The sequence below is a fragment of the Cydia splendana genome, chromosome 1 (genome assembly GCF_910591565.1).
Source record: "Cydia splendana chromosome 1, ilCydSple1.2, whole genome shotgun sequence".
Taxonomy (NCBI): Eukaryota; Metazoa; Arthropoda; class Insecta; order Lepidoptera; family Tortricidae; genus Cydia; species Cydia splendana.
In genome coordinates this window covers 31535133-31665187 of record NC_085960.1, presented here as the reverse complement: position 1 = coordinate 31665187, position 130055 = coordinate 31535133, and the positions used below count along the sequence as shown (strand labels likewise).

General features: G+C 37.8%; 5 protein-coding genes across 6 annotated transcripts; 1 reads left to right on the top strand and 4 right to left on the bottom strand.

The window, feature by feature from the left end:
• Positions 1-13260: 13260 nt before the first annotated feature.
• On the top strand, positions 13261-33973 carry LOC134793382 (uridine phosphorylase 1). The gene is made up of 10 exons (XM_063764958.1): positions 13261-13418; positions 13934-14057; positions 14949-15110; positions 23354-23539; positions 24184-24322; positions 27351-27544; positions 27952-28025; positions 28593-31061; positions 31373-33310; positions 33577-33973. Exons 1-8 carry the CDS (start codon positions 13381-13383, stop codon positions 28699-28701), a joined length of 1026 nt encoding a protein of 341 aa, XP_063621028.1. The 5' UTR covers positions 13261-13380; the 3' UTR covers positions 28702-31061; positions 31373-33310; positions 33577-33973.
• Positions 33974-34668: 695 nt separating this feature from the next.
• Positions 34669-70761, bottom strand: LOC134793287 (uncharacterized). 2 transcript variants are annotated; one of them, XM_063764858.1, is made up of 3 exons: positions 70489-70761; positions 36345-37052; positions 34669-36239 (listed from the first exon to the last, which is right to left on the bottom strand). In XM_063764858.1, exons 1-3 carry the CDS (start codon positions 70519-70521, stop codon positions 35781-35783), a joined length of 1200 nt encoding a protein of 399 aa, XP_063620928.1. In that variant the 5' UTR covers positions 70522-70761; the 3' UTR covers positions 34669-35780. The 2 variants fall into 2 exon arrangements, with proteins under 2 accessions (XP_063620928.1, XP_063620924.1); XM_063764854.1 differs by having other exon boundaries at positions 34669-37052; positions 70489-70760.
• A 474-nt stretch (positions 70762-71235) lies between these two features.
• Positions 71236-72858, bottom strand: LOC134804081 (uncharacterized). Its single transcript, XM_063777032.1, has 3 exons — positions 72710-72858; positions 71880-72202; positions 71236-71423 (listed from the first exon to the last, which is right to left on the bottom strand). Exons 1-3 carry the CDS (start codon positions 72750-72752, stop codon positions 71334-71336), a joined length of 456 nt encoding a protein of 151 aa, XP_063633102.1. The 5' UTR covers positions 72753-72858; the 3' UTR covers positions 71236-71333.
• A 4222-nt stretch (positions 72859-77080) lies between these two features.
• Positions 77081-98662, bottom strand: LOC134793366 (coiled-coil domain-containing protein 170). Its single transcript, XM_063764932.1, has 15 exons — positions 98515-98662; positions 94988-95077; positions 94041-94595; positions 93646-93829; positions 92792-92964; positions 92405-92533; positions 91445-91516; positions 90675-90818; positions 83561-83641; positions 81948-82052; positions 80292-80459; positions 78625-78735; positions 78184-78323; positions 77889-78086; positions 77081-77288 (listed from the first exon to the last, which is right to left on the bottom strand). The coding sequence occupies exons 1-15, from the start codon at positions 98590-98592 to the stop codon at positions 77204-77206; spliced, it is 2313 nt and encodes a 770-aa protein (XP_063621002.1). The 5' UTR covers positions 98593-98662; the 3' UTR covers positions 77081-77203.
• A 4533-nt stretch (positions 98663-103195) lies between these two features.
• LOC134793216 (piwi-like protein Siwi) lies at positions 103196-129303 on the bottom strand. The gene is made up of 17 exons (XM_063764794.1): positions 128988-129303; positions 128138-128275; positions 117980-118139; positions 114154-114265; positions 113544-113669; positions 113096-113291; positions 111179-111306; positions 110479-110739; positions 109279-109421; positions 108163-108308; positions 107966-108077; positions 107442-107571; positions 106488-106725; positions 106254-106330; positions 104995-105164; positions 104595-104694; positions 103196-104199 (listed from the first exon to the last, which is right to left on the bottom strand). The coding sequence occupies exons 1-17, from the start codon at positions 129301-129303 to the stop codon at positions 104035-104037; spliced, it is 2718 nt and encodes a 905-aa protein (XP_063620864.1). The 3' UTR covers positions 103196-104034.
• Positions 129304-130055: the final 752 nt, after the last annotated feature.

The following is a 130055-nucleotide window of genomic DNA, read 5'->3' as shown; positions in this document are numbered from 1 at the left end:
TCTAAGGCGGTCTTCACGTTGGGTGCGAATTCGCACGTCGCTCCGGTGTCCGAGTGAGACATCGTTTTATACGCACATAGCGCTGTCACGCTCATACATCAGTTGACTTGCGAATTCCACATAACCACTTAACCTACCTATACTATAGGATAGGGATAGAGAAGTTAATGTGAGTTAAAACCATAGAAAATAACGTTTCTCGGAAACAAGGTAGGTACCTATTTCCGTTTCATAAAACTACATTCACGGGACTATTCTGGTAAAATATTCCCAAAGACGGCACATCACTATTCTCACCATGCCCATTCATCAAGTTGACACATGTGAAATATGTATCGATAATCAGTTTAGCATACTGTATAAAACTAAAGGGTCGTACATCATCGACCATCGGCCGACAATGGTATGATTAATAGATTCCCATTCCCGTATGGCGACAGTCGGCGAAAACGGTTACTATTATTAAGAAACTTCATAACGTTTCACGTTTTTAAATAACCACAATTTCGAATAGTTTGAAATGTGACAGCCGCAGACACAATTTATAAGTAAGTATCTAGTTACATACTTAGCATACTTATTTCGATAAAAATAATTAAGTAAGTAGTTAACCAGAAATTGATCATAAATAATGATACGAAATAAAAATGCCTACAACAAGGTATACTTAACTGAAGGGTTGACGCAAAATAATTGGAAGATGACAAATGTAAATAGGACATTTCATAAGATTCTTAAATGACGGTTTCCCATAAATATTTCCGGGAACGTTACATCACTATTTCCACCATGCCCATTCATCAAGTTGACAAATGAAATATCAATAATCTGTCCAGCATACTGTTGGGAAAGTAGCTCGTACATCATTCAACCGTCGGGGGGCCGTTACCGGGAATATTCCCGCCTGGAAAATATTCCTGGGAGCAGTCCATCACTGTTCCCACCATGTCCATTCATCACGTGGATACAAGTGAAATATCAATAATCTGTTCAGTGTACTGTTGGGAAAGTAGCTCATACATCATCGACCACCGGCCGACAATGGCCGCGTGATTAATGGGAGTTAACTGGAACTGGACGCAACCGCGGGGAAGTAGGTACAGTCGACGTCAAAAATATGTTTACACTTATGCACCTTATGCTTTTGTAATAAGGCGAAAAATGAAAACATATCTTTGACGTCGACTGTACCTACGAGTATGGATACAGTCGGCTATATAAAATAAATAATTAATTCTTCTTTGAACTGCCAGCACAGATTTTTTTTTTTTTATTATTTACTTATGTACTTGTAAATATCGTCAAAACAACTCAATAATATTTAGTAAAATCAATAGTAGTGCCAGTCTAGACTGCACTATTAGTATTATAACGAAAATCGTGCTTTCGAGTTTGAAAGCTGAAGTAGATTACACAAATAGTTTTCGCATAATATACGTACGTAGCCATAGAGATTTTTCTTAGAATTTACATCTCTTCTATAATCATTGATCTGACTCTTTGTGATATAAACAAACACAATATCAAATAATCTAAGTGACGTCATCAACACAGGATTCTAAAAAATAAATTCAATTAGTGCTGAGTTAAGTAAGTTGGTTGATTTGTTTTTTATTACGCCTTCACGGTTGAAGTCACGAAAATCATCCTGAAAAGAAGTTTCCGGGAAACCGCAAAACAGATTTAAGAGAAGGACAAGGCTACGGATAAATTAAAAAAATAAAATAATTAGCTAACTCTACAGCATGCAGTGCGGCTAAGGGTGGTATTCCACCTGGCCAATGTGTATTTTGTCTCACATTTTGCTTAATGAGAGAGTGAGACGCAATGACATTGGACCAAGATATTGGACAGATGGAATACCACCCTAAACTATGCGTTGATTGTCGAGTCACTCTGAGAATCGCGACTGACACAGAGAACAATCTCTGTGTCAGTCGCGATTTCACGAACGCCAATAAGCGGTTCTCGAAATGTTTATCAAAACAAACAGTAACACAAAGCACTTTTGATTCTAAGTAACTACTTATATGATAGGTAATATAATACCGGGTGTGGCCTGAAATATGAGCAAAAAATTAAACTGTAGGCTGTACTCCTCATACTGACCAACATTTGTTCAGCAACTTTTAAAAATAACTTGTGGTTTGATTTTTAACACACTTTAAAGTTTATTCTAAGACGCAATGTATTGCGAATTTTGTTATGTTTAAGGCGTGAGAAGCAACGTCAATCACAATGATAGGGCGTGGCGCCATGGCGTCCATTGAAGATAATATTTATTTTGTATGAAAAATAGGGAGTCTAAATACTAAATATTTTTTAAAAGTTGTTGAACAAAAGTATCACCGTTTGAGGAGTACAATCTATGTTTTAATTATTTGCTCGTGTTACAGGTCACACCCGGTATATAGGGTGTTAATGCCTCGTTCATTGTTACTAATGTTCTTTCAGTCGGGTACTGCATTCGCTTCTCGAAAGTGTGCAAACCCGTGTGTAACTAATAAATAATAGTACAAACCGCCCGTATCTGGTAACGACTATACCACTTGGTTGCGACTAAATGATGTATTGATTCACCAAGTGTGCGGTTAGTCCGAGACCATGTTTGCTGCTGCTACTTCTCAAAAGTGTATCAAAAAACCCGTAGGTATATAGCAAATATTAATAGAACAACCCGCCCGTATTTCGCCGCTTCTCGGACTTGTATCTATAAACCCGTATATAAACGAATAAAACAACCGCCCGTATGTGAGGGCCTACCGTGAACCACGTTCGACGCGTTGCCTCCCTGTCACACTTACGTATGAATTTACAAGTGCGACAGAGAGGCAACACGTCGAATGTGGTTCGCGGTAGACCCTCTGCTGACTGTACCACTAGGGTGCGACTATTATTGCGATTAAAACTATGTGTTGATTGTCGCAAGTCTGCGGTCGGACGTCACTCTCGGACCTCACTATTCGCCTCTCGAAACTTGACTTAGCACAACGTGTTCGTAATTACGATTGTGTTTATAAATTGTTTATATTGTGTTTTGTGAAACTACTGAATTGAAGGTAAGATTTAATTTATTCATTTATTTAATTTTTATTCTGTAAATGTTTACACAATAAACATGCATAATGTAAAATAAACAAAAAATATACAACTATAGAGTTGTGCAATTATTTTACGAATAAAATACAATAAGTACATATTTTACACTCGGTTACTTACAAGCTACCTACTACCTATAGTGTGTTTGTAAATTGATTTAATCGTATGGCGTAGGTATACATAAACATACTCAAAAAATATGTAAGTAGCTAAATAAAATAAAATAATTATAAATCCACAGTTTGTAAATGCCATACAAAAATACTGGTTGCATTTTTTTTTTGTACTTATATTTTAATATAACTACATTTATAAATAGGGAGGCCTAATTTAGCCTCGTTTATGAAGAAAATGAAATGAAAAAAAACAATAATATTTTTTTCTATTACTTTTATACATGCTGAGAAAATATTAATTTATTTTTCGTCATGCACTAGGTATAAATACCTCTAACGAGTTATGGTACCAGTTCCCGACCTTGGGATCTGTTTGGCAACACAGCTGAGCTTATCAGTATCAATCAACAATATTGTCAGTGTTACATTTCCACAACATTCTTAGTTTAAAAAATATTTATGATAAGTTGATAACCCGCGACCCTAAGTGCGAAAGACTCCATCGCCACTAGAATGGCATGATGCAAATTGAATATTTCATTGACATTTACGCGTCCTTGACCGCACAGTCATGACTAGCTGTGCACCAGCTGCTCCGGTACGCCAAAACAATGTATGCAATGTAAACTGGAAATATGTATGTTATAATTAAAATACAGTGTTTTGGCGTAACACGGCAGAGCTGTGTAATACCTGAAAGTAGTGGAATATGCTACCAAAACAATAATGACCTATAAGAATGGTATATACGAGTATTCCTATACGCTATTATACACGGTGTAACATGAGGAAACCGAATAATTTTAACAGCGTATTCCTGATCATGTTTAGAGACAAAAATGTCCTATAAACTTTTTTGAAATTCGCCTAATAGTTTCAGAGTTAATACCAATTTAAAAAAATCAAGTTTTTATTGTTCTTCTTCTTTTTTCCATCCTGTTACCCCCTGCTGGGGTGTAGGGCTCGAATCTTTTTCTTCCATTGACTCCGGTCCTGGGCAGCTTGGGTATCCTACTCCTCCCACCCCATCCCCAATACACCCAGCTCTTGCTCCACAGAACGGCGCCAAGTAGATTTAGGGCGACCATGTTTCCGTTTCGTGTCGTTTTTATTGTTACATAGTGCAAAACGCCTTTTTGATGGCGATGGTGCTACTATGGGATGTAGTCTAAATATCCTTATTGATAGATGTCAAAAAGTGACAAGTAACACTGCAAAAACTAAGTTTTACAAAAAAAAAGGTAAAAATCCATTTTAAGTGACATGTTTACCAATAACATTTACTTTTTATGTACTAAATATATTCAAAAAATTGAAAAAAAGCCAAACAAAAAAAAATATTTTTTTGTCGAAATTGACCTAAATTCATATTACATTATTTCCTTCTTTTGACCTCAGAAATGCGTGGTTAAAATCTTCCTCGTGAACACTATGTATAAGACATTTTAGTTTAGACACGTACACCCTAAAAAAGCTACTAACTAAATATCTTACAATTTAAGATCATTTCCCCAAGAGATACGGCAGCTGCTCGGATGCTCTTACATAGTAGCAACAATAAAAAAAAATGATTGTCATCAGAATGTTGATTGGCCCATTCAGTAGATACGTGTAAACACGCAACACGAGTCAAGAGTTCGTCTCGAGTTGAGACAGGATTCCACCGCCCCCGGCAATATCCGTGCCTCCAGGAAATGTGGAATTCCTGCGAGGAAGCCGTCTGATCTGAGGAAGGCGGGATTGCCGTTTATTTTTGGTACGATGTATTATTGGGTTTATAGGTCATAAAGCGTAAACTTCAATTCTTGCGAACTAATATCTTGATGTTCAAGTACCTAACCCTTTTGTCAAAGTAACTGCTCAATTTTTATATGTCCTTTGGTAAAAATAGGTAGAGTTTTTATGGTACTAAGAGTTGTACTGTTTTTATCAATGATCCGCTGACCGCTACCCAAAGGTTGTCTGAAAGAGATCGTTTTTTCCGCGATAAACCCATTATTGTCGACAGTTGACAACTTTTACCCTAATACTTTTGTTTGTTTTTTAGCGGCGAATAATAAATAAGTACCTACTGTATTTTCTTAATGTAGGTATTGTATAAAATCTTTTTCACTTAGGTACCTACTGTTATTTTAATAGTTTGGTCCTAAAAGCAACAAACAAGCCCCTGTATGTTTTAATAAAAACACTCTTTGTGATTATGATCACAAATAATCGTAATCAACGGGGCTATTGCCAATATCTACATATGCCTACTTAGGAAAACCAGTCTTTATTGCGTTTTTTTTTCATTTATTTTTTTTATCCCGGCCAGCATTGAAACATGCCGTGTAACTGCGAGGTGGAGGTGGAACTGGCGGGTGCGCGCATGCATCACGCCAGCTGCGAGTACAGACTCACCGGCGCCAACGGGCATGTCAAACACACACCACACAGAAAAGTCCACGACGAAGAGTACCTCCCGTCTGACGACGATGATGATGATGAAGGAACGAGGAGCAGCATTAGGTTATTATTTTTATTTTCGATATTGTTGAGATGACGCTGGCGGGAAGTTTAGGCTCAACGGCGATACCAAACAGACGGCGCATAGAAAAGTCCACGATGAAGAGTACCTACCCCCCGTAGAGAGGAGTTGCATCCTAAGGTTACTTTTAAATTTTTATTTTATTTAGTTTTTGCTGATATTATGAATTTATGAGTTATGGCGCCAACGGACAAACCATCAGACCCACACGCCTCACAGGAAAGTCCACAACGAAGGGTAGGTAACCTCCCGTCCGACGACGAAAATTAAGGTTTTTATTTTAATTTTATTATTGATATCGTTACTTGACTGCTGATACGAGCTTTAAAATTATTTTTGAAATTATTTATAATCTTAATAAACAGAAAACTGAATGTCTTACAAAATTAATTATAGTTAAACTTGGATCGAATAGAATAGGTACTAGCTATTCTAATATTCTTACACCATTCTATAAAATGTAGTCCTTATTTTATTTTTTTGTTCTTGTTATTATGTATTCGTGTCTGCCCCTAGTTTACATAATTGAGCCGAAGATATTCGGTAAGCGTATTTAGGGGCATATTGGCTATGGGCCCGATTCGGATTTTGAAATAGACATCTATTAGACATCTTTTAGACATCACCAAGATACGATAACGATATGTTTAAGATCTAACCTGTCAAATTTGACATTTGCGCGATTCTGGAGATACTGTTGAACGATTTCCACAGGATATAACTTAGAGATCCAATTCACATCTAATAAATATCTTACTCTATCTAACGTAAAAGTGACATTGGTTGCCCGAATTGCGCTGCAAAAGAGAACTAGTTGATATATAAACTATAACGTATCTAGAATGGATCTAGTACGTGTCGCCTCTTGTGAATATCTTGAAGTTCGAATACGGCAGTATGACGACCCAATCTACTCAGCAGATAATGAGATAAAGCTGTAACTGACCCGTAAATTTAATTTTAGCCTTAATCGTAGTCTGTTTACCAAATACCAATTTACGTCATCGGCTAATCCTTATCTGTATTACGTTTCGCGTACGCAACAAGGAAACATTTTAATTTTGAAGCACTCTTGGACTGAAAGAGAACCGCAGAAAATTTAAGTAAGTAGCTACAGTCAGCAGCAGAAGTTGCTGAGCGGGCCAGGTGTTTAAAATGAGCTTGACGCGACTTTATTGTTAAGAGAATAAGAGCGTGTCAAGGTAATTTTGAACACCGCGCCCGCTTAGCAACTTCTGCTGCTGACTGTATTTGGCGGTTTTCAGTTTATTCAGTTGGTAGCAAAAATGCGGTATTTAATGCGGCACTTGCGGCAATCGTATAGCTTTTATTTTCATGTTATTTAAATATTCGTGATTTACCTACTCCAAAGTCACTGGGTAGGTAACTGCATTTTATTTCCGTCGCATGAGTAAACAAATTTAAGGGTTTTGGATTAAGAACGAGTCATCGCATCGTACATGAAATCGAAAATTGGTTGGTCTATTATACAGCCTGTGGCCTGTAATACGAGCAAAAAACTAAACTGTAGGCTGATGTACTCCTTATACTGACCAACATTAAATTTGTTCCACAACTTTTAAAAATAACTTGTGGTTTGATTTTTAATACACTTTAAAGTTTATTCTAAGACGCAATGTATTGCGAATTTTGTTATGTTTAAGGCGTGACAAGCAACGTCAATCATATGGCGTGATAGTGATATGGCGTGGCGATGGCGTCCATTGAAGATAATATTTATTTTGTATGAAAAATACGGACTCTAAATACTTCATAATTTTTAAAAGTTGTTGATTAAAAGTGTCACCGTTTGAGGAGTACAATCTATGTTTTAATTATTTGCTCGTGTTACAGGCCACACCCGGTAGATTTTCGTTAATATAGATGTACACCATAGACTAAGATCATTGAAACATAATTTATGATGAAAGCATTTTGGGAATATACGAGTATCAGTCAACAATGTTAAAATAATACTACACAAAACCTTAAACTAACAACTAAAACTAAATACTAAATATAAAATATCTCTCCCAAGCTACCCGCTTCTGGAATGGACCCTAGAATGCTGGCGGCGTTGCCCCTTTGAACTGCCAGACTTAATCTTTGAGCCAAGAAGGAGCCCGCCCTGTGGTCGCCCGAGACGCCTATTAGCCTGACCGACACTTCCTTTATTAACTGCTTGGTGTCGGTCGACCATGGGCCCAGTGTTTCAATGGCGAGCGCCGCAAAATCGTATGTGTCCGTTAGGAACGCATATTTGCGGCGCTTTAGTGTCTGGGCCTGGTCCGCGGCAGTCCCGGGCTTCCGGGCCGATTCCTCAACGTGGGACGGTGCTAGCGTATCGACGCAGGTAGCGTCCCACGCTAAAGGGTGGCCGAGGCTCCAGGGCACAAGAGTGCAGCCGTCAGGTCTCTTGCCATCTGTGGCAGAGAGGCCTGACGGCTCCAGAGTTGCGGGTAAAGAGGCGGTGCAAAGGGCGCGGCGGATCAGGTCGTTCAATGTGGCGTGTCTATATAGTCGGCCTGCGCTCATTTGGCAGTGTAAGCCGTGCCGTCCTAAAGCATCAACAGCTTGAGCGCATCGACTACAGGCGTGGGGCTCGCATATTTTTAAGCCCAGGCGGAGGCAGACAGCGATGCGTAGGGCTGAAGGATCTAGAGTCGAGCCAAGGTTTCGCGATGGAAGCGCGTGCAGCCAATGTCCTGATTCCTTTTCGGAAACGGCTAATAGCCTCGCCCGTTCGTAGTCGTTATGGCAGTTTTGTAGTAGGAGTTGGTGTTGCGATTTTATATTTATGACGTCCCATGTTGCTTGGCTAGATTTTTCCTCTGGTACCCGTTCGACGGGATGGTCTGCACTCCAAGCCGATTCAGCGTCCGCCAGGCACGACACCGGCACATTAGCGGTTGAAGGGGTACGTAATATACCACCAATGAGGGTGAGCGTGCTATAGGCAGACGACAAAAAGGCCGGGAGAGCTAAACTGCCCGTCAAACGGATACCAAGACCGCCGTATTTGATCGGGAGGGTAGCTTGGATCCAACTGGGGGATGTGAAGGTTACGTTCTGAATTTTACTAACGGTGTCCTTTAAAATTTGGTCGATGTTTGCAGTAATTATGGGGAATTTCGAAAGTGGGGCGCAGCGGAGGATGTACAAAAATTTGGGCGAGAAAAGGCATAGTCGTAAGATGTAGAGGGCCATGTGTGGGTTGATTTCATAAAAAAGGTTGGAACACTTCAAGAATTTTTCTATTTTGGAATTTATGCATAACGGGATGGATTCGTCTAAAATGGGGGCTCCTAAAAGTGTGAGGGTTTCGCGGGTTAAAATGGAAATATTTGGTGTGAGCTGGTTAATCTCGTTGATAATAGAGGATCGGGTATTGGGCGGAATGGCTTCTGAAATGAACATTTCACACTTATTAAAATTGATTGAAAGACCGATTTCTGCGAAGCGGTCGATTAAAGTTTTAAGGTCATGAAATATTTCATACTTCTAAATGTTTTTGTTTCTACCGGCATGCAATTCGATAGGTTCCGCTATTATTACGTAATCGCCTGTCATACGAACGTGTTATTGGAAGACTAATTAGACCCGCATGTGTATCAAATAAAAGCATTACGTATTTCTAAAAACTTTTTGTTTTCGCCTTCGAGTTCCCAGTGGAACTGAATCCACAGATTCCAAGTAACTACGTATAAAACAGAGATTAATTTGATACTGGTCTGGTTTTTATTTTCCCATACGACACATCGCGCATCAAAGTGCCGCTGTTTACCTCCTTTTATACAGCGTTTACTTTGACGACAAGATCTCGGCAAATTTCGCTTTTAACGACCTGCTTGAAACTTCGCTGGGCAAAGTTGAGAATCTCGGTTTAAGAGCTATTAAGTTACCCTGGCAGTTTACCAGTATAGGGCCATTAGGTTGAGAAGCTGGCAAGAGCCTTGCGTCGCAACTGTAGCCATTTTCATGTGACATGATGGGGTGTGTAATGTTTTTAATAACAAGTATTTTCGAATTTTCATTTTGCATAAATCGAATTGCATAATTTTGAAATGCAGAAATGATTATTTAGTATAAAAACAAAATGAATAAGAGCAAATTGCATAATTTCAGAAATAATAATAATTCAGTTGCATAGTAATGTATTTGCATAACAGGCAATCAGTATAATGATCACTTTGTATACTATTTAATGCTCATAACGTTATTTTTCCATAAAAACCACGCACGCCTTCCAAATGTCCGGGACCTCATGGTCCCGAGAATTTGTAAGAGACAGACAAAATAATAATAATAATTCAGCCTACACACGCCCCACTGCTGGGCACAGGCCTCCTCTCATGATCGAGAGGGTAATAAAATGTGTACTATTATAAAATAAGTCGGTTCTGGCGCTTCGCCGGCCGCTGCCGCGGCACGCTCGCTTCGCTTGCTCGGCTCGCGCGCTGTAGGGTCGCAGTTCTACCTAACACTCCTCCTCGCTTCACTCGTCGTCGTACCTAACGGCGACCTGCCTTAAGGTAGAATATGTAAGTTGTTTTATAGTTTATGTCATATTATATTATGTTACCCGATCATTCGTTAAAATATAGTTCTACATTTGAATCATAACACTAACTGTATGTTATAACAAGTAAAATTATTCCTAATGATCGTTATAAAGAACGTTTTTATGATTATAGACCATTCTGTAATTTAATTATTATAACGAATAATATTATGGATTTTGTTTCTATACATTATGTTTATTATGAGTTTTAAAAGTAGTTACATGTAATTATGCAAAATGTTTGTATTAAAATTGAACGGCACCCGACATGATGACTTTTCAGACTAAGAAATGTAAATAGGTAACTCAGATTTTTTTTTCTCAGTATTTGTCCCAAAGTAGGTTAATTTTATCGGACGCTTTATTTTATCATTATTTTCAGACGTGTGATGATCATCTGTCGCCCGCAATAATATTTTTTTTAAGATATGAAAATTAAATGAAAAAAAGGTTTAATGAGGCAAAAAAACATTACAGCAAAACAAATTGACAGCTTTTATTCATGTGCTTAGATAAAATACGAGATAGTATAACCTGTAGGTAATATGTCGAAGCAAATTATAGCCATGCATAGCAATTATAGTCTAAATTCATGTCACGTACCTTTCGGAATAATACCGTTTGACCCCAAGATTAAGTACCTGGACTTGAAGGTTCTGGCGGTCAGTTACCTATACCTATCGTTGTCTCGAGAATACATAGCCAACCTTGGATGCTAAGCAAATCCTATTAATTAATTAAATCCGTTCATGTTAATACAGTTGCCAAACAGTAAATGTAGCGTCTGTAGCGAGAGTGTTAAGGTACTTAACATACGCGTACAAAGGTAGGTACATATTTGCATAAAGCTTGGTTGTCATTGCATGGAGCATATGTATATCGCCTCAGGTGATAAGTACCTATGTGCAACCTGGTCCGTGACATCTATTACTTATCTGTAAATACAAGGTTACGGCCCACCTTATGTTAAGCGGACACCACAGACTATGGACGCTGGCTACATCAGCACTGTCACAAGAGTGTCGTGCGTTTTATAAGTATACAATTAGTCAATGTGTTTCGTTGGCGGGCTAAAGGTCAAATGCAGGGCCCCTCACAGCCAACACAGTGTTTTTCAGAAGGTTTGGCAACAAGTAGCAGTATTATTTTAATATGGCTGTACTACTCCAGTTAAGATGCTCCAGATTTGAGTGGTTTTGCGACCTCTCTTAACAATACGTAGGTAAAAAGTGATCTCAAACTGGTTGTTCGAATGCCTTCGGACCGGTAACCGATGACAACAGTTAGTATACTTTGTATTAACTAAGTATGAACTGTCTAGCCATCTAAGCACACGTGGAACCTTGTCGCTCAAACGCAAACCAACCTGGGAGCTAATGGCATGCGGTGACTAATCGTTGTTTACAGTGACAAAGTTATAGCGTGTCGCGGTAACGTGCTTAAATTAATTTGACATTGCTACCGAATGTATTAGGGCTAAATTATATGTTTTAGCGATAATACCCTTATTTGGTTCAAAATTTCAAGCTTAAGTCTACCCGCGTGTAACATGTATCCTGTAATCAATAAAGATACCCCAAAAGGGCATATATTACTGTTCACGAATATCTGTTAGTGTTAGATAAACAATTTCGTATTTAACCTTAGTACATGCTATGATTAGAGTATGTTTAGTAACCTACCGAACAATAAATGATTAACGTAAAAAAATATCACCGCGCAATTATATTAATTCAATTCTCTAATTATAAATAGCTTAATTTACATGTTTATTATCTCATGACATTTCGAGTTTTAAGACCGTTTGCATACCAAGTACCAAGTTATAGCCAAGAAAAACAACCATGATCCGCGTGAAAAATAAGAACTTGTTTGTTATAAAATATGTAGAAGCGCTTATTATAGTTTTGAGTTATAAAGCGTTTAAGAGTTAATTTCTTTGAAAACCAATGCAAATACAAATAACCTGTTTGTATGCCCCAGAGTTTTATTAGCCAATTTACTATTCAATCATCCTGCTAATGACAGATCAGTTGGACAAGTTATTATGTAAAAACAAGGTTTGTATGGTAAAGAGTAGTAAAGAACTAAAGACTAATAAACGGATCCAGTGGCGTGGCGTGGCGTCAAACATGAATATCTGGTGGTAAGCCAGAGCCAAAGGTTTACATTGTATTCAAGCAATGTGGCCATGTCTTAATAAAATAGTTCGAACTTTCCTTCTCAGTAATCAATAACAACAAGTACATATAAATAAACAAATGAAACCTATACTATTCGGCACATTATCGCGCTTTATCGTACCGTGAATACTGTGATTGAAGCCATAAAACTACGGAGTTAATGTTACGATACAAATCGATAATCTAGTTAACATTGTCCTTCCGCAAGACTTGATATTACATTTAAATGGCGATTTCTGTTATTTTTACCGATTAAAAAAACTAAATCGATCTTATTATTCCTGTTTCGCATGGACATTTCTTTTTAACATCACCATCAGACACTGCTGTTTTTTGGCATTTTCGACTTGTTTTAAGGGCAGCCGCTTGGTCTGTGAGGGCAGCTCATGATGTCATCAGAAAATGTTTCAGTTCATAAGAGAGGAATTTAAATGCCATGTCAAACTAATGAGTCCATTAGCTGCGACAACTATGATGCTCAGTATGGAATTGACAAATATCGGGATATGGCGGTCATGTCACAATAACAGTGATGTCACGAGCTACAGCAAAACAAAGTGAAGTTGGACTCCAGTCAGCCTCTATAATGCTATGTACAGTCGCCATCAGATATATCGGAGCGGCCAAGGTGCTCACAAATATCGGAACACGCCTCTATTGTCAGGGCGTTAGAGCGCGTGTTCAGATATTGTGAACACCGATATATCTGATGGCGACTGTACTTAATCAAGTTAACAATACAACAAGCTTAACCATCGACAGTTCCAACAGTAACCGACCGCACATCACGGTGTAACCATTTATTATATCTAGAGACGCGCCGCGCCATTAGACCAGTTAGCGTGATTTTGCTACTTGAGTTCTTTATAAGAAGTAACTTGAGAGGTCATTGCCATGAGTTTTATAGGACACTATTCAAAGAAGCCTGAAAGGTAATTCGTATTGCTTTTGTGTGTGTGGATACATTGATATTAAATAGTATGTAAGTACGCAAAAAGTTGGCAGTTGTTCATAAATCAGCTGTGAATCCTATTCGCCGGATTAAAACTATCTAGGTATCTTTGAAGAAAAGCGGAACGTATTTTTAGAATTATAATTTGTGCAAATATAATTCTAAATAAGTATGTATATATATTTAGGCACACCTTAATACCTAACAAAGTTATTTATGTCACTCTTTAAATAGGTACCTACAATAGGTAGGTAGGTAGACTAGGTAGGTACTTAGGATGAATGTACTTATAACAAAAATCAAGGAAAAGGTTTTACGGTGCATAGTGACAAAGGTCAAATTACCTCCCATCTCTGACGATCAGAGTTATCACTAAACGCTAAGAAATTCAATATTGACAGTTCATTTCCTGACAATATCTGCTCTACAGAATAAAAATCTCTTACCTTCAGTAGGTCATTAGAAAACAATCTCACGTGTGTTCTGCCCCTACAGATACCCAGATGGCACGGTGCGGCTACGGAACCCCAACATCGAGCTCATGGACCAGGACATCCTGTACCACCTGGCGCTCGGCAGCGGCTCGCACGACCTCGTCGAGATGTTCGGCGATGTTAAGGTAAATACAACATTTAAACTACAGACTGAACACGTAACACGTAAGTAGATAGCCGCTGTAGCCAGGGATATACGTGCAAATTTGTCTGGCGTATGTGTCTGACAGATATATACCTAATTCTGCCATTGTCCGTCTGACACGTCTGTCAGATGGATGATGGATCTGACGGATATATGTGTACGTACGTACGGACGTATTCCTAGCTTTCGTCTATATCTGTTAGGTATATTGGCTCAGAAATGCTGAAACTCACATTGTGTGATGCTTTTGTACAATTTTATATGACGAAATTATTACGGCAAATTACGGTTGTATTTTATCCTCTTGTACTAAAGTAGGTATAAAATAAAGAAGACTCATTAAACTTTAAACGTGATCATACGACTTGACAACCTGTAGAAATTATGAGCAACTGAACTTTAAAACTTCACTTAACTGCATGCCTCCTGTTTTTAACTTTACTGCTGTCTCTAGCATTTCACCGAAAACAATGGACAAAAGGAGTTGTGAAACTACACTTGTTTTTGTCTAATTTATTCTTTAATTCATTGACACTTACTTATAGATCTCTCTCTGATGCCTCATTGCCTTTTTTTTTCAGGATAAAAGGATATTAGAACTATCTTTGTGTAGCATATTGATTAAATATTTTTTCCATTAGGAAACAAGTACTAGAGTACTTAGAGACACGCTAAAGGCCTCCTTTGTACAGTCGCCATCAGATATATCGGCCGGCCAACGAACGCTCACAAATATCTGAACGCTCCTCTATTGTCAAGGTGCTAGAGTGCGAGTTCAGATATTTTTGAGCACCTCGGGCGCTCCGATATATCTAATGGCTACTTACAGTTCATAATTTCCTAGACTATAACATTAATGTTTTCCGTTCAGTTCGTCTGCATGGGAGGCACGCCGAAGCGCATGGAGCAGTTCGCGTACCACATAATGGCGGAGATCGGCCACAAGCTGCCGTGCGGCACCACCCTGCAGGACATCAGCCAGTTCTCCTACCGCTACTCCATGTTCAAAGTGGGGCCGGTGCTGTCTATCAGTGTAAGTAGACCATCATATCCTAGCGTACCACATAATGTTGGAGATCAGCCACAAGCTGCCGTGCGGCACCACCCTGCAGGACATCAGCCAGTTCTCCTACCGCTACTCCATGTTCAAAGTGGGGCCGGTGCTGTCTATCAGTGTAAGTAGACCATCATATCCTAGCGTACCACATAATGGCGGAGATCGGCCACAAGCTGCCGTGCGGCACCACTCTGCAGGACATCAGCCAGTTCTCCTACCGCTACTCCATGTTCAAAGTGGGGCCCGTGCTATCTATGAGTGTAAGTACACCACTACAACTACTGTACATTACAAAGGTCTATTTCGGTCAGTGGCAAACAAGCATAGGTACGTCTTGTCTGATGGCTATCGGTTACCGTATCCTATGGTCGACTTGAATTCCAAAGGTGTCATATTGGCGCCTTCACATGGATTGGCACTTGAGTGTAAATGTCAACGGCAGTTAGGTTAAAAGGAGTTATCTGCTATGTGATCCGTTTGCATTGATCTTGAGTGTAGTCACCTCGGCAACTCGCTTCACCTTGCACGGACGGTGACCGCTGTTTCTAGTGAAAGGTTACAGAAAACTTACACGCGTAGTAAAAAAAATATAAATCATATTTATTGACGGTGTTAATCAATCATTAATGTTATTTTAGTATAATTACGCGAGTAGTGATAGATTTTCTGGTAGTATTGCAAACTTAACTGGCTTTAACGGCCGGTTAACAATCGTCACAAAACTGACTTTAAACATAACTTAAGCCGCGCTTTAATGTAGGCACGTACGTTAAATGGAAATTCCCTAAACCATCTCAACTGTCGATTAGATTTCAAATAACAATTCCAAACGGGACCCTATTACTAAGTTTCCGCTGTCCGTCTGTCAAAAACCGTAATAGACAGATAGACAGTTCATTATTTTCTCAGTATGTGTGTTTATATTGCCGCTGTAACAACAAAATAAGGTGTATTGGGGTTGTTCCGATCGGTTTTTGGGCGAGTTGAGAGTAATGTTCGTCTTTGGAGTGGAAGTCGTGTTACATTTTGATTTTTTCCTCAAGACAGATGATGCCTGAAAGGTATATAGTCTTAAAATCTTCACAGTGTGTATTTCTATTACCGCTGTAGCATAGACCAAGATAAAAGGTGATAGAAGGTGGTCAAGCGCTCTAATAAATTTAGGGCGATTTGTTGCCTCTAATATACTGCAAAAAGTCATTCATTCCATTCTGATCGCGGTTTGATAATACTCTAAGGCGGCGGTCGGCAACCTGCGGCCCGCGGGCCGCATGCGGGTCGTGATACTGTCACTTGCAGCCTGCGAGCCTCTCTGGCTATGTAATATTGACAAACGACAATGTCTGATAAAGTCATAAATATTAACAAAGTGCGGCCCGCGTCAACTTACTCGTCGTTAACTACGCTACTAAAACTACACAAAAAAAGGTTGCCGACCGCTGCTCTAAGGTATTCAAGTTCAAGTTCTACATGAGGGTTGTGTAGATATGTATGGAAGTAAATTACGTGTAAATTACCTACACCTTTCATGGTTTTGGCTGTGCATAGCTACGGGAGCGTACGCAACCGAAAGCCTGAGGGCCTACCGCGAATCACGTTCGACGTGTTGCCTCCCTGTCACACTTACGTACGAATTTACAAGTGCGACAGAGAGGCAACCCGTCGAACGTAGTTAGTTGGCCCTCTGGCGTGAAATTAGTTTGCGGCTGCTCGCTATCGCTACAAAGTGACGAACATGTATGCTATTAATATTGACGGGGAGTTTGATTAAGGCAAGTCATGACAAGGCTAATTTGTTGTTCACATTCCATTTTCAAACAATATAGCTTTATGTAACCGTAGAACCATACAATAACGAGAAGTAATTAAGGCTTGCTTGCAGCTTGAGAACGCGTTAGGGAAGGATAACATGATTCGTGATTAATATTTTGCTTTATACTCTGTATCTTAAGGTATTTAAATAATAGTTAACAAAATCTATCCTCAAATGGCTCTTTAAGCCAGTTGAGGGTAGATGAAAACATTACATGATCAAATAATGTAGGTTAAAGTCAGGTCGTTCAGTGACAGATCCTGGCGGTTTTGTATTTGGTTGGTTAACCAATAAATGTTATAACTACCCGAAAAAGTTGAACAGATCATTTGTTTACTTTTATTTAAATACCTAAAGATACAGAGTATAGGTAGCACAAGTTTGCTAGTGGTAGAGTAGGTACTTAGTACTAAAATTACATACACTCTTTTAACTGTGTGACTAGTTCTGGATATGTTTTTTGAAGTGAATACTTCTTTAGCGGCGCTGTGCACTTTGTGATGGGGAAATAATGTTAAACTCGCGACAGGTCACGTGACCGACAGATTCGACAGATTGAAAATTCGTAAGGACACGTGACCTGATCGAAAAACTGTTACAATCATGGTATAATAATATACTCCGCCTGGTACTCTATTCCGAGATTCGCGTATGACCTAACTGACACGGGCCTACGTCATCATGCTGTTTACAGGTTCTCAAACTTTAAAATGTGGGAGAATTTTAACCAACGGTGAAAATTATTTTAACGGCATTCATTTTAAGTTATTCATGTAGAAACATAGTAAAATAAAACAAATCTAATGTATTAAATTAACCTTTATTTATCTATACAAGACAAACGTTTGAAAAACTAATTCACAGTTACACATTAATTACCAAGCTTACGGCGTGAAAAGTTTGGAAAACACTGCGACTGCTGACACTGAGCGAGAAGGAAGTAACAATTAACACGCGTTCGACAAGGATGACGGTCAGGGCATGAAGTTATCTAGATCCGAATTGTCAAATGTGACAGCGCTATCCTGTGTTGTCAGTAGTGTAAACAGAATTACCCGAACGTCTGAAATTTCTGTCGTGAATCGGAAGATATTGCTAACGAATAATTAAAAATGACGTGTTATTGTAAAATTTAAGATAAAATACATATAAATGAAAATTATAAAATTATAAAGAAATATTTTAACTTATTAACCATAGGTATAATGTACCCATGTAACATGTTATGTTGAAATAAAGTGGCAATGTTATTGTGACGTAGGCCCGTGTCACTCTGGGAATAGAAGACCATGTTTTATTAGACCATGGTTACAATGTCATTGAGTTTTCACATCTGCCGGCACTCCCGGAGTGCAACCCGTTTTTTTACATTTATATTTCACATAGTATATTTGCTCGCTTTTGTTTTCACGCCGTCATTGGGCAGAGGCAGCGCGTCAATTGAGATAAATTAAACCTAATTTATCTATATTTATCGGCAACCGCCGTTCGTACGAATATGATTGCTGTTGGTTTTAGGCCGATTCAACTGGTTGTAGTGGTTGTTCAACGAACGAACATACGGAGTTTATCTTGACGTAACAATTGACGTTCGTATAATGTAGAGTATAGTTTTGATGCTGCAGCCATTAGGGGTCATCCATTAATTACGTCACACGAATTTCAAGGTTTTTTGACCCCTCCCCCCCTCCTTGTCACACTTGGTCACATTTGGCAAACCCCTTCCCCCCTGGTGTGACGTCACATTTTTTCAACGAAATCGGCAAATCGAATTAAGTATTATTAATTTTTGGACAAAATATTAGTAAATTTATAACCCAAAATTGATTATGAAAAAAAATTAAACTAATAAAAACGATTATCGTTCCAAAAACTTGTTTTTGAACTGTACAGTAAATAAAATGATTAAAATAAAATTTTGGTTACTGATGAAGTTAAAGTGACGTCACAAAGTTTGTGACTCCCCTCTCCCCCTTGTCACAACATGGCACATTTTCTTGACCCCCCTAAACGTGTGATGTAATTAATGGATGACCCCTTATTGTTCTCATTGTAGCAGAGTGGCATCATCATCGTCATCATCATTTGTAGCAGTGGTCAATGACAAAGACTACATGACAGGGCACGAGTGCGAGCGAGAAATCCGCCAAGGATACAAATGTTTCCGCAGAGACTTTTTTCTGCGAGTGTTTCAAAGGACATCTGATTTTTGCGGTGGCCCAAAAATACGTTTTTAGAAAAAAAAGTTTTACTTACACCGCTTACACGTGTACGATATATTTTACGATGTATATTAAAAAATATTTAAAGCTACAATCATTTAACTGAAACAAAACCTTTGTCTTCAAAATATTCTTCTTTGGCTTTGATACACAAAAGCAAAGCTTTGTTAAAATTATCAACATTAGGCCATCCTTTATACCAATAAATAAATATTATAAGTGCTGCGGTGAGGTAATATGTACTGCCAGTACATATTACCCCACCCTATATCATCCTATAAGGAGAAGATATATTTATAGATATAAGAGGCACTTAGAAAATGGCGTCGCTAAGGTGCCATGAAATCCTTTAACTCTGATAAATGGGTTTGAAATTATGAGAAATAATTCCACATTATGATCGATGCTTAGGATGATGATATTGATGGTAGTCTACCTATGTTTGAAAGAGATGGGTTTAGTTAATAAAAAATAGTTAATTTATCTCATCGTTGCTTTCATATTTTTAACACAGTTTAAGGAAGGAAGAAGAAAGGTTTAAGGAATAAGGAAGCCCTGATCAAATGAAAACTAAATTATGTTATTTAAGGCGTGTGCAGACCGGATGCGTGTGCGTAGACGTGCACGTGCATACGCGTGAGATAATATATGTACAGATCTTTATAAGAGACGGCACACCGGTTGCGTGACGTGTGCGTGTACGGCTATAACTATATGGTCTAAGATCCCACATATATGATCGACCTTCACCAATCTTTAGGCAACCCTATTTATTTATGTTCTGGAACATATTTTCTTTCATATTTTCATAGTTTCATCCGTCAGACAGATTGGTGAAGGTCGACCATATGTGGGATCTCCTACTAATAACATCTTAGCGCACGTCTGAGCACACGCAGCATCTATAGCACCGTAGGCGAAATGGTCAAGTCACGTGGTTAGTTTTGTTTACTTTTTTAATACGTACTTAAACAAATAGATTACAGTAGATACTCTGTGTTTACTTATGTATATCTACTGCAATTAATAGCAATTAACCTTCACATTGACGGAGACCAAAGGTGCCGGCGACAGTTTATATAAACATCCCCAAGCTCTAAATAGATAATAGTCCCGTCACAGATCACCTATCACGCAGATACTTAGAGCATTACTCGTAGCGAATATCGGTCAGGTGTGGAGGTCCACACAATATGGCGCTTCTAAGATACTTACAATAAGGGGGCCCAAAATACGTTGACCAAAAACTTTTTAGGAATATTTTTCTTACACAACTTTTACAAAATTGCTTAACAAATTAAAACTGCAGTCATTTAACTAAAACAAAATGTATTATGTATTTTTGAATATTCTCCTTTAGCTTTTATACACAAACAAACGCAAACGTTTGTTAAACTTATCATACTTATCAACAATATCGCATTTAAAAAAAATGTCAAGTTATTTTGGGCCACTCACTCACGGTCACGAATAACAGTTTTTATAAACATCATGAAGCTCTGAATAGATAATAGTCCTGTTTACTTTAAGTAGCATATATTATACAACTCGCGGTTACCATCACACATTAGTGCTCCCATACTAGTCCTTCTAGAGCGTGTCCGTGCGATGAAATTATGTATGCACAACTTTGATCAAGCGGAAACGGCGACCTTCGCTACCGCTCGGTGAAATATACGGTTCTAAAAGGAGGATTTAATGCCATAACGCATTTTTACCAGGCAACCTGCAAAACTACAAATTGAAGCTTTCGAACAGATAATTCTATTAGCATTTCTTTTTGAGGAATTCCAAACTATAGTGTTCATGTGACGGGTTGATATTTTTATAGTTTTATGTAAATGGAGCCTTTATCGTCGTGTTTACTTTTAAGTTATTTTGTATCACCTACTTTTGACGCCCATGTTGAATCATTTATTTGTGACGATCCGATACTATTGATTTTGCATTACCTGTCTGAAACTGCTATTTTAATAGGCGGCTTCGTGTGTTTTTCCGAAAAGTTATTTTCACTTATTATGCCATTTATGACTTCAAAATAAAAATCCCAATTTTGAGTTTTATGCTAACGAACGTGTTCTTACATTGCGTACGCAAAGGAGATAACTACTTATATCATAATATTTTCACGAACTATTCGAATGTTCTTTTAACTAGTTTTTGGTGCCTAAAACTATTTTTGGGTCTGACCTCCTCGAGACTGGAACAGGCTCACTCTCCTTCTAATATTAAAGAGTAAGAGCATTTTTTAGACCCAGAACAAGATGGAAGGATGTAGTGCTAAAGGACATGAGTGAGTGTAACAAGTTATCAGAGGACGATGCCGTGGACAGGGCGAAGTGGTGAAGGTTAAGCAGGAAAGCTGACCCCACCACCATGTGGGATAATAGATAGCTAGGAAGAGAGAAAGAAGCTTTTTCCAGTGGGTCAATACCAACCAAAGGGGCATATATGGGTTAAATGATGGCCTTCCGTGTAAATTCTAGTTTGGCATGGAACTACATGTATTCTGCCAAATGTCGACCTATTAATTAACTGGAATAACTAGATGTGGAACAGTTCCAATCAGCTTTGGTTACTTACAAATCTTTCCAGTATACTAGATGGGTAATTACATTAATAATCGGCAGGTTAGTTTATTTAACCCTTTGAACACCATGAACTCTTAATTGCGTCGTGTGTTGTCGTGCCTAATGCGCTTTACGACTATGGATATGGCCTGAAATAAATCTATTGTATTGTATTGTATATGGCGTTCATATACCTACTGTTAAGGTTTAACAGTTAAACCATCCATACCTAACCAACATGCTTTCAAATAAGGTTTAATGGCTTGGTTTTACCAATGATGTTGGTATGTGTGTGACATTTTTGGATGTGACAAATGACAAACCTTCGTTTATGATGAAAGTTTTATTCTGTTCAATTAAGATGGTTTCGTAACGACTTTTCTGATGGTTGTTACGGCTGTTATGGGTAAGCTGCTCCTTGTAAGCGTGTAGCCGTTATCTACACGCTTTTAACTTTACCATCGATCGCATTTTGTTTGTGGCGCTGTCATTCACAATTCATAATGGGTACTATCGATTTGCCTTAAAGTACACACGTCGATTAACAAAACCGAACAGGAATTATTACCCTCTTACTTGCGTGCGTGTTGACTTTATGGAACTTTTAATGCTATAATTTTAGGACATGGTTGGGATAGAGCAATCAAGGCGCTTTTACCTATACTTAACGGTTAATTATACCTTTATACATATTGTATCTTCTACTTAATATGGCTTCTTCTTTTTCGTCTATATACAGGTTGATTCATGAGACGTGAGCAGGACTAATCCTGCACACTCAGTAACTGATAATTGATCGATCACCGTCGTATTTAGGAGAAACAAGAACACTTTTTCCTATTTTTTTACTTTTTGGTGAGGGCAAATTTAATTCTCAACAATCATGGTCACCCTACAGGACCTAATTAATAAACATAAAAACCTCTTTAACCGTAATGGCATTTTGATTACGAAGAAAATAAACTGTCAAACTTGAGTGAGATACGAGTTTTCAAAAGTAACCAGACCGTGATGACAGTAATAGTAATGACATTCAATTTGACACAGAATATCGGTAGTTTAGTATTCTAATTTTAGGGTGACCATGCATGTCGTAAAAATATGAATAACTTTTTTTTTCAACACGACTAGAAAATTAACGTTAACCTCACTAATACTGATACGAAACAGTTGCTTATAATTAACTATATGCGCAGTGTTAGTCCTGCTCACGTCTCCTGAATCACGCTGTATATATATCAGCGGTCGGCAACGTTTTACGTAGCAGCCAAGGGCCACATAGTAGTTAACGAAGTTGAAGTGTGCCGCACTTTGTTAATATTATTGTCTTTATCAGACATTGTTGTTTGTCAATATTACATACAAAATAGCCAGGGACCGCCTGTTATCGACCGCTGGTCTATATGGTCTACACTACACTATCCTTCCGATTAAAAAAATATACTGGAACCGATTTATATGCCAATAACTTACAATAATTACGTACGGAACGAGTATAGTTCGTATTTATGCGTTTGCCATTTGCGTCCATGGTCAAGCGGATTATTGTGTTCTAAATAATCTTAACCGTAATACTTAGTATATTATTGCTAATAAGTGTCTTTAACATTCCAGCACGGCATGGGCATCCCATCAGTGGGCATTCTCCTCCACGAGGTGATCAAGCTGATGTACCACGCCAAGGTCCGGGACCCGGTGTTCTTCCGGATCGGTACTTGCGGCGGCGTCGGCTATGAGGGAGGCACCGTCGTCATTTCTGATGAAGCTGTCGATGGCGCGCTGAAGAATGCTCTGGAACTGGTAAGATGTTTTACATGATACTATTATAGAGTTGGGACTAGAGAGTAAGATAGAGAGAGAGGATTTTCCACGTGATCAAGCTGATATACCTACTACGCTAAAATCCGGGACCGAACGCTTGAAAACTGGTAAGACGTTCTACAATATTCTATTATACAAGATACTAACACAGTGATGATATTAGACTGAGGATTAAGCCCGATTTAGACGATGCGAGAACTCGTATGCGAGTTTCATACCGTTGCGGGTTTTGATCGGTCGGTTGAATTGGACGTAACCAACAGTCCGCAATGTAGCTAAAATCGCGCGCGCGCCGTTTAAATCAACCGTTATCCACGAGGTGATCGTATGTACCGAGAGAATATACGTATACAGTCGAAGTTTATATTGGAAATTTTTTGGCGAACCCCTAATAAAGTCATATAGACCTCCACTTCAAGATAGAAAGAAAAATGCTTGTCTAAACCTATAAGTAGACTAGGAAGACCCTTACTTTCTTAAAACAATGACCCAGTTTATTTTATAGTTGCCTGACATGAAAGTGTATCCGAACGGAGCATAACTAGGTACACATACGTGTGTATCTGCTAAGTGCCATTTTTTTTATACAAAACCTATGCTCAAACTATGTTCCCACATTGCAGACGGTGTTAGGCAACATGGTGTCACGGCCGGCAAAGCTGGACCGGCGGCTGGCGCGCGAGGTGCGGGCGCTGGCCGACCCCGAGGACCCCTACGACACCGTCACCGGCAAGACCATGTGCACATACGACTTCTACGAGGGTGCGTATCTTCTTCTTCTTGGTCGTGACCTCGTGTCTGAGGGACGTGACTCCTATGGGGTATTCTTCCTATCACTGCTCTCCAGGCCTCTCGATCTTCGGCCATCTGCATCGTTGCCTGGAGCGAAGTCTGGGTAATATTTTGGACCACATCTGACCATCTAATGGGTGCACGCCCTCTACTCCTTCGGGTACGTATCCGTCCGTCCGAGGGTACGTTACAGTAGTATAATTTTACGGTTTAACCCACATGTTTTTAGTCACTCGCGCAACATGTTTCGGCAGGGGTGCGAAACTCCTGACTTCGGTCAAACTCGGCTCCGCTCGGCTCAGCATTGCTCCGAGCAATTATTAGGGTTGGCACCACTTGACTTCCTTTTGCGTGCACGACCACAGATAAGATAATCACTTGATTTTTGACAACCCTAAATATCCGAAAGGGATAGTGCCATATACTAGAAAGGGACAGCATGATTCGACCCTGAACCGCTGTCAAACTTCGTTTTTGTAGGAAGTTTCCTTTCTGTACGGTAGTACTATTAATTATTCTGTGGTTTCGGTCTCCATTTCCAAGCACTAACAGTACGCGGCTAGCAGCAGTACGCGACTAGCGCCCGTCGTGAACGCTACTCGCTTATACACTGCTAGTGCTTGAAAATGGAGACCTAGGCTCCCCGAAACATGTCGCGCGAGTGACTAAAAACACGTGAGTTAAACCGTAAAATTATAGCTATAACTATCTATCTATTTGTAAAAGACATCACTTAGTACCACTTCAATAACGGCGGGAAATAGCTGACATAAGTTATGTACTTAGTATCACTACTGGTTTCGTGGATAGTCCTGAACTACTTTCCAATCTCTCTTTTAATACCCCCACTCGTTGTAAAAGGTATTATCCTCCTATTTCTATTAAATTTTCATCGTCCAAATACAGACTGAATAGTTTCTTGTCGCGTGCGAGTAGAGCTTTAAACAACCTGGCAAACCAAGTAGATATAGATATATTTAATTGTAAGATACCTTTGGTTAAACGTTATTTGACGCTAAAATGTTTTATTTGAGCATGTGTAATCAATCTTTGTTTGCTACTTTTCTATTGTATTTCTGATTGTAGGTGTTTTTAAAATATTGTCATTTTTGGATTGTACTTAATTGACCGAAGCGAAGCGAAGGTCTACGTTTTGACTCGGGCATTTTGCTTTCGTATGTCCGGATGTTCTCCTCTACAGGTCGCAATTCTTAACCGATTCTCGTGAAATTTTGTGACCGAATTTTATGACTAAATAAAATTTTTTTGTCAATCCGGTTTTTGGAAATTTTTAAAAATGGCGGAGTCGTGATACCTGGCGCCTAAACAAATAGTCGTATCGATATCATAAGACTTTTTTCTTTTTGAAACATGTTTACAGAGTTAATAGCAAAAAATGCAGAAAAAAATTATCGCTGGTTTAGGCGGTATTTAGATATTTAATTTTAACTAATTTTAATTTGAGAAGGAGTAGCTAAATTTCGTCAACTCATCTAAGAACTATTTGGCTCAGTTTGTAAACGTTCGCTTTTTCTGTTTGCACAGAGGGTCTGGGTTCGATCCCCAGTAATTGTATGCTGGGATATTATAACTTTTTGTATTTTTTTACACATAAATTTCGTATTGTTTTTCTTTAATTTACTATACACCGTGTTTTTATTGAATTCCGTTAACTTAGGGGTATAGTTAAGTACGTTTATAAGAACTAAATGGCATAGTTAATTTTCAAAAAAAAAATTTTTTTTGTTTTCTTTTTTGTTTTTTTTTTTGTTTAAAAAGTAATTAAATGTAGCATATAGCGTTGTTGTAACACGGGCATTACATTTAACTCAACCAAACAATTGAAATCTGTGACATATCAATGTCATTTCGTACATCAATCGACCGAGATTGTACTTAAGTTTAGTAGCAAATGTATGAACTCATTCTAAACACTAATCAATATGTAAGCCGGCCCTAAGGCAAGTGTACACGCTTGTAGAGGCCTTATAGTAAAAAAATAAATTATGGATTATCTCCGAAATGGACTTAATTAGAACATCGGTGTCTTTGAGAAAGTTACTTGATTTAAGCTCAGGAATGCACCCTTGAAATTAACGGAAATCAAAAAAAACACGGTGTATTTAAAGCTCTTAGCACCATGTTATTTCAAGCTCTGCTCGCGAGGTCTACAGCTCACAGAGCCACTAGTATGTAGGTACTGTAAAAAACTTGTTGTGTGTTGCTGTGTCCGAGCGTTGACACTTTTTATTTAAGTAAACTTGAATGTAATAATCTGTAGCTACATGTGTGATCCTGTAATTGGCTTTCCATCTCTTATTAATTGTGAATACTCTGTATAGATAGCTGTTGGATCTCCATAACATAAATAAATAAATAAATTTGTTTAATGTTAGTATGTCTCAAAACAGTTTAATTTCGAATAACAGATTGTTGCTGGACGTAATGTGCCTCTTTAAACATTTTGTAACTTCGCTGCTTTCCATCCACAATCTTACGCGGTTTCGCTCTAACTGTCTCAAAGGACATATTTACCAAAATACAGTTTTCTCTCTAGAACACGCGGTTGTTGATTCTGCGAAAGATACCATTCCAATTAGCTGACCAAGGGCGGGTTTAAATTCAGCAAGCTGTACCCGCACTTTTTTCATTACTTACACAATTTGTTGCACAATGTTTAGATTAATACTTACCTACTTACTCCTTATACCTAAGATGGACTAATTACCTACCTAACCCTTATACTATACCTAAGAACTTATGTAAAAAGTAATGAAATAAACGCATTTGTATTTGTATTTGTAAAGATTGGATCAGCCACTACCACTTTAATACCTAGTCTTTATCAGTCAGGGACAGCGTGTCTAACCCAGTATATCTTTTTTAATAGCTGGTAACTTTCAGTTTACAACTGGCTACAGGTGTTACTATTTAACGTTATCGAGTTCATTCCATGCCCACGTTATCCAAAGGTATCTAATCTCGAGATTGTAAACAGGTCAAGGGCGGCTCGACGGGGCATTCTGCGACTTCACCGAAGCAGACAAGATGGAGTATCTAGAGCGGGTGCACAAGGCTGGTGTTGTGAACATCGAGATGGAGTCGCTCGCGTTCGCGGCGCTCACGCACCACGCGGGCATCAAAGCGGCCGTCGTGTGTGTCACACTGCTCGACCGGCTCAAGGGCGACCAGGTGTGTTCCGAGAATTGTACCGAACCCAGGGAGTGTGCAGGGAGCGTATTTTTCTTCTGCTACTGAAAACTTAAAATATAATAGTTTCTGGTTCATCGTTGAGCAATAATGACTATGAAGACTAAGTGCCACTTGCACCATCCGCCCTTGACAGACTGATCAACGTCACCCGGCACGCCGCGGCAGTTTACTACGAAACTTTCCATACAATAAAATTTAGCGAACTCTTTAACAATGACAAATAGTTTGGTGCAACCGGTTAAGCCTGTAACAAGATTGGCAAAATTGTACCTGGACGACCCTGGATGGGAAACCCGAATGGACAACTTAGCTCATACCTTTAATTAGGGATATAATCATTGTTTGATATGTGCATTTTATACTTAGTATAATGTTGCGGTTTTCAGGTACTCGCTCCCAAGGAAGTTCTGGATGAGTGGCAACAGAGGCCGACGAAGCTTGTCTGCCGCTACATTAAAAGGTATGTAGGTAGACATTCAAATTGGTCTCTACACACAGTCACACACATAGTGTTGTCGAGGCGTTAGAGTGCGTGCTCAGATATTATTGAGCACCTCGGCCGCTCTGATATATCTGATAGCGATTGTACCTAATATACTCTTTCTGCATACTTTTTTGAGCAGTCGGTAACGGGTTTTCCAATAAAATTATAGCAACATCACAACGACTTTGACATTATCATAGCTACGAGTGTATTTACAACCCCTGACGCGAATACCACGTACGTGTTACCCTCAGGGCTCGGAACCGGTATTTTTGAAAATCCCCGAAAGAGCCCAATATTTTGAATTATTTTATGCAGGACTGAATCATGTATTTAGGTAATAACTTCGTATTATTAGATTGTTCAATTAAAAATGAAATAATAAACCAAAGAACGAAAACGAACGTAATAATACTGGTATTTTTGTATGGAGCAAATACCGGTTTCCGACCCCTGGTTACCCTTTATTGATTTATTGGGTTACTAGTACATGACATGTTTGATACGTAGGTGTCTAATAAATCTAAAAATGTTTTCTCGCAGATATCTGCAGATGAAGGGTCGCCTGTCGCTGGACGGGCACGGCTCGGTGTCCGTGAAGAGCCCGCGCCGGTTCAAGCTGGTGCAGCAGGAGTCGGAGACCTACGACTAAGCTGCCGGGCGAGTAACTCCTCAGTCGACTGAGCCGCCAGCTAGGGCAAGCAACTCGGTCGACTAGGCTGTGCCAGCGTTAAGGTAACAGGCAGACATCGGCTCGTCGCTATGTTTAAAGTTACAGTTACGGCACAGGAGACTAAACTAACGGAACATAAGTCAAACAACAACAAACAATTTTGCTGGCTTATCAAGTACTTTAGTACCTACACTTTACCCAGAGTTAGATGGAGCAAACTGACAGCATTCTACAAATAATATTTTTATTAAGGCAATATAATGTTTTAAAACTAAATACAAGATTGTACCCATAACACGGTAATCTTATGAATACATGCCCGTAAACGTCAGTGTACTTTTTCGAATTCTGGATGCAACTACGATACGTGAGAGAGTGGACAACCCCCCCACTTTTAGCTTCACGGCTATGTGTAAGCTTTCAGAATGGATGCTTAATACTGTTGCTCTGAGTAGTTCAGTTTTCTGTGACCGTCTGACATATCTGCGACGCTAGCGGCATCTTGCATATATGCTAATGTAGCACGTATGGTGCCAATCGTGACATTTGCGCCAATATTTAAGGCACTAAGCTCCACTGACTAAACGGAAATACTGCTTTAATTCTCGTATATATCTATCTATCTCTTTAACTCTATTCCTTTCTGGTCTAACATATTTTTATTTGAATTCAAAGATGTATGCTTTGAAACGTCGGGCTAAATTGGAATAATAAAAGCCGCCTTCGCGGTTCTTAAACAGTTTTTACATTCCCGTTGCTATAGACGATTGTGAATTATGAGATTTCATCTAGTTTCCCGGTTCGTTTGTTAAATAATTTGTATGAAAAATGGACATGACACGATTATATAATAGGTAAGTATAGGTACATATATTCCTGTATACTTATGCAAAATGGAAAATGCCAAGATGACAATAATTTGCGCAACGACAACGAAACGCTATCCGTCTCTCTATCGCACTAGCATGGAAAAAGTGATAAAGAGACATAGCGTTTCTTTGATGTAGCTCAAATGATTGTCATCTTGGTTAGGCCCCCAGGTCTGAAAGTGACAAAACTTCGGGAAAGTTAGGGGATGATAGAATGTTCGCTTCGGCCTCGAATCGCACATAATATCTACATATAAATCTTTGGCCACAAACGAGAAGTTAGTAGGGAACCGATTTTTGATATTAGAGCGCTCGTTTTCGTGCATTACTAGGCATTTAAATTCTACTAATAGAAATGAAAACGAGTGGTCAATAACCACTAGATTCCCAATTTCTATTGCTCGTATTTCAAAAATATCAATTCGCCGTTTTCTACAGATTTTCAGGTGACGAAATCGAGCGCTAGAAATTCAAAAATTGGCCCCCAGTCCATGTTCGAGGCTCGAAGCGAATGTGTCGATTGTCTTTGATATTACTAAATAATATGTCTGTCACTGCCATCTTTGTTAGTTAAGTACATAATTATGTACCAAAATTGGGCATCTAAGTACATGTACCTAATTGGATAGAAGAATTGAACATTTTATTTAATGAGATTTAATTTAATTCTATCATACACTTGTATTAGTTAATGAAAAGTGTAATTGTTTATAACTAAGTAATCACGGCAAATTAGTTTGTGTACCTAGTTATGTATTATGTATCTATGTATGTGCTATGTTGTACTAGCTACTTTATATAATATTATTGACGTATTGTAAGTATCGGATACAACAATCAAATAACTAAATGTTACTGCCAAATTATTGATATGTATATATTCTTACTGTTTATAATTTACAACTTTATCTTGTAATTACGTATGTGTATAGTTGGCTTCAAAAGTTGCTGGACATTTTACAGTTGACAGATTTGAACCTCGCGTATTACATTTAAGTATATTGATACCTACCATTTTATTTTTAGTAGTTTTCGGAGATTTTTTTAGTTATATTTATATGAAACCATAGTCAAGAGCTTTTGGGCTATAGATAAAACCATAAAGAACCTATTGCGAGAAAGTACAAAAGTGTTCAATGACATTCGACACTGACTATACTGAAATGTTTTTTTAAATACTTTTTATTTACAACGATCTTAAGAAACACATATCGTCATTTATTCAATGTCTTTTATATCGTTTACCTTTGGACTCAAGTGACTTAGATTTTCTAAAGTATTACGTGAAAGTGGTTAATCGGTAATCAAATCAAGTAGAATCGAAGTAGTAGCGACATATCAACTGCATCACAACTTTTTTCGGGTTATACAATTTACTTATTATTAAAATCTAAACATTCCCCTGTTTTTTTGTCGATTTACCTACATACATGTGTGTGTGTTGCACTACAAATGATTATCTTTTGGCAAGTTTTGTATCAGAACATTCAGAACCGAAGTAATCGATGTAGCCCTCCGAATCGCTAAACTTAAGTGGCAGTGGGCGGGGCACATTGCATGTAGAACCGATGGCCAATGGGGCGGAAAGGTTCTAGAGTGGCGACCACGTACCGGATGGCGCAGCGTGGATAGACCCCCTACAAGGTGGACTGATGACCTGGTAATGGTCGCGGGAGTCCGCTGGATACGGGTGGCGCAAGACCGGTCATTGTGGCACTCTTTGGGGGAGGCGTATGTCCAGCAGTGGACGTCCTCTGGCTGATACGATGATGATTATGAAGTTTTGCATGCATTATTTTTATTCCCAGTGTATCATGTGTTACCTCTGCATTTTATTTTTAGTAGGTTAGTCTATTGATAACCTTTTCTAGTGTTAATATTTCTTTATGCCTATGAATTATAATGTACAAATACACATCGCATCAATGTAATTTAAATCTTTCACAAAAGAAACGAAGTAGCATTCCTTTTGATTCAATTTATATTTTGTTCAATGTTTTGAACAAAATATATCATTTCAACCCACGATACTTTACTAATATCAAAATTGTATAGTGTGTTCACGAGACTAGAAATTTGGAAACAACTTATCAGGACGAAGAAAGTCCGTGAATAGAAATGGCCGCCGCCGTTACTCTGAGTCACATGACAGATTTCTCACGAGCTGAGTGTATTATTAAACAGTTTTACAACGAACATTGACTTTGTTCCGATATAATAGTTAAATTTTACAGAGCCCCGTAAACTAGTATTAAATCGGCGTATTGTGTATAGGCGGCTATGTTGTTTAGTAGATAAACGTTATTCAAAAGTTCAATACAGATTTTATGCGCTTCCAATTAATAAATTGTTACATGCAATCATGCACAAAATGTTGGCAGAAGATTGTTTCAAATATATCGGTAGATAAGAGTGAATATTTTTTATTTATATTAACCCGATTGTGAGTTTTAATGAAAATTTTAATATTCATCGAATTGAGAGTGTTATCGGTAATTGTTATAGTATAAAATAATCGAAATGTAACTAGGCTATAAGAACAATATGCTTCGGAGAAAGTAACTCGAAAATTGCACCAATATTTATTAGAGTTACTAGGATGTATAGTTAATCACTGTACGCGTAGCTTAGGGAGAGTTGTTAAGTAGCTTTGTATAAACGAAATAAAACTGCGTTAATGTACCTGTCGTCAAGGGATTTTAACTCCAAAGTTGACGTTGGTTTTGTTTTACGATATTCAACTCACCCTAAGCGTCATGATAAGTAACAAACTATGGTAATTGTTTGCGTTTTGAGAAATTATAACTATTGTACTATAAGTCAAACATCGCGTAGTGCGATGAGTATCTTTGCAATTAAAAACTTTAATTATAATAGCTCAAAATGATATGTACTTAAGCTCATTGTTTGTAAACTGTTAGAGTAAATGCATTGCTATATTCGGTGTTAACGTTAATCGGTTTATGAAGTTACGCGTAGAAGATTTGTTGTTGAATTGGTTATTTAGGGGGTTGTTCTGAGTAGTTACCACCTGCGCCTACTGAACTATGGAGCACTGGCTTAATTTGGCCTCAGAAAATTCTACATGTCAGTATGAGGTATCAAAGTGTATGTGTGAAAGAGTGAAGTATCAATAAAAGAGCGCATTCATGTTAAACTTGCATGTCTAATGCCACAGCGCTTGCCTATCTATGTGACATGCGCTTGAGTCAGGACGAAGGTGTAAATACACTGGTGTGGACATGCATTTACACGACGACGTAACTCCTCACATACACAAATTACTGAACAAATAGACATACAAAAACAATATCATGCTAGACTTTTAGCGTTTTAGAAATGTGTCCGGTGATAACTACTGAGAATAATCTATTTAGGATACCTAAGGCTTCTGGACCTAAGTTGCCGGCGGAGCTGCGGACCGCGGTATACAAACAATTTAGTAATAAGGCTATATCCGTGATAACGGACCCCTGAACCGTTTAAGGGCTTTAATGGATCCCTTAGTGGGATATTATTTCTCATTTAAATTAGTTTTCGTGCATTACAAGTTTTTGTATTTACATTAGTAGTTTGGCATGAAAAAACTACCTAACAGTGTCAACTATTAATGCGTTTATCTAATTATTGTTTGTTTTTTATTAAAGGAATTTAATCTTGAGAGATTAACACGAAATTGTACATCACTGTCTCTTTTAGATCGATCGGAAATGAGAATAGTAGGTACATTGTGCAACATGGGACGTAGGTAAGTTGAATATTGCAAACGAGAGTAAGTTAAATCGCGACGGCTTGCCGGAGCGATTTATAGACTCGAGCTTGCAATATTATTACGTCCCGAGTTACACACAATATTTTTCATCACACTTGCGATACAAAAATTAAGTATAAAAACAAAAAACTGTTAATTATGGCACTAGAAACTTCATAACTCCCGCTAAACCCGCGTGCAATTCCACATTTACTGAGCGAGTGTGATGAAAAGTACTAAAATTATTATGTTAGCTTTCAGGAAAGTTTAATAAAGCTCTTCTCAATTAGTAAAGACCTCATGTCATACTCGATTAGTTTTTATTTTATTTTTGAACCTAGATGTTAAATCAGGCGAGTCCATGAATGTGAATGTATCTTTTAGGTATTCTTGAAAAAAAAAAGAATTACCTAAACATGCATTTCATTATCATCATGAGCTTGACTGTACAATGATCATTGTCTATCTATTAGCTGATTTTGCCAGCGAAATAGTATTTAACCAAAATGTTTAAGATCATTTTTGTAAGCTTAATCCTACCATACCTAAACATAAATTAATTTTACTAGAATAACTTACCTACCTAAGTATGATTATTTATCGTATTAATAAATTTAATTTTGACTCCCTATGTCTATGTTATTATTTTATTCCTATAACAAACCTTTTGCAATTTTTGTATTTAAGGTGCTCGCTTAAATATATTTTTTTGTTTTAACCTTATTGCTAGAGTCCGTCCAAGCTAACTGTGCACTGACTTGAATGGAACAAAATGACAGGGTGTCATCATAAACATCATATCGTCAGGTGACAACCAAAACTCACTAATTACTTTCACAAGTTAAGAGCCAGAGTCAACCATGCTAGTAACAAAATAAGGTTAATCTTTGTATATAGTTCGTTTTATTTAGCATTAGAAAGAAGGTAAGCAATCTTGACATGTCATTTAATTGAAAAACGCTTTTTAAAAATTAGTAACGATTACTTATGAAAGCAGAAGACACATCAAGATTGTTTACCCTATTTCTAATGCTAGAAAAACGAACTATGGTTATTTTCTTGTAATTAGTGACTTTTGGGGCTCACCAGAGGGCCTACCGCGAACCACGTTCGACGTGTTGCCTCTCTGTCGCACTTGTAAATTCGTACGTAAGTGTGACAGGAAGGCAACATGTCGAACGGTCGAACGTGGTTCGCGGTAGGCCCTCTGGTGATATTTAACATTAATGATGACATCGCCACACTTTGTCATTACAAATGCCATGTAGAGTTAGCTTGGTACGACTTTAATAGGCACCATGGGAAAAAGAAAATACTGACTTATTCTTTCATATTTATTGGTTTCGTTTGACTGTACTTAAATTACCTACTTAATTTACCAAAGTGTATTTAAGGAAGGATATGGAAAGGTAGATACAGTTAAGTTCGATCGCCCCCTTGATCAGCTCACAATTTCTAGCATACCAACCTACTTACGGCTATCTTAGTCTAAGGCAGATGATTAAGATATTAAGTTTCATGAAAAACATTAAAACATTGTCGACTAAATGTTAGGTATGATTTTACTAATAAGTTACATTAAAATCTATAAACATGTCAAACCTTATCTATTTATTATTTACTTAACTACTTATGTATTGAAAAAATGGCACAATTACTACTCACGTGTGCTCACGTAACTTTTGTCTGGGTTCACAAGGTTATGAGAGGGAATGTTTGTGCAATTTTTAAATCAAATTTATAGGTAAACGTTAATAAACTAAGGCCAGGTTTATGTAGCTATACTTATATTGTTTTACAAATGCCAATACCTAACTGCCTAATGTGAAATAAATACGTTACATGTTCACTGATGAAACAGTTGCATTCCCCTGAATGTTGACGATATAGAGTAGTTATCCTCATACGGCGTTATGTGCAATATAATGTACATTCCATTTAAAAAACAAAACATGTTTTTGTAAGAAGTATGAAACTATTTTTCCTTCACTAGAACATCGAAGTCTATAAAGTATCATTGAATGTGCAAAACAACAGGTAGAAAATTCATAAATGAAGGTCAGTCTTAATAATTTCTTCAATATTAGTAGAAGCGTGGTATTTGAGCAAAAACGGTTTATTTCAGCAGTCATTGTTATCATTACTACCTACTGATAACATTGACTTTTCAATCGTTTGACACAATTGTAAAATCTAGATCTATCAGTTCCTTTCGCAGTATGGAAAGAAAGAAATAGGGCTAATTTTAACCGATGTTCTCGGATCTACAGCGTGCCTATGTCGTCTAGAACCAAATTGATATATTGACTTAAATATGGCAGCATTGACTTTATACCTAACCTTTAAACTTTATTGTTCAAGTCAGTAGATCCTCTAGACCTTAACAGTGGCACTCTGTAGATTTTTGTTAGTTGACTAATTAGTGGTGTAATGTGTTGTTAGAGCTGCAGGAACTTCATGAGTGCGTCGTAGATGAGGCGGGGGCTGGCGTCGCCGTCGGCGGTGTAGCGCACGCCGCGCAGCGCGCCGTCCTCGTTGCGCACCACGCCGTACTCGCCCACGATGAACCCGTCCGCCGTGCGCTCCTCCACGCGGTACTTGCGGTACTGCCGCCCCTCCACCACGTACCCCACCTTGCAGCTGTCGTCTTTGCACTCTTGACCAGATTCTTGGACCCCGTGGCTTTGACCATCCGTCAATACGCTGTCTTTCTCATCGACTTCGTAGTTCTTTTCCGGTCCATGCTCCGGTTGTAAAGTCGTCGTGCTGGTCGTGGTATCTACGGCTACGGATGAAGGCGTTTGTGTGTCTTGCCACGGAGTAGGAACCGGCGCTTCTTGCGGCGGCAGATTGAGCGAGGCGTGGGGGCTGTAGAACTTCGCGGGTTCACTGTATATCTTCGCCGGTTCGCTGTACACCTTGGCTGGCTCGCTGTAAACTTTCGCAGGCTCACTGTACACCTTTGCCGGTTCGCTGTAAAACTTGGCGGGTTCACTGTACACTTGCGCTGGCTGGCTGTATATCTTCGGCAGCTCGCTGTATATAGGCTGTTCCGGAATCGCTGGAGCCGGTTTGTGCTCGTTATAATTAGATATCGTTTTGGGCGTGTCGTGTAGTATATTAAAACTAACAGTTGTCAATCTCGGACCCTGCCCCCTTTCACTGAGTGACAGACCTTGAATATAATTTTGCGAGGGCGGCGAGAGCGCTACTGATCTACCTAATGGTATATTTGCGATGTCTTCCTGAATGTCATCGGTGATCTGTTTTACTTCGGCATTCGAGGGTTCGTTGGACTCATTTGTTACGTGATGTTTGATCTGCAACTGGAATGGGTGGACTTGTTCTAGATGATGGGTTCCTCGGGCTTCTTTTTTCGAATGAAGTTGTTTGATGAACTCTATGTTGGCGCCTGCTAAGGATGGTGCGGGTTCTTCGAGAGATTCGTTGCTGGGAGTGGTTGTTTCGATGGTCGCTATGGCGGGAGTTACAGAAGCAGTCTCGTGAGCGATCAGATCTTCCTCTGGTTCCAGGATTTCTCTCTGCTTGCCCTTGCCTCTACCGACTGCGACCGAGGACGTTATGCTCACGGATATCACTTCGTCATCTTTGCTTTGGTCGACGGGTTCGCTGGGCGCGTTGAAATCAGCTTTTCCCTCTCCATTGTGGTCTTGCACTGGTCGCGAAGTCACAATCACCAACGGAAGAATCTGTAATGAAAACAGAATATGTATGAGTATATTTATATTATTTATGTAATAGGTGTGCCTGGTTAGGACAAAGCAATATATAAACTGCATTGCTTCGTGAATAATAATATGATATATTTATTGCGTGAGTTTATCATAAATTGTACCTAATGATTTAATTGAATGCATGAGTTTTTTCAGTGTCAATAATTACCTGACTATATAAGCGTAGGTACTCTTATTAATGAACACTACACTATTTCGTCTATTTTAGATCTTGAACCAAATACGTTTTACTAAACAATGGAAGATTTTGCAAACTCACTAAGTCGCACGCGTGTCTTTTAATACCGAGCGGCCATGAAGATATAAAAAAGTAATTATTACTTCAACAGTGTTTGACAAGCGGCTATAACAAGTTTTTGACACTAAGTAGTTAGGTATAAGTTGAAAACTGTCGTAAGGTATTTATGTAATACAAGTGCTTGTTAAATTCTAAGCGGAAATTGACGAGTTATATTTTTTAAAGTTGTATTTAAGTAGCGTAGCCTTATAACTATTAAACAATTAGCTACTGGGCTACACACTCATTTTATGATATCAAACATTATTATTACACTTACCTAACTAATAATTTTCAATAACAATTAAAATATCATAAATAAATCATTATATATCTGTGATAATAATTGATAGAGCAGAGCAGACATTTAGGTCATAGAATACCTACTTTACCGGACCCCTCATTATGAATCGGTAAATGATCGTTAATTAAGATTCGTGGTCACCACACGCTTTATGCCTCGAGCCGGATCTGGGGGAGGCCTATGTCCAGCAGTGGACTTCCTTCGGCTGATATGATGATGACGATGGTGCCTCGAGCCGCACTACCCAGTTACACCGTACCCTATTTAGTAGGTACTACAGCAACCCATCATTTTAAAATGGGAGATAAGAACAGAGTACCTACATATATACTCAGACAAAAGACTTAATTTAGGTATGTGTGGAAATTGTGGACCATATATTAGTATTGGGCTATAGTAACGTGCTTTTATGGTATGCCTAAGTAATTACCATAATATATATTAACTACTTTTCATACCGCCCGTTTCAGGTAAGAACAACTAAGATCCATAGTTATAATTACAACAATCATCTGCGCGCACGAGGCGGATACGTGTTGTACAATTACTGTCAGAAAAAAGTTACCGCGGCCTGACCTGCCAAGTATGCTGGCATTGCTGGCCGGCAACTGAAAGTGGATTTATATGTAAAATGATGACGTAAGCGCACTGGGGTGTTAAATGCTGTTAAACCGTGTCATAGACTAATAATACTAGACCGCCATGCACGTAACCAAAGCACTGTTTATGTTCTGTCGATATCTAGATGTCGATCGAAGATCATGACAAACGAAAAGTCTAATGCTCAACAGTTTTCATGTTTTCATTGTATAATGCAGTTATACAATGAAAACATGAAAACTCTATTTTCAACTTCTTCCGCTTGTAATATTAGTTGTAAATTGTTGAGCAATACACCTTTCGCTTGTCAGAGACACTCGTGACAGCTAGTGTTAAGTAGCGGTACTGATAAATCCGCTATTTGACGCTAGATGTCGACTACGAGAATAAGCAGCGTTTTGGTTACGCGCATGTCAAGGGGATTGGCAGTCTAGTATTATTAGTCTATGACCGTTTTGATTTGCTGTCAAATTGCTTATAAGTTGCTACATTGTATTAACTCAACTGTACAATCAATTTAACTGTCTATATTCGCTTTTTACGATTGCGTGTAGGCATTGTGCTTGATTATACCTAATGATTATTCATTAAGAAAATATTATGCTGAGTTTAAATTTCGATGAAGGGAATTTATCCTTGGTATGCACAGACGTTATCCATTTTATTTTTAAATCACGCATGATTATTTTAAATAAGCATTTATTTAAACGTTTGTAGGTAGGTACCTAACTATTTCTTATTATGACAAATAATAATCACTTATTTATTTAATCAGAACTAGATCTCAATTTGATTTTTTATAGTAAAAATGTATTGATAATGTACGAGTAGGTATGAGTAGAAACAGCATTAATGATTATGAAGCTTGATTTTAGCCTAATAGGAAATTTAAAAAGTTGCCAAACAAGATACCTACAAGGATTAAATGATTGACTGACTAAGAGGTTATCGGGGTTTTCCACACTTTCTAGTGTAATATGGGATGAATCAGACAAATTGCAGCATAAATATCAAATTGCACGCATCGATAGTCTAGTTGCATGTTAAGTGTGTAAAATATTTTCCTGCTGGCTTCTTCATGCCATTGCCAGCATAATATACAAATTCTAGGAAAACCTTGACCGATACGACTCAAATGATACTACTTAACCGACTTAATTAGGCATATGTTACGCTCTTAACAATTTATGCCAGATTTGATTGTGCTTATTATGTCTGTACCTACTAATTTTAATTTAACTATGTAGGATACGTAGTGTATGTAGGTACTTAGGTAAAAATAGGTTGCAATGGAACATAAAAAGGCAGATATAGTTTGTAGTTTATGTAAATGGACTTGGTACATAACATAACATGTCTACACATGGTTTACACATTGATACGTTTAACATTGAAGCGTTTTTTGCATCTTTGTAGCTATCGTGCGTTAAAAGCATATGTTGCATACTTCCGGGTGTTGCCCCACTTATTAGGTTATTAAGACATAAGACCACAATTAAGTAGGTGTTGTCTAGTGTCAAGACTGTCAAGTTATTGGTCCGGGAGTAGCGCCCGCGGCTCGAGCGGCGTCGATGACCGCCGCCGCGGCCTTGCCACAAGCACCGTGCAGACAAGAACACGCGCTTTAATGCCAGGCCACACCGCAAGAATATGCAGTACAGCTCCGGTATTACAAGCGAAGGGAGCTGGAGCTTCCTGACCTGGTGATAAGAAATAAGTGTGACATCACTATTGTTGTCGAATTGGCGCTCAGGAAGAAATATTGCGTACTACAAGCAACCGTTTACACCGATTCTACAGTACCAAGTCGCTTATACTGGACAGGACCTAGGTAATCAGAACGTGAACTTTGATTAGCTGGTCGGGAGTAGCGCACCTACGCTACTCTGGCGGTCTGGCGTCCTTGACCCCCGCGGCCTTGCTACAAATAGCGCATATGCATGTACACCATGCAGACTCCGAGCGAAACTCACGCGCTTGGCCCTTCTAACTTGGGGGTCAGAAGGTAATATCATTACTACCATTGACGCGGATGCGTGGTGGACCCTGCTCCCGCGTATACTTAACAAATACTGTGCTCTGCGTGGACTTCACACGACCAAGTCAGTAATGGGTTGGAATGAAGCGTGATTAAAAGGTACAGCAAGCTGCAAAACTGTATGGTCACATTGTAAATGGAATTCATTCACAATATGGCCGAGCACTTTTGTAGCGCGCTGTACATACCTAGTAGGGTACTTAAACCTAGGTGTGATAACTTTGATTAGTGTCAACATTAAAGTAATACCTGTAGTCTGGTAGCGCCCGCGCCGGCGTCACTGACCGCCGCGGCCTTGCGGCGACAATCAGTGGGGCGCACGCGCAGAAACTGAAGCAAGATCACGCACTAACTTTGTAATTTACGTGCCTACCGGTGTCTACTGTCTATTTCACACCTCTCCTTCTTCTCATAAATAGCAATGGGCACCTGTTTTTAAAGTACCTACTGTCATTATCATTGCCTTGTCATATTATTTAGCATAATGTAGGTTGTGTCTGGTAAGGACACGCCCGTGGTACTTATACGTATTAGATGCCTTTTTTTGCTTGAATGCTTGGAGAACACAGTATTATTTTTTGATTTGGTAGACAGGATGCCCTTTAAATGCAGTTTTGTTATCTTACCATTACCATGTCGCGATAAGTCGAGCTCTTGATGATTGCAGGTATTTGTTGAATATTAGGTTTATGATACACTGATAACTAAGTCGGATCCTATTTGCTCTCTTTTTCATCTGTCTCCGTCTTGACAATTGCCTAGTAATCGACATTTTTATAGGTGGAAAATCCCTTATGTATGAGTGTACTTAATTACTAACCACATTGTCGCACGTTTGCAACCAGTGATCAGACCCAGCCGTCTAAAGCCATTAGCCGTCTGTGGAAAATGTTACAGTAATTATGTAAGCAGCAGTGCAGTAGTTGTTTGCATAACCATTAGGCTGAACATTAACACGGCCGACATTAATTGCACTTTGCTATTGAACTTCGGTATTCAACATAGGCGTTAAACTCAACTTTATCCACTACGTAGTGTCAAAAGTCGATTAGGTAACACACACTATTAATTCCTTTTCTTTGCGGTGGAGTGGAAAGGTAGAAAATGTAAAGTTTATATTCCACTTTTTATCTTTGAATTTTTCGCTCGCTTGTAACGAACAAAAACATAAAGCCTTACATCATTATATGTAAACCTACCGGCGCTACGCAAGGATACCGGGTTACAATTTTTTTTATTTTAAGCCAATTTTTTGCGAGATGGACACAAAATAACCTACTTAGATCATAACAAGGATAACGTCGTCAATTTGCCTTTTTATGAACACTCTGTTTACCCTGGTCTTATTGGAATGTGTGGCAAAAACTAGCATTTCAACTGACAGAGCGCATTAATATTTGGTCCAGTCCAGTTCACCCACCGACAGCGGAAGTTAACGTCACTCGACCTTAGAAGGCTGTCAGTCTGTCTATTCACTAAGCTTTATCTCGACCACGAGCAATACTAGTATATCTCGACCCTGACATTCGTAACAAGAATGAGAAATCGGAAACAGACTTATGCTGGTAGTTTTGTGGTGTGAATAAAAGCGTAACACGGCCAATGCGGCTGATGCACGAATATTTAATTCCTTTTCTAATTAAGTTTTTACTAGCACGTCTACAAATCAAGGTGTATAAAAAAGGTGTTATTTAATAAAAGGTGTTAGAATGATGGTTAATATTAAATAGTGTTTATATGATGTTTGTAGTGTCAGCCGTTCCGTATTGCCATACCATACCAAACACGTAACTTAAGGAATAATGCTATGCAGGTGTATGGGTGTGTCTAGAAGAAATAGATTTAACTGGTATGCCTACATACAATGTGTTAAATATAAATGGCGCAAGGCTGTCCATAAATTACGTCATCGTTTTTTGACAATTTTCGACCCCCCTCCCCTAAAATCATCCAAAAATCATGCTTCGAATGACCCCGTTTCCTCTTACGTCATGCTACTATCATCATCCGATGTCCAGACCCCCCCCCCCCCTAATTTGAGATGATGTAATTTATGAATAGCCCCCAACGACGGAAAATCAGACAATTTTTTTTTTACATAATGGAAATAAAAAAATAGCCTCTAACCTCCATGGTGACCTGACATAGACTGACTGTGACTGACTGGCTGACTGACTGACATACATATTTGGAACGACCGACGACCGATATGTAGGTATAATATTTAGTTTGTCACCAGTCGGTAACATGCAATCTAAAACACACTACGTGAGGAAGTCATAGTTCGCCTTCAGAACGATTGTCCGTGTCTTTACAGTTGCTATCACCACCGCCAGGCAAGCAATCGTCTCAAGCGTCTTAAAACTCTGCTAACAATTTTGTTAGACTATTATACCCATTTTAATAGTCTCATAAAAATTAAACTAAAATTGTTAATCTTAATATAAAATTAGTATTTAAGTAAAAATGTATTATGTTATTACGGTTGCAAGAAATAAAAGGGTTTTTTTATTTTTATTTTATTTTTTATTTATTATATTATACCTATTTAATTTCTTAAACTAACTTCTGTTAAACAAGGTGAAGATAATCAAACTTGTTCGCTTGACTCGGGCCAGGTTACGCTTTCTATATGCAAGTCCACATGGAAGGAGGCACCTTGCTGAGAAATGCCACGTAGGTAGGTATATGTGCCGGCATCCTATTGCTACAGTCTTCGCATGAGCTCCTAACTTTAAATGAAACATCCTTAACAATATTTCGTTAGAGCACCCGAGTGGCCTGCACTCTACAAGCGATTATAATAGCGAACATGCGCATTGCGCGCACGTCGTGACAGTGAAAACCAGAAGGTCACAACACAACGGTTACATATCAGAATACCGAAAACTGATTTACCTAATGTTGAATCACCTATGCTTGATTCACCTATTTTTAAATTACCTATCGATCATTTTACCTAAACATTGACTGACCTAAGTTTATAATACCTAAGCTCAAATAACCTAATGGACGAAACACCTAATGCACGATATACCTAAAGCACGTTTTACCTACTGCACGTTTCACCTAAAGCTATTATACCTAATGCACGAAACACCTATAGCTGATATACCTAATGGACGATACACCTAAAGCTAATATACCTAATGAACGATGTACCTAAACTTGATTTACCTAATGGACGAAATACCTAAAACTGTTAAACTTATCGCACGAAATACCTAAAGTTGATATACATCCTGAACGAATTACCTAATGTCGATAAGCCTAATGCACGAAATACCTAAAGTCTATATACCTAGCACAAAATTCATATCATTTTGACGAATGAGCAAGTGGCAACTCCACCCAATAAATCGTATGATTTCCCAACCTTACAATAGAAACTGTTTGTTTGGATAACAACTTAAAAATACACTTTTTGAAACGCTACTTTTTAGGTAGTAGAATGATTTCGTAAGTCTAATACAAAATTAGTTATTTTTTCTTATCTTATCAAAAACTTAATTTTTGTAAGTTAACATCATGACGATGAAATAAAAGTCGGTTTTGGCACTGTTTGGTCGCAGTTAACCTAACACGCTCCTCCTCGCTTTGCTCGTCGTCGCACCTATTTCGACTCTCATATGACTAGACCTTATATTATAATAAAAAATAGTAAGCCAATTGAATGATTTGGCTAAAAAAATTATACCAAATGTTGTATGTCCTAATAATATTCTACTAAACAATAATTATATTTTTGATTTTAGGTATTTCGTTCATTAAGTTCATCGACTTCAGGTATTTCGTGCATTAGTTGTATCGAATTTAGGTATTTCGTTCATTAGGTATGTTAACTTTAGGTAATTCGATCATTAGGTATACCGACTTTAGGTAATTCGTGCAATAGGTGTGTTAACTTTAGGTAATTCGATCATTAGGTATACCGAGTTTAGGTATTTCGTGCATTAGGTATATCAACATTAGGTGTTTCGTGTATTAGGTATATTAGCTTTAGGTATTTCGAGTATTAGGTGTTTCAACTTTAGGTAAATCGACCATAGGTATTCTGAGCTTAGGTAAACCAGTTGTAGGTGAAACGTGCAATAGGTAATTCGTTCATTAGGTGTTATGAGCTTAGGTTAATTGATCATTAGGTATTTTAAAAAATAGGTGAAACGAGCATAGGTGATTCAACATTAGGTAAATCGATTTTCGGTATTCTGATATGTAACCAACACAACGCATAACTCTCCACAACACGGTTATGAACTGCATTTTACCGTAATATAACCATTAGATAAATAAATATCTGTCTCATTTACAGAGGGTACAGCTAAATAGAGGTAAGAACATAGCTGTTATTTCAGTTATAGAGGTGCAATTATTAAATAAAATAACGTATTTTGTAAACATTATACATGAGTTCGAGACTGCTTCAGAATAATGAGACTGAATTATATATATTGATTTTGAATGAGTTTTTAGAAAATAGAAACTTACCTATGACAATATTTTAGATAAAGCCTGACCAATAATAAATGACCATTGTCAAGAGGGCGCTGTTATTCTCATGTGACAGTAGTGTGAAAAAATTAGTTCCAGTAAAATTCCGCAACATGGCGCGTGATCATATATTCCCTTTAGATAACTTTTAAAGATGAACGAACTAAGTTTATCGACGAGCAATCGGTGGAAGGCGGCTTCTTTGAGCGGCGCATATTCATTCCACAAGTTAAATAGAGCGCAGGCCGGTAATTAAATATAGTTGGTTCGTTAGTCTTATCATCACAATCGATATTCATACTACCTATGTTTTATGCTACAGTCGCATAACAGTCTTAAAATTAGATGGTAGAAGTAACAGAACCAGGTGTATGTAGCCAAATTTTAAAATAACGGACACGAGAATTTTAAGACCTAGTATGACGTTGCATACCTACAATGTTTACTTACAACGACATTCATTGCCTTTCTTGAACGCTGGAGTAAACTACTAACAATATTTTGCTTTACTAAGTAGGTAATGAAATCGATTTATATTAAGATATATATTATGTATCTAACAAGTTAAGTATTGCTACCCACAATACAATATAGCAATTATAGCTACAGATAGTAATGAGAGTCATTACATGTAGGTATATATATAACTCACGTAATAACTAATAACACCTTTTGGACCTTGACACGGATTGATAGCGCCGGCGTAGAAAGCATTCTGTTATCAACTATTATCCCTAGATCCGGCTCAGGCAATAATGATAACATATACATAGTTATGCCTATTTCGATGTATTTAACGATTACTATACATGTTTGTGGAAATAATAAAGAAGCAAAGCAAAGCAAGATTAAGTTTACTAAATGTTCACTGAAAAAAAAACCTGGTACTGGTAACCAGAATCTGGTTAGCTGTACTATATTGTCTTGTTGTATATGTGACGACAGGACACTTTGTAAACATAACCAGACCATTCTTGTTAAATTAAATTTGTTAATTCTATGAAGTGTATAGTAGTGGGTATAAGACTTTTAGTAAACCCAACTAGCCGGTCTGTTAATGGTTACTAAATAATACAGTAACATATACGTTCCTGTCCTGTTGTTATAACAAGGTATTCAGTATATGTAACTGAACGATTTGTGCGGTGTACTGGTTTTATATTGTTCACGTTACCAGAACGCACTGTGCTAATGGGGCTTCTAAGCGAGCCATATGTTCACTGCAATATGTGGCCGGCAACTATTGGTGTCCTCTTACTCATATGTTAGAGAGGGACACTAATAGTTGCCGGCCACATATTGCAGTGAACATATGGCCCGTTTAGAAGTCCCTTCAGCACAGTGGGTTCTGGTTACGTGAACAATATATAACCAGTACACTGCTCTTCTAGTAAATACAGACAAGTTTTACACACTTATTTTATTTTATTTTATTGATCAAATAAGTAACACAGCATTACAGTAAAACCAAGGCACTGTGACACTACAAAAGAAAAAAAACATTTTGTCTCCACAAAGAAAACAATAGACACAAAAATGACATACAAATTAAACATTGGATTTGGGCGACGACGTAACAGCGTGGCTCCGTAGCGTCGTCTGACTCGGCGTAGGATTCGGCAGGTTGCCCCGGAACCGCCGAAACACCACATCCTTCGGCCAGAAGTCCGCGCTTGCGATGGTGTCCTGCAGAGGCCGCGGCACGCGCACTACAAATGAACTGAAGTGCACATAGTGACGCGACTGTAGCTGGTGCACCCTCACCACCTCGTCGGCCCCGGCGGAGTAATGCAGGCGAGACACATAGAGCGCCTTACTCGGTGTCGCAACTCGTAGGCCAGAATTAACCGGCTCCGCAGTGCCACACAGAGTTTTACGAGGCGCCCTGCGCGCCTTGCGTGTCCTTTCCACCAGTTTGAATCCCTCCTTATCCACATCGGTGCGGGAGGACTTTTCCTTAATCGGAGCCCGCACATTTCACTGTGTCAGCAACACGCAAACAACACGCACTTATACTATACACTTGTACTAGTTTACAATAAAATTATGGACAGGATCTACGTAAATAAAACATCGACCGGCCGGAACGTAAGACGCTGGCGTAATGGCTGCCGTTCTGTGAATTGCGCAATTCCTTTCTCCGCCCCCCGCCCCCCGCGCATACACCGTGGTGTTGGCACAACTGTTTGATTCGTTCAGACTACAATGCATTATAGTAACCACAACATAATGACTTGTAACGTGTACACTCGTATCTTTATTTTTACATATCAATAGTTAGTGTTACGATGCATATATTAAACGAGACAAACGTTTAATATTTACAACACTTGCATCTCTACATATACAACGAAATTGTAAGCAGTACTAAATTGCATTTAACTAGAATTAAACAGTGATGTTTAAAAAACAAGTTTTACACGATACAACATTTTTTGTTATTACTACCGGATTTTAGTAGGTATAACTATATTTTTAATTACTATACGTTCTGGTAGTATTGTAGAAAATTATTTTTTTCGGTGTTCTAAATGTCCAAGTTTACTAATAAGTATTCGATAAACTTAGGTAATAATTGTGAATTCGATCAATCAAGATCAAAACGACAAAAACATCCTGAAGTCCTATGACTCCTCTGCTTTAACCCTTAAATGCATAGTGTTGCCAAATGTCTACAAAGCATTAGACAGCTCACAGATTAAAAAAAAAAGGCTTACGTTCTTGAACGCACCTTTATACCAAACGTCAAGTAGTAGGGTGATGATTTAAGGGTTAAATTTACGCATTATTTTTAATTTATAAAAATTACATTCGTTTTAAGACGAAAAGTCGGAAAACTTTGAAAAACCCAGAAGTTGATAATTTTTAGTAAGGTTTACTCGGGTAATTCCGTATGTCGAAAACTGTCGGATAATTCCGAAAAGAGACTTTTATTATGATGGAATTAAGGGTGATTTTCATCTGAATTTCGGAATTATCCGACATTCGGTAATACCCGAATACACCTTATGTGATTTTGAACGGTGTTTTCGGGGTACTTTATATTTAAAAACTTTATCATAGGTATATCACAAATAGTGTACCTTTCTAATGTTAGTAAAAAAAATCATATATCTATTACTGAAAATTACATATTTGCATAAATACCTATGATTGAGCCAATTCAACTTCTAACACTGATTTCGCCGTGAAAATCGAAGTTATAATTTTATTTACTATTTTTCCTAGAATCAGCAAACAATTATGTGATACATATATTAATTTCGGGTAAAAAGAAAAAATCATGCATTTAAGGGTTAAAACTCGACATAGTTTTTCAGTCTAGTTATTAGTGTTATTATATTACGTCGAAACTTCAGTTTTTAATGCGACCCGTACGGTTACCATCAGTTTGTCACTGACATAAACGCCGTCGAGAACGTAATTTACTTTCTATACATCTCGCTCGCACTCGCGTATTAGTGCAAACGGGATGTATAGAAAGTAAATTACGTTCTCGACGGCGTTTATGTCAGTGACAAACTGATGGTAACCGTACTGTACCGCACCATGAGTCACTGACAGTGTTAAATCTGACACTGTATACTCTAACGTCTACATAATTTACTTTATATTCATTTCGCTCGCAGGCTTGAGTCCTTTAAAAATAACTCTGAAATAAGTCGCTTAACTTCAAAGTCACAAATTATGTACAAACTTTTTGTCTTCGCTTGAAATTAATGAGTTAGGTGCACATCATTCAATAACACCTATAGGTATTTTCCGTAGGGTTTATTGTGTCACTAGCGACTCGCCCCAGCTTTGCACGGGTTAACAAATACACCTAAACCTTCATCGAGAATCATTCTATTGATAAGTGAAAACCGCATGAAAATCCGTTCAGTAGTTTTTGAGTTTATCGCGAACAAACACACAAAGAGACAGACGCGGCGGGGGATTTTGTTTTATAAGATGTAGTGATAAACCTACAATTTTTTGACGAAGTCTATATACGAAGATTCGAGTGTTTAAAAGACTTTGAAGTTTTTTTATGCACAGAGTCATGTAAAAACGACTCAAAAGGTTCGAGTTCCTACCAACACTACGTGTCACTGTACTACGAGTATATAGTAACAGCACCAGTCATGGGACATTTAAGAGGAAATTTGGAGTATTTATGATATTTCCCTTGTACATGTAAATGGTCTTCCGCTTAGCGTGTTAAAAGATGAAAGTCCTATCCGCCTTTCATGTTTTAGGCGTGTTGTATCAAAGATACTGCACTGAGTTTCCACATAATTAACAAATTAAAACTATGCTTTTTTTCTCCAGTCATGGACACCAAAGCTCCAGTAATGGGCCCCCGGTAATGGACGTGGATCCAGTTATGGGCCCCCTATAATGGACATTGTTCTATCAGTATAAAATATTGAAATGGGGAATAAGTTATGGCAAAAAAATCTATTTTTGGTATAAGCTTTTATCGCTGAATGTATTTTTCTTTCCACAGCCAATTATTATTGTATTAGATTCATCGAGACAATTGTAATATACCCAAACACAATTAGTTAGGGTTTATTGCGATAAAGTTCCCATGGCCACCTCCTGTCTCCATCATCAGATCAAGTGCATGTTATCATAATATTGCATTATTATCCGATTTGCATACTTAATTACGTACTTACACAAGATTTCAACTGAATCGGAAATCGAAAAGTGGGTCAAATTCAGCTACCAAGATTTGACCCACACTAACTAACAAGGCAAGTTAAATAAAAGTTTGGTAAAACTATATTAATTTATCCTAAGTCCGAGAATACCTCCTGGTTGACATATTTCGTAACTACATTTTACTTCTGTATTGTTTAAAACATGAAATTATGGCATGGCAAGCATCATTATGTCAATTGTCCCATCATAGGAGGTATGCAGTTTTACAGCTCCTATAATGGGATTGGGCCAAATACCACTATTTTTTTACATCTGTGGAGTCACAACATTGTGTGTTGTATACCTTATCTCATGGTAAATGCAATTAACAAAACACATTCTAGTTTTCATCAAGTATTAATTAATTAAAATTTAATAAATTAACTCACCTCTCTTAGCGAAGTTGTTAAGAATTTTTAGTGATATTTTTTTTCAGTGGCACGACAACTTTTGGGTTGACGCACATTTCTTAAAAAATAACCGAATTTAATAAAAATTCAAACATAATCAGCTCTAGGACTCTTATTTATGATAAAAATATATCCAGTGTTTATAAACTACTTTTATATACTTATTTTAGAGGAATTGTGTTTTTTTGTCCCATTACTGGTTCCGTGTCCATTATAGGGTATACTACTTTATAGTAAACACCCCTATAATGGACGTGGAACCGGTAATGGGACATAAAACCACAAATCCTCTAAAATATGTAAGTATCTAAAAGTAGTTCATAAACACTGGCTATATCTAATCATAATAAGAGCTGTCCTAGTCCTAGAGCTGTTTCAGTTTGAATTTTTATTAAATTCGGTTATTTTTTAAGAAATTGACGTCAACCCAAAAGTTGTCGTGTCACTGAAAAAGATACCACTAAGAATTCTTAACAAGTTCGCTAAAAGAGGTGAGTTCATTTATTAAATTTTAATTAATTATTAATTGATGTAAACTAGAATGTGTTTTGTTAATTACATTTACCGTGAGATTAAGGTATACAGCACACTATGTAGTGACTCCACAGATGTAAAAAAATAGTGGTATTTGGCCCAATCCCATTATAAGGAGCTGTAAAACTGCATACCTCCTATGATGGGACTATTTACATAATGATGCTTGCCATGCCATAATTTCATGTTGCAATTTTGTATACGTAATTAAGTAGGTATGCAAATCGGATGATAATGCAATATTATGATAACATGGACCTGATCTGATGATGGATACAGGAGGTGGCCATGGGAACTCTGCGATAAACGCAAACTAATTGTGTTTGGGTATGTTAGAATTGTCTCAATGGGTATTAGTTGGCTGTGGAAAGAAAAATACATTCAGCGATAAAAGCTTATACCAAAAACTGATATTTTTGCCAAAACTTATTCTCTATTTCAATATTTTATACCGATAGAGCAATGTCCATTATAGGGGGCCCATTACTGGATCCACGTCCATTACCGGGGTTCCATTACTGGAGCTTTGGTGTCCATGACTGGAGAAAAAAAACATAGTTTTAATTTGTTAAGTATGTGAAACCTCATTGCACCATCTTGGATACAACACGCCTGAAACATGAAAGACGGATAGGACATTCATCTTTTAACATGTTAAGCGGTAGACCATTTACATGTATTAGGGAAATATCACAAATACTCCAAATTTCCTCTTAAATGTCCCATGACTGGTGCTGGTGGTGGTGGTGGTGGTACTTACTCGTAAGTATAATGGGTACCAAACAAAAGACATCAACGAACGAGGTCGCCTTAGTATACCTAATACAGGTATAATATTAATCCTAGGCGTAGGATGTGGCGATCCCATCCCCCGCTGGTTTTCTTTTAAATTAAATATTCAGGCGCAAAGTTAGTTTTCATCCTGGTACTTAGTCTCAAGAAATCTCCGTCGACAGTACCTACATAGGTACATACATAGTCTCGCTCCTAGGGGAGGGCACTCAGTCTATCTTGAATTTCTTGATTCTTGATGTACACTCACTCATCACTGTATCTGGATTACCTTGCGATTTACTTTTACTTCGCCATATGGATGCGGTTCGCATTACTCTACGTATCTAAAACCATAATTATTTCCGATAAAGAGTGTTTCTTGCGATAAAATAAAAGGCTTCGAAGGTCGCCCTGTACTGGCCCTTGTATACCTACGCGGAGATTATTGTGAGTTATTCGCAAATGGAACTTTATTGCAGCTTTTCGAGTTATCGGAGTGAGGCAGTGACATTGACTTTCGTGGTTCGTGCAGTTATGTAATGTAACAGGTTCGAAGTGCAGCCGACAACGAGATCGAGAATGTCATTGTTTGTAATTTCAAGTTTATCGCGAATTTATCGGGTCGCTATCCCTATATTATAAATGCGAAAGTTTGTCTGTCTGTTACCCTTTCCCGCGTAAACGACACAGAGACCGAGAAAGAATCACGTAGACGAAGTTGTGGGCATAAGCGAATACATATTTACATATGCTCAAAAATATGTTGCAATACTAGAAAGAGTAGGTAGTATTTACTAAATGGAACTAGTCTTTACTGGATATTCAGTTTAGCAGTGTAGTAATAGATAGTAGTTTTTGGAAAATACGTTGTGTGCTACCTATTACGCTTCAGTGCAAATTTAGCGCGTAATTTACGGGGTAGATAGCAACCACTTCTACGCTTGAGTAATAGTACATTACGATACAAGTGCGAAAAGTAGGAAATTCGCAACGAGTGGCGATAAATTGAAACACGACCGAAGGGAGTGTTTTAAATCGACACGAGTTGCCAATTACCTTTTCGCACGTGTATTGTACAACGTTTTACAGTACATATGGCCCTTTAAATTTTTGACATAGGCACGTATTGTCCTTAATCCCGCCCTAGGATGGTAAAGTAGCACCATATGTACCTACTGTGAAATATATTAATTTAATACCTATATTTGTACCCGTAGGTGTACACAATATGCTGTCAAATTACACCTACAACACTAAAAGTTAAGATAATCGGATGTTAAAGCTGACATTTATAAACTTTATTTTATTATAAGAAATAAAAGGTGCCTATTAAATTTCACTTTTAATATAACTTGTAGGTCACTCGCTATGGTTTATAATTTATATACATATTTAAACGCAAAATTGATGTTACAATTCCAACATATCATTAAGAATATAGTTCTTTGTCTCTGTTTTTACTGCATTTATGCATTAAACAGGGGACAGGGCTAGGAGGGGTGCGGTGGGGAAACCAGTTCTGATTTACCAGATCGTGCGGTATTTTAAAGTGCATGCAAATAAATCGGCCGATGATAACGAACTTGATCGCCGCACGAAGAAATGCAGGGCGGTCATTGCAGTAGCCTACTCGGGGCCCATTTGACTCAAGAAATTGACTGAACAGGCTTGGCTACTAAATATTGCAATTCGATATCTCCTCTTATGGTCAGTGGTTATTCTAAATTTGACAGTTGGTAAAAGTAGACAGATATCACCAATAACTTATTTATAAACTTATGCACTTATTTTACCATTGTAAGAGCAACTTGTGTTCTTTACTTCTGGTCATCACTATCACTACACCTTATAAAACAAAGTCCCCCGCCGCGTCTGTCTGTTTGTGTGTATGTATGTTCGCGATACAAAAAAATAACTCCGAAGACCTAATCAAAATAAACGGAAATACAATAGAATATGTATCTGAGTATGTACTTCAACATTATGTTGCGTCAGATCCCAAAAGATGAATAACATGCACGGCTACTCTTCTTCTCTTCTGTTTGTCGTAGGTAATACGTACATACATACATACTCACATATATACACACATACCTTCACATAAACACTTTCACTTCACAGTCGATCATTTAATAAAAATTCTTAGTTTTTATTAATTTTAATGTACCTAGATTTAATAATAAATCGTATTTGGCTTAGATCCCCACGTCACAGGCTAAGCCTAGTGTGGGGATCACTGTACTTCACCTATGTAACATCCAAACTATGAAATAAATATGTTTTGAATTTTGAATTTGAATTTATATCTTGGACAAATAATGTCACCATCAGATCAGTCTAACAAGGAAATTGAAAAACGAATATCAAATGCATGGAAGAAATTTTGGTCATTAAAAGAGGTTATGAAGGCGAAAGAAATACCAACAAGCCAGAAATTTAAAGTTTTTAATATGTGCATTGTACCTGTACTCACCTATGGATGCCAAACTTGGGCACTTACGGGGAAACAAGAAAAGAGGCTTGCTACATGTCAAAACAACATGGAAAGAAGCGTGCTAAATATTAAGCTCAAGGATAGGGTAAGATTGTCCATAATTAGAGCCAGATCAAAGTGTGGGAGAGTGGTCAAAAAGGTTAAGCAACAGAAGTGGCGGTGGACTGGCCACATCATCAGAGAAGGGACAAAAGACCTTATCGAGTGGTACCCAAGGGGGCACAAAAGGAAAAGAGGACGGCCTACTCTTCGATGGTCAGATGACATTAAAAGGATAGGAGGAGTGGACTGGCCCAGGAAAGCAAGAGACCGCGGTACCTGGAAGGACTTGGAGGAGGCCTATGTCGGAAGACAAGCTGAAGTTGTCGATGGGACTTAGAAAATAGTAAATAGTAATATATATATATAATATTGAAAAATAAGGTATATTTTTAAGTAGATAAGTATTTATGTTAAAACTTCAGTAATAAAGGCTATTTTTATTTTTATTTTATTTTATTATGTTCGCGATAAACTCAAAAACTTCTGAACGGATGTTCATGCGGTTGCGGTTTTCACCTATCGATGGAGTGATTCTTAAAGGAGGTTTACGTGTATAATTTTATTTGTTATCCCGTGCGAAGCCGGGGCGTGTCGCTAGTATCAGATATGTAACGCCTTTTGTCACGCAATATTATTTTTATATATTTTGTAACACATAATAGTTTTTGTGTGGCAATAAATGGTATCTTATGACCTTATTTCTAACAATAAGTATTTGGGCGATATGCGCATTTCGTCAAAAATTACGAAACTTGATATACAGTTTGAGATATCAGAGCCCAGATAATCGATAAATTACAATCTCTGAAATGCAATAAAACATAAATGGATACATCGGCGGCTCGCATGTGCATGTGGGTGCAGAGTAAAGTGTAACAGGAAGTAAGTAGACCAGTTTCGCCCTGCGCGCGCGGTGCCGCATCGCTCGATCCAGTTTGATAAAGATCACACTGACATTTTAGGGTTTAATCACCCTGTATTAAGTACTGGCCCGGCCTAATATACACTCAGAATGAGACGGCCTAAGACGGCCTCCTAGCCTAGACGGTAGTGACCCTGCCTACGAAGCGGGAGGTCCCGGGTTCGTATCCTGGTAAGGGCATTTATTTGTGTGTTTATCACAAATATTTGTTCCTGAGTTATGGATGTTTTCTATGTAAGTATATAAGTATTTATATATATTATGTATATCGTCGTCTAGTACCCACAACATAAGCCTTATTGAGCTTACTCTGGGACTAGATTGATTGTCCTATAAATAAATAAAAAAATCTATAAATAGTGTTTAGTTTTAAGTTTATAAAATACATATGTATGTTAGACTGTAAGGTATTTGTAATATGGGCCTTGTTACCTGATTTAAATTTCTAAATAAATATAATATTTATTTATTTTATTATAGAATAATAATTGGCATTATGTATCGAAATTCGAAACTTACATAGAAAAAAAAGATCATGTTTTCACTGCTTTTTACTTTGAGAAAATCATCTAGTAATTACGAGTAATTAGCTATAATTATCTACCTAATAGGTACCTACTACTTAATTTAAACATTTGTTATTACCACTGAACATTCAATTCTCTTTGTGGATTTACGCTGGATGGAACTTTTCACTTCCCACTTATTCAGGTCATCGGTAAAGAAGTTGCAAGGTAATTTTCTAGTAGAAGGTAAGTAACTGAGTTTTATTTACATTTTAGGAACTTATTTGAAACATTGCAAATTAGCTTAATGCCTTTAACCAGGCAGTAGCTGACCATATAACTTCTTAACAACCGCCTCATTTAAACGATAGACTATAATACTGCATTAGCGATAGACTATAATAACGAGCATATAATACTGCATTCTGTATTAACATTCTGTACACTTACGCACATATTTCTCGTTATTATTGAAACATTTTATTCGATCCGCTAGACGTGTAAAGGGATATTGATTGTACAGTCGAACGTTTCAACTGATCGTAAGTAGGTGTTCTGACTCAACTAAGTAATTAGCCGGGTAAGAGCCAGGTACTATACCTGCCGATATAAAATATTAAACGAAGGTATTAAAGGTATGTTGATTTTTTATATCTTCATTTAAGTATCTTACCGTGCAATAAGAATCATACATACGTACCTACTTAATACTTGTGCCTGGAGAGTGAATCGCCAATATTTTAAGGGTATTTATACTTTTATACTTAAGGTTTAAAAGACTATTAAGTGTAAACTATCCAGAATTGGCTATTTAACGTAGGTAGGTACCTACTGTCATTAGCGACAACGATTGTACCAATATCAACTCAATACTGCTGCATTTTAATAATGGACAAGGGGCTTCTTATTCTAGCGATATTACTTATTAGGTATTAGTATAGTTTACCCAACTTGTGTAAGAATTGCAGTTTTACACACATGGATATCTACAATTATAATTGGTGGTGGTAACAATAAAATTATCTCAAATAAGGAAGTTATGCGCTTTCAGTTTCAATCTAATCTAGTTCTACACGCAAAAACATTAATAGTACGCTAAAATAAATGCAGCCTTTTGGAAAAATAAAACCAATCAATCTCGTCAATCTCGTGTAATAAAGCAGAGCTATATAAAAAGGTTTGTCATATCTAGAGCTGTCAAAAAATAATACGGAATTTTGCAATAAGAACCACTATCAGCCAATGAATAGGCAATAGTATGCTGTCACCCTTGCAATTACCCTTACATATTTTGGCGGTTACCTCATAATAACGGTTAGATCACAGCATGCAGCGCTGACCAAGGCTGTAGTTTCATAATGTACCGCACTGATTACTGATAAGGTGCGCCTTCCTTTGACCGTAGCCACTTATCTTTGATTCAAGTAAAAAATTAAATTAACAAGACAAATTTGTCCTCTTGTGTGTGTATGATAAGGATCCTGACCGAATTTTTAGTCATATTATTGCATTTTTTTTAAACGAGATTATTTGCCGTATTCAGCAAAACTGACAATTTTTGACCACTATACATACATAATTATATCTATTCAGTTAGAAATGCAGCTTTTCTAGCAACATAATCCGCAGCAGAAATATTATAGTTAAACATGCGAAATGTTGAAATTGCACTTAATTTTGTTGTTGAGAGATTAGGAATGTGTATGTATTCCCATGGGTGCTCATGGCTCGATATTTTAAAGACCTTGCAAATGTAGGAAATGACAGATACATATTTATAACAGTAAATACGTACGTCCTAGAGATGTGCGCCGATGGCAAAATCATCGGCGGCGGCGTCCGATGATTTTTTGACCGGCGGCGGCGGCGTGATCGGCGTGAAATCGGCGTGGCATAATTTTTGATAATGCATGAGAACGTGGCTGTAGAAACTCTACATTAAAGCCTTCTGAGTATTTACTAGGCTATCCAAAACATATTATGTGTGTTTTCTAAATTATTGCCGAAAAATATGTCGGAGAATGGCTGAAATGTGCCATCTATCGCCTTCAAGAGGCGTTTTGTCATGCAAACCTTGACAAATAGAGCAAACTAGGGTGTTACGTACACTTGAGTGGCGTTCGACGCAGTTCCGCCAAGACGTCATAGAGTGCGCTCTTAAAACAATTGAAGTCCAGAACAATTGAAGTTATGCTGTCAATCAATCTTCAGAAGGGGAACGATGAGAATGAACGGGGGAAGATGACGTCTGTGGCGGCTCCTGGGTCTAATCCACTAGTTTGCTTAAGATAAGAAACGTAACGCGTGCTGTGATTTGTAATGAGTCTTGTGCAGTAAAGATTGTGAGTTGAACATCGTATTTCATTGAAGGCCCTCGTCATCCACGATTGAAGGTTCTGATGTGCTGCCGATAGTATGATACGCCCACAATTCCCGACATCAGAAGTGTGGCCGAACACAGGGAATTCGCTACGGAATTCCTCTTGAAAGCTCAAATTTGCCAAATGAAGGTGGACTGAAGGTCCCAAAAATCTACCCTGATTTTGAAAATCCCTGGCATTCTTAATTCAAGAATTTTAAAGGCCTTAGAAAATGAAGAAATCTCATGCTATCGCTGGTGGAAAATAAAGAAGTATCGTGATGGAAAATATTTGAAGTGAAATGACAGTTGACATATTTGATATTTTATAAATTGTGATCCAGTTTTTGCATTGCTTTTTATGTTATGTTGTGTGAAATTTTCGTGAATGTTGTTAATGTTGTAACTCTAAGTAATACGTTTACAGTCCTTTGCACCATGAAGAATGAAGATAGTTGCTGCGAGATCTCCCATCTCGCACGCGTTGGAGCTGCGGTTGCAGAAACGTGGGTGCCTTAGTTTGTTTACAGAAGCTGAGAGGAGCTGCATATTTACTGGTTGCCAGACTGTCGCTGGAAGTTGGAAATCGCGTGAGTTGCGTCCATTGTTTTATGATTTGTAACTGTGTTGAGTGTACCTCACAAAGCCGGCGTGATGGGTTCTAGTTAGGAAAATATGAGAACAGATACCTACCTACGAGATATCTACTCTAGCCTTTAATGGTCAGAATCAGAATGTATGTAAAAAAACTTTTGGTACGTGGACTTGTAATCTGCTGTTAAGACGATGTAAGGCTGTTTAACGATTTTCTGAGCACTATGGCATGTAATACCGTCACAACTTGAATAGCTTCTAGCAAAATGCACCTTAATTTTTTTTGTGTGGAGACGTACTATTTCAAATTGTGTCGTGGACCAAATAATATTATCGTGAGAAGCGTCACGAGTGGTTGATGCCATTATTCGATCAGACAGTGAATATACAATTCTCACCTTTAAGTATGATTTCTATTTTGCTAGCTTGTGCCTATGATGGTGGTAAGTATGTGCGTGATATTTTTTTGATATGAAAAGTAAACCGAGAACTTAGTGGTAAAGTTCATGACCGTTGACGGATAGTTCTGACTTAGTTTTAATCATGTGCAATTGTGCATTCCTTTGATTACTTAAAATGACTTCACATCCAAAATTAACTAGTCAAAACGAAACGTAAACGTAATGAGTGAAAATTGTGTGTTCCTATTTGAAGAACCTAAATGGTGATTATTTTAACCGCATCGAAGCCGAAGGAATCCTTTTGTGGTCATTTTTGCAGTCAGATTTTGGAGTTTACAGTACCTACAGAACAATTTTAAATTTGGACCCGACATTTAATTTTTCAATAATTCTGTGATTCAGTGATATGTTGTTTGCGATGTGTATCTGTCAAAGGGCCATTATGATTATCAAATTGAATTTGATGAACAATGATAAAATAATTTAAAATTAATTGATTAACTTTGGAGGATTCGATTTGACACTTGATTTGACTTTTATCACTCAATGGGTTAAGATAATTTTGCATATTGCATGAATAATAATAGCTGAGTAAGCAGTTTGAGAAGGATATTATTCATTGATTTATTAAAACACTACCTATTTAAAGGGACACATTTTGGGATTAGATTTCTCTACGTAGGTATACCACTTTCCGCGTTGGTTTTATGACATTGTCGTAAGAAACGAAACGTGAAGTTCATGCCTCTTTGAGGATAGTTTATTTGAGAGGTTCATCACTTGAGTTGGCGGTCGCAACCGGAACCTGAGTTGTCCAGAGGGCGTTTGAGGGCTGGGTGCTGGAGGGCACAGTCCTATTCGTAACTGCAATTCATGGGGGTTTCGGACCGGGCGATGAGGCTAGCTGTGTGTTGGAACCAAGCTGTTGTAAAGCCAAGGTGTTGGCACTGTTATTTGGAAGTTGGTGTTGACTTGTAGGCATTGGTTGATGTATGTGAAAAGAAAGTATTAATGATAAATTATGTGTGTATGCTAAAGAAAAAAAAAACGTGTCAATGATTATGTGCAGATAGACACATTTTTAGTTTTTCGCTCGACACTCAAAGCTGTGCGCGCGTGCGTCCATCAGGGACAAAACACACGCAACGTGATTTAAAACAAATTTTAAAATTCCTCATATTATGGTTAAAATTATTGTTCCCCTTTAATGTGAAGGCAAATGACAGAACGGTTTTGGCATGCTATTTTAGTATTTTTCGGTAGAAAGCAGCAAAAATGAGACTTAAAAAAAAGGGAAAATAACGCTTTGTCTATTACACTTATTATCCAAAATTATTAAAGTATGTTACTACGTACGCTATTACGCACGTTATGGAACTAGTACAAAAAGTTGTTCGTACTCCTTACAGTAATTATAATGTTCCTTATGATCTTTTACGAAACTAGTAGTCGATGTTTAGCGAATAGAGTCGAACGCATTTATTTTCTGTTTGATCGATAAAGAAGTTAGCAAAATTTGAGTACCTACAGCGGTTTGATTTAGAATAGAAATTCTGCCACTAATACCTGTTACGCTAGATCGTTCGTTGTTAAACGAGTTGTGAACTTCTTTATTAATTTCATGCATGTTCAACCTTTTTGAACCTCTTTGAGAGCTATTTGGTTTTTGAAGTATTGTGTCAGTCAGCTAAAGACAAGTCGTGTCAGTGTGTAAATATCACATAATGATCAAGTTTTCTTGCCTTTTTCTTAATAAAAATTATGAAAGCGATAAAAAAAAATACAATTTGGTTTTCGTAGAAAGTATAATACTGGACTTACCTGATAATATATCAAGTTTTGAAAATTTCTCAAGCTGCCTTGTAAATGTCTGCCGTCCTAGTCTAAAAGGCAGTTTTTCGACAAAAGCTAGTTTCGAGATAATCGCAAAAAACCAACCCAAACTTCTTTCTTGAATTTCTACGAAACGGAAAAACTTTTTCCATTTTTTCTTTTTGTTTGTGGTAGGTATATATATGTACTTATTTTAGGTATTTATAGTATGTTTCTAAACATCTCAGTTTTTTTTAATTTTATAAAAAACACTTTAGATTAGTATTAAGCTTAAAAATGTGTAGGTCGTACTAGTCAAGAAGGCGGTAAACATGCGTTATGCGGCGTTCTAACTTAGTTACGAAGTAGAAACTAGGTAAAAACGTCGTATATGTCACATGCTGCCTTTTTGCTTAGTAACAATGTATAATTCGCACTTGAAATCCTAAGTTAAAAGACCTTATAGCAGCTATTCGGCCTTTTTGGTTAGTATACTAGGAAGAATTAAGATTTTGTCCAGATTTTCGACTAGCGTGCTAGTGTAAAAAAACGTATACCACCAAAAACACCGAATATACGGTTTTATAGATTAGTATTTATGGAAGAAATGGGAATAAAAAATAGACACGTAGTTTAAATGTTTATTTATATACGAACAAAAAACGCCATACTACTAGGCTATTATTAAAAAAACGAGATCCAGCGATTACTTTTTGGATTATAATCTTAATTACCATACAAAATTAACACATAAATTGGGTTATTCCCACTAGTTACCATCAAGTTGTTACCAGTGGTAACTAATGGGATTTGTTTCCCAGTAGTGACCACTGGTAAAAGGTTGGATTTTTTCCCCAGTAGTTACTACAATTTTGTTAGGGTTCAATAAAGCCTCTATTTTTATAGTATTCTACTTATACTGTTTTTATTACTATTTAACTATAACAACTTGATGGTAACTAGTGGGAATAACCCGATTTATATGTTAATTGTGTATGGTAATTAAGATTATAATCCAAAAAGTAATCGCTGGACCTCGTTTTTTTAATAAAAGCTTAGTAGTATAGTGCTTTATGTTCATATAATAAAAGACATTTAATTTGTACTGTAAAAAAATGTTGGTGGTAACTACTAGGGAAAAAATCCCACCATTTACCGGTGGTAACTACTGGGAAAAAACTTCCCAGTAGTTACCACAAAACTGAGTTGGTGGTAGCTACTGGGAAGAAAGGTGGGAAATAATTTCCCAGTAGTTATCACTGGTAACAACTTGGTGGTAGATACCTAACTGGTGGGAATAACCCCATAATATGTACAAATTTTTAATGTACTTGTAATGTATTTGTAATGTATGTGTCTTTCTGATTTTATTTGTATCATAGGCTAGATTTACTCGACCCTACTAATGACATTACATGTACTTCTAATGAGCATGAGCAACGAAACTTAAAAGAGTCCGCAATAAGCTCAGCCGAATTATTACTTCCCATAAAAACGGAGATTCGTACTCATTTTAAAACAACGTGTTGGATTGTAATAAATTGCACATACAATAACATAAGGTATATCTATACCAGTACCTAATTAGTTTATATTCCAACAAAACTAATGAAATAGAGGAAAAATAAGTTTTGTATGAAAAACTTATATTCGCTGTATTTTTTTTATTATGGTATCTGAAGCTACACATTAATTACAGGCATAGATATACCTTATCCTTTAGTGAGTACAAAGTTTTAGAGCAATCTACCTAATCGTTTTAAAATGAGAGCGTAACTACGTTTGTATGGAGATCCCAGCTTGCTGCTGACTTAAATCTTAGCAACCATCTATCTTTGTAGGTGACCAGTTTTCGCATACACGTAACTCACAAGAATACATAGTGTTTTACCGAATTCGTGGCATCTCTAATAGTTATTTTAGTTTGTTATCAATAGGCATCGAATCATCGAGAGTTTCATCGCACGGTAAGACGTTAGCGAGTTGTGTAGTCTACATTAGCAATAAAATTAAACTCGTATTAATTCCTGCACATACTCTGTCATTTATTTAATTCTAAAACGCATTTTAGCGGTTGTACCTAATTAAAAATCAGATTCAAATTTTAATAAAATTATTTTTCTATTAGATCACAAACTCATAGCTTTTACTATTTTAACATACAACTATTACCTAATACACAAACATACCAACTTATTTTAAGATACATATTGTTTTTTTATAAAACCCACTTAGGTATTTAATGGCCTAATATATATATAACTCTCAGTTGATTTTTGGATGGACCCAGGTTCCATACAAAGATGCCCATGGTCCTTTGTCCTGGTTATCTGAATACTTAGGCGGAAAATGTTGTTCTGTCCATAAGAATTCTCATTAAATTTCCCTTTAAAACATTTTTCAATAAGATTTAAACTCTTCGTAATGTCAAATACCTACTTGGCTTATAGGGAATTAAACCCGATACAATTAGCTCTAATATAAATTTGATTTTATTTAAATAAAAGCAGTCAAACCGTCGAATGAAAAAATAAAACTTAAACAACGTTTGCTGTAGAAAAGTACGTATGAACAATTTCATCATCACAAACTACGCTAGAAAGACGTATTTGCTGTCGAGCGTAAGTATTTGCGAGGCAATTTTAAAGTATATACCTTGATAAAAATGATAATACTCGAAGGTACTGATTGTAAACACTACATATTATTGATAACATATGATGGTAATGGAATAATAATGTATTTTTCTTACTTTGGCGTTCGGTCAATATTTCGCGCGCAAAATGCCACCTCCGCTCGCATACCGGCAGCCACAAGCCTGCGCTTGCGGCTGACGGCTTTTACTTAGCATAAGGGTGTCTTTCGGCGCGCGGGGAGCATGACGAAGGTTGGAGCATATACTGCGTTATAGACTAGTTAGACGCACTTTCAACCATTATAAAAGTTTGTTTGCGTTTAATACGACGTCCATACAAAATAAGAAGAACGTATAACATTTATACGTTTCTAAAGACTATTATGGTGACGTAAAAAAGTTAAGTGATACTAGTCTTAAATGACGTATGAGACATTTAAACAAAAAAAAATACTATACGATTTTTTAGACTAGTATCAGATCTAAAATTTTGCTAAAGATCCTAATCTTAAAGCGCGTATAGCGTCTTTTACGTATTTTTAGCCTAGTTTTTGGCTTATACGTTATTTTAGGCTAGACATGGTGGATAAGATTTTACGCAAACCAGAGCGTAAAAAAACGTATAGCTGCATATACGTTGTTTTAGCCTGGCTTTGTCAAATAGTCGCTTTTTAGACTAGGAACGCTTAGAAAATTAGTGCAAATACGGTCTTTTTAGGATATTTTTCTCGAAAACTAAGCCACTTATCGGAAAACGGGCCAAAGTGGTCGATGCATCTCGATCTCTACATTACGAATATCACAAAAAGTCAATTTTGGCAAAATGTCGAAAAACTGCCTTTTAGCTTAGGAGGGCAGATGTGTTGTCCGTACCATAGAGTTATATATTTGACAGAGGGAATGTCACTTAAGACAAACTGTGACACTGCAATGGCGGACGGTTTGAAAGTGTGCGCGGAGACGAGTGATACCATGTAACACAAATTCTCCCCTAATGGTGAAACAATTATTTTCAATATCGTCCTTGTTTTCAAATATTAAAGTAGGACAGTTTTACGTTAGACAATAAAAAAGTGTGTATCTAACTGATTTTATAGGTCTTGAAAATGCGCATTGTTGCACAATTACTTTGTGCAAATATTATTTTCAATACCTAATGATATTTAACTTGTAACATATCTGGTTAAAACAAAAAATAAATATAAGGTAAATGTACTAGTGCTCGACATGTTAATGCCCAATAGATGACACCTTGCTGTCACCTCTATTGACAATGACTTCAGTTTCAAGATGACATGTACTGGACTGGGACCGCGTCGAGCACCATGAGTATGTTTACTTTACATAACAAATAAACGTTAACTATCAAACATTATTCATGTAAATGTCTTTAATCTCCTTATTATTAGGAAATTACCATACCGACCTAGTTTGAAATGCAAAATCAATAATTTAGCTATTTACCTAAATATCCTAAATGATCTCTTATATACATAATAAGAAGGGCATCAATTACCCTACTTTCGGGAAATTACCCTATTCAACTTACTGGTCACACACCTGTTTCGCATTTATAAACAATGAAATATGGAGATTTTATGTACTATACCGTGAGAATTGATAAAATTAGCTATGAAAAGTTATTCCGTCAATTTTTTTCTTTCGATCGGTACAATTCTTGCAGGATTTAACTACGCATGCCGGCATATTTTACATTTTTCTTGGACAAATTTACTTCACTGACGTTTCGATCCGTCTGACGGCACATTGGTGGATGAGGGCGTTGAGATAACTGTCAATGTGTGTGTGTCACGCGTAAATACTAGGAAATTGGTGGATGATGGAATCACAGTTTTTGTCTTAGCAAAACTACGTCCGTAGTATTCTAGGTCCATGGTCCGTACAGAAAGAATAAAATAGAGAAGTCGGTTTAAACTGAACTGAACGCAATTTTGGTACGTGTTTAAACTATTTAATATGAGAATCGAATAAGTAAACTGTCGTAGTCCTATTCCGAAACTTAAAATTACGTGTCGATTAATTACAATATGCTTCTTTTTGTTTATGGAATTAATGATTGTGTTTAGGAATACACAAATAATTAATGGTGCCAAAATTTAATCAAAATATTCAGGGTATGGTAGAAAGCTGGTTTGAAATCAATTGACCTGGCTCAATCTTTTTATACTTAGGCGGGTGATCGAACGAGCGAGCGAAGCGAAGTGAAGTTCTTACATTCAACTTGGAACACACGGCTGGCTAGGGGCACGTCCCGGCATTTCGATGTTTTTAAGCTGAGCTATCAGAGGATAGTTTGATACACAATAACTTAAGTAAATTTGTTCTAATTTAAATGAAATTGGGTAAACGTGTAGTTGAGGGCATTGTATTTTAGTAATTAAATTATGAGCAGGCTCGATCAAGGTGTTATTGAGTTAGAAGAGCTTAAAAGGCTAGAAAGCTATTTGTGAGGGGTCTTGCTTTTCTGGTCATCTTATTTGCAAGAAAGTATGGTCGAGTTTGGTATCAAATGAAAGTGCTCGGAAATAGATATTTGACATTTGACAAGAAAGATAACGGCTTACCACAGATACAGTTTATTTTAATCTCTATGGTGTTGTGATGGGCTCCGCAGACCTTGCAATAAATCACATGCGGTTTTCGATCCTTTGCCGACTAAGTAGTAGGTTCATTAAATTGATCTAACTTTTTGGCGAACCGCGAGTTCTCAGTTCGGGGCGAACTACTAGTTTAAATCAAACTTACTAAACATTTTAACCATGAGATAACGGAGATGATACACGCGTCTTGGGTGAGAGGCCATTGTGTGCGTGCTGCCAAGTATCTTTCAAACGGATAAACTAATTTCATCGCTGTTTTCTGTGATCCTAGCTAACATTTTGAGGTAATGATTAAAATGGCAAATAGATCTGGATCAAGGTATCAATGAAATCAAATAAGAAAATCTATTAGTGGGAACACTAAACTTTTAGGGAATACTAAACGTTTAAGTAAAGAATAGGTGCGCAGATAATGTTCATAAAATCAGTTAAATATGGAAAACCATTTATTTTCGAGAACTCAATACAAGATGTGTTTCAACTGAGGGGAATCTCTGTGGTGAGGTTCATTTAAAAGCTAGTTTGTATTGTATCTTTATGGTGATATTATTTTCACGCTGTTTGGATTATGGTGATATTATTTTCACGCTGTTGCATTTTAAGTCTCTTAATGAATTGTTCGAAATGTATCTCTACCCCATTTCCGTTGAAATATGGCCTGATTGAATATCGTGATGCTACTGATGCTAAACTTGTTCATTCACAACAATGATCTATGTGCGTGTTATTGAAAGAGTTGAGTTGAGTTGCCTGTCAGTATCCAAAAGTTATGGAGGAACTTACTTTGGTCAGGTAGGCCGAGCAATGAGCTTAGATACCTCAGATTGTTGTATTCTGTCCGCAGATGTATGCAGTGATGCATACAATGTCAGGATGCCGTGGTGGTGCAGATGATCTGCTGCGCTCTACAGTCTCTTTTGGGAGAAGAAGATCTCATCTTCGCTCTAGTCTACCAGTGAAAATCATAAAGGGGGATGGATAACGTACGGAGGGACCCGTACAATGTCAGATTGGCCGTGTCGGAGAATGGCTGAAATGTGCCATCTATCGCCTTCAAGAGGCGTTTTGTCATGCAAACCTTGACAAATAGAGCAAACTAGGGTGTTACGTACACTTGAGTGGCGTTCGACGCAGTTCCGCCAAGACGTCATAGAGTGCGCTCTTAAAACAATTGAAGTCCAGAACAATTGAAGTTATGCTGTCAATCAATCTTCAGAAGGGGAACGATGAGAACGAACGGGGGAAGATGACGTCTGTGGCGGCTCCTGGGTCTAATCCACTAGTTTGCTTAAGATAAGAAACGTAACGCGTGCTGTGATTTGTAATGAGTCTTGTGCAGTAAAGATTGTGAGTTGAACATCGTATTTCATTGAAGGCCCTCGTCATCCACGATAGAAGGTTCTGATGTGCTGCCGATAGTATGATACGCCCACAATTCCCGGCATGTCACTTGGCAACCATTTATTACCAATACCAACCTAACGGTTACCAAAGGTATGTTTAAATATTAAAATAAAAAGGATACTTTAAAACGCTACATTTTAGGCAGTATTTTTACTTACTTTGTAAGCGAAATACAAATAAAACACAAAAAAATGTCTTTAAGTTGCCTTAAATCTATATTGACTTTTCCCAGCCGATGTCGCCGCACCTAGGATTTGTTACGAAATAATGATGAATACTTTACATTTGTATGAACTGAAGTTTAATAGAAATGTATGTTAGAATAAAGATGTCATCGTTTTCGAAAGTGAACGTCTCTGGCAGGTTGATTCGCTCAACAGAATGTCTTTGAAGTGTCCCGTTTTGGAATTATAATTAAATAAAAAATTTGGAATATTAAGGTCCACTTTGTTTTCTTTACTGCTAGCTTAGTGATGATACTTGGTGATTTAAGTTCCTATAAGTAGGTTTTGTTTAGGTATAGCTTATTACGAAGCTTTAACCTGACATTTATAATTTTGATTGAAATATAATTATATTGTTAAGTAAAAGAAGCTGATAATCACCATAAGATGACTAAAAATTGATCGTGTGTATTTTGAAATGAAATTCTATACTATGTGATAAATAAATCAAATCATATCTATCATATGATGACCCTCATGCGTGTCACCACTCACCAGCATCATACGAGAAATCATAAAATACTAAATTATAATCGTGGTGACAGCTTGCTGGAGATTCTAAGAACAAAATAGCATGTTTATGTCCTAGGATATGAACCTGCTATTTTCTTGACTTTAGTTCACTGATTAAATTGACAATAAAGAGACTATTGATGCAAAACAAAATGCGTTCTACAAAAAAGCTGTGCGATAAAATATCAAATAATAACCTGAGATCCAGAAACTAGATCTTGTTTAAATTAACGCTAAATCGTTATCACAGCTAACACTGCAAAGACAAAAATGATGTTGATTTGCTTCACTGGCAAATAATAAGCGTAAAAGCATAAGGATCTTTAAATTATACCTCTGACACTATCTACATACTACGCAACATGGAATAAGACACGATAGGTATCAAAATTTCCCACGCCGATTATACGCCGGTCAAATTTATCGGCGGCGGCGGCGTGGAAAAATCGTCGGCGGCGGCGGCGCGGCGGCGCGGCGCACATGTCTAGTACGTCCTACTTTTGAATTAAGTATGTATATTGTAGTTATTATAAACCGGCGCCTGCAAAATATTCAAGCTAGTTTTAATCATAATACTTATATGTGCAATTAATTGTAATAGAGTAGGCAATAATCGGCTGGACGCAGCTGAATAAACCGTTTTTAAACTCGTAATTGTAACTATAATTACAGAACCTTGTGCAGATAAAGTAGGTGGCGGCTCTAGCCTTACAGAACGAAATTAAACGCTTACGAGTAAGTATATGTATAATAGGTAGGTCCGTAAAAAAGGTATAAAACCAATCAACTACATTTTAAGAAAAAATAAAATTATAACTTTCAAACTGCAAATAAATCATCCAATGATTTTTTATTCTGCCCTCAACCCATCTGTGTCGGTTATGAAATGTGGATAAAATAAAGAACTAAAGGTGGATACCCCGCGAATAGAATGAATTACCTAAGTATGTACTTTGTTTACCGTAAAACGGGGTCAACAGAAATCGCGGGGTGAATAGAGAAATTTTGAACTTTTTCTTTCAAGTTGTTATATTTATAAACGTACATCTCTTAAATTAGATGTTTTGGAATGCGTATATAGTAGACTATTTATTCTCTACATTGGTACCAAAAGAACTTAATCAAACTGCCTAAAAGTTAGATATTTTTGCCTCTAAAGTAAGGTCTCGCCGAGGTAAGAAAATGAAGCCTGTCTGAACTTTGTTCTAGCGGTAAATGTTTTGACATTAACTAAGTAAAAGTTAGGTAACCTGGTAATATAGTATCTGTAGTACCTAAATAATAAATAATATCACAAATTTTCTCTATAATAAAGCATTTTTTTGCAAAAAACCAATAACAAGCAATTTTACGTGATAAAGGGGTCAGTGGACACGCATATGGGGTGAACAGTTACGCCATAGGGGGTGATTAGATACAACAAAGGGGTGTAAAGACACGCCTTGGGGGTTAAAAGACACGAAAAAAATATTTTGTGTCAAATAGCTGTTTAACAGATATATATACCATTTGCCAATAGAGTATCAACATAATGACCATATTCGATGCCTATGACAACTAAAACTTAATATTTCTATTCACCCCTTTCTTGTGTATATCGACCCCGTTTTAAGGATATGGAGAAAACAGGTCGTTTTCTTTGATTTTCTCTGAATTGGGTAGGTAAAAATTTTTTTCACATATGCAAAATTGAAGAACTAACCAAGACTCAAAAAATTATATCAAAATTTTTACTTTTATCATTTGGATTATTGGCGAAAATCGTCCTTGAAGTTGAAAATCGTGTCTTTTCACCCCGTTTTACGGTACATCCCCGATTACTAGCGGTATATGAGTATGAGGTATTTCTTACGGTACCTATAGGTCCGAAAATAATAAGGGCTTATTATTATTCGAGTAACTAAAATATTAAACAGGAACTTTCATTGGGCATATAATAATATATTTTGGCTGTCCATTTATATTTTAGCGCCAATAAAATTATGTTTGCCTCAAATATAAGCATCATATTATTAAAAAAATGGCAGCAAATTCAAGTCAACCAAAAAAATAGGGGCGTCTAAAATAATAAGTTTGCAACTAATATTGTAAAGCGATCATAAAATTTGGATATGTGCATATACAGAATACCTAAAATTTCCTTACGTTAAGATACCTACCTAAGATGTAGGTACATAAGCTCTACATACCCAATTTTTAAATAATTTAAACATATGCATACCTAGTACTTTAAATTGACAGATTTTCTATTCCACAAAACACCTCAAGTTTATTTATCAATGGTCAGTATACTTATAGTCTAAATTCCTAATCATGAAACACCTAATGGCCATTTTACCGTCTATTTTTCTAAACTGCCCAAATTCGATTAATTACTTGACCGGTTAAATACGTGCCAATAATAAACTCGTTGCTTTACGTATACTTAGTAGCAAAAAATGATCGACCAAGAACTTCAACTGTTTCTCGGTAAACATAGAAAGATGTTATAAATAAATATCTAAGTACCTAGTCAACAGTTCAACACTATCCGAAAATAAATAACATAGTTTTTGCATTAAACTTACATTAGCACTATAAAGAACCGTAATTAGAAATTAGAAAACAAATTTTAGTTTTGCCAAGTTTTAAAAGGTTTGTTATTTCCGGCATTTTACAATATAACAGCGAATACTTCTGAGAACATTACAATTTCCTGATCCGTGTACCTACCTATAAAATAATAAAGATTAACTTTGGATCCGTACCAGAAACAACATCCACGTGACTTCGTCCCTCATCTTCGGCAGCACAAACTCCTGGAAACTACTGGATCGACAGCGCCATGTCCACTCTCTCAGGCAAATATAACAAAGGCATCTCGCAAAACTATCCTACGGTCAGTCCATAAGTCCGCGGCTCCCGCACTTGGTACAACTAAGCGAAATCTTCAAGCCCTATATTCGGTTTTCGAACTAGAGGAAGCGTTTTGCTTCTAGTACGCGAGTGCTTCGCGCGCGCGCTGCGGACAACTACGCCGCTCGACAATCCGCGGTGACCTTCCCAATTAAGAATTAATTCATTACTGCACTTTCTTATGACACGGCTCTAGCCACGAGAGAAAAACATTATAATACAATAAACTTTATTAATAACGCAGATTTTTTACATTCTTTACATTTTTTATGTTAAAACTGTTGAAAGCCAAAATATATAAATTACAACAAATTAAAAGTGTTATGTTGAATTTTAATAGTTAGTATGTCTACTCTGTCTTCTTATAGTAAAGAAGAAGAGTGAAGAACTAGGAATTATTAAGACTGCTATTTACAATTTACATTATTCGATCAAAATCAAATCAAATCAGGTCCAATCGTCAAAATAGAAAATCGTTATCTGCCTTTCTATCGCTATTGCACGGAGAGGAAGATAACGTTTTTCTACTTTTCGACGTTGGCGGTAGGTCTAAAATGACGCCTTCCTTAGGTGACGCTGCGCCAGCGCTTTACGCCACCTACTCGTATATTCAAGCTTTGGTCTCCGGTCTCATACGTACGCTCATCCGGAGACCAATACTGGAGGCTAATCTAATGCGGCATCGGCTTCTATGGAGTCAGTGTCCGTAGTAAGGATCGTGGTGGTAGGCGGGCGCCGCCGCCGCGTACTGCGGCTCGTACTGCGGCTGCGGGGGGTACGCAGGGGCCTGAAACAATTTAATTTAGTTTACTATTTTATAAAATTAAGCTTTCTTTTCTTTGAATCTACTGAGCTCAAAAGCTAAACACACCTAGCCAAGATGATAATCAATCGATCATGCTACGAAAAGTCACGTGACGTGAGGTTTCGACTGGCGTTTTTTATCAACGTCATCTTGGTTAGGCCCCTGGGGGCTCGCTCGTAATTAGTAATTATTTATATTGTTGCCAACCAGTGATTTTTGGTAACGCCAGGTTTAACCGGTTAACCCCGGGTTAGTGGAATGGTTCAAGTGGGCCTAATAAAGTTAACATGTAGGTACTTATTAAGGACATTAATTGTTTCAATAAGGAAGTTTAAACAAAAGGAATTTATTTTTTATGACACGTACCTACCTACATAAATAAGAGTTGATATTAGGCATTTCAGTCACAATCTGTTAAATATACAAGTTCTCACGCACCTGAGGATAGCTTTGATAACTCGGCTTCTTCTTCTCCACCACCAGTTCTATCGGCTTCTTCTTCAAATGGAACTCTAAGAGCTCCTTCAGCTTCAGTTTGGTGGTGAGCACGTTAGCCGCCAGGGCTTTATCGAAGGCCTTGAGTTCTTTAATCTTGGCCTTGATAGCCCAGAGGCCGTCCTTGAGGAGGTCCAGCTTGCCTGGCTCCAGGTCTTCTTCTTGGTACTCGTCGTGGTCGTAGGAGGGCGTGTCGTAGGCGGCGCGGTACAGTTGTTGCTCCTCGGCGTCCAGCTCGGCGAAGCGGGGCACGTGCCGGGTTAGCACTGGAATGGGTAGGGGTTGAATGATTCCGTCTATCCTCGTAAGACCAACCATACAATTTTTTCCTATTTATAATTTGAAACTTTTTGCATGGTAAATTGGGATCAATTTCGCTTGAACTTTAAACAATGAAACAAAAGAAAAGCTACTTTATTTGGTTTTTGAAAAGGTTCTAGTTATTTTGAAATGGAGTGTAAATTGTAATGCACATTTCAGTGATCGAATATTATGCTAGTCGTTAATCGGATCGTTATGTGTTTTTTATACGAAAATACGTCACACAACTATCTTATGACGAGATACTCTAGAAACAGTATCTGACGTATCACGACACGGAGGCTCAGGGAAAATAAAAACAATAATACAATAAAAAATACAATAATAGAAATCTGAATCGGAAGGTAGGTAACTAGGTAAGTGCCTAGTTTATTTTCTGCTTAGGAATTTTTTACTTATGTAGTAAATAGATTTTTGTATCGTTAATGTAAATATAAATAAATGGTATTTACCTGGACTGAGCACCAACACCAGACAAATAGCGTATCGCAACATTTTCAAGATGTAGAAAGCACCACGTCACCGACCAGACTAGGCGGAATGTGAACGAATTGCAATGGACGTTCGCGACGGCAATGGCGCCTGCGTTTGATTCTACCCTCAATTTCAACAATCTTCAAGATATCAGTCACCCTACCCGCCACTTTAGCAAATATCAACATACCTAGGTATATAAACTTAAGCTAAACATTTAGAAACGATTTTTTTATACCGTGTCAATCCTATTCGCATCCGCACGTGTTGGAAGGTCCGCCCCTTATGATTAGTCTAATCTATACGGAATATTTAAACTTGGCATTGCTACTGCACGCCAGTAAGCGGAGCCGAGCTCCCCCTACAGCCCGTTCCGTGTACCTAGTCATGTATTATAGTTTTTTTTATGTAATTCGACATTAAGAAACCATATACATACATCTCTAAGTAATTGTAATACGTTAGTTTGCATTGGTAGTTGCAGTTAATAGTTTTATTTTTTTAAATTGTTGATGTATTGTTATTATTTTTGCTTGTGTGTAAATTCAATGTTGACGTGTAAAAGTGCCCTTGTGGCCTATTTGCTGAATAAATGTTGAAGTTGAAGTTGTAGGTACTACAGGGAAATGTTAGGCATCACCATGAGTAGAAAACCGTAAAGTAGGAAACAGGGCCGTGATCACTATTTACCTACTTTATTCTATCTGCTTAATGACATCGCTGGTGGTGCAGCGTCATGTTTAATTAATCGGCAAATCTGGTAAGATTTTATATTAAATGTATCTTATCGCTGTTTTAACCAGCAATATCCTTCACGAAGGTGTTGGGAGAAATAAAAGATTATAAACATGATACATTACTTATATTTTTATCATAACTTCTCATCTTTGGTTTGTCAGCTTTAAATAATAACAGGTAACGAGTCTGCGAAGAGCGTGACTTACACCGCACCCATACATTTAAGATAGCGAGATTAAAGATAAATGAGTGCGCTTATATTTTAACATTTATTCAATATTTTAATACCCATAGGTACTGTGATATCTTTTTTTAGACAGCGCTATTTATAATTAGTCTTGTAAGACGTTCCACAAACGTATAATTAAATGTACCTTAATAAATATATTTTGAGAAACCAGACTCAATTTGAACACATTATCAATTTTATTTTAGGGACAGGTTATGTGACATCTTACAACAGCTTACAGAATAAACGACTTATTTCTTACGAAGAAGAAAGCGATAAAAATTAGTATATTTATGACTATTTAACATTTTATTTAAATACTTACCTTACACAAAATACATCTTATACCTTTAAAGTATAATAAGGTTAGAAGTGGTTTAAGTTTATTTTTTAAGTCATGTTTAAACAACCGAGACGTGGAAGACTGGTAACACAATAAGAACTATATATAAGTAACACCAAACTGAACAACCACTTTTAGTTGCATCCTGTCATAATGAGATCAATTATGTAAAGTAATTACAATTAGACTAAATTAACACTACACATAATTACATAGGTAGGTACATGTAACATTAAAGACAAATAACATAATGTACATAATTGAACCGGTCACTAGATCCGCTTTCTTCAATGGCTTTTCTAATATTTCGAGTGGATTTAGTGTCTTTTTTCAAGGAACAAGGGACGTAATAAAATAAACTATATTACTTGAATCAGAGACATTAAGTCTGCACTCTGCAGTTTGTGGCTTTGTCACATACCAGGCAACGGCCTACGCAAGGCAAACCAGTGAAATTACTTTTTAACGGCAACGACCATTAGGCACCACTAAAAAATAAATTGGCTGCATTTAATTACACTTGATTCCTTAAATATACACCCGTTAGTAATGGCCTAACCCATTAGGTTCCGATGAAAAAAAAAACCGGGCAAGTGCGAGTCGGACTCACGCACGGAGGGTTCCGTACCATAATGCAAAAAAAAAAAACGAAAAAAAAAGCAAAAGAAAGCGGTCACCCATCCAAGTACTGACCACTCCCGACGTTGCTTAACTTTGGTCAAAAATCACGTTTGTTGTATGGGAGCCCCATTTAAATGTTTATTTTATTCTGTTTTTAGTATTTGTTCTTATAGCGGCAACAGAAATACATCATCTGTGAAAATTTCAACTGTCTAGCTATCACGGTTCGTGAGATACAGCCTGGTGACAGACAGACGGACGGACGGACGGACGGACGGACGGACGGACGGACGGACGGACGGACGGACGGACGGACGGACGGACGGACAGACGGACGGACAGCGAAGTCTTAGTAATAGGATCCCGTTTTACCCTTTGGGTACGGAACCCTAAAAATGACGAATGCTTACTGTTGATTACATATTGTCATTATGTGAAAGCGTGATACTTGTAGGTATTTTGAATAGTTTGGAAGTGTTTTAGACCGATCAACGAGGAATTTGATCTCGATAAACATTGATAATGATTTTATGATTACCAACTTGTGTGTAAATTTGCAAGATAAACTGGGTTTTCATTCTACGTGACAACCATAGTTACATATACTTACATGTATGGTTATCCTAAAATAAAAACCTACATAGGTACTCTAAAGGATGACTCACGTTAGACCGGGCCGGAGCTTCCGGAGCTTCGTTTTCTATGGAAAGCACCACGTGATCACCGATCAGCCGTCATAGAAAATGACATGTCGGACGCCTCGGCCCGGGCACGGCCCGATCTAGCGTGAGTCATCCTTAAAAGACCGCTTTAAGACTGTTGAATCGCAAGGAAACTAGGTTATAATTATCGAATTTAGCATACAAATTAGGACATAATTAAATTCATTTCGATACTTACTTAAATAAGCATAATTATTTGGAGCGGATTACTTCGTAAAATCTTCTGTTTCTGATTGATTGAGGCAAACCATATAGGGCAGTCTTCATTGTTTGGGATACGTACACTGCGTACTCAGGAATTATGTGTGGTTTTTATTTAATGATTATTCATGTAGGTACAGTCGACGTCAAAAATATGTTTACACTTGTGCACCTTATTCCTATGTAATAAAGCAAAAAGAGTAAACATATTTTTGACGTCGACTGTACATGACTACTTAGTAGGTAAGTTATTTATGCGGAGATAAGCAACGTTAAATAACGAATAATGTGTGTGGGCCATAAGGTAGTAATGGGTTTGATTATTTGTCTGTTATTGATTTCCACGTAAATGGTTAAAACCATTTATTATTAAATAACCACTTCGATTTCAAGGAACTGTATGTTTGAAGTTTTATAAATGAAACAAATAGGCATCGATAAAGATTTGGCGCTAAAGTAATACGAGTAGGTACTCGTATATGTAGATTGTGATTGATGAAGCTTCTTTCTATAGGCATAGTCTTAGTTTTATGTAGATACAGCAATTACCCAATTTGAATTATGGGCCACTTTGTATCTTGTCACAGTTGACCCCGTACGGCTTTTATATGTATAACTTGTCACTGTGCCAAGGTGCTAAGAGATGAAATTGGTTGGCAGTAGGCTGTAGCCTTAGACTAGGAATCCTCTAGACCGTTTTAGAGCAATTATTTCACGCAACCGATTATGCCAAAAATGCGGGGGTGCGCGGGACGAGGTGAGCGAAATCCCGTGCCGTGATTGGTCCGTTCAAATACACGGACGTCACACAAAGACACTTTCGTTTCGAACATGGAGTAAAATTACCGTATGCGTGGCAGAGGGGGTAGCGCGACTATGCGTCTGTAGTCTGGAGGATGTTTTGTCTGTGGCTGTAGCTTATATACTACAGCATATTCTCTGATGATGTATTTACAATGTTAATAAATTATCCTTAAAAACTGTTTGGGAGTCGCGTCAAAATTTTAGGTTTTATGAAGAAAGTGGATTGTTGGGCCCGCCTATGGTCATCATTTAATTCCAATACATGGTACGCGATGCCCTTGACGGTGAATACTGAATCCTGATGTATATCAAAAAATAAAAAAAATATCAAGGTTGTTCTTCCATTGGATTAACAAGTTCAGGAGGCTTTAGGCATACAAGCGAGCGCTAGGACAGTTAGTATGAGAGCCGCAAAGTAGCGCGCGCCTTGAACAGGGCGAAGAGGACATTATTTTTTAAGTCAAATTCGGGAACCGTGTTGTATATTTGTGAACTGTGGCCTTTTTGACTCGCCAAATGGGATGGTCAATCCTGGCGGACTAAACTTGTACTTTCACCACCGTTTTTATCACCAGTTTTCAGAGGGTCCGGAAAAGAGGTTGCGGGTTGCGACGGCAACGCGAGGGTTACAAGGCAACACGCACCTTGTACAATTCGTCTTCCAAGTCAAATGCCGGTTCGGTTCCGTGTACCATCCGTTATCTGTGACACATACGGTCGGCAAACGTGTACTAGTGCCACCGTCCTATAACAGTTTAAAGAGGCTCCAGGCTTAGAAGCGAGCGCGGCGACGGGGGCGCGAGGGTCACAACTGTCACAAGGCAGCACGAGCCTTGTACAGGTCGTCATCTAAATCAAATGCCGGGTCCGCGTACCCTGAGTCGTCGTAGCGGAGTGATCTGGAAACAAATACAAATTGAATAGTGTTCGCAATAAGTTGGAACATAGTTAATTATTGTGTGCCGGTAGGTAAGGTTATTTGCGATCTGTCTAGCAGATATGGTTGAATTTCGTGAACTAGCCTACAAAGCTGGCTGTATCTAGGTAGAATCTGCTACCGCCATGAGATCCGCCTAGATCTCTAAATGGTACCTATCGGGGACGGCGGCAGCGACCGCGACGATATTTATATTTATATTTATTTATTTAATAAAGTGCAAGCTTACAGTACTACACCAATTCACTTACACACTAGAAAAATATATACATGTCAGAAACATTCCAAAAAACATGCAAACACCACGACGACGATGCCTGCAGTAGCATTCGGTCGTCATACCGTCGCGATACTTCGGTGAAGTCCTGGTGCGCGTCAATCAGCTGGAGAACCATCTCAAAGTGAGAAGTACCTGTCGGGTGTCCGAGTGCGACAGCGCGACGGCGGCGGCGATCGCGACGACGCCCGCAGCAGCGTCGGATCGTCGTACCGACGCGACACCACGGTGAAGTCGTGGTGCGCGTCGATCAGCTTCTGCAGACGGGAGACCATCTCGAAATACCTGTCGGGGGTCCGAGTGCGACAACGCGACGGTGGCGGCGATCGTGACGATGCCCGCAGCAGCGTCGGATCGTCGTACCGACGCGACACCACGGTGAAGTCGTGGTGCGCGTCGATCAGCTTCTGCAGGCGGGATACCATCTCGAAGTCGGACACCGACGACGGCACCAGGATGCCAAGGAGTTTCGCTATTGAGTTCCTAGAACAACAAAAAAAGTTAAATGTTAGTTGCACTATTGGCTCATCTTTCCCCTTAAATTGTCTATCGAAAATCTGAAGTTTTTAAAAGTGGGCACCTAAAGCTGGTGAGCTGAGCCTCTCTTCTGTGACTTTCAGCAAGCGCTTCTTTGGTGCGGGCCAGGTCATCGCGTAACATGTTGATCTGGTGCTCTGATGTGGTCCGTTCTTGCTCGAAGGTCTCTCCGGTGTTCCGGACCTGCGCATACAATTTCCACAGACAATGACACAGACATGATCTAATTAAAGGTACAATGAATTTTGTTATGTCATCGAATCGAAGAGTGGCTTCTTGCCGATGATAGGATTTGATTGGTACAGCTTGGTTTGAAGAACGCTTTCTGCAGCATATATATTGAAGTTCATTTTCCAATGAGATTTTTCCCTAGGAGTTAGGCATATCTAGCAGTACGCCGATACGATTATACAGATTTAAGACAAATATTTGTCTTAGTGTCAATCTGAGTTTATAAAGGATTTTTGAACGCCCCTTGTCCTACCTGGTCTTTGAGCACGTTGACTTTGCGGTTGTACCGCGCTCGGAGCAGTTCGGCCTCGTCCAGCTTCTTCTGAAGCTCCTCGATCTTGCGCGCCCTCTCCAACGAAGTTATCTGTGGCCAATATTAAACTTGTTAAAGTAGGTGTCCGCGAAGAAATTTAAAGGTGTATGTGAAGTCCCCAACCCGCATTGGGCCAGCGTGGGGACTATAGCCCAAACCCTCTCATGCTTGAGAGGACGCCTGTGCCCAGCAGTGGGACGTGTATAGGCTAAAAAAAAGTAGGTATCGAAAATTTTCCAAACCCTTTCAAGTATATTATATGGTATGAATCAGTTAGCAGGATGCGTAGCCAACATGCCAATCGTTTGCGCTCCGAAGCGAACGAAACGCAACTGCCACTGTCGCCCTAAAATGGAAGAGTGATAGAGAGACACAAAGAAGAAGAAGAAGAAGAAGAAATACATTTATTTAACATCTGGGTAATAACACACAAAACACGTTACACAAACTCATCAAAAACAAGCGTCTCATTGTCATAGCGCAAGCGATTGTCACCTTGGCTAGGCACACGGGTGTTTTACTTCTACGTCAGCAGAATATCAATGGCAAACCGTATTGTGAAAAACTTAAATTGCAGTTTCTACAAAAAATTACAGACTTTCAGAATATAAAACAACTAAAGGTTGATACATGTCCAATATCCAATGATTTATTGTGACTTCATAGTTACTAGATATTAGGTATGAAGGCGCAACAATTTACTACCTTGTACTTACTTATTTAGTTGGAAATTCTTGGCAATCTAGATCAGTAATTCAACTCGGCGTATTATGATGATACACATAACTTCTGGTCTAATCGAATACATAAATCAAGACAGGACAAGACCGATGAATGAGATCAGGGCAAGTGATGTTGATGTATAAATTCATTTAACCTTGCTCTTACATTATTCCTACATTACATTTATTCATGCAAATCAGGGTAATAATTTAATAAATGAATAAGTTTAAGTTAAAAATACTGTTTACTTTGATTCACATTCCTCGTTAGTCGATAGTTACAATGAAGTGCTAGGCTGTTTTACTAGTCAATGCTCTTAGCTGAGAATTGCTCAAAAAATTATTTTGATGACGGTCAAAACAAAAATGGAAAATACCATACCATACATAATATTTGCAACAGTTTTAAGAAACGCATCTGCAGCTGTTGTTATCATCATCTCCATCGAATTTATCCGGAGTTTTCTCATTACCCTGATAAAAGTTTGCCTGCGTATGAGCTTCAAAGCCGCATCAGCGGTCGCGCTCCTCAGGAGGTAGCTGCAACTGCCGCTGCAAGCTGCAGCTGCAACTCGATCATGCGCGTGGCGCAGTAGAGATTCAGGCCTATTCGGATTTCGAGATAATTACAAGATCTAGAGACGATTTAGAGATCAACTAGATCTACATTAGATATCGACTAGATGTGACTTGGATATCTAAGTCATAACTTGTCGAAATCGTTCAAGAGGACCTCCAGAATCGCGGAAACGTCAAATTTGACATATCTATATTACAAATATCTTTAAATTATCCATATCGTAACTTGTTAAAGTCTAGTGGAAATCTAATTCATTTTCCGAATCGAGCCGTAAGTCCCACTGCGCGATAGCTTGCTCCACTCACCTTATACTCTGCCGCGTCAGCAACCTGCGCGTGCAGATCGCGCAGCTGCGCGCGGGCATCGCCGAGTTGCGCGGCTAGCTTGTCACACTGGCGCGCTAGCTTCTTGCTTCTCGCTGTCGCCTCGTCGCGCTCGGCCTGCAGCACGGCGCGCACGCGCGATGACTCCTCCTGTTAGGGTGATACAGGTGCAGGCTGACTTAAATGTAACATTTCGGTATATGTATTACAATTATCAGTGCAGCGTGCCCCGGGTGCTCTACTTGGATGTGGATTTTCCGCGAATCCCTTTGATTTTATTTTTGAGATTACAAGTCAGTAGGTTAAAATTAAACTAGCGAGCATTTGAATTGAGAAATTGAACAAACTTGAGCAGAAATTGAACAACAATAATACTTACCTATTATAACGTTGATAGATGCAGGTAAAATGTAACAAAACCGCCTTAAATTATAAATTTCAAATAAAAATTACATGGCGCCAAATGTGTCTATGAAAAACTTTAAAATTATTGGATAAGGTAGGTACCTACTCGTACTACTATTTGTTTTTTCAAACAAGTAGGTAAACTGAGGTATAAATGTAAACCATCCCGCAATTACGAACTCGATATCACGATGTCAATTACGTTTTATGCGTGCATGTTTTGATAATTAGAAGCCTATCCAAATATACCGGTATAATTAAGTTAGTAGCTATAATCATAGTCATTTGAGTAAAGCAAAATTGTATAACAGGTAGCTATATTGTAGCTAGGTATCTATACAAATATGACCGGGAAGTATACACTGTACAGTTATGCCCGGAGGCAAGGTTGCGCGCGGGTCATTTAAAGATTTTAAAGCAAACAAATGAACTACGCGAACGAGATTTGTTTTCCATCGTTGAACATTGATAGAGAGACTTCGGTAGAAATCGTGACGAGTTGAAGCGGAAATGTAAGACGAACAGACGTCAAACCCTTTTATTTTTTTTAGTCGGTACCTATAATAAATACTACGCTTCCATGGGGGTTAGCACGATTTTGTTTTGGTAAGTAGATACATATTTCTCGAATGCTAATAAACACTCGATCGATTACATTACTACACACACATATGAAACTCATCTAGGTTTCTTCTTTTAAATCATCGTATTTTGTTAGCGTGCACGACGAGACATCTTGACTTCATGTAACATTCGTAATGTCTTGTTAAGTTGTTATGTTCAGCGTGTAGGTCACACGATACAAACGCCTTAATAGAAATAAGCTGAAAGTCGAAAATAATCTAGCCACAATGTCTCGAATTACACTGTACCGCCGTAGGTATACATCCACACTTTAGGAAGGAAGGTGTGATTATCAGATCAAATATTAGATTCCTAGCATTTTCCGATTAATTAAAATCGTAGCATAATGTTGACAAGTGACACTGGTATAATATACCTACCTACTTCCTACCTACTCGTACAAATATGCGCTAACTTAACTACTCGTAGCTGTACCGCATAGTTTGGTGCTAACATAAACAAATCACTGTCAAAAACATAAGTACTACAGCTGTCCCGTTAGTTATAGTTTTTGACAATGATTTGTTTACTTTTATTGTAAATTGTTAATCAATATACTTAACAGATATTGTAACTGGTAACGCGTACCATTTCCATTTACCACTTTACCTGAACACTTAGTTTACGCCGTAACAAGTCCAGATGCAAGTCTTTCCTTTGGATTTGTTCCCTAAGGATCCTTATCCGTCTTTGCAGTTGGTACACCACGGCCGTCTGTGAAAATGCATGCTACGTTAGGTGGCGCAGTACGGTACGGCTAAAGGTGCATCCAGAATATCTAGATCAAGCGAATGCACCGCGAGCGCGCACGCCTGTTTCCTTTAGATTGCGCGCGTTCGCATTCCCTAGATTTGGATGCACCTTTATAATGCCACATCAGACTTTAACTTCTACCTACAGAATTAATGAGGTAAACTTGCATACTTGGATGTATTGATATAACAAAGTAATACATAAATAAGTGGATGAATGATGATTACAATGTCAGACTACTTAGATGCGCTAAATACGTAGTTGAGTGTTATCACTTACTTAAGTTGATCGATAGTGGATAGGTGGATGGATCAACGTCAAATCATCAACCAAGTAAAATTGACGACCAGTCTAATCGATAGGTACATCGATCGACGATGGTATAGTAGAGACACTCTTATGTCACGTACATTACGAAAAAATCGATCCGAGCAAAGTTGTAACGTCAACGAAACCGAGGGCCACGCGAAACGCATCATTGACGTATTATATCTCAGGACTGGCCTTACCAGCAATAAGAATGGTGCATGAACAGGGCCAGAGTACAGCGGTGTGACACCGCTACAACGCGATTGGTTGATGAGTTCGCATCACGCGCGCGATCGGTCGCAACTCGCAACTAGTTGCGTTAGACGTTCGAATTCGTGAGTGACACCGCTGAACTAGTACTATTTTTAGTGCCCGTAAGGCCAGTCCTGAGATATAATACGTCCATGGAACGCACGCTTCGCTCGACGCTGACGCCGACCGCCATGCATTTGTTTTAACCAATGTAGGTAAGTAGGTACATAGTGTTGTTATAAGACTTCGTTAACTTTGGTGTACATATGGCTAAGTACATTTAAGTTAACTAAATGGCATAGTTAATTTTCTTATTTTTCATTCAAAATATTTAACTAAATGCTGAAAACTATGACATATCATTATCAATTTCAGTTCGAACATCGTTAGCCTGAGATTGTACTTGCGTTTAGTAGCAAATATACCTACCTATGAACTCGTAAACACAAATCAATGTATATATATATATATTATAATCAGCCCCTAAAGCGCGTACACGCTCATGTGGGCTCCTTATTAGATAAAAATAAATATTGATTATCTTTAAAATGGAGTTAGAATAAAGGTGTCTTTCAAATTAACGGAATAAAAAAAACACGGTGTATAGTGGTCGGTGTCAGCGTCGAGCCTGCACGTTCGTAGCCTTTGTGCCTCGTCTCGGTCATGAAAAATACGTTTGCGGTGGAGCGTTTTTCGTGACCCTGACGCAGAAACAAAATGCGGTGCAATCCAAAGATAGCTCATTACTGCGGTTTTACACCGTGCTGTCTGCATACTGTGCGTGATAAATTGATAATAGATAAAATAGTCAAATCATTAAGTGCCAATTCGGTTCTAATTAGCGGTCAGTATTATTGCTAAATAATTACGATGCCTGGTGTAGCATGCCTTGTTGGAATGTATCTTACTTCTTTAAGGTAAGGCAAGTCATGGAAAGAACGCTCCCTGCGTAGGCGAGGCAGCGTGCCATAGTATCCGTAATATAGCAGCTACGCAAAATATTAATAGTCACTTTAGAGAACTGTCATGTGGTCAAGGACCGGAAAACCCCTCTTTACGCTTAATCCTATCAATTCGGTAACCCAATCGATTCGGTTACCGTATCATTCGGTAACCCTATCATACTGTTACCTGATTGTAATGGTAACCTTATTGAAACGGTAACCCTAACCTTTAACCGAGTTAATCTCAAAACCCCATCGCGATAGGGTTTTTGTTAAGGGTTTTTAACAGGTTTTCATTCAGTTATGGTAACCTTTATTATCGGTTGCTTACTGGTTTGCTACATTAAAGTAGTTTTAGTGATGTGCCGTCAGAACTAAAAAAAATACTAAAAAATTTGTTTATTTTATTTACTTTATTTATATTTTGTTGATTTTATTGATTTTACTTATTTAATTTAATTTATTTATTTAATTGATTTAATTGATTTAATTTATTGAATTTGTTGATATTTTTTTTTTTTTTTTAATTTATTTAATTTAATTAATTAATTTAATTTATTTCATTTATTTAATTAGTTTAATTTGTTATATTTGTTTAATAAATGTAATTAATTTAATTTAATTATTTTATTTTATTTATTTTATTTATTTTATTTATTTTATTTATTTTATTTATTTTATTTATTTTATTTATTTTATTTATTTTATTTATTTTATTTATTTTATTTATTTTATTTATTTTATTTATTTTATTTATTTTATTTATTTTATTTATTTTATTTATTTTATTTATTTTATTTATTTTATTTATTTTATTTATTTTATTTATTTTATTTATTTTATTTATTTTATTTATTTTATTTATTTTATTTATTTTATTTATTTTATTTATTTTATTTATTTTATTTATTTTATTTATTTTATTTATTTTATTTATTTTATTTATTTTATTTATTTTATTTATTTTATTTATTTTATTTATTTTATTTATTTTATTTATTTTATTTATTTTATTTATTTTATTTATTTTATTTATTTTATTTATTTTATTTATTTTATTTATTTTATTTATTTTATTTATTTTATTTATTTTATTTATTTTATTTATTTTATTTATTTTATTTATTTTATTTATTTTATTTATTTTATTTATTTTATTTATTTTATTTATTTTATTTATTTTATTTATTTTATTTATTTTATTTATTTTATTTATTTTATTTATTTTATTTATTTTATTTATTTTATTTATTTTATTTATTTTATTTATTTTATTTATTTTATTTATTTTATTTATTTTATTTATTTTATTTATTTTATTTATTTTATTTATTTTATTTATTTTATTTCATCATCATCATCATCATCTCAGCCATAAGACGTCCACTGCTGAACATAGGCCTCCCCCTTGGACCTCCATACGTGCCGGTTGGAAGCGACCCGCATCCAGCGTCTTCCGGCGACCTTAACAAGATCGTCTGTCCATCTTGTGGGTGGACGTCCTACGCTGCGCTTGCTAGTCCGTGGTCTCCACTCGAGCACTTTTCGACCCCATCGGCCATCTTCTCTGCGTGCAATGTGGCCTGCCCATTGCCACTTCAGCTTGCTAATCCGGTGGGCTATGTCGGTGACTTTAGTTCGTCTACGGATCTCCTCATTTCTGATTCGATCACGTAGAGAAACTCCGAGCATAGCCCTCTCCATAGCTCGTTGAGCGACTTTAAGTTTTGAGATGAGGCCGATAGTGAAAGACCACGTTTCGGAGCCGTAAGTCATCACTGGTAACACACATTGATTAAAGACTTTCGTCTTGAGGCACTGAGGTATGTCGGACGAAAAGACATTACGTAGTTTCCCGAACGCTGCCCAACCGAGTTGGATTCGGCGGTTGACCTCTTTCTCGAAGTTGGACCTACCTAATTGGACTACTTGTCCTAGGTAGATGTACGAGTCAACAACTTCGAGTACCGAGTTCCCAACACAGACTGGGATGGGCACAACATTGGCATTTGACATAAGTTTCGTCTTGTCCATGTTCATTTTCAAGCCCACCCGTTGTGAAACTCGGTTGAGGTCATCGAGCATCATGCTGAGTTCCTCCATCGACTTTGCCATGACTACGATATCGTCGGCAAACCGAAGGTGAGTGATGTATTCGCCGTTGATGTTGATGCCAAGTCCTTCCCATTCCAGGAGCTTGAAGGCGTCTTCCATTACGGCAGTAAACAGTTTCGGAGAGATAACGTCTCCCTGCCTTACGCCTCTTCGCAATGGAATCGCCCTCGTGCTCTGCTCCTGTACTCGGACCGACATGGTGGCGTTACTATACAAACACTTCAACACTTCGATGTACCGATAGTCAATATGGCATCGCTGAAGAGACTCAAGCACCGCCCATGTTTCCACCGAATCGAAGGCTTTCTCATAGTCCACAAACGCTAAGCATAATGGCAAGTTATACTCTTCGGTCTTCTGTATAACTTGCCGCAGCGTATGGATGTGGTCTATGGTACTATAGCCTTTTCGGAAACCGGCTTGTTCGGGAGGCTGGAAGTCATCAAGTCTGTGTTCGAGACGGTTCGTGATGACCCTTGAAAACAGCTTATAGACATGGCTCAGAAGCGTGATGGGTCTGTAGTTCTTCAATAGGTTGTTATCACCTTTTTTGAAGAACAGCACCACCTCGCCTCTATTCCATGTTTCAGGCGTTATGCCCTCGGACAAGACGGAATTAAAGAGCTTCTGGAGGACTTTAAGTACCGGTGTTCCACCCGCTCTCAGAAGCTCTGAAGTGATTCCGTCTTTGCCCGGCGCCTTGTTGTTCTTAAGCTGCTTCAGGGCCATCCTAATCTCGTACAGACTGATGTCCGGGATATCTTCGGTATAATGTCGGGACAGCTTGGCTCTTGGATCTCCTACCAAGCTGTCAACGGGCTTTGCGATCGAAGTGTATAACTGTCCATAGAACCTCTCGATCTCACCTAAAACCTCCGCTTTGCTCGACGCTATGCTGCCATCTTCCCGTTTCAGCTTTGTCAGCTGGCTTTGCCCAATAGACTTGTCCTTTGCGAACACTTTGGAGCCTTGGTTTCGCTCAATAGTCTCTTTAATACGGTTAGTATTAAAGAGACGCAGATCATGTCGCAAGGACTTAGATATACGTCTATTGAGCTGCCTATATGACTCCGCGTCATCGGGAGACTGCAACTGTAGCGAGCGTCGTTCAGCCATGAGGTTTAAGGTTTGCTCGGTCAATTTCTGAGGTCTATCTTTACGGCGGGATCTAAAAAACTTAGACCCTACTGTGTGGACAGTTTCCACTAGCCCGTCGTTGATTTCGTCCACTGAAGCCAAGTTCTCTAGGCAAGCAAAGCGGTTAGAGAGCTCGAGTTGAAAGCTTTCGGGGTTTTGAACATAGGCTCGAGTAGGTCGGAGCGTAGACTTCATCAGGCTGGACCTTTCAAGTTTAATATTGATATTCAGTGTGCCTCTTACGATTCGGTGATCACTACCGGTCTTTACCCTGTTGATCACAGAGACATCACTGAATATCCGTTTCTTGTCGGTCATGATGAAGTCTATCTCGTTTCTCGTGGAACCGTCAGGACTCATCCAGGTCCATTTCCTGTGAGGCGGCTTCTGGAAGAAAGAGTTCATCATGAAGAGTTCCTCTCTCTCCAGAAAGTCGGCCAGCCTCTGACCCCTAGGGTTCCGTTGCCCATACCCAAATTGCCCCACTCTCAACTCAACCCCGCTTCTCTTGCCCAACTTTGCGTTGAAGTCCCCCATAACAACAGTAAAGTAGGTTTTAGAAGTATGTATGGCCCTACTTACGTCCTCATACATAGCTTCTACTTCATCATCGGAGTGTGACGAGGTCGCTGCGTATACCTGAATGACCTTCAGCGAATATCTTTTGGATATTCTGAGTATTAGGTATACCACCCTGCTCGACACACTGTCGATGGTTATTATGTTGTTTACGAGGGACTTGTGAACGAGAAACCCGACACCACCTTGGGACTGTTGGTCGCCCTCCCGGTGGTAGAGCAAGTTACCAGACTTCAGGGTTGTCGTGTCCTCCCCCTCTCTACGGACTTCGCATAACCCTACAATGTCCCAGTGTAACCTGCTCAGTTCCTCTTCCAGCTCGCAGATCTTTTCGTCAGTCCTCATAGTGCGTATGTTGTGTGTTACCAGGGCCAGTCGTCGTCGGGGCGGGTAGCCGGATCTTTGCCGGAGATTCTTAGCACCCCTGACCCCGCTAATGCCCTGACCGCTACCATAGCCAGAGCACCGGGGGTCGCCGGAACCTCGGGGCCGTGGTTCTATTATTTTATTTATTTTATTTATTTTATTTATTTTATTTATTTTATTTATTTTATTTATTTTATTTATTTTATTTATTTTATTTATTTTATTTATTTTATTTATTTTATTTATTTTATTTATTTTATTTATTTTATTTATTTTATTTATTTTATTTATTTTATTTATTTTATTTATTTTATTTATTTTATTTATTTTATTTATTTTATTTATTTTATTTATTTTATTTATTTTATTTATTTTATTTATTTTAATTATTTTATTTATTTTATTTATTTTATTTATTTTATTTATTTTATTTATTTTATTTATTTTATTTATTTTATTTATTTTATTTATTTTATTTATTTTATTTATTTTATTTATTTTATTTATTTTATTTATTTTATTTATTTTATTTATTTTATTTATTTTATTTATTTTATTTATTTTATTTATTTTATTTATTTTATTTATTTTATTTATTTTATTTATTTTATTTATTTTATTTATTTTATTTATTTTATTTATTTTATTTATTTTATTTATTTTATTTATTTTATTTATTTTATTTATTTTATTTATTTTATTTATTTTATTTATTTTATTTATTTTATTTATTTTATTTATTTTATTTATTTTATTTATTTTATTTATTTTATTTATTTTATTTATTTTATTTATTTTATTTATTTTATTTATTTTATTTATTTTATTTATTTTATTTATTTTATTTATTTTATTTATTTTATTTATTTTATTTATTTTATTTATTTTATTTATTTTATTTATTTTATTTATTTTATTTATTTTATTTATTTTATTTATTTTATTTATTAAACTTATTTAATGTATTTATTTTAATTATTTTAGTTATAATATAATAATATTAATAAGAACACACCACACAAGTAGGTATAAAGATAAACAAAGGAAAGGCAAAAAAACTTGTTTGTGCTGGAGGCTTCATAGACCGCCCATGCCAACCTCGGTTATTCAATAATAAGTTGAATTTAAGTGTGCGTAAAGATTACAATCGTTTGAACTGGTCAAAAACCTCATAATGAGGTAACTGAATAGACTGGGTTTTTATTTCGGTTACCGGTAACAGAGGTTAACTCGATCTGATACGGTTACCGAATCAAAGTGTTACCTTATTAAGCGGTTACCGTTATGGTAGGGGTTTTTATAAACACCTCTAAAATAACCCTATGAAAAACCCCGGTTAAGGTAACCGGTTCCTGTCCCTGCATGTGGTGTGTCTAGATTTGACGAATCCGCAAGTTCTGGCTTATTCACTGCGCGTTCGCCAGATGTAGACGCACCTTTAGACCTTTCACATGCGTACCACCTTATTACTACAACATATCTAGTAGCTAAGTATGTTATCTTCTGTAAGTTTGTTGAGTTGAATTGGAACCCACGAAAGAAGTCACTAATAATGTTTATTGCAGTATCTATGAATATTAATTATACTTACTTATATCTTAATTTTTTGCCGGTTATTCTTTTTTACCGGAAGGTAGTTAGAATACCGATAAGTACGGCCCCTGGCCAATATTTAAATATCACAAAATGATAACTGAATTTGTCTTACGTCAGAACGGAATAATGTATGCATAAAATTGATGCGAATTTTGAGGACTTAGGCAATTTAGACAGGAGTCAAAAGTCCGATCGATCACGAAACCGCAATCACGGCTATAAGTTGAAAATGATCTCACTAAACTAAATCTTTGCACCATGATGGGAGCAAAGGTTTAGTTTAGTGAGTAGATACTATATTAATGTAGTAAATTATAATCTCGGTGCCGACGCATTAATTTAACTGAAGTAGGTATTTTACGACCGAAAATAGCACTGAAAAATATAAGTTATTGGCATTGCTTTTAAGTCGCCCCTGCTACCTCAAAATAAGGTTGTAGATGTCCACCGTTAGCCCCAGACCCCATATTAGACCTGGGTCAGCTCATCCATGGATATTCATGGTCGCAGTACTAACCTTGTCGACGATCTTATCGCTCTCCAGTCTCGCCAGCTGCTTGGCGCGATGCATGATGGCGTCCGTGTGGAGCTCGATACCGATGTCCTGGGTCAGCTCGCCCATATTCATGGTCCTGCAGTACCAACCTTGTCGACGATCTTATCGCTCTTCAGCCTCGCCAGCTGCTCGGCGCGATGCATGATGGCGTCCGTGTGGAGCTCGATGCCGATGTCCTGGGTCAGCTCGCCCATATTCATGGTCCTGCAGTACCAACCTTGTCGACGATCTTATCGCTCTCCAGCCTCGCCAGCTGCTCGGCGCGATGTATGATGGAGTCGGTGTGGAGCTCTATACCGATGTTCTGGGTCAGCTTGTCCATATTCATGGTCCTGCAGTACTAACCTTGTCGATGATATTATCGCTCTCTAGCCTCGCCAGCTGCTCGGCGCGATGCATGATGGCGTCCGTGTGGAGCTCGATACCGATGTCCTGGGTCAGCTCGTCCATATTCATGGTCCTGCAGTACTAACCTTGTCGACGATCTTATCGCTCTCTAGCCTCGCCAGCTGCTCGGCGCGATGCATGATGGCGTCCGTGTGGAGCTCGATACCGATGTCCTCGGTCAGCTCGCCCATATTCATGGTCCTGCAGTACCAACCTTGTCGACGATCTTATCGCTCTCCAGCCTCGCCAGCTGCTCGGCGCGATGTATGATGGAGTCGGTGTGGAGCTCTATACCGATGTCCTGGGTCAGCTCGTCCATATTCATGGTCCTGCAGTACTAACCTTGTCGACGATCTTATCGCTCTCCAGCCTCGCCAGCTGCTCGGCGCGATGCATGATGGAGTCGGTGTGGAGCTCTATACCGATGTCCTGGGTCAGCTCGTCCATATTCATCGTCCTGCTAAGCCGCTCGAGGAATGCTACAAACTGTAACAATAATCCATTATTTTACAAAAAAAAACAGCGCGGCGATTTCCGTGTGAATAAAAGTGACCAATTGTAAACCTTACTGGAAAGTTATAAGACAGATACCTACATAGTACGTTATATCTACATAGTACGTCATATGGTAAAGTTACTCGAGTGAAACCATTGAGTTATTATCACATTAGTAATAATAGTTCAATGAGTGAAACTGGTTTATGATGGGTGCAGGTCGATTCTGATAAACTGAAACGAGATCTGATGACGGGACTTTCAGCCGTATTCGAACAATGAGATGTGTCAAATACTAGATATTGAAACGATATGGGATATATATTAATATCTAGTATTTGACGTATCTTATTGTTCGAATACGGCTGAAATATATTGAAATTGTTCGTTTAAAGGGTATCAGCAATCAGCTTCGGTCGTCTCATTCGTTTTTAGTTTATGTCTTAAGTATTTCGTATCATTCCGTATTCGTCACTCGTTCTTCAAAAAGACCCTGCACTAGAAATATAAGAAGGTATGCAGAAGGTACTTTTAATTTCGGTAGAACGCGACTTAGTGTAAAGATTAACAGTCTATAATTTGAATTTGTCTTTGGTTCTTCCTAATGAAATGCTTACATTAGCTTTGTCCTTGCGTAAATTGTCTCTGGTGAGCTCGAGCGCTGCCAGTTCAGCCTCAAGCTTGTGGACCTATGAAAGAAATGTATCTTTAAGAGTATGTATTAGATCAAAATACCTATTACTTACCTTAAGTATGGTTCTAAAAAATAAAGACAGCTATTTTTGGCAAGACTCAAACTATACCTACCTTTTCTAAGTAGGTAGACCTACTGTCGAATAGGTTTTACTTTTATACTCTGGGTGATTTTGGGGTCGCGATCCTGAATGTCAAAAATGTGTTTGGGTCAAAAACAAAACTGTGTTCGCGTCTTTCCTGTAGACATACACAAGAGTTAAGGACTATTAAGGTTAATTTTCTTATTTAACCCTTATCCACGTGAAAAGGTCCTCCTTTTATTTAGAGAACTATGATAAAATCATTACTTACATGCCCACAAGCTGTTAACTATTGCCCACAGGAGAGAAAACTAGCGTGTTCGCGCGAACTGTATATTTTTCTCTCCTGTGGGCAATAGTTAACAGCTTGTGGGCATGTAAGTAATGATTTTATCACAGTTCTCTGAATAAAAGGAGGACCTTTTCACGTGGATAAGGGTTAAATAAGAAAATTAACCTTTATAGCCCTTAACTCTTGTGTATGTCTACAGGAAAGACGCGAACACAGTTTTGTTTTTGACCCGTTTAGTATGACCATCTTGGTCATAAATTTCCCCGTGGGACTAACTACAAAATCGTGAAAAAAATAATCTAATGGACACCTCTGCTTGAAGTAGATGAGACGTATAGGCACGGGGGTAAATTATTTTTACGGTTTTCATATATCTGTCCCATGGGAAACCGTCGGGACCATGACCCAAAATTCACCCAGTAGATTATCATCAGGGTTGGGTATTTTTTTTTTCTTCGGCATATAATACATATTACGACACTTATTTCAATTCACGTAGTAGGTAATACCTTGCCCTCGAGCATGTTGCGCTCGTCCTCCAGTACCCGCACGCGGGTCGCGGCCTGGTCGTGCGCGTGCGCCGCGCGGTTGTACTGCTGCGACTCCATGCCTAACTTCTCGCGCAGCGCGTCGATTTGCTACAGCAAGAGGTAAAAAATAATTTAGATTTGGACTTTTGCTAAAATAGGTACCTACTAACTAAGTAATTTAAGTAGTACCTACATGTAAGTAGCATAAATAATTAACTATTGACCTAGATTTTTACATCATAGCTAATAAGCAATAAGAATTAGTTTCAATTTGAGTGACAAACTCCCACAGCCGGAAGTCTTTTTGAAATCTAATTATTAGCCATCTGAAGGCCTACCATTGATCAGTAATGTGTGTTATCGTACCACAGTTTTATCCTTGTTGTCGCTAAGTATCTCTCGAATCCTGTCCTTGATGGTGCTTTCGTGGGCCTCAACGAACCGCGTCGGCAAGCTCAGGAGAATCGCGATTGATTCCATCGTGTTACGAAATTCCGTTTGCAATCTTTGGTATTTTTCATCGCGATGACGGAGGTCCTCTGAAAATATATAAAGAAACAAATTTTCATAATACTCATTAGTCATTTCTTAACTTTGTTATAAGACTTAATTCAAGGACTGACACAAGTTTATAATAATCGTGATAAGACTATGTGGTACTTATAATATACTTATGGTTAATTCTTGAAGAGAGTTTAGAGGCGTATTTTGTCCCTGTCCCACCATGGATATAAAAGAACTTTAATGATAATAATGATATTCGAAACCTATTTGAATTTTCGTTGTACGAGAATACGGTGAACATTTAAGGCTGGACTCCACCAGTGTGCGGCACTGTGCGGCACAAGCATATTCAGTACAAAAATGCTTGTGCCGCACAGTGCCGTACACTGGTGGAATCCAACCTTAATGTTGTACGTGAATTCAATAAGTTTTAAAATTACCTTTTTGTCATGCGTGATGGGCGATGGGGTAGTCAGTCTTATGGTCTTGGATGACATATTTATAACGTAATGAAATACTAATATTAAAGCGACTTTTTCTCAAATCCCAGCCGCTCCAGAGGGCCTACCGCGAACCACGTTCGACGTGTTGCCTCCCTGTCACACTTACGTACGAATTTACAAGTACGACAGAGAGGCAACACGTCGAACGTGGTTCGCGGTAGGCCCTTAGGTCTAGCAGCTAAGACGTCACCTGCCAGTTTAATTACCACCCACCTTTCAGCTGCACAATCATGGACTCGTTCTGGTTGACGTTGTCGGTGACGACGCTCAGGTTCTTGGAGCAGTGGGACAGCTTCTCGCGCGCCTCGTGCAGCTCACGGTCCAGGACTCGCGTTTGTACGGATAGCGATTCCTTCTCCTGCCGTAGTCGCTCCAGCTCAAGTAGCTGAGATGTCACCTACAAAGTTATGATTTGGTAAGCAGACATCATGGTTACTGGCAATCCGTCGCGGTGCCCTATAGCTGAAGTTATTTCAATATACCTACTCTAAAGCGACTAGGTGACGGTATATTCCGGTAAGCCGCGTTATCGAATCCCTCTTAAGCAATTTAACTCCAAGTTTGTAAGCACATTAGCAGACGATTGACGAGAAATTAATCTACATCACCTGGCGCTGCAGCATGTCTTTGTCCGCGTTAGCTCTCTCCAACGCATCCCGGCAACTCCTAAAGTCCTGCTCAACACTCGACAAGTTCTCCGTAGTGTTCATACATTTGTTCTTGAGCCTTGTTATTTCTTGCACCAACTCCGCCGCTTTGATTATAAGGCTTTCTGGGGAATGGGTGTGAGTAGTGTCACAGAATTCTGCGTCCAACGCCGCAGACAAGCGACGCACTAAGTCGTGAAACTGGCAGCGGGCATTTTCCTTTTGCTGCTCTTCGTTATGACACTCTAATTCAAGAGTACGAAGCTTCTTTTCTAAGTCTTTTATTTTATCATCGTAGTAGCGATTGTCTCTCTGTAAAGTTTGTACTGTCATGTCGCTCCTCCCTTGAGCAGCTTGCAAACTACGCTGTATTTCTTCGAGGTCCTGAATTTTCTTCCTAAGAGACGATATGACCGCGTTTTGCCTGGCATTCTGTTCGCGCAGGTGGTCGATTTCCACCTGCTGTTCTAAAATTCTTTGATCACGGGAAAGCATTTGGTTCTTTAAATCGCTGACCTGCAACATAGTTAGAATAGAATACAGAAATGAATAGGTAGGTACGTTTCGAATGCCTGATAAGAATTTAAAATTCCGTTACATATTATCAGCAGACTTCGGTGGTCTAGTTCGATACTTACCTATCACTAATATCGGATCTTATGTGAGGGCGTCGGATCCGATTTTGAGTCATCTATATAATCTAAATACGTTAACTGTTATACTTAAAAACGATTAGGTATATTGTTCTAATGTAAATTTTTTGTGCTACTTTACCCAGGCCGCACGTAATTTTGAGGTCGAAGTCGTCGAAGAAAAATCCATTATAGTGGCACACATCCATTTAAACCAGCGCCAAGTTTTATGTTTCCTTAATTTTGGCCTGGGGTGAACCGATATCGCATACTCACTTCAGACAACAATTTATCTCGCTTATACTGCAGACCCGCGAGATCGCTCCTCAAGGCGGTGACGACGTCATTCCCCACGTCCGCGTCCATCTGTATAAGTTCACCATAAATTATTCATCGAAGGTGCGGCTTCAATAGGCTAACAGTGGCACTAAATTACAGTCATAACTTACAAAATGCCATGGCGAGGTTTTATTGTCAGACGGTCCTACCCACGCGAGCAGAAGACAACTACTAAAGCTGTACTTCTTGTTAAAAAGTTTGCGTGACCCGTATTGCTATTTCAAGCTCGCGAAAGGCACGATATTCTCATTACCTTGGAAAGGGAAGCCCACCCAAACAAATTATGACTTTGTTGACATGATTTGTCTGATAAGGGCTGCGACATGGGGGTTCTATGCAGGTACATACTTAGGCAGCTCCGATATCGACAACGTTTACAAAAGGGAAAAACGAATTCCGTTAAGCTATTTTTATAGCTACGAACTGTATATAGTTTCAGGGAAATCGCTGCATGGTACGGTCTTGAGCACGCTACTTTGCATCGTAGTAAAAGTACGATCATAATTGATTTAGCAAAAAGCTCAGGCTTTATTGAAGAAAATGCCGATACGAGTAACGTAGCTCGTACCGATTAACTGACAGGTACCGTTTGAACATGTGATGGATTACTTAAAGCAGTGCCGTGCCTTTTTTAAGGTTTCGTAGTCACCTAGAAACTCTTATATTAGTTTCGCCATGTCTGTCTGTCTGTCCGAGGCTTTACTCCGTGATCGTTAGTGATAGAAAGCTGCAATTTGTGCATGGACACATAAATCATGCATTGCGACAGAAAGGTAAAACAAAAAGCATAAAAAAATTTTTTAGGGTACCTATATACCTACCTCCCATACAATTTTTTTTTGCTTTGTCCCAATATTGTGGGATAGATCTTTTAAAACGAATAAGGGTCCCTAAAAGCATTTTTGATATACCTAGTCAATATTTTCGGAAATATGCGCTCCGAAAGAAAAAAAACTTTTGAACCACGGGTCCAAAAAATATGAAAAAATCGTGAAACAAGAGTTTAATAAATACTTTCAATGAAAACTATAGCGAACATAATCGGTTTAGTCGTTTATGAGTTATTGCAAAAAATCTTCTTTTCTTAGTAAAAAGATGCAGAAAGATAGATGTAAAAAAACCCTACACTGAGCATTAGGGTGGAGTGTCGTTGTATGGAAAAAAAATAAAAATTTGATTATCAATGTGGAACCGGTACCAAAAGTTGCAGTTTGTCATGTAGATTATAGTGATTATATCAAGTTTCAAAATCAACACTACTTTTAGCCCTCTACTCAGCCACTAAAGAAATTAATAACTAGGTAAATTTTCATCAATTATTAAAATATACTATTTCACTAATATGTGTACATTTTATTGAAATTATATAATACTTAATAAGCGTATAATAAGTTATTACTTACCAAAATTTTAGTGCATTTTTAAATTTTTATGAAATAATATAATTTCAAAATTTCATATTAAACAGCAATTTCATGCAAAACAAGGAAAATGCTAGTGTAAAAAAATTATATGGGTTATTTTTTTTAGACATTCTTGTGTCAAAGAAACGATGTTATTGATTACGAAAAGTATAATTTTACTGCAAAAAAAGGGTTACTTATATGTTTAAATAAGCGTCAAATTTCGCCCTTCGGCGTCGCTTACGCCCTTTTTGGGTCATGTTCAGACGTATATTATGCATATATATACTTATACTAGTATTCTTTTTATCATCTTATCATGTTCAAAATAGTTTTCACGATTCTATTATGGGTTGTAAACTCCAATTTGTGCACAATATCCGGGTTAAAGGGCATTTTCCAGAAAACCCCTATTTACGTGGTTTTACCGAGTCATAAAAATATACGTTATAAACAAAAATAAGCATAGGAATCGAGTATATCTGTAAGAAAAAGATGTTATTAAATGAATAAAACTTGTTATGAAAAAAATAAGCATAAATTAAATTTATTAAAAATATACATATATTGCTATATATAATCGAATAGTAGAGGGCTAAAAGTATATACCAATATTTTTTTTCCCTTAAATAATAAAAAATTAGACATCCTTTTAGAGGGGTTCCATTGCTATATTCAAGAATTTTGGATTTCGCTCCACCCTACTGAGCATGGCCCGACATGCTCTTGGCCGATTTTTATCAATATAAATGTAAGTAATAATTAATAAAAATATATAAAAAAAAGTTCGCGATAAGCTCAAACACCACAGAACGGATTTTCATGCGGTTTTCACCTATACATAGAATGATTCATGAGGAAGGATTAGGTATATGTAAATTGTTAATCCGTGCGAAGCCGGGGCGAGCCGCTAGTAGGTAAATAAAGATTGGTCGGACGGAGTCGCACTCGCACCATATAGGTTCCTTTTTACCTTTTTGGTACGGAATCCTAATTAGTTTGAGGACGGCTGAACTGGCCCGATCCTCATTAAATCAGGAAATATCTTTATAGCGCGATGTAGAAAATGAGCGGGTGTATAGTGCCATCTATCGGTAAATCTGGTCGTTATTTGGGCAACCTAACACATTCATTGCCAACGCGAGCAACGCGCTACGAGTGTAGCCGATGACACGGGAAAAACCGTATGTAACGAAAAGCACCTACGGACAGAGAAGCTAGCCTAGCAGGTCGCTGGCAGGGGATGTGCTAATGTACTACGTATGTTCGTTTTTCAGGGATAATTAGGCAATTTTCATGTGAATAGATTTAGCACAAGGATGCTTTAAAATAGTAAGCAAATGGAATAGGCAGCGGCGTCATTCATTATATTTTTCCTGTGGGTATTTAGGTTTAGGTATGATCATGTAATTTCCATAAATAATCATTTTATTTTTCTTTGCTAAAACTTTATTAATTATATATACCTACCTACAACTCGAGCTCTTTCATATGATACCTACCCCACTTCACTATTATATTGACTTCGAAATGTTGCCATCTATCATCCTATTCTGCTAAAAGTCTCAAAAGTATTTGTAGATGAATAACTGAATATATTATAATTTTGTTGAAATAACTTTTAGAAACAATTTGAAAGTTAATATGTAGGCAGGTGCACGGTACAATAAAAAACAGATACCTAGACATATTTTGTATAAAATTTATAAATGTAGTGACCATAGATGTAAGTAAATTGAGGTAGATATGGTACCAGGCGCACGGTTGTGAGCCATTAAATATAGGTTCCGGAACTATATTTAGTTAGGCGTATGGGTGACGCCAACCTGTCAAGCTGTCAAAATCGTTGGATCAATTTTTAATTTTGTCAACTATGAACGTCACACGTCTACATAAATAAAAGGTCATTGGTAGTGACCCATTCGTTTCTTTAAAATCTAAAATATAAGTACCTCCGTTAACAGGCGCGAGAATCACCATGTACTTGTTCACGGCCAGATATTTCAAGGTGAAACAGATCCAGTTATGCAATATCCTCCCAAAAATCTTCTTTCCACTCACCTCAGTTGGTGTTTTGCTGCACAGGGCCTCGTAAATCTTCCAATCCTCCGCGTCCTCCTTCCCCTTTTCGTCTTCCATGGTATTTACACGTCTCGCTTATTTGGAGCCCCGGCTTGTTTGGGGGCAGTTGACGACGTTGTTGCCAAGAACGTGTAGTCATGTAAACACCACCATCGATTTTGTAGCATCGTTTAGTGTTGACATTTTAAACCTTATTGTGAAGATATAAGGCCTAAAATTAATCAGTTTCGATTATTGTTGTTAGTAAGTCATTGTCATTGTTATACGCAATTTTGCAGTTTTCTTTGAGAAACCCGCTTTCTTTTGTGGTATACTAAGTAGTTTCTTTTCATTAGGTTTAGGTGAAAACGGACGGATTAAACCCGGAAATGTTGGCTATTTATTTGGCGCAGGAGCTTTATTCTTTTATTAAATATCTTCGCTGCGCTTGTAAAATCTATGCGCTATACAGAGCCTCTACCATCAGTTTTAACATTGACATAACGCTCACGTCTACGTAATTTACTTTCTGTACATCTCGCTTGCACTATTGCTCGCATATGCGAGTACGAGCGAGATGCATAGAAAGTAAGTTACGTAAACGTGAGCGTTATGTCAATGTCAAAACTGGTGGTAGCCGTACAGGAGTGTCGAAAACTGGGAATGTCAAAAATTCAAGTGTTCAATGGGACATTAAATGATGAAAGATTTGGGAAATTTTAACTTCTAAGGACGTTCTCAAGACGTTTTTAAAGTAGACTAAATTTGCTACAATACGAGACTAGAATTTTCTCTGTAGATCTAAGTATCCGAGATAAAGCCTTTCAAAAATTATAATTTTTACGAACTTGAGGTAGTAGGCTAGTGCAGTGAGTACCTATGCACTTTTGTCTCAGGCGATGCCGCTTGGCAGGATTGTTCCTAAGGTCAAACAAAGCGGATTTGGCCCGGTAGCCACGAGATCGTATCGTGTCTACCCCCCAAAAAAAGGGGGGGAGGGTCGGCTGTTGCTGCTGCTCCCTGCTCATATAGCAACTAGGGCCAAGTTATACATATATCATTTTCATATCGCTCGAAAAGATAGCACCATAACTTTTGGCGTATACTCGAGTAGATGGCGACACTTTTTGATATTTAACACATACCAAAGACATATATGTAACTCCGTATAAGATGAATAAAGTTGGTATCAGTGAAAGAATAATGATAACAGTTTTAATAATCTGTCGAAAGATGGCAGTAAATTTACTGTGACTATAAAATTTGACAATACGCCTCTATTTAGATTCTCTTTGGTAATATTCTTTTTGGTAATACCAAAGACATATATAACTTCGTATAAGACGTATAAAGTCTAAGGAAAAAACGTGCCTCGGAATTCAAGTAAAAGTCATTCTCGAATAGATGTCGCACACACCTTTAGCCTATCCTCAGCTAGATGGCGTGACGACACCGTTTCATATTTAACAATTTTAACACATAGATATCAGTGAATGAACATGGATCAAAATGATATAAAAATAATAAAATCATTTATCCATATATATACATTATTTGATAACTTTATGCGTTTTCATTTTAAGTTTTAGTCGTGTATCGATAGATGGCAGTAAATTTACAGTGACTACAAAATTTACAATGACAGGACCCCTCTATACTATCTATTCTTTTTGGTAATACTATGCACAAGAAAACTTACGAAAACGGTAGATGGCAGCACGTGCTTTGGCAATGTCATGAATCTAGTATATATACTAGATTTATCTGGATTTATTGGGGGTAAGTGACCGAACAGGATAGTCTTAAGAGTTAAACCGTAAAAAGTCTGCAGCGATTTTGATAGCCCACGCAGTGCAAGTGTCATTTTAACGTCAAACTTCTATGAAATTATGACGTATAAATAACACTTACACTGCGTGGGCTATCAAATCCGCTGCACTTTTATTGGTGCGACTATATGTATCTTTCAGTAGGAGTAGCAGCGAAAGAGCTATTATTGTTTGTCCTTGTCACGTCTCACATTTTATTTGTTCCCCACCGTAAAATTAGTATGGATTATGGTGATCAACAAATAAATTCGACCAATCAGTGTCGCATTGCGCATGTTTTGTGCCTCACGGAGGCACGCGTATACATGTAAATGTTTGTTTCCGATTCAGGCTACAAGATAGCAGACCCTCAAACGCGCATCGAAATTTCTTTATCTGCCCGTCTATCTCTTGAGAATCCAAGTGATAGAGATGGCAGATAATGAAGTTTCGATTTTCGTGGTAACTTTCCTTTTCGACGCCGTGTCAGTGGGGAGACACTCCTGACTTCGTGCAAACTCGGCTCAGCATTGCTCCGATCAATTATTAGGGTTGGCACAACTTGACATCCCTTTGCGTGCACGACCACAGATAAGATAATTACTAGAATTTTGACAATCCTAAATAGTCGAAAGGGATAGTGCCATAAGTTAAAAGGGCTATCATGATTCGACCCAGAATCGCTGTCAAACTTCGGTTTTGTAGGAAGTGTCCTTTCTGTACGGTAGTACTATTACTTATTCTGTGGCCGTGTCAAACAAAAGCTGTCACTCGGACGTCACGCCGGTATCGTCTTGTCAAGTTCTTAAATTAGTCCTATTCTGCTTTCGTCACAATCGTCGGTGGCTTTCAATGTAGAATGAGTGACGAAAGCAGAATAGGACTAATTTAAGAACTTGACGAAAAACCTGCGGAGCGGAATTATCGGTCATTGGCGTCCTAAAGGTTAAGACCTACTTTCCACACTTGTACCATAAATAAGTTAATTTCAAAACGTTGAAAATGTGCTATACTTGCATACCTACCTTGGGCTTATGCTTGTACCTATTGTATACCAATTTTCAGTTACATGTATATTTTATGAACCTCCAGGTCTTTTTAGTATTAAGATTTATGTGCGTATTACGCACCTCTAACATATGTAAAGCCTGACAACAGTTTATTTAACCCTGAGATAGTGTCGCTGCAAACAGCTTACGTATGGCAATAATGTGCGTACGTCATGTATAGTCGGGGTAGTGAGCATTGGCTTCATGTTGATACTCGTATAATGTCAGAAACATTGCTTACAGAGAATTCGGTTCTTTCAATTTACCTATTCCTCAAAATCTGATTCTAAATATTCAATATTAATATATTCTTCGTTTTCTGACTCGACGAAGTCTGATTTTCATCAGATGTTGTGTCGCTTTCAGGACCACCAACCTCGATTATAAAGCGTTCAGTCTCCAATTCGATTATTAGGATTTTTATCGTCGATCTACATAAACCTTAAATGAAATATGTGACGTTATCTATGAAAAGGGACTTTATTGACGATGGCGCTTACGCCATTATGAACGATGCTCCGATATAAACTCAATGCCGCGCGACGCTGACGACAATAAGGTCCCTTTTCATAGGTAATGCCCCATATTAAAATTTAAACCAAACAACTAACCAGTTCAATAAAACCGCACTATAAAATGTCAATACCGGTCATGTCAACAACCAACTTCAAAACATTGTTTATTGGAATGCCATGTAATCCTTCGTCTTTTTTAAGCTGTAAGTATTTGATTGCATTCACTACAATTTTTTCGCATCTTTGGTATTTTTTTTTGGGCTTTTTGTAATAAAACCGTTTATATTTGAATATATTCGTAGATATTTTCCGTTTGTTTACATCGGTGACACTCGATGACAGCCAACGTTCGTTGTCAAAGAGTACTTGTTGCCAGTAAAAGAAATTAGTACCATTGAAAATCCGCAAAATGCCGAGGGTCAAATAAACTGTTGTCAGGCTTTATCTTATATGACTGTATGTGTTCTGAATAAAAAAAAAAAAAAAAAAAAAAAAAAATGGGTATAAAGCTTGAAATGAAAGATAAACATCACATCAAGTAATTATTTATTGATATGAATAATAACAAAGTTTTAAGGTCCTTATTGTTAAGGAGCAAAAAAGCACCCAATTTGGAGTCTGCAATACACGGGCACCGAGTCTCGAAGACCTGGCCACTAACAAATACGAAACCAAAGAATAAATCATCTTATAATTTAAGAACAAGTTTTTATCTTTTCAACTCTTAAACCAGTGTTCAATTTAAATATATTGCCAAATATTACTGATACTTGAATAACTGAACTTGAAATATAATTATGCAAAAATATAAACGTAAAAGTCGAAGCTGTAAGGCCTCGTCCATAAAAATAACGCACCGAGTGAATACGCCACACTAGCGACTAACGTTTTATTAGATGACGTTAGCTTATCGACATAGGACTGAGAAAGAAGACACGTATTTACTCAGAACGTTATTATAGTTTTTGACACCATTGTTTGAAAATGTATTATTGGTCTGCTGAGACTAACAGCGACCATCATAAATAATTATCAGGCGAAGCATTTAAAAACAAAACTGATTGTCATAAAAATCTTAGCGTTTACAACATGTACTTATCTAACAATTCTAAAATCGAAGACAACTTTATTCGCCTCGAAGCGATTAATAATTCGAACAAAACCTTCTGGAATGTTCGCAGTGTAAATATTCCAAAAAGTGTATATTAAAGAGATTCTCTTATTCTAATCCCAGAGGGATCTGCATCCACTCTCTAAATGCACTGATCACTACTATGTAGTGTCCAACTTACATGTAGTCTCACTGCACTTATCACGTCAAAGACGGTAACTAGTCAAAATACTTAAAAACTCAAAATGTCATTCTGAAAGTTTATTTAATTTGGTGGCGTTTCTTTGACGTAACATTACATACTTAACGCGTTATTCGCTCGCACTGCTTCTATATTTTTTATCAGGCAAGCAAGCGGCACTGGCGTTAGCGTCAAGGGGGTTAAGTAAGGAAGACTGGACGTTTAACCCAGTGGTTTAAAAATGTATGCTTGGTCAACCAAATTGTTGACTTCAGATATAATATCACATCAAATATTCATAACCCTTTGAATGCCTCAGTACCATACATAAAGAGGTAGTTTGCAAGATGGCATTCAAAAGTTTACAATATGTAGTAGTTTACAGGCTTGTACTCGTATCTTATGTCTACTAAGTTTTAGGCCTAATGTAATAACAATAAAAAAGCGAAGAACAAACTAGCGGTGGTCAACATCTGACTAGTTTCTTTACCGATTTGAATACCATACACATTTTCGCATTCAAATGGCCCATGACGTCACAATCATACCAGTGAGGTCCACAGATAATGTGACCAAGAAGCATAAACCCCCAGACAACTCTTGTTTTAATAGATTCAAAATACAAGACGTCAGAAGGCTCTACAATTAAACATACGAATAATCAACAAACATAAGTCTCAAAACAACCTTAAAGTAGAACTATTATAATATGTATGGCATAGATTTATTTTTTGATCCTTTAACTTGAGCCCGTATATGATATCGTAATGGTATTCGTCCCATCACAATTGTTTGTACGAAGTAAGGAGATGAACCTTGTTGGCCGGATATAATATAAGTAGTCTATATAAGTAGGTTACAGGAAGTAGAGGGTCTCGTTGAGCGAGTAGTGCGGCTGGTTGTGCAGCGAGTTGGCGGCGAGGAAGGCGAGCTTGTGCGCGTACTGGCACACGGACGGCACGCGCACGCACGACGAGTTGTTGAAGTACATGTGCGTCAGCTTGTACGTCAGCCGCTGGATCTGGACATACAACAATGATTAGCTCTAGTATAAAACCTCAAGTGGTATTTCATCTGTCCAATATCTTGGTCCATTGTCTCACTCTCTCATTAAGCAAAATGTGAGACAAAATACGCATTGGACAGGTGGAATACCACGCTAAGATCTTGGCTCGAGGCATAAAGACGCGAGTATTCACGACCACCGAGATCGCCAAGGCGACCTTCCAACATAGCACCAAGAGCACAAAAAAAAACAAGTCTTGGATGTCATTGAACCTGAAGATTCACGAGTTTTTACGTTTCGACAACTCTTTTTTAAGACTTAATCTACCACAACAGGTTTGTGCCATGTCTCTTCGAAGGGATTCCCATGTTTAAAATATGAGGCTAGAAAAAAAAGCGGCAACTACTTACATGATCAGGGGTCAGGCCAGTCGAGTCCTCGATGACGTTGTAAGACGTCGGTGCGATGGTTCCCTCACGCACGTTTTGGGACACGAGGAAGAAGTCGTATCTGTGGACATAACAAATTACACATTATAATTTTATTATAAAAAAAACGTCCCTTCTATGGGTTTTTAAACAATTGTGCATAGTGGAGTGTTGAAGAGAGAGGGACGTATATGCTAGAAAAGGACAATACGACCGACAACAGTGTTGCCACTCTCAATAATATTTTTAGGTTCCGAATATCGGTACAGTTGTTTAATAAAAGCATTATCTATATGTTTCTAGTACAAATGCCCAAATTGTTGCCAGTCGACACGAATAATGTTACTCTTTCAAGGCCAATATATGACACACGAGTTATCACCTCTCGGGCAGCGTGACGACGTCGTCGATGACGGTGCCGGGCTGCGGGTTCTCGCCGCGGCCGCGCGCCACGAAGATGCGCGTGTTGATGCGCTTCGACACGATGATGAAGCACAGCTTGTACGGCGCCTCCGCGTACACCTCGTTCAGCTTCTTCTTGATCTCACCCACCTGGAAATAAATTGCCGGTTATTAAGTATGGATAACGGCTATGTTACGCTTGTGAGCGCACTTCGATTGTAAACTCGGTTAAGTTTCGATAAAGTAAAAAATAGCAAATTCCCTTCCGTCCCTGTCTCTTTGGTCATTATACAGGGTGTCCAGTGGCAGATATCCGATTTCAAAATTTGATATAAAAAAATTAATTAAACCGTAACTGTATACTTTTATAAAAAGATGACGAATGCGGATTAAATTTTTTGAAACTCACATTTTCTACCGAGCTTCCAATAATATTAGCTGACGGTACATCTCAGTATGGCGTATATTAAAATTAATATGGCAACTTACGCCTAGGACGCCATTCTGATTTTAATTTAATGTTCTGAAATTTTTAGACCAAAAAAATGACTATTGTAAGCTAACAGATTAAATCCGTAACAGTTTTAGAAGAAAAAATTAAAATCAAAGTCAGGGAATGGCAACTTACGCCTAGGAGGCCATTCTGATTTTAATTTAATGTTCTGAAATTTTTAGACCAAAAAAATGACTATTGTGAGCTAACAGATTAAATCCGTAACAGTTTTAGAAGAAAAAATTAAAATCAAAGTCAGGGTCTTGCAGTACTGAATAAAAAAACGTTTTTTAGACACGCCTCAATAGCACGTGCACGCTGCTCTGCTGGCCAGCGATCCATTGTCACTAATTAATCCGCAACACTCATGAAACTAAAAAAAAACCCTGCGTCTCCTTGGCACTACGCGTTCGAAAATTATTTGGGTTTGAAATCGGAAATTTGCCACTGGACACCCTGTATTAGCTGTTCGATTATAAAACGAGGAAGAGAAAAACTTAATTCACCACGGTACATGGGCATAGGGTAAGGACAGTCTAATAAAACATGGTCTTCTCTTCCCAGAGTGACAAGCCTACGTCACAATAACATTGCCACTTTATATAGCGTTATCGCATATTATTATATAGCGCTGTCGCATGATGACGTAGGCTTGTGTCAGTCACGTGGTCGGAAGAGAGTACCAGGCGGAGTATATTATTATACCATGGGTAAGGATACATAAGCAATACATTTAGTTGACTTACCTCGTGGCTATGCACATACGGGATTTGTCCGTCGCCCACCCCGTCACGGTAAATGATGATATGCGACGGCAGCTTTTCTGTCAATAATAAATTAAATATGTAATTTACAACATCTAAATTTTCAAGTAGGATAATAAGACAACAGAGTTTAAGAGAAGTAATGATGGTGCAAATAGGAGCACCGATTAGCACGCTAGAACAGTTCTGCACTGATTAAATATAGAGTCAACTAACGGTTGATCTCGCGGTACTTCTTGAGCGCGACGGTGATGTTGAAGCCCATGTGCGAGGAGAGCTCCTCGCCGGAGGTGTGCGCGTTGACGGAGGAGATGTAGCGCGTCTGCTGGCGGTCCATGGAGGCCACGAAGGCGCCGAAGCTCTTCTCCTTGCTGCGCGTGTCGTGGCACACGTCGTACCCGATCACCATGAGGCTCGGCAGCGGGATGTCCACCGTCCACGGCGCGCCGCCCAGCTGTACCACACCACACCAACGATTATAACATTATAAACTTGATACGGCTACATAACATTTTACAAGTTAACCTGAAGTGAAAGAATAAGAATGATTTATTGCAGTACTGTGTACATTTGTGGATGGTAATCATGATACAATTCGTTTCAACAGTTACCCATTTCGGGTATGCAATACTTAAACAACTTATGAACTAAACTTAAATAACATGCAAAGATACAACAATACTGATACTTACATACCAATTAATGCTCAAAATATTCTTTCAGACTATAACATGTTTTATCTAATAGCCAGTTTTTCAACCTTACCCTGAATCGGTTATCTTCAAGTGCCTTAATATCAGCTGGAAGGTGATTAAATACTCGAATAGATGTTACAAAAGTGCTCTTTTTGTATATAGACGTGTTTGTGAAGAAATAAAACAAATAAAAATGTATGATTTCTATAGCCCCAGCTGTATGATATTTAAATAATTCAAACAAATATTACGTAAAAATTTCAAAACTTACATGTTCGCCATGAGGAGCCAAGTCAGTTTTTTATATCATTTAAACCACAATCAACTATGCCATAAATAATCAGTCATAATTAATAATCAATGATTTACATTAAAGTATAACAATAGCTGTTGTGCTATTGGTTTGACGTTGTTAAGACCCCGGTGTTTGAAAGTGCAGTTTCACCATTCTACAGCTGACAGTCAAGTAAATTACCTTGCAGTTGATCTGTATGGCCACCTTGGTGGCGATGGACATGGCGGACTTGCATGTCATGTTGCGGGCGCACACCACCTGCGTGGGCACGGCGCGGTCCACCGTGCACTTCTTCTTGATCGCTTCGTACCTGACACAGGAAACGATCGGTCAAAAGGGAAGATGACAGGCTGTGACTCAGGCACAAGACGGATCACGTTTTCCTGACACTGACCCATGGAGTTTTCAAATTAATGCAAGTTCCCCTGGTTCCCCCTATGTAACCAGCAGAAATTTAATAGTCTCCGCTCAAATCGGATACTTAATTCTTAGTAATCTGAGCTGAGTATCTAAACTAGAAGTCTCTAGCTTATCTAGATGAAAGGCTTATATTCGAAAGCCTTGTGCCTTAATTTTACAGCAGAAATTAAATCGAATCTAAACGGTTATCGAAAATGATTCGGGTGTTTCAAAAGTCTACGTAAGTCTCAAGAACACGTATGACCACATATTAATTTCCAAAATTCGATATTAAAAAAAGTCACCTGTCCGCCATCTGTCTTGCCAAGACGCACAGAATGAGGGCCGGATTTTTCTTGGCGATTACATTCTCGCACATGTTGGCGTACTCCATCGACCCGTCACGTTGAATGGACACTAAACAAGAGACAATGTATCAAAGTAGAAATCAAAAATACTAGGAGTGCCATTGATCATAGTCGCGTTTATATCTCGAACGTACCGACTTCCGGTTGCGGCATTCTGAAGCCGGCCCCGCTGCCAGTCTTCATAATGAGCCCCACGAAGGCCTCGGCGTCGCGGCGCTGGCGCTCCGGCGTGATCACCACCCACGAGGGGCACGGCCCGAAAGAGAGCAGAGGCCGAGACCTGCAAGTATTATTAAGGATTCAGTAACCTACAGCCACCCGTTCTTTTTTCAATCTGAAGTGAAGTATTAAATAGTAGATTGTACAACAAGGGCATAAAGTGACCCATTTTTACCCGAGGCAATTTTTTGGACAAAAATGGACATTTATGCCCTTGTTGTACACTCTGCTTTTCACTTCGATTGCGAGGAAAATATACAAAAAATCAAATATTTTAGGTTATTTTAACGTATTTATTCAAGACTAAAGAAAATTGTTCTTGGGCTGGTCGGAGGCGCGGGGCACGCCGATCGGGAGAGCGCCGGTCGGGGGCGCGCCGGCAGGGCTGGCAGTTTGTATGGCAGAATTTGGACTTTATTGCTAAGTCAATAAGGGTCGTAATAGATGATTTTACTTTTATGCTCTAGAGCATAAAAGTAAAATTTTCTTCTAAGACTAAGGTAATCGGTCTCAACAGCCAAACAGTTAAAACATATTGCACAATTTTACTGAGCAATAAAAATTGTGTAGATGACAAAACTTGTTATATTATTTTATTTTTGCTCCAATTTATTAGATCCGTATTTTCTGTCATTAAATTTAGTAAATCGCATAAAATAGGAGTCGATTATTGTTCAAAAGTGCTCCGAAATGTTTGACTTGGCAGAAAACCAAGCGTCTCACATCTCTGATCACATGTTGAAAATTAAAAAGTTAGTTGGCGGGAATTGGTTACGTATTATGTTCTTTCGCTTTACGACAATTTCGTGGTGTAAATTGCCGTGAAAAATATAATTATTTTCCTCGCAATCGAAGTGAAAAGCAGAGTGTACAACAAGGGCATAAATGTCCATTTTTACCCTCGTCTACTATTTTGACCTTAAAAATTGCCTCGGGTAAAAATGGGTCACTTTATGCCCTTGTTGTACAGTCTACTATTGTCACTTCGATCACGGAAGAGGCGCAGAACGTTAACAGCAGAAATGACTAACCTCATGTCTCTAGTCCAGCCTTCAGTGGTGAGGCCGGCGGCGTATTTCCGTCCGTCGCCCTGCGTGATGTTCTCCGGCGGCAGTAGACGGCCTTTGAACTTGATCAGTTCATTGGCTAATTTCAGGTCCCATGTCCCCAGTTCCTAAAAGTTAATCGATTGGTTAAGGCCTGTCTCCATATTGCGCGGCAAACTATCGAACATTGGCTCGCTAGGCAGCCGCGCGCAATGGATACCGGGTTGGCTCGCGAGCCAACTCGATCTGATCTGGCTCCAATTTCACCACGGTGACAGGTGCGACAATTGTAAAACATCACTGTTGCTGACGTCACAGGCATCCATGGGCTACGGTTACCGCTTACCGTCGGGCGGGCCGTATTCCTGTTTGCCACCATCATTGTTTAATTAAAAAAAACTTTATTATATCGGAAAAAAACTGATATTTCTCTTGCTAAGTTTATGACAATTGTCACAAGAAACACTACAATTGTCACGAAATTCCGACATATCACTCATTACCTGTCAAGAATTACCTACAATTCTTCTAAATCTTGACAATTGTCAGAAACTTCACAAAAGAAATATCTGTTTTTTCCGATATAATATAGTTTTTTTAATAATACAATGATGGTGGCAAACAGGAATACGGCCCGCCCGATGGTAAGTGGTAACCGTAGCCCATGGATGCCTGTGACGTCAGCAACAGTGATTTTACAATTGTCGCACCTGTCACCGTGGTGAAATTGGGGCCTGATCTGACCTTTAGATTACCTTATCATACACATTTTTATTGCTTATAAACAAATGCTCTTACAATATGTATGTGACGTTCTCTATCAAAAGGTATCACTTTGTCGCTTACCATAATGACGAAACTTGCTTGTATCTTTATACGAATAACCTGTCAAAGCGTGCTTATGGCAAGCGACAAAGTGGTACTTTTTAATTAAGAACGTCACATATAATAAATGTGTTTTGTTTATCTTCGTATTTTCGTTTTCGTGAGTAGTTCACCTAAGAGTGAGTCATCTGTAACTACGTTGAAAGGAAACCTCAGTATAGAAATCTAACGATAAATATTTCATTTTCATTTATTAAGGCGTCAGCCTAACGGGAGCCCCATTTTATTGGGGCCAACCGTTTCGAAACCGTAGGCCGGCTCCGGTCTGACAGCGTGTGGATAGTATAAAGCTAAACTTACCGCAACCACCTCCTTGTTCTGCGTAAAGCGCCTGTTGAAGGCCAGCAGCTTCTGTATCCTGGTATCGGGCCCGATCTTGGTGTGGACGGCCATGGCTTTCATGAGCTGGAAGTTGGCGCGCATCTCGTCGGAGAGGCCGGTCTGGCGGCACAGCTCCGGCACGAGGTACACGAGCTCGGGCATGCCGGCGCGGATCTCGCGCGGCTTGGAGCGGGAGATCAGCAGCGGCTGCCGAGCGTCGTTGATGCGGATGTTGTATTTCTGCAGAACGTACGAGCGGTTAAGGAATGCTGTTGAATGCATATGTAATGTAAGGGCTGGTACACACCGACGTTGCAGTTCCCATACAAATTGCAGTCGGGTTGCAGTCTGTATTGGCTGTAAGCCCACATCTTTAAAAACTAGGTGTATTTCAATACTACGAAATTACCAAATCAGTTGAGAGTGACAACTAGATTTTTTAGAACTATATTTTAACTTCTCGGGACTGCTGCACTAAACAGCAGGAGTTAAATGGACGGATGTTCAAAGTAGTCTGAGCATTATTATTAAGGGAGTACAGAGTTTGTGCAAGATCATTGGGCGACCAAAACCCCCTTAGTTACTTCTGCTGCCGCATGCCAACTAAAATAAAATATAACAACAATTTTCCAGGCCTCCTAATTCTTGCTTTAGAATCACTACCCGCTCCAGTACTTACAGTTTTGTAGTAGTCCATGTAGGATATGGTCTGTTCCTTCATTTTGAATGTGGAAGACGGTGACTCATTCCAGGCCACGTCGTCTACACGGTAGGTTCGCTTGTTGTAGTCGGTCATCACGATTTTGCCTACAATTTTAATGTTTATGAGACTGCTACATAGTGAAACAATAAAACAATACCGAACAATAATTGATAGCTCATTTTACAGTGAAGTGGTTCTAAATATAAAAAAAAATCATATATATAAAATCGAAAAACCAGAACGGGATAAAAAACGAGCGAAGAAGCGAGATGGCGCCTTACAAATTTCTAAAAAAGTTTTTGACACGTTTCTCGAATACGACGCACGTATGATAAGAAAAACCTGTTCAAATCAATTATCTACATATGGGAATAGAACTAGAGCATAAAAACTATCGCTTCCGATGCGTATTTAATTTACAATAAGGAAAATAAATTTTCATAACAATCTTCATTTTACGACATCGGCCATTTCTCGGCAACTCTTGGTTGCTTTCGTTTGGCGGTGCTACAGATTAGACCAAATAATCCGTAAGTTAAAGTAAACTAAATTATGTTTGTCATGTTGGTATACAGGTATTTCTGAGTTTTTTTTACATGAAGTAAAATAAAAAGTGCTGTCAACGTCAACCTTAGTCTATAGAGCCCATACGAGTGATTTATGTCATATATGACTTATCATTCTTATCAATCAAAGTAAATAAATAAATAAACATTGCCATTCGTCCGGGGAACGGGCTAAGAATGCTGAGATGGGCCAAAAATACAAAGTTGATAGTAAGTTATGTAGGTAGATTAAAGTGCATGTTCAGATATTATTGAGCGACCTGGCGGCTTAGCACGGTCGCGTTTTTATCCCTTGTCACCATGCCTGTCACGTTCAAACAAGTATGTAAGTGCGAAAGGGACGCGCATAGTGATAGTCGATAAAAATGGAACCGTGCTGAGCCCGCAGATAAAAATAAGCAAATGTACAGTCAGCAGTCAGCCAAATATCGTAATATAATTTTATTGCCATAGAAATAAGGATGTGGTCCGATATAGTAGCGAAATATTGAGAGACAAAAGCGGCTAAAATCAGTGGTGGCTCGGACAATTAAGAGAGAATGGGAGAGGCTCGTGCCGTGAAGAGAGCGCAGGTACTTGGGACAACAAAATGGGAGACGCCCGAGTGGACGTCCTAGGTACCGCTGAAACGACGTAGTTGCTCAAGACCTGCTCAACCTCGGCCATGGCGACTGGCGAGAGCTATCGCAAGACCGAGAGGACTAGACTACCTGTTTGTATGAAAAGGCGATTTAAGGGCGGTGGTCGTCCATATTCGTCTTAAGGCGAAAATTAATCTAATGAACGTTTTTGCAACTAGGCTTATAAGAACAAATAATAATTTTATCTTGAAACAAGTTTTAAATAAATACGTGTAGATGAAAAAATACAATCTTGCCTTTTATCAAATCACATCATTTTTTGACAAATTTGCGAATTGAGTTATCCAAATAACGGCTACAAATAAGAAATCCCTATCACAGTTTTAAACCATGGCATGCGTGCTGAATACATAATAATGTCGGTATTTAACTAAACATAAGACGAACTCTTTATTTCATTTACGCGAGCGGAGCTGCGGGCCCGTCTAGTATTAAAATAATTTTGTTTTTCAGTGATGGTCGTCATTAAATTTAAATTGTTGGATGTTATTATGATACAATAATAACATTGTCGCTGACAAGAAATCTGTTTTAACAAGACAGTTTATTTTCATAAAATAAAACTATGAAAAAGGATGGGATGTATTATAAATTCATTATACGCGATATAATCCGTTTTCATAGTATTTTTTCAAAGCAGTTTTTGATTAAAATAATTGTACATTTAAAATAATGTATTTATTTACCCGCCACGTCTTCCACGAATATTTTCTTGAAGTTGGCGCCCTTGGTTTGAGCATATTCTTGCAGCATTTGCAAAACCGTGTCCATACGGAGCACTTTATGGGTGATCTCGGTCACCATAAGGAGGCGGTCCTCATATTGATTTATGGTAGTCTTGTAGCCAGGCCAAATTTGGAGCTTGTATTCTGGGATGTCAACCTAGAAAATAATCATAGTTATTAGAACGAATTCATCATCTTACCAGTTAAATTTGATTGTACTTTAGTTTAATAGATATTGAAAACAATGTAAACAATCAATCAAATTTAATTTATTTTGCATATTTCAGAACAACAAGGACAATTTAAATATTTATGGTTAGGTTTTACTTATACGTCAATTGCTAACAAAGCCTGTCATATTGTTGACATAATTTTCAATTTCTATTGAATTTCACTTTGTGTCAGTTACCTTAGCATCAGGGTCGAAAAAGTCCCTGCCCATCAACTGCAAGTTCAGCTTGTAGAAACACTTTCTTATAATCAGATTGAATATCTGGAGATAATGGTAGTCACCCGGTGCGACATCTTGGGTTAGCTGGAATAAAAACACAGGAATGTGGAGACTCTAAGTTGCATAGAAAGTGACAATTTTATGTACAGTCAGCGTCATATAGTAGGTAGCATCCAAAGTAAGTTCCGTACTCCATATTATTTGTATGGCGTATTTAACTATTTGAATACTTTGGATGCTACCTACTATACGACGCTGACTGTACATGACACTTGTCATAATAATACCGCAGCGGCCAGATTGCTAAAAAGACGTGACATATGAAGACTAGAGTCAGACCGATACAAGTGTGCAACGAATTTTTTTAAACGTAAGTGTTATTTTAAACGTAAAACTTCTATGAAATTATGACGTATGAATAACACTTGCACTGCAAGTCCTATCAAAACCGTTGCAGACTTACCTCGGTCTAACTCTAGCTAGCTAGAGCTGACACAAGATTTTAATGTAGTAGTAAAATAATACCAGAAAATGTAGAAATGCGTATTGTTATGTCTTATGTACCAACCTTGATCAATAGTCTCATACGCTGACCATCCGTCTTCCGGTCGGAGTACAACTCCATCGGGTTGGGGTGCAGCTTCTTGACGGTGTACAAGACGCAGCCGTCAAAGATGTACCTATAAACATTACAATACGTATTATGTACTTACCTAGCATACTAATACATACATAAAATACTTAAATTCTCAGTCGGTTGGTAACGAATTTGAGCAGTAATTTTCTAGTAAGATAGCAGAGTTCAAGGATTAAAACGTTGGATGTAGGCGATGTTATAAATAAATTAATATAATAGTGTTGAATTCTCTGTATGCGAAAAATATAAACAAAAAAAAACTTCCGGCACACGAGGTTAAAGGCACCGTCACACAGGCGCGTTTTGCGGGGCGCGCCGCTTTTACATATAAAACGCTCATGCCCCGCCCGGAACACGCGCCTGTGTGACGGAAGCTTAAGTTAAGGCGCTCTTATACTCGAGTTTTACGTTTTCAAGGGGGTGAAGCAGACGCGTGGTAGAACGGGCAGGCGGGCGCCCCGCGCGGCGCACCGCACCATTCCCGCGCAGCACGTCTACGTCCTTATTCTGACGACATCGGTATTCTGAATTGTCAGTTCCGGGATTTTTTCCGGTAATTAATATTGAATAAGATTTATTAGCAAATTCGAATTTTGATGAGTACTTAATGAAATTAAAAATGGTAGGTAAGACGGTGAGTGTAAATAATTATTAATTATATATACAATATGAGTGTATACCGCGACAAACTGAGAATCTAATCAAATGATACCAAATTATTATGAGACAAATAATAGTTCTTACTAATAGACATTAAAAATGTAATAGAGAAAAGTCTGCAACGATTTTGATTGCACACGCAGTGCAAGTGTTATTTTAAACGTCAAACTTCTATGAAATTATGTATAACACTTGCACTGCCTATGCTATCAAAATCGTTGCAGACTTGGTCTAACTCTAGCAGTCAATTTCGGGCAAGTAGGTAGTGAAAATAAGGAAGAATACTAGCAAAGCTAAGATAATTTAGCTATCTTCACAAAAAGAATTATAACAATTTATAACTCTAACTGTAATTACTTACTATTTTTCTAATTTTGAATTGACGAGTAAAAGTCAAGCATTTACAGATTGTAATGACAAAAAACACTTCTACTACGACATTCGAGTTAGTTATTAGCGCAAGAAAATAAAAAAAATCTGCGGAAATAATTCGTATAATTTTGAAAATTGGCACAGTTATACCTTGTGGTGTCCAGATAACCATACTGAATGTCCTCGAGCTTAGCGGGTGTGCTGAGGGTGTAGGGGGGAGGGGGGTGATGGTACCTTTTTCATATTTTTGCTCATATCTCGAATATCTGTACGAATAGCATAGGTACAAAACAATAACAAAAGTTTTAACATAAAATTTCCTACAAATTTGGATCTTTTTATTTTTACGTTACGATCAATACTTTAGGGTTGTTAAAGTTAACAAAGAGATAAAAAGTTGATTTAAGAAAACGTTTCGCCGTTTCAAATATTGATCCTAGAGAAAAGTGTTATGTTTTTCGTAGAAAATTGTATGCCGATTATTTATTTACAAGAACATTAAGAACTTATTTTGCTATGAGCCTTATTTTACGAATCATTTACGAAAACCTAAAAATAGGGACCTGGAAATTGATTCTAATTAACTTACCCCCTTTAATACCTCTTTAAATATTGATCGTAGCGCAAAAGTGTAAAGAACCTTTTTTGTGGACAATTTTATGTTCAATATTTATGTATAATATTTTTTTGCAACGGGCCACCGTTTACGAGTTATTTACGAAAAACTAAAAAAAAGTGACCTGTGAACTGATTGTAATTAACTTTCTTCCTTTAATATCGTTTTAAATTTGATCCTAGAGAAAAAAAGTTCAAGATGTTTTTGGAGAAAATTTTATGTAAATTATTTATTAATTCAAACCTATTTTGCTATGGGACACCGTTTACGAGTTATTTACAAAAAACTAAAAAGGGACTTTAAAGTTACCCGCTGCTTTGTCTTTTTTAATATTGATCCTAGCGAAAAGTTCTACATGTTTAGTAGGAAATTTTATGTTTATTATTTATGTATAAGATGCAATGAGTCATACTTTTCAAATTATTAACGAAAACATACAAACAATGAACCTTAGAATTTATTATAATTAACTTTCCTTCTTTATTATCTTTTTGAATATTGATCCCTGCGAAAAGTGTACTGAATCTTTTTGGTACAAAATGTTCTGTAGATTATTAACGTTTTATAACATTTTTTGATATTGGCCACCGTTTACGAGTTATTTACGAAAATCTAAAAAAGGGGACCTTAGAATTGATTATAATTGAATTTCCCGCGTTAATATCTCTTTGAATATTGATCCTAGCAAAAAATTGTACTAAATCTTTCTTGTAGGCAATTTTATGCAGATTACTTATGTAATAGAATATTTTTTGCTATGCGCCACCGTTTAAGAGTTATTTACGAAAAACTAAAAAAAGGGTCCTTTAATATCAAATATCTCACTTCCGGTCAAGAATTCGATCAAGCAACCAGCAATTTCGGATTCAGCGGGGTCTAATTAGGTTAAAAAACCCGGTTGCCAAAAAGTAATACGATTTGCCAAATGAAATCGATTTTATGAAAAATATGACCAGTCTAAAATATTTGAATCCTGTATATCTATGTTTAAAAATTATTCAATTTGATTAATTTTATAGCCTTTTAAAATATGTTTACACAATTTATCAATCGTGACTGAATTCCGGATTGGTTAGATGGGTGTGTGCCTTTGCTGCCCAACTTGCTATAAAATGACAATATGACGGACGAATGTCTGAAATGTCACCGTATTTAAGAATTATTTTGCTTTTCTTCGCAAGTATGTTGAAAAACATTGTGTGTATAACATATTTATACTGTGATTACCCATTTTATGAAACGTCCGCTAAACTAGCATAGGTCCGACGCTGACAGTGGTCACGGGCGTACTGGCGTGAGGAATGGGCGCAAGGTATTGCCGCGTAGGATGTAATTTAGTAGGCAAAATGTTGAATTCGTCAAATGATGAATGAAAAAATTAACGTATCGATAAAAGGACAAGCAATAATGAAGATTTACTTAAAAGCTATCGACTGAAGTAAGTTTCATATACATTTTCGTCGTAGTATTTCTAACATAAGGAAATAAAGACAGTGTTAGGCATGTTTTCAACTTAAGATTCTATCGAGAAAATAATGAGCCGTCGTGTTTCTGACAAGCAATAACGTAGTTCAAGGACTGAAGTTATACATACTAGAAAATAATGCATGAAATCCTTGTAAAAGTCTGTAAATATGGTGACAAAAAAGCGCATTTTACTACACACCGCGCCTTAAATCTTGAAATAATTTGACAACTGTAGAAATAAGTCTAAAATACAGGTAGCTACATTTTAGTACAACAACCCGGCTGTGTACGGTCTAATAGATAAAGAAATTTTGCAGGTGTTCTAGTAACATTTACTAATATGATGGCGTTCTGTAGTTTTATGACGTCTTAATGCGTTCTCTGAATTTAAACTGTTTTACCTATGCCTTTGGGATGTACTAACTAGTACATACACTTAAACGTTCCTGATTACCAAAAACTGTCGAGCTACGATTCAAATTATATTTTTACTTAACACAAAACAAATTAATTTGCTAGTAAGCTTAATGGAGCCAAGCCATCAACGAGTCCGTAGGTGACATAATAACTTCTACCAACCGCCGCAGCCGCATTAAATAGTACACATATCTATACAGATCATGTTATGATTTCTCGTCTTACCCTCCTAGAGTGTTGGCGTGGACACGCAGCAGCCCCTTGCGGGTGCCAGTGTTGTCCTCCTCGGGGTCCACGTCCACGTGGTACTGGTACAGGCGCCACTGGGGCGTGGAATGGACGGTGAAATAATTCGCCATTAACTCCAGTGGGTCGCCGAAAGACCCTATTAAAACAATAGAGAACTTGTAATAGTACATTGTGCAACATGGGGCGTAAGTTAAATATTGCAAACGAGAGTAAGTTAAATAATTATATATTTTTATTAAGTTAATTATCGATTTATAGACTCGAGTTTGTAATATTATTACGCCCCGAGTTACACACAATGTTTTACATCACATTTGCGATACAAAAATTAAGTATAAAGACAAAAAACTGTTAATTATGGCACTATTAACTTCATAACTCCCTCGGGAAAACGCTTTTTCTATAACTCCCGCTAAACCTGCGTGCAATCCCACATTTACTGAGCGAGTGTGATGAAAAAATATTTTGCTTAGTTAAATAGCCATACTCGTTATTTTAATGTATGAGACAGGTTCACTGTCCGTGGCCCAAACACCTTTATTACAAAGCCGTAAGATTAAGGATTCAGATTGGGACAGTGAATGTGTTGTATGTGAGTTTGCGCTGCAAGTCGCAATTTTAGCCAGACAAAAAACGTTCCCTCGGCGTTAGGGCACTGATAATGGAGATATAGATAGGGACAAATTATTATTACCAAACAACACTGGCCATACCCGGGCTTTTGGGTACAGGAATGTTTTGCATTAGAAATATTAGAATGTACCTCTAAGCACACACTGAAAATGAAATGGCGGAGTTGCTCCACAAACTGGAAACCATCAGTATGGAAATGGGACTTGCTATTAATAAATCTAAGACCAATCATTGACCGTTTCACAGCTATCCAACGCACCAATCTTCTACGTGACTACGAAACCGTAACCCAGTTCCAATACCTTGGCTCACTGATTACCAACAAAGGAAGTAGCGAACCTGAGATACGGAGACGGATTGGCATGGCAAAGTCTGCAATGACCCAACTGAGCAAAGTTTGGAGAGACCGTAATATTAGCCACCGGACTAAAATACACCTGGTCCGCACCCTTGTCTTCTCCATTGCTCTATACAGTACAGAGACGTGGACATTCAAAGCCGCTGATAGACAGAGAATCGACGCTTTTGAGATGTGGTGCTGGCGACGTATGCTAAGAATACCATGGACGGCCCGCCGCACCAACATATCTATTCTAAAACAATTAAAAATAGAAAAGACTATCTACCCTAAAAACGTCTATCCACAACCTGTTTGCAACGAATATTGCGGTACTTTGGCCATGTTGCACGCAGGGATACCAGCAATTTGGAACGCCTTATCGTGACCGGTAAAATAGAGGGAAAAAGGCCTAGGGGTAGAAGTCCCAAACGATGGTAGGACCAAATAGCGGAGGAACTAAAAATACCTGTCAGCGACGCACTCCACCAAGCTACAGAACGGGACCGATGGAGACAACTAGTTGACGGAATCAAACGGAGTCACGATCCTCAGCAATGAGGGACCGATTGAAGAGAGAGACCTCTAAGCACATTTGGTGCTTACTACCTATTTACTTATTATAGTGCGGTAACTATATTGCAATAAAAAATATATAAATACACAACATTCATGTACCCAAAACCCTGTAATGTAATGTATTACTATTATAGTAGTAATGCTGTATTGCTTTAGGTTGTAAAGAGTAACCCGACTAAACCACAAACCACTTTATTATCATTAGGTATCATGTTTTGGCGGTACTGGTGTGTGTCCCACGTTCATTAAGTGACGGTCCTTTCCGATTAATGAATGAATGAACATCTTTATTTCAGGCAACTAGTGGCCCATACATAAATACCTTAAAACTAGCAAACATATTATAAAAATATTTTTACAGTACATATGGTCCTATTTTCCCGCACTAGTGCGTATGTCAAACGTTTAAAGGGCCATATGTACTGTAAAACGTACGATACACGTGCGAATAGGTAATTCGCAACTCGTGTCGATTTAAAACACTCCCTTCGGTCGTGTTTTAATTTATCGCCACTCGTTTCGAATTTCCTCTTTTCCGCACTTGTATCGTAAATAACTATTTTAAACTAAACACTACAGATCACATTATGCTCGCATTATTATTAATGACCGGACATTTATCACAAATATAGACACATTCAATATTTCTAGTACATTTGTTTTCTATAGTCATTTAGAAGCAGGTTGTGATCCATCATGGCGGTTTGGGCCACGGACAGTGAACCTGTCACATATATTAGAATAATCAGAAGCTACTAAAAACATGTCATTACAATATACTCTAATTCCCCATCAAACAGTTTTCATAAATATTCCTGAGTTCAATTAACATGATTAGGAATTCTTTATTTCATATCCTCCACTTCTTCGTAAAAAGAAACGGTACACAAACATAAAAGGATTCTAAGAAAGCGGTGTTTGGGCATTTTGGTAATGAGAAGACACAAACGGTTTGTAGTATAGTAAAAAAGTTAAACCTATTACGCAAGAACTTAAAAAATGACCCTGTTGCCGACGTTTAAGACTTTCGAACCGGTGTGAGTCATAATTTAATGTCTGTAATCTGTATGAATTATGATTTACAACTGTAATTACAGCTATCCAACGCAAGGCAACGAAGTAGTTTTTTTTTCGTATAAAGTTTTTTGGTTGTGAGACCGATTTACCATTTAGTGGGTAACGGCAAGATATTTGCCATCACACCACTCGGATATTTTATTTTATTTCTCAATGAACGTGTTGTTAGTTAATATAAATTTTGGTTCGCATAAGAGAATATACTCGTACCAATCTACGAAAAAAAGGAGAGCTGATAGACGTTATTCCATCCCTTGTTAACCCTTTGACCATTATTTTTTATAGCAATGAATCGAGAACTTTAACGATACGCATAGCATGAATTCTTTATTTAATCATTTTAGAGAAAGAGAAATATATATATTATTTCGGGGTTTCCGAATTATAAGACGGCAATATGTTTGCCGTTATCAGCCAAGGGCAGTAAGTGACAAGACCGTCATGTCAGTTTGCCGGGGGAACCACGGGTAGCATGAAGTATCTTAAGATGAATAAATTAAAAACCAATAGAATGATAAGAAATGATTAAAACCTTTATTTAACTTAAAAAGATTTGTTTAATTGTATATTATTTCCAAGTATATATTGTAATCCCAGCAAAACTGTGGATAGGTTGCTAGCATGTAATAATTTGAAGTATTGAATTAAGCTATTGCTCCATATATAAATCAATAACAATAGTAGCCTAACCTACCCTTTCCTTTAATAAACACCAGACACTTAACGGATAGTGGCAAATATATTGCCGTCTTCATTTTTTTAATTTATCAAATACCAGATTTTTTTTCTTTAAACTTTATGTCGCCAAACTTGTCTCTGAAACTAGAGAATTGTGACTATCGTATAAATCCAGAAAAGAAATTTTTATTTACAAACATTTTTGTTCAAATGTAGGCAATAGTTAAAAATCGAAGTTCAGGCCTAAGAATCATCATTTAACAAGGGATGGAATAACGTTTATCAGCTCTCCTTTTTTCGTAGATTGGTACGAGTATATTCTCTTATGCGAACCAAAATATATATTAACTAACAACACGTGCATTGAGAAAAAAAAAAATATCTGAGTGGTATGACGGCACATATCTTGCCATTACCCACTAAAGGGTTAAATGATGATTCTTAGGCCTGAACATAGATTTTTAACTATGTATTGCCTACATTTGAACAAAAATGTCTGTAAATAAAATTATCTTTGCTGGATTTATCCGATAGTCACAATTCTCTAGTTTCAGAGACAAGTTTGGCGATATAAAGTTTAATGAAAAAAAAAAAAAACTGTTATTTGATAATTTTAAAAAATGAAGACGGCAATATATTTGCCACTATCCGTTAAGTGTCTGGTGTATATTAAAGGAAAGGGTAGGTTAGGCTACTATTGTTATTGGTTTATTTATGGAGCAATAGCTTAATTTAATTCAATACTTCAAATCAGGGCTCGGAACCGGTATTTTTAAAAAACCCCGATATAGACAAATATTTTGAATTATTTTATGCTCTTTACGTAGGACTGAATCCTGTATTTAGGTAGCGACTTTGTGTTATAAGATTGTCCAATTCAAAATGAAATAATATTAATAAACCAAAGAACGAAAAAGAACGTAATAATTTTTGTATGGAGCAAATACCGGTTTCCGACCCCTGCTTCAAATTATTACATGCCCGCAACCTATCCACAGTTTTGCTGGGATTACAATACCTACTTGGAAATAATATACAATACCACAGAAGAAATAAGGGTTATTCCCACTAGTTACCACCAAGTTCTTACCAGTGGTAACTACTGGGATTTTTTTTCCCACCTTTTACCACTGGTAACTACTGGGAAAAAAAGTTGGTGGTAACTACTGGGATTTTTTATTCCCAGTAGTTACCACTGGTAAAAGGTGGGAATTTTTATTCCCAGTAGTTACCACTGGTAAAAGGTGGGAATTTTTTTTCCCAGTAGTTACCACCAAAATATTAGAATTCAATAATAATAAAAACAGTGTAAATAGTATATTATAAATGTAGCGTGCTGTAATAAATAATTATGTGTCAGTTAGTGATTCAGTAAACTGCTTTAAAAGTGATCAAAAATCGGTAATTTTACCGGTATAAGTGTCAAAACTAAAATAGAAGAGTCTCATTCTAGTTAAGTAGAAATTAACTTACTTACTATCCGGATTATTTTTATCTTATTAACTGTAAATTTACATATTTATACAAACTATCTAATTAATGTTCCCTCTGCACCACAACTCTCATCGCATCTTGGTTAATCCTAATGTTGGCATAAGACAATGACAAAAACTACCACGATCCGTGAGCTTTCGGTGTAGCTCACATGCCACCCGATAGGTAATAAAATATAATTATCAAATTATGTCAACCAATACCATTGCTATCGGCCATAGGGGCTGGCAGTTATGCCGAACAAAGAATATTTCTCAAGGGTAAGACACGGGCGACACGGCGGTTAAGAACAAAAGGGTGCGCGGTGTGCGCCACACTTGGTTCGGCCTCTTTGCACTCGTGGTATTTAATAAAAACAACCCAAAATATATTTTGGAACTAAACGGTTGTTTTGCGTTTTGCAATTACAAGGCATAGGTACCGATATTATTCATAGGTACTTATATTGCAATAAACCAATCAAAGTTGTATAAACCTATCAAATATGCATAAGGTATTAAGGTAGGAACTTAATTGTTTCTTACGTTACCGTGATAAATATTTTAATTTTGTAATTTAATTGCAAGATCACATTCACATTTCCAACTCTACCAGGTTTTATAGACGTTCGCATTCGCACACCATCACCATCAGAATCAGATAAAGTACTTATAATTATTAGTTTACTCTTTTTCTGATTTTTGCTTTTAGCCTGACGCCCTCTTGCCCCGTTCGTCTCAATTTAAGGTCGTTTTATGTGATTTTAATTACTTACACGTTCTTCCAATAAACATATTTTCCAAAATAATACGAGTTAAATACAAAAAAGAAGCGTCCGAATAGTACCTGATGCCCCTCTGGTAGAGTGTTATTACCATCCCGCTAGTGTGGGTGTTTAAGCAATCGAGCCAACCAGCGTAATATGACCGAGCGATGTACTACCCGAGCGTAATTGGAATGCGAGCTTATACTGGTTAGTCCGAGCAGTCAGCCCATTCGAAGCGCGCCCTAAGCTGTTTTAATAACAACCATGTCCTTTATTTATTTAGCCTAACTACAAATTATGAATACCTACATATTCCAGCTCTGTGTCGTGTTATAATAGAACGAAATGAAGTAGCTGTAAATAATAAAACGAAACCGGCTCTGTCGGTTTTTGACTGATTTGTTTGTTCGTTTGTATAAATATGTAATTCAATTTACAGTTAATAAGATAAATTTAATTCGGATAATATAGTAGATTGTACAACAAGGGCATAAAGTGACCCATTTTTACCCGAGGCAATTTTTTGGTCTGAGCGAGGCGAAGACCAAAATAGTAGACGAGGGTAAAAATGAGTCATTTATGCCCTTATTGTACACTCTGCTTTTCACTTCGATTGCGAGGAAAATAAATTATATTTTTCACGGCAATTTACACCACGAAATTGTCGTAAAGCGAAAGAACATAATACATAACCAATTCCCGCCAACTAAGTAACTTTTTAATTTTTTTTTTAATTTCCAACATGTGATCAGAGTTTTAGACGCTTGGTTTTCTGCCAAGTCAAACATTTCGGAGCATTTTTGAACGATAATCGACTCCTATTTTATGTGATTTACTAAATTTAATGACAGAAAATACGGATTTCTAATAAATTGTAGCAAAAATAAAATAATATAACAAGTTTTGTCATCTACACAATTTTATTGCTCAGTAAAATTGTGCAATATGTTTTAACTGTTTGGCTGTTGAGACCGATTACCTTAGTCTTAGAAGAAAATTTTACTTTTATGCTCTAGAGCATAAAATGCGATTTTATGTCGTCTACACACGACATAAAGGTGCACTTTTTGAGCATGAGAAGTGAAAATTTAATTTCTACTTAACTAGAATGAGACTATTCTATTTTAGTTTTTACACTCATACCGGTAAAATTGTTTTTGATCACTTTTAAAGCAGTTTACTGAATTACTAACTGACACATAATTATTTATTACAGCACGCTACATTTATAATATACTATTTATACTGTTTTTATTAGTATTGAATTCTAACAATATTTTGGTGGTAACTACTGGGAAAAAAAAAATCCCACCTTTTACCAGTGGTAACTACTGGGAATAAAAATTCCCAGTAGTTACCACCAAGCCGAGTTGGTGGTAACTAGTGGGATTTTTTTTCCCAGTAGTTATCAGTGGTAAAAGGTGGGAAAAAAATTCCCAGTAGTTACCACTGGTAAGAACTTGGTGGTAACTAGTGGGAATAACCCAGAAATAATAGTACTACCGTACAGAAAGGACACTTCCTACAAACCCGAAGTTTGACAGCGGTTCACGGTCGAATCATGATATCCCTTTCTAATATATGGCACTATCCCTTTCGGCTATTTAGGGTTGTCAAAATTCAAGTGATTATCTTATCTGTGGTCGTGCACGCAAAAGGAAGTCAAGTGGTGCCAACCCTAATAATTGCTCGGAGCAATGCTGAGCCGAGCGGAGCCGAGTTCGACCGAAGTCAGAAGTGTCTCCCCACTGACAATACCTACATATACAAATAAACAAATCTTTTTAAGTTAAATAAAGGTTTTAATCATTTCTTATCGTTCTATTGGTTTTTAATTTATTCATCTTAAGATACTTCATGCCACCCGTAGTTCCCCCGGCAAACTGACATGACGGTCTTGTCACTTACTACCCTTGGCTGATAGCGGCAAACATATTGCCGTCTTATAATTCGGAAACCCCGAAATAATATATATATTTATCTTTCTCAAAAATCATAAAAAAAAAATTCATGCTGTGCGTATCGTTAAAGTTATCGATTCATAGCTATAAAAAAATAATGGTCAAAGGGTTAAACGGGTTAATTTCCTGTTAGCTAGTAGGCAATAAAAAAATGAAGAAACAAAGGGAGTGGCTGTGGCTGGTGCCCAGCAGAGGCACTAAAATCCCAAGTTGTCATAATGGATAAGACTTACAGCTGCGTAGTTTCCTAGAATGTTGAAGTATTATTATTTTAATGTTTCGCACATGTTTGGCCCAACTATCAGAGCCGATAGTTAGAATTTCGTTGTTTTGTTTGTTGCTCAAGATAACAGGTTGGGCCGCGGACTGGACGGACGACAAGGCCATTCATACATTTGGGTGAGTGCAATGCATATGATTGGCCCTGATTTTCATGTCCATATTGGGTTTTGTTTTATTAGTAAACTAGCGACCCACCCCGGCTTTGCACGGTAGAACCTTAACTTAACAAAGTATACACCTAATTCTTCCTCAATAATCATTCTATTGATAAGTAAAAACGCCCAAAAACCCACAGCTGGGATCGGCAAACCGCGGCTCGCGAGCCCCATGCGGCATGTTCTTAGACCATTGAAATCAACATTAACAGTTTAAGCCATTGGCTTTTTTTCTCGAAAGTTTGCCGACCCCACCCACAGAATAATTATGCTAATAAACGTTCGCAAGTGCCAAACTATATGAAAATACCTCTAGCTGCAATCAATGGATTGATTCGCTTCCTTTTATTGGTCTGTTTTATTTACATTATTTACTATTCTCAAACATGCAATGAAATTGATATTATGTTCTTCATATTAGGCTGGATAGTACCACGTCTCGGGCGCGGCTAATTTAATTTAATTTAATGAAATTTCATATACATTTGCAGGCCAGGCCGGGAAGTGGCTCATTTTTAATTTCAATTTCACATATATTTGTGACACAGCATCATGGCATTTAGCCATTAAAATAAACTGTAAGCAATATTTGCTTTTTGGTTCGTTCTGACATTTAAATTAAGTGGCTAAAACTACAGACAGATGGATGCAAGGCGGAAAAATCAAAGATACATTAATATATACGTGTAATAAATTGAAAGTTCTCTTTTGGTTTTCTAATGCACCACCTACAATATTTTCTGCTTGGCCTTAAGGTTGACTGGAAGAGAATGCCTCATGGCATTAAATTCGCCTTTTGTACATTAAGTTATTCTTTTGTGCAATAAAGTTTAAATAAATAAATAAAAACCAAAATACATGAGTAAAATATACGTGTGATAAAGATAGGTATAGATGTTAGTTATATTTTGTCTAGTTTACTGTAGCTGGTTTGTTAGTGCACGACACCTTGCATTTTGAGACTATGCGCTGAAACTTGGCACAGTTGATTCTTGGCTGGTCTTGTCTGTCTTAATTTATCGGAAAATGATATATCACATGCCTTAGTAGGTATAGTTTTAGAGAAATGTTGCTCCAAGCATGGTCTAATAAAACATGGTCTTCCATTCCCAGAGTGACACGCGATTACGTCACAATAACATTGCCACTTTATTTCAACATAACATGTTACATGGGTACATTACACCTATGGTTAATAAGTTAAAATATTTCTTTATAATTTTATAATTTTCATTTATATGTATTTTAGCTTAAATTTTACAATAACACGTCTTTTTTAATTACTCGTTAGCAATATCTTCCGATTCACGAAAGAAATTTCAGACTTTCGGGTAATTCTGTTTATACTACTGGCAACACAGGATAGCTCTGTGCACATTTGACAATTCGGATCTAGATAACTTCATGCCCTGACCGTCATCCTTGTCGAACGCGTGTTAATTGTTATTTCCTTCTCGCTCAGTGTCAGCAGTCGCAGTGTTTTCCAAACTTTTCACGTCGTAAGCTTGGTAATTAATGTGTAACTGTGAATTAGTTTGTTAAACGTTTGCCTCGTATAGATAAATAAAGTTTAATTTAATACATTAGATTTGTTTTATTTTACTATGTTTCTACATGAATAACTTAAAATTAATGCCGTTAAAATAATTTTCACCATTGGTTAAAATTCTCCCACATTTCAAAGTTTGAGAACCTGTAAACAGCATGATGACGTAGGCGCGTGTCAGTTAGGTCATACGCGAATCTCGGAATGGAGTACCAGGCGGAGTATATTATTATACCATGGCTCCAAGTGAAGCGCGGCAGCGTCGAACTTCCCCCTCCCCCCCCACTAAATGAGAGGTGGCTCTTGATGTCTCCCGGTCTGTATCTGCTCAAGACCAGCTAAGAACCAACTGTGCCAAGTTTCAGCGCAGTCTCAAAGTGCAAGGTCCCCATACAACGGTGTGCACTAACAAACCAGCTACTGTTAGTTTGTCTAGAAATAAAACTGATTTCTTTCTTTATTTCATTGCATTTTTGAGAAAAGCACTATACATACATCGGCGTGAAACGGGGTTGTCGGCCTCACCAAGTTCGGCTGGCATCCCATTACTTCCCAGCCTCTGTAGTAATGTACTATTACCAAATGCTAGCATGTTTATAGGTACATACTTGAAAGGAATCGGCCATTTAAGAAACAGTAACACTTACCTTTTTTCGATTGCAACTGATCAGGGCGGGTGCGGAGAATCATGACATTCTCTGGGAGCACCCTGCCACCACCACGGCGCGAGCCGCGACCGCTCACCGCTCCGCCGGGCTCACCCGAGTTTCCCGGGCCACCCTGGCCTAAAAAATTAATAACAAATTAAGGTTTGGTTAACAAATACTGGCTTAGTAGAAATAATGTTTCCGGTCAACGATCATGAGTCTCGATCATGTTACACAATACCATTTAAGTACTTCATATCAGACTATCAGAGTAAATTCAATGAAACAAACTTCAACATTTATTCAGCAAATAGGCACTTTTACACGTCAACATTGAATTTACATACAAGCAAAAATAATAATACATCAACAATTTTACAAAATACAACTATGTAACGGCAACTACCAATTCAAACTAACATATATTATTACAATTACTTTGAGATGTATATGGTCTCTTAATGTCGAATTACATAAAAAAAACTATAATAATAATAATATAGGATTTATAGGCTCGTGAAATCCGTAATGGAGTACAAAAAAATACAGATACAAAAACTAAATTAGAGATGTAAATGTCTCTAAAGTGTCAGAACTATATGATTGTATAGTTTATCAAATTAGGGTCTACAAGAGTCGAAAACAAGATAGGCGCCCGGCTCACCCGAGGCTCCCGGGCCTAAAAAACTAACAACAAATTCAGGTTCGGTTAACAAATACCTAAGGCTTAGTAAAAATAATGTTTCGGGTCAACGATCACGAGTCTCGATCATGTTACACAATACCATGTAAGTACTTTTCTTCATATCAGCCTATCAGAGTAAATTCAATGAGACTAAAACCACATTACCTATGTCCAACGTCTGCATTCGTTGTTGAATGTCAACATCGCCCGGATGCGCGTGGGTGGACGGCGTGGTCCTGTGCGAGGCGCGGCCGGCCGACGCGGCGACGGCGGGCACGCCGGCGCGCACGGGCGGCGCCACGGACGGCGGGCCCCAGGCCGACGGCGGCTGCGGCCTCGGCCCGGCGGCGGCGGCCCCGGCGGCCCCGGCCGGCCCGGCCTGCGCCGGCTCGCCCGGCCGCCGCGGCGCCTGCCCGCCCTCCTGCGACCCTCGCCCGGCGCGCCCGCGGGCTTTCCCCCTACCTCGAGGTTGTTCAGACATACTCTGCAAAAAGTGCAAAAATTAACGGTATACAAAATTGCACTACCTCAACGATCGATATGTTGTGCGAGTTCTGACATGACCTTGATGCACTCCCGATTTTACAAAATGGATGACCCAATTTAAGTTTTTAGGCAGGAACAGGTATTACAAAAATATAGGCCACGATTTCTTTAAATGAGGAATTATCCTCATTTGTCAATATTTTTTAACATAATTCACATGCCTAAAGGGGTCAATAATGTCAGTATCCCTTCATCAAAATAAAAAAGCTGACCCAGCCATTTTATTTACCAACAATACCAACAATGGCGGGTGACGCGTGCTGTTTTTATTTTGATTGAAAAAGTCGTGTTTGCGATTAATGATGATATGTCACATATTATTAAATAGCAACTAAATACATACAGTCGTATATTATAAAATATTCATCAATTTAATACAATTTCAGTGAAAAATAAAAGAGAATCGACGTCAAGAAAAATGATGTACATTATGTATGAGCTTGCTGAACTACTCATTATTACAAAACATATTATTTGCGTTCTAATCGAATAATTAAACTTAAAAATGTATAATATATTGTTTTCACTTACTTGTTTCTATCTATTATATTTTGAAACAAAGCCCGAGACGAGAAGACGTGAACCGTCATCCATGCAGCGAAACAAAAAGTGAATGGAATGTGAAAAAAAAAAAACTATAGCCGGAAATCGCGAAAATACGACGCGTGTTGCCACTTGTAAAATAAT

Coding starts and splice junctions, on each gene's coding strand:
- LOC134793382 (XM_063764958.1), top strand. CDS start 13,381: ATGAGTTTTATAGGACACTATTCAAAGAAGCCTGAAAG. Junction 15,111..23,353: donor GGCCGGTGCTGTCTATCAGT/GTAAGTAGACCA, acceptor TTAACATTCCAG/CACGGCATGGGCATCCCATC. Junction 28,026..28,592: donor GTCTGCCGCTACATTAAAAG/GTATGTAGGTAG, acceptor GTTTTCTCGCAG/ATATCTGCAGATGAAGGGTC.
- LOC134804081 (XM_063777032.1), bottom strand. CDS start 72,752: ATGTTGCGATACGCTATTTGTCTGGTGTTGGTGCTCAGTCCAG. Junction 72,203..72,709: donor GGTGTTGGTGCTCAGTCCAG/GTAAATACCATT, acceptor TACCCATTCCAG/TGCTAACCCGGCACGTGCCC. Junction 71,424..71,879: donor GTTATCAAAGCTATCCTCAG/GTGCGTGAGAAC, acceptor AAATTGTTTCAG/GCCCCTGCGTACCCCCCGCA.
- LOC134793216 (XM_063764794.1), bottom strand. CDS start 129,303: ATGTCTGAACAACCTCGAGGTAGGGGGAAAGCCCGCGGGCGCGCCGGG. Junction 118,140..128,137: donor TCAGTTGCAATCGAAAAAAG/GTAAGTGTTACT, acceptor TTGTTTTAATAG/GGTCTTTCGGCGACCCACTG. Junction 107,572..107,965: donor GCAAGACAGATGGCGGACAG/GTGACTTTTTTT, acceptor TTCCTGTGTCAG/GTACGAAGCGATCAAGAAGA.
- LOC134793287 (XM_063764854.1), bottom strand. CDS start 70,521: ATGAGGGACGAAGTCACGTGGATGTTGTTTCTG. Junction 37,053..70,488: donor TCACGTGGATGTTGTTTCTG/GTACGGATCCAA, acceptor TTTTCATTACAG/ATTCTTCCGTTGGTGATTGT.
- LOC134793366 (XM_063764932.1), bottom strand. CDS start 98,592: ATGGAAGACGAAAAGGGGAAGGAGGACGCGGAGGATTGGAAGATTTAC. Junction 80,460..81,947: donor GGCGTAAACTAAGTGTTCAG/GTAAAGTGGTAA, acceptor TCACCCTAACAG/GAGGAGTCATCGCGCGTGCG. Junction 78,087..78,183: donor GCTCAGCTCACCAGCTTTAG/GTGCCCACTTTT, acceptor TTGTTGTTCTAG/GAACTCAATAGCGAAACTCC.